Source organism: Oryza glaberrima, chromosome 3 (assembly GCF_000147395.1).
Source record: "Oryza glaberrima chromosome 3, OglaRS2, whole genome shotgun sequence".
Lineage (NCBI taxonomy): Eukaryota > Viridiplantae > Streptophyta > Magnoliopsida > Poales > Poaceae > Oryza > Oryza glaberrima.
The window spans coordinates 14,613,418-14,735,313 of NC_068328.1; the positions used below are offsets into that span (position 1 = coordinate 14,613,418).

Genomic DNA, 121,896 nt, shown 5'->3' on the forward strand with positions numbered 1-121,896 from the left:
CTACGACGCCGCCGCGGGTTACGCCGCCGCGCAGGAGATCGACCTGTTCGGGGAGATCGCCGGCGTCGCGTTCAGCCCCGCCGGGAATAATGGCGGTGGCGGCGACGACGACGGCGGGGAGGCGCTGTTCGTCAGCATCGCCGACCGCACGTACGGCAGCTTGCTCGAGTTCCACCGGCGCCGCCGCCATGGCTACCTGGACTGCTGCGTCTGATCGCCGCCGCCTCCGCCATGTCCGCCGGGGCAGTGCATCGCGTGCAAAGCTGTAAGCTTTGAAAAGGTGCAACGCAACACGGCGTTTTCGCGCGCTTTTTTTCTTGCGCTGCCGCGAGCCGAGACATCAGTTGTTTTTTTTTTTCTTTAAAACTTTTGGCACGTTGCTGTTTTACGTTGTATTATTTTTTTTGTATTGTACGGTGCAGTGTAGTGCTACATAGTACAGTATACTATACAGGAAGTTGTTCGAAATGTGTATATTTGGAGGAAATTTGTATATATTGGCTTGTCGCTTTGTGTTGTACAAAAGTTCATTAATTTGGTAATGTACGTAAAGAACACTTTTGATGCTTTACAGTTAGTGTTGACTGCGTGCTAATGGAGACTGGATTATTCATGCCACGCTTCTGATAATTGATTTCTCCAGATATTGGATCAGCATAACCTTCTATATACTGTTTAATTTATCCGTATGAGTGACTCTTAAGTCTATAATCCCCACTACTATAACCACAAAACATCAAATAGATGTCGGTACTATAGGTGCCGAAGTAGGTAAAACCGGTATCTATAGCGTCTTTTACACCCACACGTCCACACACGGTAGCTTCAAAATCCAAATAACTGACATTTATCCTCAAATAGGTGCCGTTTTTAAAAAGAATCGACATCTATTACTAGTGTCAAAGATACAGGTTTTTAAAATAAAACCGACACTTATAATATATTGTAGATGCCGTTTTAAAAAATCAAGCCGAGCCGACCGCGTCTTATCCACTCGCTCCCGTCCTTATCCCCTCGCGAGGACCGCAAGATTGCAACCCCCTCTCGTTGTCTCGCAACTCTCATTGTGCATTTCCTCTCGCAACTCTCTCTTTCCCTCTCACTTGCGACTCTCTCTCTCCCTCTCCTCCCCACCCACGAACACCGATGGCGTGGCAGGACTGGCCGGATCCGGCACCACTCTTCCTCACAGTGGCGTCACTCTTCCTCACAGTGGCGTGTCCAGCAGCGCCTCCCTTCCCACCGGTGGCGGGATCAGCCGGATCAGGCGCCACTCCTCAAAGTGGCGTGGCCAGCGGCCTCCCATGGTGAGGGAGCTTTGGGTGGCCTCCCCATAGTGTGGGCTCAGTGGGAGGCCTCTCTCGGGGCGTGATGGTCGGCCTCACCCGGTGATGCGACGGGCGGCCTCACCATGGAGGGGCGCTGCAGGTGTCGGTGGTGGGTAGGTGGCCTCTCCTCCCCGGCGGGCGGCCTTGACGGTGGTGGGTGGGCGGCCTTGACGGTAGTGGGTGGGTGTGCTCGATGGCGGTCGGCGCACTGGCAAGAGGATTCACCATGGTGCACTCTCTTCCTGGTTGATTTTTAATTTTGTAATTTCGGTCTCTCTGTGCTGTTGGATGCATGGCGATGAGACAGAGAAATTTGTTCTTGATTCTCGGTACATGCATGGATGATGATAAATGTATTCTTGGATTTGGGATGGATGGTGATGAGACTGTGAGAAATTTATTCTTGATTCTTGATTGTGAGAAATGTGTTCTTGGATTTGGGTGATAGGGAGCTGCTTGATGCATGCATCGAACCAGATTTTTTTTTGGCTCGTGAAACCTCTTAGGTGTCGGTTGGGGGTTCTCATCCGACACCTATATATATAATAGATGTTGGTTGACGAAAAAAATAAGAGGCACTGACGACTTCGGTTCTACAACCGCGTGACCTCTTGTTCTTTTCATCAAATGGATAGAAGGTCCCTCTAACCTAGAGCAAGTAAATTAAGGTGATACTAAATGTTTACATATACTTCATCCGTTTCATATTATAAAACTTTCTAGCATTACACACACACACATATATATATATATATATATATATATATATATATATATATATATATATATATATATATATATATATATATATATATATATATATATATATATATATATATATATATATATATATATATATATATATATATATATGTTAATGAATCTAGATATATATGTACCTAGATTTATTAACATCTATAAGAATATGTTAATGAATCTAGATATATATGTACCTAAATTTATTAACATCTATAAAAATGTGGGTAATGCTAGAAAGTTTTATAACCTAAAACGAAAACGATGGTAGTAACTCCTTTCATGAGACAGGTTTTTGCGATTTTTTAGTAATTATTCTTCACATGGACCATAGCCCACTCAATAATTCCAATACTTCCAAGCTCTGGAACTGATTCGTCTAGGCTCCCATTTCAGTTGTATTGGGCCTCTATTTTTACTAGCCCATGAGGACCTTTGCTTTGTTCAGGGCCTAGTGGGCCTAAACTCTTATGGGCTGCCTTGTGCCGATGCGACATTATTGCTTCGGTACCACCGTTTCCTCTTCGTCTTGTCCTCCATATGGGGTTTCTTTCGTCGTGACATTTCACTGCAGCTTCTAATGTGTTCACATAAATTTCAAAGGAATGAATATAAATTATATTTATAAGATGTTTCTTTTTCTTTCTATCCGTTACTCAATCTCATCTTGCATCATTACCGCCAAAAAACGAGGGAAATTAATTAAGGGGAAAACATAGCTGTAACTTGGAACAAGAGGACTCGCAATTGCTAGATCACCTGTCAGATGGAGCAGTTGGAACTTGGAAAAAGCCAGCAACCAACATGCATGCATGCAATCCCAGTAGACAAGACAAGGGCAGGGCATGCGATAGTCAAAGCATCTTTCCGCCGACGACAAAAAAAAAAAAGCGAATAAATATTTTCAAATTTCATTTCAGTCTCTGGTCAAGGCCGTACTACGTGCGTGCATTATACAAAGAGGCAATTAGGAGTAATCAAGAAGATGCAACCACAACCGCCTCCATCCATGCATGCATTGGATTCATATCTGCGTAGAAAAGGCGATCGATCGATCGCTTCAATCTCGATCAGATTGGCAGAATATATACTCTCTCTCTATAACTAGCTTGAAGTCGTACGTTCAATTCGATCAGTCACAATCTTAATTCCAGTTAGCTTTTTCTTCCTACTATAATTCTCTGTTTGTTTCTTGCGTGCTGCTACGTACTAAGTAGCTCTTTTTTCTCTGCAGGGAAAGCATATATATACGATCTTCAGCTTGATCTAACCTAACAAGAGAGGCTAGCTATAGCTTGCTTTACAGCGCATACAGCATGTGGGAAATGCATTGGGGGGCAGTAGCTTGGCTTGGCTAGCTACTGTCTGAAGAAAGGCGCCGGGAAAAGCAAACACCCAAAATTCAGATCGCATTTGTGCAGGTATCTGTCTTGCTTGCAATGCTAAGAGACTACTTGGTACCACTTGCATTGCTGCTGCTGCTAGTAGAAGTAGTAGAAGCAGTACAGGTTTGGTCATGGATGTCATGGAACACACACCTAAATTACTGACAAGAAGATGAGTCACTGATATCGATCGGGTTGCTGGTCAAAGGAAGCAAAGAGAGAGGCAATTAGAGTATCAATCTGATAATCTCCATGCATGCGATGCTGCGAGCGTGCAAACAACTTTCTTCAGCAGCGTGTGGCGGCCGATCTTTCTCTCGTTTTCTTTTATGTCGCTGTGTGTCTGCATCTGCATATGACCCGCATGTGCGGCGATCGGAGAGATCTCCCCCAAATTAGCCTAAGGGCTAAGCAACTGGGACTTTACAGCGTGCACGCTTGCATGCAATGCTGCTGCTACCTGCTACCGGAATGTTTCTGGAATAAAGCCCATTCATTGCCTGCCTGCCTGCCTGCCTGCCGGCCGGCCACAAATTATCTTTTCTTCACTTCTTCTTCTCCGTTCTTTCCCTGCCTGCAGCCTGCTAGCTCATTTGTTTGACGTGCCTGCATGCAGGAATCAAGGCCTAATTGACACAATTGTACATTTGATAGCTTGATTTCAAGATACTAATACTACGAATCTAAACATGTTCAGATTCGTAGTACTAAGATAGTACTGCATTTTAGAACAGAGGAAGCGACAGGTATAACATCGATGCAGCCTAACGCGGTCAGAGTCAGAGATCCGATCCTGTTCAGGTTTTCGCACGAGCTAAAAAATTTCTAAAGAGAACCTCTCTCACTGTATTGTATATGCTTCTCTGCGAATCTTGACACCACCTTTCCAAGGTTCTGGTACCAAAGAATATGTTGCCGTATTCTCATGTACAGTTTGCTTTAATTGGAACACGACATTAACCATTTCAACTTATAACATACTTAATTTTCTCTTTTCTGGCAGACGACTGCATGCTGGCCAAAGATTCAGTATGGCCTTACAGCAATATATATTAGACAAAGCCATACTACATTGTGCAGCATTTCGGTGACAGAGTATGTACGCTACTAGCTATACAAGTATGCATAAACAACTAGTCATCAGGATAGGCAGAGACTATTTCTAATGTGCTGATTTCCAGTATGATCCATGGTCAAAAGGTTTAGGTCAGGATCACGTTAGTGCTGCAACGCTTCTATGTTTATTAACTAAACTTGGGACCAATGTTGACTGAACTGCATTCTCCTGTACTTCCCTGAAGGCATAGGTAGTTCATAGGTAGCTTCTTCACTGTATACAGTTACCAATAATTGACCAATGTTTACTTCACTGCACGTACATGACTATGACGATTACGGTTACCAATAATTGAGCCTTTTTGTCTACCGCTTGCAAGAGAAATTTTCTTTTTGAGATCGCGAAAGTTCTTGCGTACGGTGGGGAAAAAAGAAATAATCTGTATGTATCAGCACCATCTCTCCTGTCGTGCACTTTCGGTTATAAGCAAGACAGTTAGTTTAGATGCCGCACGTGATTATATATGACAAAATGTGCTGATTATATATTTATTACCCATTTCCTGAAAAAAAAGGTGTGACGGCAAAGTACCTCTTGTCAACAGTTTAATCATTTAATTAGTTGGTATACTGATTATATACTTGCATGGCAATTCATTAGATTAATTTTCTCAAATATTCCGAGGAATAATAATAGACATCTCCAGGGGAACGTATGTGCCCTGGATTTATGTGCAGTAGATATCATTGGAGTTGGAGTTGGAGAGGATACGCGCGGGTAATAACACACCATCTCATACGAATAGGTTGGTCAATATATATATAGTATCAAAATCAAAATCTAACATTAACTATTTTATATATTACTCTTGCAATCTAAATCTACTATTGGAGAAATTCAAAAGTCCAAAACAACTTTTAGAACACAGAGATTACATATTCGATGCCAATTCAATCATTATCAATAATTAATTATTTGAAAGAATCTAGGTCACGACATTTCATGCCACCAATCCTTTTAGACATATATGCAGTATAAATGTTTAATCACCCTTATTCATCAATGCATAATACTTTTTCGAAGCTCCATATATTCTTCTAGCTATCCAAAGGGGATCTATGGAGTCCATGTGCATATCATGCGGTTTGGTAGTAGGCAATTCCCAAGTTAATTAAAGAAATTAATAGGGAATAATTCAAGTCTTGCTCAGGCCACTTCTCTTGTGTGCCTCATCTACATATCTTACCTAGTGAAAAGTGAATCGCAAGTGCAATATTAATCAGGATGAGCCACATCATTCGATGAAGCCATTGGATCAAGAAAAAGAGAGAAATACATTGATGTTAAACTTTTGGAGCCTTCCAGCAATTCGGAAATGATAGAGAGCAAAGAAAGAAAGGTGCATTGGCTGGCTGTGATGCAACTTTGCATTATGCACACAGTAAGAATTATTTTACAAATAAACCTCATCCTTTATTTACAAATGATATTTGAAAAATATTTATGAATGGACTTCTAGATTATAGGCTTATATTTTATCTATAGATAATCCTCACAACCTACTAATTTTAAATTACTATAAACTTTACTATCATAAAATTAGCCTAAGTACTAGAATTTGATATGGTATATGTAGGATACTACAGTTTGCTATCATGTTGGTGTACTAATGGAATTTGCTATGATTTTAATTTTTAAATTTGATTCTGTTGATATTTTATTTATAATAATAATTAAGGTATATTTGTACATGTCTTCTTAGTAATCAAGAAAAGAGGGCTTGACAGAAAAGCCACAATATTTACTATTTTGTATTAAAAGTTTAAAATTTAAGATCATCTACAATTAGCTCATACTTAACAACATGAAACTTTGTTTATTGATGCCCTTTTATATTACATGCTCATATACACATATAACACGATGGTTAAAGTCACGCGAATGTGTGACATGATAGGCTAGTATATACTAATTGGTTACTCTCCGAGGGGCTCTCACATTAACCAGAACAATCGAGTAGTTCATTTGATGAATTATATTGTCGTGTTAAGAGCCTGCGTTAAGTAAATCATGTAATTATAAATAGTGTGAACTCTAATGTAAAAATTCCAAATTTTAACTACTAATAAATATGATATCGTACCTATCTTGGACTCTTAATTTGGAATATTATTAATTTAATTCTAAAGTTCAAAATTCATAGTTAATAAGTTGTTACTAACATTTTAATATAAGCAACTATAATTTCAATTTCAAGGTAACCAACATGTTTAATTAACATAATGTTAAAATTTTAATATTTGTGGTTTCAGTAATAATAGCACGTAGAAAACTAGTATATCTAAACTTCAAAGCAGATAATGCACAAGATTTATATTGTCTAAACTTCAAAATTACAAGTTAAATAATTTTGACAAATATCTTAGACTATTTATTATCTTTTTAATTATCAAACAGTATAATACATTTTTGTGTTTAAATAACTGTAATGCGTAATTACTGGTGATAAACTACAATCAACCATGGAACTATAATCGATTTCCAGTTTCTCACAATGACCTACATATGAGTGGAGTTTGGTGTTGAATTAGTCTTTTGTACATGCATAGCTTTTTTTACCATTAATTTCTCATGCATGTGCTTGTACATGTTGAGTTGTCTAATTAGTTGAGCTATGGCTAATAAGCTGTAGAAAAATGAATGAAACAACCCAGAATAATTTGTGGGTAAAACTTTATATTTATATTATTTGTGGTTTAAAAGCCAATGCTGAAAAATAAACTACAATAAGGAAACCTTAAAATCAACTCTACAATTAAGTTTCAAAATTTAAAATATTAGTAGCGGCGGATAAGACAACAAACAAACAAATGATGAGAATGTTTATATTAAATCAGCCTTTTAATCAATATGCTCAAAAGAAATTCCTGGTAGTATGCAAAATTGTTACCAGCGCCACCAATAAGTAAGAACATCCTTTTCATTTTTTTAAAAAAAACTAAAGAAATTTTCATTTTTGAAGAATGTAATGCTAAATGCATGTAACTTTCTGATTTCTCATATAGCATACAAGTTGTGTATATTCTCTCTTCCACAAATATATGATATCTTGGGTCTGAGTACTCTACATAGTATTACTTTTACTGTTATTTATTTATTACAATGTATTGGAACAAATGTATTAAAAAATTTATGCATGGAAGAAATATGTACTATCTATGTTATCTTTTATTTTGGCAATCCAAATTGTTAGCATAGTCAAATTTTGTTGCGGTTTGCTTTCATTAGGTTGCAATTTGTAAGTAGTATTCAAGTACTTACAAATGCTACGATTTGTCCTTCAGAAAAAACATAGACGATGCTAGGAGTTCTTAAGAAAGTTCTTGTGTTTAGAAAGGAATTCATGTTACCTTATCATATACAATTATTAAAGTGAAGCAATGACAGAATCTAGTCGTGAATACATAGTTATAACATAATGCCAAATTGTTCCAAGCATCATAATGATGGTTTTAACTTTTTAAGATGCAATTGAAGGAAAAGTAGCATATATCTAGATCAAGGCATTTATTGTAGAGGGGAAAAAACTAAGTTGCAGGTATATGAGATTGATCTCATAAGGTCATGCGAGCAGGAAAGTTTTCCTTTACTTTTTTAAACATCATCTTCTTTAACTTTAGGATTTCAACTACTAATGCATTTCACCTCCTAAGACTAAGAGGGACGCCCTCAGCAGCATATGACATTTTTTTTTTGCAAATACGCAAAATGATTGCACGTCAATATATTAGAAAAAAAGCAACATATATATGACATATATATCCATGGGCCATCTAGTACTATCTACCAATGAGCCGATCGAGGTTACATCCACCATCCTAAGGGGTGTCTACAATATATATCCAGAATCACTACTCGGTACACGAGGGTACCATATGCCTTCCGTGGACTCATACACACACATATATGAAAAGGAAGGTTTATGTGCTCTAATACCACGTACAACACTCTAGCTGTCAATATTCACATCACCTTGGGTTTTTAAGGAGCAGGCTCATACACACATTGCACTTCACTTATCATTTCAATCATGCATCAGGTATATTTACAAAATGTTTCACTTTCCTGTTTAGATAAATTCTTCCTCAGAAATAAGGATCCTCTGTGTGTGTGTGTGTGTGTGTGTGTGAATAAGCAAGCTGCATCAATGATCATGATCATTTGGACTGTTAGTGGCATGAGGATTGACATGTCGTAGGAGGTACACAACATTGTTGTTACACTCTATAGGGGCTGAAAAACACTAACTGATCAGAACTTGGTCAGGAGGAGGGGCAAGTCGATGGCATCAACTAAGACCTTTTGCAGCATTCTTGTGAAAGCAAGGCTAGGGGCCTGCACACTGGAGGTGAGCTCATCAAGAGAAAGAGGAGGGTAAGAGGAAGAAGAAGAACGAGTACAAAGTGAAACACTTTGTAAAAAATTTCTAGTCCAAAGTGAAAAGAGTATTACAAGAATCCGTAATTTTCTTGGCGTTCAAAAACCGCCAAAGTTTATTATTCCGTCAGTCTATCGCCAAATAAAAACCGCCAAGTCTAGAATGCCAGGGATATTCAGATTACTTGGCAGCTAACCGTAAGAGAATGTTTTCTTGGTGGTCGGCCAAGCAAATTAAGAAGATTGTGAACTTCCGAAAGCTCCAAGAAATGTAACCTTGTCGGTCTGAACCGACAAGAATATATCTTTCCTTGGCTGCCGAGAAACCGCCAAGGAAATTACTTATCCTTGATAGTTGAAACTGCCAAGGAAATTACTTATTCTTGACAGTTTGTACCGCCAAGAAAGATTATCCTTGTCGTCCACCAAGAATAACTTGTTGATGTCCAAAACTAGTGGCTCGCTCCTAGTCCAAACTGCAATGGTGATTAAAAAATGTGGCCCAACATGAAATTCACTCATCTTTCTTAGAAGTGTAATGTATATTACAATTATATCTCAAGCTATCATTTTGTAGGCGACAAATTTGTTAGTTGTAGCAATGGCTAGGGGCCCTTGAGGTGTTTTTTTTTAAGAACACCCTTGAGGTGTCCAAGTGGTATTTTCTATTGGCTAGTGTGAAAACAATGGCTATGGTGCATGCATGGATGAATATAATGAGGAAATTAAGTTATAAATATGTCTTATAACAAGTTGCCAAATTGTTTCAAGAATCCTAATGATGGTTTTATGATGCCTATGGAAAGGAGCGAAGCCCATATATATATTTATATTCTTATTGTGGTAATCTATAAATATTTTTACCCTAAATTTGGTTAATATATACAATTAATTAATTTCAAAGATAAAAACAAATTTTCCTGTTGAATGAGCTAGGAAATTGAAAATAAAAATGTTCACATGACACAATTCATCCAACATTAAACTTAGAAAGTAAAAAATAAGAGAAAATTTATGGTCCTTGAGAGGTATCTAATAAATTTTGGTATAACTTCTAGTACCGGAGGTACCGAGAGATACTAAATTTTACACTAGAAAATATGGTACTTCTTCAAGGACCGAAAAATTACTAAAAAAAAAAAAAGAATTCCCAAATCGATCTAAAGCACGATTGTTATTTCAATATACACATGATCTTTGAGAATTGAATATTGTGGTTAATCACTTGGGCATAATCCAGCAAATGGACTAGTAATCATAAGATACGGTCATAACATATATGTCTAAAAGTATATCATTTATGTAAGGCATGACGTAAAGAATCAAAACTAATTTTGTTAACTAGGTGTCTACATAATAGTTCTCATCAGGATGCTCCAGAAAGGTTATATAGAAGATGGTATATATATTTAATTGGCTAGTTTTAACAAGATGCCTAGCATAATATAATTTTATTTGCAAGTGCATGCACATGTTCTACTTGTTCCAGATATTTGCTGACTAGGATGTGCTATCATGACATAAATTTTGTAGGTACAAATTTAATTAAAACAGGGATGATACCATATTACCATGAACCAGTGTCCAGTAATATGCTTATCTTATATTTGATCAAAGAAAAGCTACTTATTAGCATATAATTTTTCATAGCATACAAACACCAATATATATGGCCATATCTTCATTAATTTGATATTGGTAGTAGAGCTAGCAGAAGAATCTGATACAAATCTTTGTGGCAATAAGAATGCGCTAATTAAGCAACTAGAGGGACAGACAGAATAATATGGAGCAATTTGGTTTCAGGAGAAAACTTTGTTATGGTATTGGCCCGGAAGTGGCCAAGAGGGCTTGCACACCGAGGTGTATAGATCATTAAACAAGCTTATATGGTTAGAATTTTTAGGAGCCCACAACCTAGTGATGCATGAGATATATATTGATAGTGATAGCATTGCAACTTTAGTTCAAAGAGAACAAAAACAAAGGTATCCCATAAGCTCAACCTTTTGAAAAATAAGAGATGTGTTATATATTAAGCAAGGTTCAGTGTTGTGGTGGCTTGTTGATATTTCGTTGGCTGCTGCTCTAACTAAATTTAGCACAATCTCATCTTATTATACTTAGTGCCATCTCAGGTAGTCAGGTGACCCTTTTGTTTGTGTTAGAGATGCACTTCTGCACTTCCAAATGCTGGCCACTTCCCTATGTATGCATATATGCAAATCAATATACATGTTTATTATTTCAAAGACCTTATGATTATAAATTCTTTTGCACCACCTTGTAAGGCTATAAATAGCTCTATAACCCCATTTGTAAACTTAAGTGCAATGGAAAAAATATAATATAATCAAAGGTGATCCCTCGGAAACTCCCTTTTCTAGGAATCGGCAGGCTAGCTGGCCTGGCAGGAATATGATTTCTTTGGGACATCATATTAACCTGTGTATGTAGAAACCCTCTATATCATAGCCTGCGATGTAGCAAATGTCCACCTCATTGTGTTAGAATTAATAATCTATCAATCTCACATTTAAGAACTAGAACACCATCATAACTTAAGATGCGGAAGCGTACCAGAAACTGTAGCCATGGTTGTGGGTTGAATTGGCGGCGAGGGTTTTGATCTTCCAAAACAATAGGCAAACCTAATTTCTCCAACTATTGACGGGATATAGTGGATTGGTTCGTTCCCTGCTTTGGAGACCTGACCCTGTAGGAGAACTTGAGCTGTTGGATTCCTATTCTAACCCATCACAGAATAGGAAACAACATCCGGTCTCTACACGTATACAAATCTATGTTTCTGTAGTTAGATGTTTTGGCCCCAATACAACTCTAGCTGATCACTTTATTTTTGGGCCAACTGTCATAATAGCCATAATATGTGTATGTGCATCCACCTAATAGGAAATTATTCTAACACATTGCACTTTGTATAATATTTTCAACAATCACTTAGTTTTATTTTCAATTTTGACTAACTAATACTTGAAAGTTACTAGCTAATATAACAATAATACATTTGAGGAAAAAAACTGTATATGTGTTTTTTGAATATATATAGAAGAAGAGTTTTTTTTTTCCAGTCTCTATAATGTTGTTGACACATGTTTTTTTTAAAAGAAGAAGATTAATTAATGCTGACACATTTTCAATTAAAAGAATATATAGCAAAGCACCTTCGGGTGCATTATCGCTATATAAACAAAGACATTTTTAAAAGAGTAAATTTCACAAAACTACAGATACTTTGATTAAACTATCACAAAACTACAGATTAAAGAATGTATTTCACAAAACTACAGCTTTAGAGTTAAATTTATCATGGAACTACAGATTTAAGGTATTATATCACAAAACTATTGATTTAACAACTATTTTATTACAAAACTACACATTTAAAAACTATTTTATCACAAAACTACAAATTTTATAACTTTAAATAAATAATAGTGCTATGATCTAAACTCTAGAATATGTAGTTCTTTGATAACTTAATCACTAAATCTGTAGTTTTGTGATATGGTGCATTAAATCTGTAGTTCCGTGAAAAGTTTAACGCTAAATCTGTAGTTTTGTGATACACATTCTTAAATCTGTAGTTTTGTGATAATTTGACACAAGTATCTGTAGTTTTGTGAAATTTACTCTTTTTAAAATGCACATACTCTTTACAATATTTTTTTTACAAATGCTTCTTTTTGTCTATAACAACAGAATAAAAGCATTTTGTGGCAGAATTAAATATATAATCGTGCCAGTACCTGTTGATGAAAAACACGAGGCCTGGGAGATCTGCTTAACTCCAGTGCAGGTCCAAAGCTCGCCTTCGGGTGTGTTAGCGTGCCAGTTGATTTGATCTTGCAATCAACAAGAAATAGAGACAAAGAGACCGTGGTTAAATATATAAATGATAGCCGATCGGCTAGGTGCCGATGACATATCATTTATCTTTGAGCCGATGTCATATGTGAATCGATTGGCGGTCGTAAATAGACAATAAAGAACTAAATCTATTTGATCGGCTGTAGATGTTAACAATATATAGTTCTTATATCGATATATACTTAAATCAAGTGATTAGGATAGATCGGTCACCATGCCGAGACAGTATAAATCACTTAGATCGAAATATATATTAATAACAAGATTATATATGTTTATAGCATAGCCGATCAGATAGATCTAGCATGTATCGGCTAATACTCCGATACTACTCCATATCAAGATATCAAAACAAGTAAAATATATCAAATAAAAGCTTAGTATACTTAAGTGCAATAAGATCTTGACACAAAGGGCGGATTTAACATGTCAATGAAGTATATAGAGCGAATATAGTTAAATCAGATAAGATCGGCTGAAACTCCGATACTACCCTAATCGGCAACTAGAAGGCAGGTTAGAGATTGATATTCTAAGCACGACTTAATAGATCAAACTCAACTGATGCAGCATTAAGTATGAAAAGAAGAACAATATCTAGACAATCAAGTCGCTGGAAGTTTCATAGAGTGGTAGATATCTTACATGATCTAAATCAACGTCGGAATCTAACCTAATCGGCTGCCCTCCACCGACAGATGTTAGCCGATCGTAGGTTAGATAGCGATATTACCAGAGATTATGTAAGACATATGATAACTCGACGAATTACATAAACAAGATTAGAGTATCATAAAGATGGAAGCACTAATCCCGAGAACACAAGCCGTCATAACAAGTTTTACCTCTTGTTGAAGATCGAAACCGATGCAGCTCAACCCGAAAGCAAGAACTCGTCGAAATAAAACTAAAGCAAAAAAGGTGGCGATGCGCCGAAATTGTATTGAACGTGTGTTTTTTAATTACATAGGGCTCGGGGTCTATTTATACCCGAGAATTACAAGATATGTCCATACCGGACACGACTATTATCTCTAACAAACTCTAAGATACCATAAGTCTTTGCGGCAGACTTTTGCCCATATTTATCTCTAAGAAATTTACATAAAATATCCTAATTAATAGATACAATTGCCTTCCTAGGACTTTATCCATGTATGGCAATCATCTTGAAGTACGTCAACTTAAACCCGATATCGAATACAAGTCGTATTGTCGGAATCGGCTGCATCACTTAACCTAGTCTGACTCGGACTTAGCCGATTCTAATCGTAGCCGATCCGGACTCCAGTTGATTCTTGCTCTGCTCTTGAATCGATCTCCGCCTTCGGCTCCACTTCGATCTAATCCTCTTTTTCGATGCTGATATTACTAAATTTGGTCGTTAACACATGCCCCCCAAGTCAGGAATATTTGGTAATGTTTCTGATTTGCTTAACATCGACTCCGAGCAAGTTTCGCACTTTACCGTTCTCCGACCGTTATTCAAGCGCTTTAAATACTAACCGTTGCCCCCGAGAAATCTCACACCGTTACTCCCGTTTTCACCGCTCAAACGAAACTCTGCCTTCTCTCTCTCCGGCGATTCTTCCAACGCATAAGGCGATTTCCAGGCGACTTCATCCTTGGCGAGATCTCCACCCGCAACGATGTCATCCTCCGCCAGCCCGTCTGCCGCGCCATCAGCTGAGTATGCCGAGGTAAGTCCCCATCGGCTAGATCCCCTTTCTCAACAGCAGATCGGTTTTCCTCGCCTCACATTGCTCTTCTTCTTTCCGATTGCTTTGGATTTGCAGCACCTTTCCAACCTAGTTGTGATTCCCAGCCTGTCGCATGAAAACCACTATTTTCTAGGTCCAATCGGCAATCTTGACCCCACTGATTTTATCATTGGTGAAACCAACAGGATCCCCTTTAGGCTAGCCAACCCTAACCTGAGCCACTTGAAAAACACTTTCAAGTCTTGGCCATCTCTTGAGAAAACCACCCCTGAGAAAAGTTTGATCACATGGTACCAGCGCGTATCGGCTAGTAAGAAAGTTCACTGGGATGAAATTGGAATCGGCCAATGTCACACCCAGAAATTCCCGAATAGAATTCCAAGCAGAATGTGCATTAAAATCCTCGTCCAGGACCGGCCGGGGTATACAAACGACAATGTTGACATGCAGATCCACATCTTACAAACATCATAAAAGTCTTACATAAATGCAACGGAAAAACGAAAGATAACAGGAGCTAAGCCTTGACTGGAACTGCAGCGGGAACACCACTCCACAGGCATCCTCGACGGCACGGACGAAGCCTACTCCTTGGAGAAACCACCATCTGACACATACTCATACTCTGGGGTTGGGGAAAATAGAGCAAGACTGAGTACTACCCACTGTACTCAGCAAGTCATACCGGAATAGGGGTATGATGCAGGGAATTATCAAAGGAGAGCTAGAGTGGTTAATTTGCATAAAGCGAGCATTTATAAACAGAAGTTGAAAGAATTAAACAGTTGTAATAATTAATCAATATTATTCATCCACTGTCCAACGCTATACCACGTTTCGACAGGCCCAACCATCCACCTATACTATCCAATTTCATTAGACTAAACTAGGGTGAGACTAATCACGGTGAATCTGGTTGACCGCCCATAACCGCGGGCACGGCTATTCGAATAGTTTTACTCTGATCAGAGGTGTACAACTGTACCCACAAGACACAGCCCCACGACACGTTTCCGTGCGCCGACATGCCACCACGACATACCGGAAAGAGGCCGTGACAGGACCCTTCGCATAACCCCCTCTAACCAAGCACACCACACCTCAGGTTTCACCCCCACTCCTTGCAAGGCAGCGGGCAGTCCCCTCTCGTGCCTAGGTGAATCCGGAAGCGACAGAGGCCGTCGTAGGCCCGCCCCGCTCTATCACGCCCACCCTTGCCTGGATGCGTCAGCTAGAGAAAAGCTATACTACAAGCCCAGCCGTTGCCCACGCTGGCTTGTGGTAAGTACGATAAGTTCTTCCAGGGCATCCCGCGAACCGGTCCTTAATTGCCATGGGTGCGACCAACAAAACCATGCACCCACAGCCCACCATGTGATTTATTTTAATTAACCAATACCAAAGCGGTGGCACTAATCCAACAATACCATTAGAACCAACAGTCTAAACATTAATAGGATTTTCCCCATTGTGTACTAGTTGAACTAAGCATGGCTAAGCAATTCCTAGTCCAAAGTCTATTCATGTTATAACCCAAGCTAACAAAGGAACATGGTACAACAATAGCATGGCTATGACAATAGGTAAACATCCCATAGTAACATTATAAAACAATGCAATATTTGAAGAAAAACAATAGAGCATTTGCAATATAGGATCAACATGTTCAAGTGACAAGCATGACTTACCTTGCTCTGCTGCTGGAGGAACCTCGGCGACTATTTCGAAGTACACTGGAGCGTCGGAAGAACTGGAATCTAAGCGACATACAAGGCAAACAATGCAAACAGGCTATAAGACTACTGAAACAGAGAACAAAACCATTTTTAATGGATTCTATACATTTTTCTTGATTTACTGAGACTTGAATGGGCTTAAACGGAGCTCGGATGAATTAGTTATGAATTTTAGAAGATTCACGGTGTTTATTACTATAACAAAAAGTCCTTAAATAATTTATTGCGCAATTAATTCCCAAGGCTGACGTCATCAAGGGGGCGGCGGCGTCGACGGGCGGGGCCCGCATGTCAGCGGCTCAAGGGGAGAGAGGGGCGCTGGCAAGTGGGGCCCCCGGGTCAGCAGCCCAAGGCTGCCGGTCCACCGTGGACCGGGACCACGCGGGTGGTCCACCACCGGTCCACGGGACCGACGGGCCCAGATCGCCCCGGGGCTGATCGGATGGTCGGCGGCGACCCGGCTCAGCTCGGCTCAAGGCCGGCCGACCGGCCACGGCGATGGCGATGGCGTGCGCGCGCGCACGCGTTGCTGGCGACGGCAACCGGCGGCGGAGGCGGCGGCGCTAAGCGGCGGCTAGGAAGGAGAGGGAGGGGAATAGAGGGGAGAGGACGCCTCACCAAGGGTGGCCGGCGCGGAGGAAGACGACGGCGAACGGCGACGGTGACCACGGGCAAACGGCGGCGACGGGCGGACGAGGTCTGGAATGCCCTAAGGGAGGAAAAGAGAGAGGTTAGAGGGAGAGAGATGAACCATGGCGATCGGAAACCATGGCCGAAGGCGGCGGACATGGCGGCTCTCACCGTCGCACGGTGGGAACGGCGCTCCGGCGGCGAACCTCGACGGAGGAGGGGTGGACGGGGTGGCCCTTGACCTTGCGAACCCAACAGCGGCGGTGGCGCGGTGCGGCGGCGAGCCTAGCGGCGGCTAGAGGCAGCCGGAGTAGCGGGAGCGGCGGTGGCGGGTGGTTGCACGGCGCGGGAGCGATGGGGAGCACGAGGGAGTTCGGCGAAATGGGGAAAAAGAGAGAGGGGGCGACGGCGAAGCTTAAATAGGGGAGGGGAATCCTGGACGTGGCCGGTAGGGGCGGGATTCCGCCGGCCAACGCGGGGAGGTGGAGAGGAGAGAGAGAGGCGGGATTCGAAAATCGAATCCCGGCCATCTCGGGCGCGGGCGTGGGCGGGAGAGAGAGGGGAGTGGGTGCGGGAGGTGCGGCGCATGCGCGGGCATGGCCGACGTGGCCCAGAGGAGGCGGAGGCGTGGGCGCGGCGGCGGTTGCGGGCGCGGCGTGAGGTGGGAGACGGGTCCGACAGGTGGGCCCCACCTGTCGGCGACCCGGGTGAGAGGAGGCGGGCGGCCGGCCCGCGCGGCCTAGCTAGGCCTTGGGCTTCGGCCGGCCCAGCGGGAGGGGGGGGGAGAAAAAGGAGGAATGGGCCGGCGGCCCATTCAAAGGAAAAAGAGAAAAGAAAAGAAAGAAAAAGGAAAAAGAAGGAAAAAGGATTTTTCCTGGGATTTAAATATTGCTTATGCTCAATTTTAATTGGTTAAAATTATTTCTAGGGCTCTGAAAATTCCACTAAAAATCTTGTTAGCGTATTTCGACATGTAGAACTCAAGAAAAATTCCACATGCCAATTCCGATTATTATTTGCATTAATTTATTAAGGTTTTCTCTTGATTTGCACCGGCATTTTCTTAGGGTGATTTATAAATTCAATTTTAGGCTTAGGAGGAGAATTTCAGGGTGTGACAGCCAAGCACTTGACCTAACCATAGCCAACTCAGCTAAGGAAGAGCCCTTAATGGCAGCTGCCTCTTATTTTTGGTCCAACACCATTAACGCTTTCTTGTTCAACCAAGGGCCGATGACTCCAATTTTGATCGACATTACCATGATCACTGGTTTAGATGTAACTTCATCGGCTAATCCCATGAGCATGAACACCAAAAATCAGTTTGATTTCAGAACCAAAAGCATAGGTGGCTGGTCTGGCTATGTGGCGGCATATATGGGCCAAGGATCTGTTACCCCTCGAGAGCATGTAGCTATCTTGCTCATGTGGCTGGAAAAGTTCCTCTTCTGTGGATCCAGTTGTGGCCCTACAACCAACTGGCAATTTGTAGCCGAAGCCTTAGAATCAAAGAAAGAATTTCCATTAGGCAAGATCCTCCTCGGCTACTTATACCAAACATTGAACAACGCATCGGCCAAAATAGCCGTTGACTCAGTAGTTGGTGCAGGTGGACCATGGTGGCTGCTGCAAACCTGGTTGAACCTGATGGTTAAGAAAGTTGTCAATCGACCGCCTATGACAGAAGCTGAGTTCCCATTGCCAGAGCCGATTGTAGGAGACGATGGAGAAGAACGCACTCATCGCAGATGCACATCATACGGAGAATATGCATCCACACCAACCGATGCTGGAGTGAAGCTATCGGTTGAGCTGCTCAAGGACTGGTTCTGCAGCTTCTACGAAGGTTTTAAGAAAGATGCACGGATCTGGTTTCCTTATGAAGACTCAGCAGATCTTGAACTTCCATCAGACTTTAGATTTGAAGACATTAATCATGAAAAATTCCAAAAATCCAGAGAAGTTCTTATAGCTGCAATCAGCCCATGCATCCTTCCTGTCGGCATTCACCAAGGGAGAAACATCCAAGTCTCCTACGAGTTTTATCACCCAATGAGCTCGGCCAGACAACTTGGATTGGGCCAACTCCCAATCGGCTTATTCTTTGCCGACAAGATTTAGTGCCGAGGAGAAATCACATCCACTCTAATGATGGATCGGCTACTTAACCTACCAGGACCCTCTCCGGGCAGTATTGATAATATTGAGTTGGCAGGATTTAGAAGCAAAAACTTTGACAGATGGTGGGGTGAATGGAAGCTGCATCTATTTCATCAATCAGCCTCAATGTACATGACAGATCTATTCCCTGATGTCATACCCCAGGTAAACTTTGTCATTACTAAATTGCATAACGGTTAGCCGATTCATTACTTGACTAATCTTTTGTTCCTGTTTTGCAGACAACAGAGTCCTCCCCTCCGCATCAAAGTAACAGTGGCATGAACATTGAATATACTCCAGGTCTAATTCCGAATGGAGGCGGACTATCTCCCCCCGTTATCGGCTACCATGCCCCCAAGACTTCAACTCTCATTCACGGCCTAACCAGGGAACCAGCCGATGTAGGCAAGAAAAGGAAAACCAGATCATCGGCCGTGAGTACCTTGGCCTTAGCTCCAAAGGAAAAGGTAAGTTCAAGAAAACTAAACCGACTGATAAGCCGACTAATGATCTGCCCGCCTTGGATCCATCTATTGAACAAGCTCTAGATGAAGAGGAAATTGGTGAAGATGTTGGCCAGGCTGTAGCCGAAATGAGTGACACAGAAAGAACACCATCGGCTTCACCCAAGCAAACGCCTCCAACTCCTTCTGCCCGCGTTCATTTTACAAGAGTAAGCATCTCTCTTTGACTAATTCTGAAATTACCTCCCTCTTCGGCTAATTACTCATAGACTTTGTGGTTGCAGAAGAAGAAAACTGTTGTGAAGAAAAAACCAGCAGCAACAATTGTCAAGTCGGCCCCACCAGTAAGATGTCTTTAATTCTTTTACTTAATCAATCTCAACCGGCTCTATATAACACTTGTCTATTCTACAGCCTCCTCCTCCTTCTCCTCCTGTACAGCAATCATCAAGTGACCAGACTCCATCGGCTGTGGGGAGTCATCACATCGAGGAGGAAGAACAACCAGCTGCTCCTGCTATCCCAGTAAGTTTTCCTTTGTCTCAATAATTAGATCGGCTACATTTTACCCAACTCCTACTCTTTTCGAAATTGTCTCTGCAGGTTTTAGCCGATCTTTTCTCTTTTGACATTAGAGATTATCTTGATGAGGCAGAAGAAGATACTTCAAGAAAAGCTTTAGCTCCTCTATCTGACGATGTAAAGAGAACACTTCAAGATATCTCTCAATGGCTAGAAGCCTCTTCTTTAGATAGCTTGGTAGTTGACTGTGGATCAATTAGGACACGGCTGCATGAAGTTCAAGCTCTGATTCCCGAAGAATTGGCCGATGTCCTAACTCCAGCCGCTTATCTTGAACAACATCAGTTCAAGTTGGAAAAAGCCAAGCTAAGACTAGCCGAATGCCGTGAGCGCAAGGAGATTGAAGCCACAATCCAGCTCCATCGGCAGCTTGTGCATGAAGAAAAAGTCAAACTCGATCAGCTATCTGTGGGTCCGATTAAATCCAATATTGATCGGCTCGAAGCTCGCAAGATCGATCTCTTGGCACAGCTTGAAGAATGCAATGCTGAACTGGATATGGAGCACAAAAGCTAGCCGATCTCCCAAAATCTATCGAAGAACAAAAGGCAAGGCTCAAATCGGCTATCAAGAATGTTGCTGACCTAACCAAGTCCCTGAAGGTCATCTCTAGAACTGATGCTCAAGATGCCCAAGCCATTGAAGAAGTTGAACAAATTAGGCAAAGAGCTATTTCGGCTATCCAGCAGTACTTATCTCAATAACTCTTGTGTAATAGGACTTAGAAATTTTTGTAATCGGCTAAGATACCGTAATACCCCGCTGTTTTAACAATACCTTTGTGCCAATTAATACAACTTCTAAATTTGCTCAAAAATTTTCATTTTCATGATGCGATTTTTGAATATATGTGCCCCCCTAAGTTTATAATGTCAATAGCATTAATAAAATTATAAAAGCAACTTAGGGCGATATAGTAATACCGGCCATTGCACATCGGTAAACCATAACTGATTACAATTTGAAAAAAACGACTAAGGGCGATATAACAATATCGGCCATTGTACATCGGTAAACCACAACCGATTACAATTGGAAAAAACGACTAAGGGCGATACAACAATATCGGCCATCTCTAGGCGATGAAAATTCATCGGCTATGATGTATCGGTAACATCAGCCGATCATGCATTAACCCAAATACTTGGGTAATATTTCTTCAAATACTTGCCATTTAGTGCTCTACCATAAACTTCTCCATCGAGTCCTTGCAACATATAAGCTCCTTTAGACACAACTCTATAAATTTGAAACGGTCCTTCCCAATTCGGTGACCACTTACCGAATTTGCTATTTCGAGTTCCAATCGGCAAAATCAACTTCCATACAAGTTCACCTTCCAAAAAATCCTTGGGTACCACTTTCTTATTGTAATGCTGAGCAACACGCTCCTTATCCTTGGTAACTTTTGCAATGGCTCACAACTGTGACTGAACCAGATCTTCCCTCTCATCGGCCATAAGGTTATAATACTCATCGGCTGTTAAATCATCTTGCAACTCAATTCTCCTCGAGCCGATTCTAACTTCCCATGGCAGAACAGCCTCATGTCCATAAACAAGTTTGTAAGGAGGGACTTGGATCGATCCATGACAAGTCATCCGTTAAGACCACAACGCTTCGGCCAACCGAGTATGCCATTGCCGAGGATAATCAGAAATCTTCCGTTTAATCAATTTGATCAAGCTCTTGTTAGATGCCTCGGCCTGCCCATTAGCTTGCGCATAATATGGCGAAGAATTCAACAACTTGATACCCATGCTATCGGCAAATTGAACAAACTCGTCGGACACGAAGATTGAACCTTGATCAGTTGTAATAGTTTGAGGAATACCAAACCGATAGATTATATGTTCTTGAAAAAATTGAATTGCATCCCCAGAATCAACTTTCTTCAAAGGAATCGCCTCTACCCATTTGGTGAAATAATCAGTCGCCACCAATATAAACTTATGTCCCTTACTCGATGGTGGACTTATCATACCTATCATATCAATTCTCCAACCTCTGAATGGCCATGGCTTAATAATAGGATTCATAGCCGACGTCGGCGCTCGCTGAATTGCTCCAAACTTCTGACAATCTTGACACCCTTTATAATATCTGAAACAATCTTCCAGCATTGTTGGCCAAAAATACCCTGCACACCGAAGTAACCACTTCATCTTATGAGCCGATTGATGAGTACCACAAATTCCTTCATGAACTTCGCCGATTGCATCTTTAGCCTGATCGGCACTCAAACACTTAAGTAACACTCCATCAATTGTCCGATAGTAAAGCTCGTCATACAATAGAGTATACTTCAACGCCTTATATCTCAATTTCCTAGAAGCCGATTGAGATGGATTATGTAAATATTGATGCACATCATATCTCCAATCATCGGCTATTATTGCTGCAACCTCAACCTTAACATCTTTGATCATCGGCTTATACTCCGATGCCCCCTGGGCTAAATCATTAGCTTCAATATTTTGTTCTCGAGACACATGCTTTAAAGTAACCAACCGAAACCCCTTCATCAATTCTTGGCACTTCTCATTATAAACTATTAACGTATCATTCTTGCATTCATATTCTCCTGCCAATTGACTGATTACCAGCAAAGTATCCCCCATGATTTCAATAGCATCGGCTTCAACTTCCTTGAGTAATTGCAACCCTTTGAGCACTGCCTCATACTCGGCCTGACTATTAGTCGCATAAGGTTTAATAGTATAAGCAAACTCAAAACATGCCCCCCTAGGAGAAACTATAACTAGGCCGATACCACAACCATGAGTACACACCGATCCATCAAAGAATAAAGTCCATGGCACAATTTCAACCGAGCCGATTGAATCATCACCATGTTCCACAATAAAATCGGCTATAGCTTGTCCCTTAATCGCCTTCAGCGACTCATACCGAAGATCAAACTCAGTTAAGGAAAATATCCACTTTCCAACCCTTCCTTTCAATATTGGAGCCGATAACATGTATTTGACAACATTGGCCTTACATATAACAGTACACTCGTTGGATAGTAGATAATGCCTCAACCTTGTACACGAAAAATACAGACACAAGCACAACTTCTCCACAGGGGAATATCTAGTTTCAGTATCCAAGAGCCGACGATTGAGATAAAATACAACGCGCTCTTTTCCATCCAACTCCTGAATCAAGACTGAGCCGATTGACTTCTCACCAGCCGATAAATATAATCTAAAAGGTATCCCTTTCTGTGGAGGAATCAAAACAGGAGGAGAGCTAAGATATTCTTTAATATTATCCAGCCTTTTGCTGCTCTGCCCCCCAAGTAAACTGCTAATCGGCTTTCAATCTCAACAGTGGTGTAAAAGGTTCTAACCTTCCGGACAAATTAGAAATAAACCTTCTAACAAAATTTATCTTGCCGATCATCTCTTGTAATTCTGTCTTGTTCTCTGGAGGCTGAATCTTCTTGATCGCATTAATACTCATTTGAGTCACCTCAATCCCCCTCTCATGAACAAGAAATCCCAAAAACTGGCTAGCCGATACACCAAAAGCACATTTTGTCGGATTCATCTTCAAGCCATATTTTCTGGTTCTCTTGAAAACCTTCCTCAAATCGGCTATGTGGTCTTCTATTTCTTTAGACTTAACAACCACATCATCAATGTAAACTTCAACCAACCAGCCGATTAGATCATGATATATGTAATTCATGGCTCTTTGATATGTAGCTCCAGCACTCTTCAAGCCGAAAGTCATCACAACCCATTCAAATAAGCCGATTGCACCAGGACACCTAAAAGCTGTCTTATGAATATCTTCTTCAGCCATAAAGATTTGATTATATCCTGCGTTTCCATCCATAAAACTCAAAATTTTATTCCCTAACGCAGCATCAACCAGCTGATTGGCTACTGGCATTGGGTATTCATCCTTCGGGGTAGCTTTATTCAGATCTCGGAAATCAATGCGCACCCTGACCTTGCCATTCTTCTTAATAACAGGAACTATACTAGAAACCCATTCAGCATATCGGCAAGGACGAATAAAACCAGCATCATATAATCGTTTAATTTCGGCTTTGACAAGTTCAAGCATATCGGCTTTGCATCTTCTTGGAGGTTGCTGGTGTGGCCAAACCCCTGGTTTGATAGGTAGCCGATGTTCTACAATCGATCGGCTGAGTCCAGGCATCTCATAATACTCCCAAGCGAAGCAATCTCTGAATTCTTTCAACAGCTCTATCAACTTGGCTCTAAATTCCGCAGATAAATTCTTACTAATAAATGTCGGCCTTGGTCGATCACCTGGATCTATATCAATTTCTTCCAAATCATCGGCCGACATAAAACCCTGCCCTTGTTTGTCATCGAGATCATCTATCGTGTCCTTGTTGTAGACATCTGAACCCTCCACAATGCCCTCAAAATAACAGCTTGGGTTCTCCATTTTAAATTGGTTGTATATCAGAATCGGACACTTTTAGAAAATCTCCATCCCAAACTTTTCCAGATAAACAATCGAGACCATCCATCTCCCAAAGAGCTAAATCGGCACTTGCAACATTGACTGACCTGTCGGCTGGCACAATTTGAATCTTGTCGCCTTGCCACTGAATCAAGCATTGATGCATAGTTGAAGGAATGCAACAATTAGCATGAATCCAATCCCTTCCAAGCAACAAGCTATAAGAACCCTTCCCATCGATGACAAAGAATGTTGTAGGGATAGTCTTGTTGCCAACTGTCAGTTCCACATTCAAAACTCCTTTGGTTTCTGATGGATTGCCGCTAAAGTCTTTGAGCACCATGTTTGTCTTGATGAGATCTTCAGCGTTCTTGCCCAACTTTCTGAACGTAGCGTACGGCATCAGGTTCACTGCAGCCCCACCATCGACCATCATCTTGGACATCGGCTTCCCATTGACATAACCATTTATATACAATGGCTTAAGGTGCCGATTCTCTGTCCCCTCTGGCTTCTCAAAAACCGCCTGCTCTGGCGACAAAATCAATTTAGCCGATTCTTCTTCAACTTCTTCGATATCAGCTTGCTTGGTTCCAAACTCAATAGGCAACGTGAAAACCATGTTGACCGAAGCAGTTACGACGCTTTTTCCCTTAGCTAACCTTTTTGCCTCATCAGCTGTGGCTTCATCAGTTACAGGAACGTGATTCTTAACACGCCACTCCTGCCTCGGCTGCCTCGGCTTTGTTACAGCTGATGGTTAATTTCCTGTTCGACCTCCTGAAAGCGCTCCCTGTTCCTCAATCTCTGAACCCTTCTCTTCTGATTCTTCGTGAAAATACCAGAAGGACACCATTGATTTTTCCTAATTTCATTGTCCTCTTGGCCATGATCTTGATTCACTGGACCCAATCTTTGATGAACAGGAACTCTTGTCTGCCTTAGCCGATTGCTCCTACTATATGATCGGCTTGAACTCTCGGCAATATCACTGCACCCAGGACAATCTTCAATAGATGGCAGCCTCATACCTTCATTCCAACAGAATCTAAAGAACTCACAACCCCAATGAGGATCAAAACCATCGTCGTTTTCTTCATGATGCTTCGCCTGCTGCTTGTCATACTTCCTCTGATATTTGTTGATAATCTTAGCCGAATTCACTTGAAAACCCCTTGCACGGCCCCTATCGGCTGTTTGGCCAGCTGTATGCACCATATTAATAGGAAAAGGATTGCCATCAACCTTCATCGGCCTCTTAGAGTCATCAAACTTGATTTTGCCTCCTTCAATAGCCGCTTGGATCTGCTGCCTGAAGACCTTGCAATCATTAGTCATATGAGACCCAGAATTATGCCATTTGCAATACCTTTTCTTGCCCAATTCTTCAGCCGATGGAATTGTGTGTCCAGCAGGAAGTTGAATCTGCTTCTCTCGGAGTAGCATGTCAAAAATTTTATCAGCCTTGGTTATATCAAAGTCATACCTCTCCTCTTTACCTGAGCTTTTTACCCATTGGCATGGTATAACCTTCTTACTCCTTACCCACTCGGCTGCAGCTATCTCAGAATCATCATCCGATCCATACATATAAGGGCAAACATGATTCACCTTCCTAGAATTTTTCTTAGCCTCTGCATACCTTTATTCATGCAAGGCTACCTTCTGTGTAATGTGTGACAAGCTTTCAAAGTCTTCAGATGAGAACTTTTCCCTGATTGGGGCAATCATACCCTGAAAAGCCAAATCGGCTAACTGGGCATCAGTCAAACTCAAGCTGTAACACTTATTTCTCATCTCCCTGAATCTCTGAATATACTCATGTACTGGCTCATCATGCTTTTGCTTGATCGACGTCAGATCAGACAATTTCATCTCATGAATCCCACTCTAGAAATAGCTATGAAATTGCTTTTCTAAATCAGCCCAGCTGTTAATTGATCCATATGGCAAAGAAGAAAACCAAGTAAAGGCTGACCCAGCTAAAGACAACCGGAATAATCTAACTCTCAAGGCATCCACAGCCGATGCTTCACCGCATTGAGCTAAAAATCGGCTAATGTGCTCATAAGTTGATGTATTATCTTGCCCTGAGAACTTTGAAAAATCTGGAACTTTGAACCGGTTAGGTAAAGGAACTCTCTCAAATCATTCAGAATATGGCTGTCGATATAGATTTCCAGCATCTTTCGGCTTGAGCGCGAACTGCTCCTTCATGACATATGCAATCAAATCGGCCCATGGCCGTTGTTGAGGTGTCCCTTGAGGTTGTTGCGGCATAGGCTCAAATTGATTGTACTGAGGAACAAACTGGGGCTGAGCCGATCCCGCCTGCTGGTACTGAACATGAGGTGATGGTGGCTGATATTGATAATTCAAATTGCCCCCCTGGTAATTTTGAAGGTCTGGCTGAATATTACGCACCAAATGTTCAGGAATAACTTGAGGAACAACTGTGCCATCTGGTTGTACATGATGAACTAAGTGTTCTGGGACAACTTGATTTGCAACATGCTGCACGGGCTAACCACCAGGTATCGCAGACCCAGCCGATGCATTCATCGGACAATGCTACTGAATCGGCTGAACGACCAGTTGCCTTAGTGGCGTCTACTGAATCGGCTGCAAAATCTGTTGTCTTGATGGCATCTGTTGAACTGGTTGCACAACCTGCTACCTTGGTGGTGTTTGCTGAATCGGTTGCTGCTGGGTTGGATCAACAGTGTTTTGAGGAGTCAAAAACATAGATGCAACCTGGTCTTGTGTTAACCGATCCACATTCTGTCCAGCGCGTTGTGGTTGTTCTCTTATCAGCAATCGGGGATTAACCAATTGGCCTGGAGCCGAAGGTGGTATAGTAGGTGCGGGAGCTGATGCTGGTGCCACCGGCTGAGCCGATGGAGCAATAGAAGGAGCTGCTTGAACGGGTGGATGAGTATTGGTGATTAAAGGCCGATAATTTGGAAATACTCCTCCTTGCAAATAAACTGGGCCTGCAGCATGGTATTCAGCTATTGTACCATGCCGAGACAGTATAAATCACTTAGATCGAAATATATATTAATAACAAGATTATATATGTTTATAGCATAGCCGATCAGATAGATCTAGCATGTATCGGCTAATACTCCGATACTACTCCATATCAAGATATCAAAACAAGTATAATATATCAAATAAAAGCCTAACATACTTAAGTGCAATAAGATCTTGACACAAAGAGCGGATTTAACATGTCAATGAAGTATATAGAGCGAATATAGTTAAATCAGATAAGATCGGCTGAAACTCCGATACTACCCTAATCGGCAACTAGAAGGCAAGTTAGAGATTGATATTCTAAGCACGACTTAATAGATCAAACTCAACTGATGCAGCATTAAGTATGAAAAGAAGAACAATATCTAGACAATCAAGTCGCTGGAAGTTTCATAGAGTGGTAGATATCTTACATAATCTAAATCAACATCGGAATCTAACCTAATCGGCTGCCCTCCACCGACACATGTTAGCCGATCGTAGGTTAGATAACGATATTACCAGAGATTATGTAAGACATATGATAACTCGACGAATTACATAAACAAGATTAGAGTATCATAAAGATGGAAGCACTAATCCCGAGAACACAAGCTGTCATAACAAGTTTTACCTCTTGTTGAAGATCGAAACTGATGCAGCTCAACCCGAAAGCAAGAACTTGTCGAAATAAAACTAAAGCAAAAAAGGTGGCGATGCGCCGAAATTGTATTGAACGTGTGTTTTTTAATTACATAGGGCTCGGGGTCTATTTATACCCGAGAATTACAAGATATGTCCATACCGGACACGACTATTATCTCTAACAAACTCTAAGATACCATAAGTCTTTGCGGCAGACTTTTGCCCATATTTATCTCTAAGAAATTTACATAAAATATCCTAATTAATAGATACAATTGTCTTCCCAGGACTTTATCCATGTATGGCAATCATCTTGAAGTACGTCAACTTAAACCCGATATCGAATACAAGTCGTATTGTCGGAATCGGCTGCATCACTTAACCTAGTGTAACTCGGACTTAGCCGATTCTAATCGTAGCCGATCCGGACTCCAGCCGATTCTTGCTCTGTTCTCGAATCGATCTCCGCCTTCGGCTCCACTTCAATCTAATCCTCTTTTCCGATGCTGATATTACCAAATTTGGTCGTTAACAGTACCATGGCAACTGTTGTTTTTTTTAAAAAAAAATGTGTACCCTTGCTAGGTCATATATATTTGTGTGCTAACCACATCCAATCCTCACGTGATTGCCTTTTTATATGTCACTACTTAAAAAAGACAATTATTATCGGCTTCGCTTGAACCATATTTTTGGTTAATGTGATAAACCAAACCAACGGTAGTGTTTAACTACCAATTAATGGCATGGGCTTGCAAGGGATTCGATGGTCCAAACAATCTTGAATCCATTGAATCCCCTACCGGTGATTAGTGCTACATCCGCCTAGCCACATAAGCATACCACTTATGCTCGAGGTGAAGGCAAGGGAACACGATTTTTGACACAGTACCACTGGAAGCCATTTGAGTCAATAATATTCGATGTTTTACTACTGTTTCGTGCTTAAAGGTTAGTGACACCCGTTATGTTTGATTTACAGCAAAATTTACTTACTAATTAATTTGCCATAGGTTATTGTTTTGGTTCTTTTTAGTGTTGATCAAGTAGAGGTCAAACTCTTGTAACTAGCTGGTGGGGCCGCGCAATTGCGCGGCTAGCACACATACAAAATTATATATAATTTTTAATTTGATTTTACTTAAAATTTATTAAATAATTATTTCGTTGTCTTAAGACTTTGAAAGACCAAACCATATCACCCTCGTGTTTTTAATTTTATAAGTTTTTAAAAGTCACACCAGTTGCTACCCCTTATTTCTGTCATATCATTCTTTATTTGCTTGCTCGATCTATCATTGTTTCTATTCATTCTCTTTGGAACCTTTAAAAATTAGATCGTATAGTTTTTAGAGTTTATTGTCTCAATAGGTTTCGTTTTTATAATTTCTAAAAATCCCGTAAAGCGCTGCCATTATACTCTTCTACAGCCGTCCACTGCCTCCTCTTTATTGTCATTCGTATTTTAAAAATCGAACGTAATTATTGTTTAGGTTCACTTTTTTACTTTCTAGAAGTTCCGCCAAAATGTCAGTGACTTTGTCACTGTACTCCTCTACGGCTCGCCCGCTGTCTCCCTTTTTTATTGTCATTGAGATTTTAAAATTAAACATAATTATCATTAGGATTGTTTTTTTTTACTTTTAGAAGCATGAACGTTTAAAAATTAGACCTTAATAGTTTTTAGAGTTTATTGTCTTGTTGGGTTGCATTTTTTTTTTAATTTTTAGAAATACCGTCAAACACTGCCACTATACTCCTCTACAACCTGTCCGCCGTCTACTCTTTATTGTCATTGGGATTCTAAAAATCGAACATAACTATCATTGGAATTCATTTTTTACTTGATAGAAGTCCCACCAAATATCGGCGGCTCTGCCATTGTACTCCTGTACAACCTGCCCGCTACCTCTCTTTTTTTTTTGTCATTGAGATTTTAAAAATCAAATATGATTATCATTGGGTTTTTTTTACTTTATAGAAGTCCCGCCAACCACCTTGACGATTACTTTACGACCTGCTGTGGACCCCCGTTTTTATAACATGAATCAATCGTGTAAACAATACCATTTCCCTAGATCAAGTAGTCTGGTACACACGAGTTCATAGCTGACATACCAAATGCACATACACGAGAGTCTGGTGCTAATTATTACATCATAAGCCCACAGGCATAGTCTTAGATCATCGGACCGAGCAGTCCGGAATACATTCCAAAAGCAGAAGTAGATAAGGCAGCGGAGTTAAGGCAGCGGCACGCCATTGCCACAGGCAACGACCGTAACTAAGACCTACTGAGCGCCATCGTCTTCATCACCCTCCTGGTAGTAAGCGTAGGGATCCTCCAAAGCTTCATCTCTAACCTCTGATTAAGTTTGTATATTGCAAGGGTGAGTACCAACCGTACTCAACAAGCCACCACAGCAACAATGCACATGACAGGGGTATTCAAAGGGTGGCTATGGTTCTTTTGCGCAAAGCAAGTTTTGTAATTCTTTTCACAAACATAAGACCTAGCACAGACTGATCAAATTTTAGTACCAGTATTCATATTAAACAATGACGGTTCTGTCCACCATCCATTGTGATCCCAAGGATAGCTTCCCGACATTGAGTCATCATGGTTTTCTGAGGACGTCCACATTCCCGCCTCTCAGGAAGTGGCTCCATCAGTATAGAAATCATCATGCAATATCCCATCCCACACACAAGTTAAGAATTTAGAGTCTAGCCAAGTGTAATACACGTCCCGGTGCTCAATAACCGCGAGCACGGCTATTCGAATAGATTTGGTTTATTCACACTGCAGTGGATGTACACTTTACCCGCACTCCGCGACTGCCCAACACATGAGCCTCGTCCCAACACATGAGACGTGCCACGGCAAAGCTTTTCGATAACCTCGCATTGTGTAGCGCCCGTTCCGTCGTGGCGCCTAGCGGGAAAACTATCTCTTAAAAATCCTAATTTCGAAATCCGTTTCTTTGCTTGTTGTCTAGTGTCCGTGCCATCTCAGATCTCAAATCCCCGATCTGTCGTCGAGTTCAATCCCGAATCCAAATCCTTCCCAAATCAAATCCCTCCGCAAAAGTCTAATTCGCCTCCCTAGGGTTCGATGGGCCGAATCCCTCTCGGCCCATCTCCCCCTCCCTCCCCATCTCTCTCTCTCTCTCTCTCTCTCTCTCTCTCTCCCTCCCTCTCCCTCGCTCTGCCCGAGCGCTGCATGCGCGTGCGCGCGAGCCGCACCGAGCCGAACGCCCCGCCCTCGCTACCGCCTCCCGCCGACGCCGCCCAAAATCGCCGCGCTGCCCGTTGCTTCCCGCGCGCGCGCGCGCCGTGGTGGCTGACCGGCCAGTCGCCACCGCCGTCAGCCTCTGCCGCGCCTGCCCGCGCTTGCCGCCCGTGTCGCCGCCCCGCTCCAAGCCGGTCCGCCGTCATCGCCGTCGTCACAACCCGGCCCCGCCACTCCGCGCGCTAGCTTCCAAGGGACGGAGGCAGAGCCCTCCGCCCTCTCTGCCGCGTCGCCCTCTCTCCCTCCTCCTTTTCCCGAAATGGCAAGGAGGCAAGCCCCCTTTTCCCTCTTCTTTTCTTCTTTTTCCTCTCGTCGCCGGCGTCACCTCCTGTCGCCGTTTTGGCCGCGAGCGCTGAGCGCCAGCTTGCTCCCTTGACCGCCCAAGGTCGGTTTCCAAACCGACATCGCCACCCTATAAACCCAAGTCTCCCCCCCTTCCTTTCCTCTCCCATTCGCCCTCGCCCCACCGCGCCATTGCCGTCCCTCTGTCACTCTCTCGCCGACCGCCGCCATCGCGTGTGCCGGAGGAGCAGGTGCGCGCTAGGACGCGGAAGGAGACTCCAGGCGCCGTCTTCTTCCTCTTCCCCGGCCCGAGGCCGGAGAGATCACTCCCGTGCCGTCGGCCTCTCGTCACAGCGCCCCACCTCGTCGCGGTAGTGTCGCCCTCCGTTCTCCCTCCTCGTTCCATCTCCCCCCCTTAGTTTTCGGTAGTAGCATGCGTAGCCTCCCCGTAGCTAGCTGGCGCCGCCCCGACTGCTGCCGTCGCTCGACGTGTGCTCGCCGCCGTCGCCGCCCGAGCTCGGAAGCGCCTCTCGTCGCTGGCCCCCCTCGATGCGATTCCTCCTAATCCGACGCTAGCAACGGATTCCCGTAGCCGCGTAGATGCTCTCACCGCCGGGAATCGACCCCTCGTGACCTCGTCGCCGTTTGCCCCTTCCCTCGCCGCCGGTTGCCGCCGCCACAATCCGCCGCCGTCGAGCATCCCCCGGCGAATCCGAGCCGTTGGCTCGTCTCCCCTCGTCCCGTGCAACCTCCCGGTGTGCTCGCTTTCACCTGTATCGCCGTGGTTCGCTCCGCCGATCGCCACCGCCGTCCGCCGTCCATTCCGGCCGCCATCGTCGTCTACCTCCCGCCGGTCCGCGTGGCAGCCACGTAGGCGCCATGTCGGCGCCGCCTCGGCCACGACCGGACCGACCGACCAGGCCAGCCGCCCCCTCCGTTTCCCTCCCCATGCGCGCGGTCCACCGCGAGCCGTGAGGCTGCGCGTGGGCCCGCCGCACCGCGCCCTCCACGAACCGCGCGTATGCGCCGCGCCTCCCTCCCAAAACCCTAGCACGCCCCGCGTGCACCTCGCTCACGGTGAGCCGAGTCGCTGACAAGCGGGTCCCACCTAGGACCACGCGGGATGGACCCAGCCCACCGGCTCTCTCCCTCCCCTCCCCGCCCGCGCGCGCCTTAGGCCGCCCTCTTGGGCCGGCCGGCCCATTAAGCTCTGCCGAGCCGCCCCTTTCTCTCGGGCCACGCCCTAGCCGCCCGAGGGAAGTCTAATTTCCCTCCCTCCTTCTTTTCTTTTCTTTTCTTTTTCAAAAAGGATTTAAATAAATCCTTTTCCTTTAGACCAAAAATCCAATAATCTTAGAAATTCAATATCTTCCCAACCGTAAGTCCGTTTGACTCCGTTTAACTTCCAAAATTCCTCAAATCTCGAAATCTATCTAATGGCACGCTTAGATGTCAATAATAGGACTTTATTTTCACCGTTTGTTGAGTTGTCCCGTTTCGCGTGTAGTTTCGGAGCCCGAAGACCCGCAGTGCGAGGATTTCGAGGATCAAGCTCAAGATTTCGAGCAAGGCAAGCCACCCTTGAACATCTTGAGCCTATATTTCAACTTAATTATGTTGCTTGAAAAATATTATGCATAGGTAGGATTGCACTTAATCTGTTTACACCGTCTGCAAGGCAGACCGGTGTGCCTACCTAACTTGTTGCATCTGATCCTTCCATTGTAATTGTTATACCATGTTCCCTTGTAACCACCTAGTTGCGCCTCGGTAATCGTGCACTCTGCACGGGTATCGACGGTCGCCTTCAAACTTAAAATCTGGGAAACATCTTGGGTAAAACTTGGGTTTTACCAAAGACTTGGAAAACCCGACACCTGGGTCGGTGCTTGCGAACTAAATGAATTTCCAAAATCGCGGACCGGGGAACGTACCGGGAGTACGGTTTCCCGCTCTTGCACTTAAGGACCGTTTCCTTGGAATTTCATCCGAACATAAGACAAGTACGAGCACATGGGTGGAATGGGACACCCCGGGCTGAGTAATTAGCTAATCGGGGGAGCCTTGATGCCAAGAGACATGTGGATTCGCCAGGGTGGTGTCGGGGAGGACCCCTGGGCTTCCTGGCACAGTATGGTCTGGGACCTAATCTGGTGTTGGTCTGGGACCCCTCTCGTTGGCATATGGTGAACCTGTGTCGGCTTTCGAAATGCCTTGTCATGAAAGCCTTAAGGTCTCTAGTCGTGGCCGTTCTGCACGGGCTGGATGATCCGGGTTAGTAATGTCATGTGGGTAAAGTGTATCCCCTCTGCAGAGGTTATTAAACTGTTCGAACAGCCGTGCCCACGGTCATGGACGGATGTGAGGTGATTCCTAGCGTAGTTTTGTTTGACTACTGCCTTGTGAAATTTGCTGTCGTGAAATGGGTTTGATGTTTGGAAAATCTGCGGCTGATGGGATCAGCCAGGCCCGGGTGGCCGTTTGAAAGCTGTTGGCCGGGTGCCAATCTTGATCAATTCAAAAGACTGATACATTGCACAAACTCCGACCGGACGAGACGCACTGTCTCATCCGTGTCGTTTGAGAAGCACTCACTTAGTTGTTTCAGGAAAGAGTTCAAATAAAATTAATTGCAAAAACTACAGCCTTTCCTTGAAGCCTGCATTAAACACTTATTTCCCATGGCTTGCTGAGTACTCCCGTACTCACCCTTGCTCTATATAAATAACCCCCCCCCCCAGTTGCTGAAGAAGATGAAGCGGATCCCGCTGACGAGGAGTTCTTCTAGGAGCAAGCCGGCTACGATGAGTTTTAGGGTTTTGGCCTAGTTCCCAAGTCGCGCCTGTGATGTTTGGTCCAAGTCTTGGCTTCCGCTTCCCTTTTGTAATGCAGTTGTGAGCTCGGGATCTGTCCGCAGCCCAACATGACTGTACTCCTACTCTATAATAAAGAGACCTCTGTTGCTGTGATATTCTATCTTCCTGTGATACCAACACTGATTCCTGGGACTGGTATCGATTAACAGGTTAATTTGGAGCGTCACGGGCTAGTTCCGCTCGGGACCAGTTCGGGGCGTGACACATTGGCAATACCCGCTCCATGAACTTTACATCCTCATGCACTCTAGGCGTACACGGTTTCTAGCAGTGAGAGGAGTTCTGGCGCACCCGGGAAGGAAAGACTCACACATGCATTAAGTTATAATTATGTTTAAATTCTCACATGGCAGTCCTACCGATGGTGACACCACTGTAGACACCCGCCTCGCGGTTCTACCAATGGCTGCCCCACCGTAGAGCCCCTGCCTCACACATCAAGAGACCACTATGCATGGATACTGCCTCCGCTCAGCTATCTACTCCGCTAGGTCTATACCCATACGAGAAGTGCGGTTGTACGGGGGTCGTTTCATGCTTAACTTCATGGCTCGGTCCTTAATTAACCGAGGATGGTACTAGCCTTTTCAGGATACCACCCAAATCCTCCGTCCGCCCCAGTCGAAAACAGTTGTTTAATTTTATTTCTCCTTTCACAAATCATGTCATCAACATCATGGCAATGTGGCGCTCATGTCTCCACATGCCGCATCTCAATTACCTTCCCAAAGGTAATTGCCCAAGCATATAGCATTTGATAAATATGAGTATGCATGATTCTAGAGTAGCATTTCTAAGCATTTGTCACAGTTGACTAGGGACTCATACGTAATCATGGTTACAAGGGAATAAGGATAAACAATAATCAAGGCATGGCACATTCACAAATAGGATGTTCATCATTGCATGCAATCTTATTTGTAAATAAAAATAATTTCGCAATTGGGATCAACATGTTCAAGGAATAGTGACGACTTGCCTTGCTCGTAGTTCTGCGGGTCTTGATCCTCGCTCGGATCCGCAACTCCCTCGGGCTCTAAAATTACGTGCGAAGAAACGATTTGAATTCGGTTAGAATTCAAATAAAGATCCAAGTAAATCCAAGAAGATATCGAGCGCAGAAGTCGGTTTCTTACATTATCTATTTTTGTTCGTGAAATAGAGCTAATCCGATCTTAATTTATCCATCCTAAACTATTTCGCGGTATAAATATTTTATTAGCACAAGTTTTTAATTTAATTAACCCGAGTATCATATCCTGGTAATAGATTAGAAATCTCTATCGCAAGCTAAATAGCGGACGAGATCCAAAAATTATCTTATAATAATGTACGATTTAATTTGGTCTATGACTAAACGAAATTCATGATTTAAATATAATACATGGCTAAAATTTCTAGCAATTAAATCGGAATATCTACCGTGAATGGATTACTTATAGGGACTACCAAAATAATCTATAATTATATAATATTTTGTAATTTTACGACTACAAATAATTCTATAACTAAATTCTAATTATTTTGAATTTTCTAATCCTCCTTAATTTGCCTCTAATTTTCTATTTATTTTTCCCTTCCTCTTTCTATCTTCTTTCTTTTTCTTTCTTTTCTTCCTTTCCCCTTTTTTTTTCTTCTCCTTTCTTTTTCTCTCTTCTCTTTCTTTCTTTTCTTTCTCTCCCTCCCGGTTTCTCTCCTCCCTCTCGGCTCTCTGCCTACCCGGCGGCAATGGCGACCAACAGGGGGGGCAGCGGCTCACCGACGGCGGCGGCGGCGACGACGGCGCACGGCATGGCACACTGAGGCGGCGGCGCGACGGCACGACAGCACGAGGGCGGCGGCGCCGCGGCTCGAAGGCGGCGGCGCGGCGGCACGACGACGGCGGCGCGTGGAGAAGGGGGAGAGGGAGAGGAGGAGGGAATGGAGTGGGGTGGAGAAGGGGGAAGGGGCTAGGGTTTTTATAAGGGAGAGGGGGAAAGAAAAAGGGGGCGGTGAAGGGGGGTGACGCGACGGCGGCGCGGCGGCGCGGGGCGCGAGGCGGCGATGGGACGCGCGCGCAGCGACGGAACGGCGACAGCGACGGCGTGGCAGTGGCGGCACGGGGCGCGAGGCGGCGACGGAACGCGCGCGGCGAGCGGCAGACGGCAGCGGCAACGCGATGGCGTGGCAGCGGCGCGGGGCGCAGGGTGGTGATGGCGACGGCGCGCGGGGCACGAGGCGGCGACGGCGACGCGGCGCGCGAGGGCGAGGACGACGGGCGAGCGGCGATGCGACGGGCGGCGACGTGACGGCGGCGCACGGGGCGCGAGGTGGCGAGGCGGCGGCGGCGGCGCGGGGCTCAGAGCAGCCAGGCGTGCGCGGCAGAGAGGGAGGTTAGCTACGGGACGCACTCGAGCACCTAGCGGGCAATGAATAGTGACTTTTCCTATTTATCCCGATTTTAGCCTATTTTCTATTTAAATATAACCCTATAAATTCAAATTTTTGCATAAATGAAGTTTACTCAATATTTGTGTTATTCTAACTAAAAATTCACCCTAGATTAATATTACCCATATTTTATTTTTATATAATTTATTTGAATTTTTAATTAGGGTTAATTCTTGCCCCATCGCACTTAAATTTAATTAGTACCATTATGGTCACGATAATATTTTATTTATTTCTATCCACACCTAATCTTTATTTTAAATTATATTTATTTTACCAATTTATTTTTAGGGTTTATTCCTAATTAATTGTTCTTTATTCGCGATCTTCAAACTCCGAAATCAAAATTCAACGGAATGGGCGAATAAAATCGGCATGATGCAATTTATTTAAAAAGTTTTCGAAGGTTCGTATTTTTAGAGTTTTGTTTTTTTTTATTGGTCGAATTTTCAGGGTGTTACACCTGCCCATCGTCATTCCTTTAAATTGTCATTAGGATTCTTTTTGGTGTTTTATTAATAGTTCGTAGATGTCCCAACAATCGCCACCACTCAACTCCATTATAGGACTGTTACTTAATTAAGCTCACCATGTGTTTTAGATGGTCTTTTCTTTCAATAGTCTTTATTTTTTATCACCAATTTTAGTTATTTATAAATTGTATTCTTAATTCAAATCTTTTTTCTTTTTCTAATTTCAGAATTTATTTTATTTTTTTTCGACTTTTAATATTTTTATTTTTTATTTTCAATATCAGTTGTTTTGAAATTGTATTCCTGCTTGAACTCTCGTTTTAATTTGACTAATTTCGAATTTTATTTTCTATTCCGAATTTTCATTAACCTCGTATCGGGTTCTCATATGTACTCTTATTTCAATATTGCTTATATTTAATTTGAATTTCAGTTAATTTTAAATTGTATCCTACTTGAACTCTTCTTTTCTTTTTTTACTAATTTCTATTTTTTATTTTTTATTCCGAATTTTAATAATCTCATACTTTGTTTTTATATGTACTCTTCGCAATAGTGCTTATTTTTAATTCCGAATTTCAGTTATTTTTAAATTATATTTCTACTTGAACTCTTCTTTTATTTTTCTTTTTTTCTAATTTCAGTTTTTTTTTATTTTTTATTCTAAATATTAATTAATCTCGTATTGAGTTGTTATATGAACTCTTCTTTCAATAGTGCTTATTTTTAATTCCGAATTTCAGTAATTTTTAATTTGTATTTCTAGTTGGATTCTCTTTTTCTTTTTCTCCATTAATGTGGGAATTTCTATTCTCCACAGCGAACGTGGTGCCTCATTTCAAAGCTTTCTTCATAATATAACTAGCTGAGTGGCCCGCGCAATTGCGCGGCTAGCACCCAAACAAAATCATATATTTTTTAGTATGATTTTACTTAAAATTTATTAAATAGCTATCTTGTTGTCTTAAGACTTTGAAAGACCAAACCTTACCATCCCGTGTTTCTAACTATATAGTTTTTTAAAAGTCACACCAATTGCTACCCCTTATGTCATCTCCATCCTTTAAAAATTGGATTTATAGTTTTTAGAGTTTATTGTCACGTTGGGTTTTGTTTTTATAATCTCTAGACGTCTCGTCAAACGTTGCCACTATATTTCTCTATGGCCCATCCACTGTCTCTTCTCTTTGTTGTCATTGAGATTTTAAAAATCGAACATAATTATCATTTGGGTTCATTTTTACTTTCTAGAAGTCTCGCCAAACCGTCAGCGGCTTTGCCATTATACTTCTCTACGGCTCGCCCGTTGTCTCCCTTCTTTATTGTCATTGAGATTTTAAAATCGAATATGATTATCATTGTATTTTTTACTTTTTAGAAGTTCCGAACCTTTAAAAATTAGACCATTTAGTTTTTAGAGTTTATTGTCTTGTTGGGTTTCATTTTTTATAGTTTTAGAAGTCTCATCAAACGATGCCACTATGCTCCTCTACTGCCCGTCCGCCGTCTACTATTTATTGTCATTGTGATTCTAAAAATCGAACATAACTATCGTTGAATTTCATTTTTTATTTTCTAGAAGTCCCTTCAACCGTCGGCGGCTCTGCAACTATACTTTTATACACCCCGCCCACTACTTCTCCTTTTTATTATCATTGAGATTTTAAAAATCGAATATGGTTATCAATGGGGTTTATTTTTTTTTTACTTTCTAGAAGTCCCGGCAACCGCCTTACTCGTTTGCTTCACGACCCGCTTGTCATCCCTCCTTTTAATCGTCATTAGGATTCTATTTGATGTTTTATTAATAGTTTTTATATGTCGTATCAACCGCCACCACTCTACTCCTTTATAGGTCGGTTACTTAATTTATCTTGTCATGTGTTTTAGATGGTCTTTTCTTTCAGTAGTCTTTATTTTTATCACAAATTTTAGTTATTTATAAATTTTATTCCTAATTGAATCTTATTTTTCCTTTTCTAATTTCGGAATTTATTTTTTAAAATTTTTTAATTAATATTGTATTGTGTTCTTTTAATATTTTTATTTTTTATTTTCAATTTCAGTTGTTTCAAAATTGGATTCCTACTTGAAGTCTCTTTTAGTTTTTCTATTTTTGGATATTATTTTATTTTTTATTCTGAATTTTAATTAATCTCGTATTGGGTTCTTATATGGATTCTTCTTTTAATATTGCTTATTTTTTATTCCGAATTTCAGATAATTTTATTCCTTCTTGAAATCTTATTTTATTTTACTTTTGCTAATTTTGGATTTTATTTTTATTTTTATTCCTAATTTTAATTAATCTTGTATTGGATCCTTATATGAACTCTTCTTTTAATATTTCTTATTTTTAATTCTGAATTTCAGGTATTTTAAAATTGTATTCCTACTTGGACTATCCTTTTCTTTTCTAATTCTTCATTTTATTTTATTTTTATTATGAATTTTGACTAATCTCGTATCTAGTTCTTATGTGGTAACTTCTTTCAATATTGCTTATTTTTAATTCCGAATTTCAGCTATTTTTAAATTGTATTTCTACTTGGACTCTCCTTTTTTTCTAATTTTAGATTTTATTTTATTTCTATTTTGAATTTTGATTAATCTCGTATTGGGTTCTTATATAGAAACTTCTTTCAATATTGCTTATTTTTAATTCCAAATTTCAGCTATTTTTAGATTTTATTTCTACTTGGACTCTCCTTTTCTTTTTTTTTCTTTTTCACCGATTAATGTGGGAATTTCTATCCCCCACAGTGAACGTGGTGCTTCTTTTAAAGCTATTTTAATAATATAATAGATAATAGATAGATGTTTTAGTGTAGACATAATACTTCCTCCTATCATAAATATTAGATATTTACTACAGGAATTTGTCAAACTTTTTATAATTTCACTATCAATATTTTCTTAAATTCTTAATTTACAAACTTAAATTTTGACCACAAATTTGGCTGTAAAAAACTGATTATAATGCTCGACAAATTACTGTACATGCATCTTATAGCATACTCTATATTGGAAAAAAAACAATACTATGTATCATACAAATTACGGCCTTGGTTCTAGAATGGTCTAGAAGGTCTGGTCCATTCTTTTTTTTTTTTGGCGGGAGGTGAGTATCACTATTGGCTCTTGCATAGTTTGTATTGTCTAGGTCATTGGGTGGATGGCGTGGGCATTTCTAAGTCTTTGGATCGGAAATGATGAGCACCATTGTTTGTGCTACACACGAGAATTGATAGTTGCCGATTTTAGAACCGGTAGCAATGACCTATATCGATTCAGAACTTGCATCATATCGATTCAGAACGAGTCAAACATGAACTAGTAGAGAACTAGGGATCTTGTTTTTTTATACCAGTGTGTATATCTTTTACACAAGTTAGCTGTAAAAAAAAACACAAAATTCTGACAGATATTTATCCTTAAAACTGTTAGATTTTCACTTTTTTATGACTAAAATATAATGAATTTAAATATAAGACTTTGCATATATATGTGCAATACTATTGGGAGTAAATGTTTAATTTTTTATAGAATTTTTCGTGACATTTGCTAGTTGTTGTGCACGGAAAGCTTGTGTGTATAAAATATGTTCCTCACTTATATACTTCGAAATTATCATGAAACAGAAATGGTACATTTCACACTGAATTGGCCACCTGCATTTATATATATTATGCTCGAACTATGGCAATAAATGTGTTATATGTTCTGGTCCATTAATTTCATATTATCATTATATAAACACATGGTCTCCCAACTTACCACCTCAACATATATGAGAGGGACATATACCAATTACGACTATTCATTTGCAAATAAGCAATGACCACACTACATTTGTGCTAGGATGCTGCTTAACAAACGTGTACAAATATAGCAAGCAAGCCTAGGCACACAAAAGCTGGCCGGGAGAAGCCAAAAACAAAAAAGAAAAAAAGAGAGAGACATATGAAAAGGACCATGGACTTTTGCCAACAAATCACCCTGCCTTTCCATATCACCCAATCATAAATTCCAGTCACCTTCCCATTACAACCTGCATAGCTGCTCACCTTTTCTACCATCCTTTCTATCCTCTTCCTTCTTTTCTCTCATTCTCCTATCAACTTAGCAACATCACATGCTGCATCAATATCAGCTACCGATCCATGCCGCAAAACCACCCGCGCCGCAACACGCGTAGTGTACGCTTCCTCTCTCTGTCTCCTTACGCCGTGTTTAGTTCCAACGTTATTCTTCAAAACTTCTAACTTTTCCATCACATCAAAACTTTCCTACACACATAAAATTTTAACTTTTTCATCATATTGTTCTAATTTCAACCAAACTTCTAATTTTTATGTGAACTAAACACAGCCTTAGCCCGACATTCGCAGTGTCAGATCAAGCTACACATCAGATCCATCGCATTGGCACTTCGATCGTCACGTAGTTGGTGCAGAGGTCGAAAGTTTTTTTATCGAACTTTTTTCTTTTAGAAAAAAAAAGAGAGAAATGCTAGGTCGACAGTGTGGATGGATGGATCGTTAGTTCGGTACAGGCGACATTGGATTTGGTGCTAGCTAGCTAGTGGGTGTGTTGCTTTTTCGGATGGTGCAAGGTGGCTGGCCGCGTGTTGTGATTTGCGATGGTTATAGGAAAGGTGATGGACTGGTCTGGCAGACCTAACACCTTGTGCTCGCTTTTGACCTGGGACGATCGACACTTGCGCCCATGGAACTGGCGTACTGCATGCAACGGCTGTGATTAGATCTAAGGTGTAAAGTTTACAGAGCGTAAAGTTTCGATGTGTCACATCAGGTATACGGACATATATTTGAAGTATTAAACATAGACTAAAAATAAAATAAATCATAGAATCCGCCTGTACACTGCGAAATAAATTTATTAAGCCTAATTAATCCGTTATTAGCAAATGTTTACTGTAGCACCACATTATTAGATCATGGAGCAATTAGACTTAAAAGATTCATCTCGCAATTTACACGCAATCTGTGTAATTAGTTTTTTTTTATATTTAATACTCCATGCATGTGTCCAAACATTCGATGTGACATGGTGAAAAATTTTACCGGGGATCTAAACATGGCCTACATTTCGTCTCTGTATTGAGCAAGCAAAAGGCAACATAAAAGTTTGTAAACGACATTTGTGAGAGAAAATGCATGGCACGATACTGTGGAAAGATCGAAGTGATATTATGTTGCTCTGTAGTGGATATATACTAGCCGTACGGCCCTCTTGTTTTCGACTTACCAATCGTATAATTTAAACAGATTATTTTATTCTATCGTATTATTTAAATCACTTGTTTCAATGTATTTAGTATATTTCTCAAATATTTAAATTATTTATATAATAATATAGATATTCCGCAGCAACAATCCACCGAATAATCTAAATCAAACATGACTCACATTGTTTTGCTACTAAAAAAACTCAGATAGGTGCCGGATTTTCCAACCGACATCTTACATGCGTCACCGATGTGAAGAATCAAGGCTACCGGTTTGGGAACCGATAGCTTTAAGGTTCTACGAATGAAAAAAAAAAAGCGGCTCGATGCATCGGCTTGATATGAGTTGATGCTCGAGCCAAGAACACGCACATAAACCGAATAAAAAAATCTCACAAATCCAACAACAATGAATCATAATCATCCTATAAAGTTACACGCATAACATTCATAAAAAAACTAAATCAAATCAACACAAATCGATACATGGAAGCCTCTGTCGTTACTAGATCGATGTTTGTGCACTCGAACTCGAGCACCTTGATTGCAACGATCTTGTCAAGGGGCTTGCAGAGTGAGCAGTACATGATGGCGCGCTAACGCATGCCTGATCTCCTTGTATAGTTCGTAGACCTCGACGCGGATTGGGTACTTCCGCCTCTCCCCTAACCCTCCCAATCCCGCCACCGCCACTACCTTTTCCCGTATCTCCTCGACTATGGTCGATCGCCTACCAACCCACCCGCATCTACCTTTCTGGCACCTCCCCTCCCGAAACCGACTACACAGCTGGCCTCCCGGCGGCGATAGACGAGAGAGGAGAGGAGGATGGGAAAGGGAAGGGGGGAGAGAGAGAGAGAGGAGGCGAGGAGAGAAGGATGGAGAATGGAAGGACAGGAGATCCCGATCCGACAGGCTATCCCGACGGTGATCTCACGGTGGGTGTGGGCAAAGGAGGGGAGGGAAGGATGGGAGAGAGGGGGAAGGGGAGGATGAGGAGGACAAGATAATGCCGAGTAGTACTTCTCGTGGGTGTGGTGCTAAAAATATCTCACTCTCATCCGCTGGTTTTGCTCAGCTTGATTTTTATGGGTACGAGTCAACGTTTCAGGTCACGATTACTATATTTGCATGCTATGGTGATCGTTGGTATCATGGTATATGCGAGATTGAGGTAAAAGAGATGGAGACAAGGATTTATATAGGTTCGGGCCACTTATATGATAGGTAATAGCCCTACTCCTATTGGCCGAAGCCGGTGTCGCTCTTTATTCGTCTAAATCACACAAGTACATTAATTGGGATAACCTATCTAGCTGTCGTCAACTTGGCGGCATGGATAACCAACACGTAGTCGACGACAGGGTAGTCTTCCTCCTCGAGTACGAGATCAGAGATGACGCTAGATCCCTCTTGTCGGCCTCCACAGGCTCCATACGCGGTCTGTCTAGGCTTATCCCTGACATTGATGTCTGGCAGCGTGTGTTGGCTTGTGTATTGTGCGTCGATCTGTTGCTGTGTCCTCTCTCCTCATAGGGGGTCTTGTATTTATACCCATATATGTCCCCTTATCCAAGTAGAACTAGCGAAACCAATATGGATACAATCCGAGTAGTTCTTGTCGTTTTCATATATAACTCTACTTGCCCTTTCTTATTCGGAACTCTTTATATATAAGAGGTATGATTTCGTATAAGACTTAGTATATGGTGGGCCCCGTCAAGCTTAGTCGATTACTATTGGGTATGTGGTATCCATAACCCTGATAGCACGCTATTTTTTAAAAAAAACACCTATAATATATTATAGGTATTGATTTCTTAATTAACCGACACCTATAATATATTAAATGTGTCGGGTTTTTTTTAAAACCGGCACCTGCAGTATTGATGTTGATTTTTCTCTAAAACCAGCATATATAGTTGCTCAAAGGTGTCGGTTCTATTTTTTTATATTCTGTGAAGATGGGAAAAAGTCTATAGGTATCGGTTTTAGTATTTCTGGTACCTATAGTGCCGTGTCTTTTGTGATGATCTCTAATAGTGTTTTTGGTTCACTATATTGTTATAGCTGAAAATTTTAGACCGCTCTTCCAAGAAATATTAAGGATTATGGGAAATGGCACTAGGTCGAGAGAGAATATTAAGGAGGACAGAAATAGGTAGAAGGGAGTGAAAGAGATCTCAATCATCTATTAGGGATTTGTATTTATGACGCTATATTTTTCACTAAAAGATAAGTAAATCATTTTTACAACGTAAATTGTCTTATAGATACCGTGTACATATTTAAGTTTCAATATTTATATTGTAATTTTACTAATACATAATGTATGGAAGAATTAGATTTAAAAGCAATTTATTATCTACCTAAATAAGAAGATAGGAGAGATAAAAACATACCTACATATCATATCCAGAGAGAGAAATTGCGCCGAGCAAAAAACTGACTAAAATTAAGCAAATAAAATATGACGTCGTAATTCTAGCAATTCCGGATTTAATTAGTCCTCGAGACAACGGATTAGCCAAGAAAGTCACATAGATATATATGCACAAACATGATCAACATTTCCGATGGATAGATAATTGCTCAAAACACGGCGTACGCACGGTGATGGATCGATGAAGCGACCGAGAGTCGACAGACTATCGATCGTACGTATCATCCGGGTCCCATGGGGCGTGTACGTCTGTCTGTCCAACTGAGAGAGGCCGACGCCGGCCTCAATCGAGACAGATCTCGCACATATCACTGACGACGACGACGATGATGAGTACCAGCTAACCACCGACCATTACACCCCAAAAATTAACACACGGCAACGCCACTAGCCCTACTAGCTCGATCGCGTCTCGTCCGCGCGCGACGCGTTCGCCTCCGTACGCGCCTTCTTCTCCCTCCCTTTTTCTCCTCGATCGAGCAAGTGCCATGATCTCTAGCGATCGATGCGTTTTAAGTGTTGCGCATTAATACTCCTATTATTAAGGGAGCGTATCCTATACACACATGCCTTCGCGTGTACACACCGTGTACACCAACTAAAAATTATCACAAAAAATTCTAGGAAAATTCATAATGTACTTTCAATAGTATTACATCTACGTGCAAAGTCGCATCTTCAAATTCATTCTACATAGAGAATAACAAAAAAGATAAAATTCTGACAAAATTGCAACCTTAAAACTGTCAGATTTTTTGTTTTTTTTGTTACGGCTAAAATATAATGAATTTGACATTAAGATTTTAACCCTAGGTGTAATAAAATTGAAAGTATGTGTACGATTTTTTTTAGATTTTTTTTGACATTTTTTAGTTGGTGTGCACGTGTGTACACGTGAGGGCCTTTGTGCATAAGATATGTTGCCTATTATTAAAATTAATACTGTAGTATTACTCCTTCCGTTCTAAATTATTCGTAGTAAGTTGTAACCTTAAGGGGCAAAGCTAGGTAGAAGAAGGGGTGCCGAGGAACTTGATAAGAAAGTACTCCCTCCGTTCCCTCCGTCCCAGAATATAAGAAACTTTAGAGTTGAACACGATTATTAAAAAAGGAGGTAAAGTGAGTGGTGGAGGGTTGTGATTGGATGAGTAGTGGAGGTAGGTGGGAAAAGTGAATGGTGAAGGGTTGTGATTGATGGGTAAGAGAATGTTGGTGGAGAAGTTGTTATATTTTAAGACAAATCCTAAGGACTAAAAGTTGTTATATTTTGGGACGGAATGAATATTTTTTAAGCTATAATTAATCTAATTTCACTATATTTGCATCCCGCTCAATCCAAACTCAGATAACATACAGTATAAACTTAATTTAAAGTAGAGTAAAGCAAGTGAGTAGCACCTCTTTTCATTTCTTTCTAGCTCCGCCCATGTAACCTTGTCCTAAATCAAACAGGTATATTTTGACCATTTTTTTATAAACTAATAGTTTAACGTCATAAGATTTACATTTTTTATTCACAGTAAAAAATAATTTTATTATATATACAATTTATATGTTTTAACTACATAACATTTTAAAAAATTGATAGTCAAAAATATAAAAGGTTCACTTGGGTTAAAACTAGAGTGGCAACTAATTTAAAACAGGGGAACATATATAATCCATAATAGGAAAGAAGATGCATGCATTTGCGATCAGAAAAATTAAAAACATATCTCCAACCTCACCAATTAATTAATTAATTAACAACACCTATTAACTGCTCGACAGCGAGCTAAAGCGACCACCCAAAGTAGCCAAGCAACCGTCCATGGCTTCAAGTCAGCATGCCCAGCAAATTAATCAAGATTGCAAACACATATACTTATATATATAGTTACATGTTGCATTTCATTGTGGGCACAGGTGTACGAATCCTTGACTTGCAAGTGGTTGGTGACTTGGTGTGTGTGGTGGCCACAAATATATAATTGCTGTTTGCAAACATAATTAAGCGTCGACGCTTCCCCTATAGAGAGTATAGACCCGGTGCAAATGTCAACTAAATTGACACGATCAACATCACAATTAATTCATTTAGGTGTTCCTTGCAAAAACAAGGGGGTCAATTTGCGGCTAATTAAATACCCACGACGACTTTTCGGTTAACATACATCAGCTGAAGCTACTAGCAAGTTAACTAGGAGCCTAGGATCGATGAACAAGGAGCAACTAGCTAGGTAGTTACTCACTCATGTTCATTTTAATTGACGTTTCGAACAATGACATGGTCTACAAAATACATCTTTGACCTTATTTTTCTATTATAATATAATATAATAAATAAATAAATACATGTTTACTTTTATTATAGTACTTTAAAAAGACAAATCTATATACGATTGTTTTTTCCTTTAAACTAATTTTTAAGTTATTGATAGTCTAAGTTATAAAAGTTTGACCTCAACTTTATGTAAAACGTCAACTAATATGGAACTGGAGGGAGTAGTAGAAAAGGTTCACTACACATACAAAAGCTAGGGTCCATTCTTAATTAATATGGATATCGACACTAGTCGCTTATAAAGGCGCGTGATTAATTAAATCAATCCCACATTGTTTTTCCGAGTTACTAATTAGTTGCAGAATCACATCAGGATGGGAAATGCAGGTGAGAATTTATGTCCTAATGCTTTTAGCTAGGATATAGTACTACCTTTGTCCTAAAAATATAAAAACTTATAGCATTTAATATTGTGCCAAACTTCTTCACCACTCTCTCATTTTGAGCAATCACAACCATGCCGTACTTAATTTTTCCCGCGACTTTCTTATCTCGACCCATCACAACTATCCCATATTTAATTTCATATATTTCATTAACCCCTATGAAAAACTTCAGAAGTGTTAATACTTCGGAGCGGATGGAATAAAAATGTATAGTTGGCTTCAACTTTATCATGACTTTATACTGATATCTGTGGAAAACTATATGACATTTGACTTTTTCTGCATTCGAAGTGTTGGAGTTTTATTATAAACTTTTATTAGAATAAGTTTATGAAAATCAAATAAGTCTATGAAATTATGAAAGCTAAGTACTTTCAAGACAAATCCACGCACGTATTATTTCTATGTTCTCAAACTAAACATTTTTAAAATTTATGTATAAGTCAAAGTTTCAATAGTTTCAAAAAAGAAAATCAAATATCGAGTTTTTTTTTTTACTTGAGGGAGTATTTATACTTTTCTACTAGAACTAATTATCTAATGATCCGTTCGATTCCAAATATAATTGGTTTTTTTTTTGCCTTATCAACAAGTTTTAAATTAAGTTGCTTCGGAATTCTAGACACTTTTGCAAACTGTTCTTCCTAGTTTCTCCTCGCTAAATAAATGTTAACTCTCTCTCTCTCTCTCTCTCTCTCTCTCTCTCTCTCACAAATAAATGATTTATCTAGTTGATTGTTTTCATGATAATTTAAATCTACAATTTACTCGAATGTATATAGGCTTTACTTGTCCATTGAACCATATTCCTTAATCGAATGCGTTAAATCCGAGCAGGTGGGTGGGAGCAAACACCATCGTGCCCTCTATTGGGCCACAAAACTTGTTCTTTCTAATATTAAATATAATAAAACAATTACGTCCATTTGACATATGATTTATCTTCATGCCACATGCTCCCTCCGTTCTAAAAAAACACTGATATTTTAGCTTGTAAATAAAGATATGTTAAGTATAAACTAAAAATTTTTATAAAAACATATTGTTATCTTTTATAGTAATATGAATAGAAAACAATGGTAAGGTGGCACTACTGATTAATTGGGGATTCAAATCCTCTGACTTAAGTCACATCGGTCACATGCCTTTAAGTCAGTGGCGGAGCCACATTCAGTTTAATTAAGTGATGCACAGGAACCCCTGAAAGCCAAGATTTCTCTCTTTAAAACAATAGAATGCACAATATTGGATTGAAAGTTTGTAGGTTTTTAATGGTAATGCACCACCTTAGTTTTGATGCTAGCTTCATCCCTGCTTTATGTCACTGTCATGTGAGCCTTCTTTGCTCTAGACTCATACACCAGTGATTTTTAAAGACATCTGATTTAAATCAGAGGATCTCAATTTACCGATCCGATGGTTGAAATGATAAGATAATGAAGAAGTAGTTTTAAAAAGATACAGTAATTAAACCACACTCTAACTTAAAACAACTTTTTTTTATTACGTAAAATTTTAGGCTAAAAGAATAGTAGTTTTTAAGGGAATGAGGAGTATTTGTTTCCACCGTGTCGCTTGACAAACTCAACTATACATCCATGCATGACAAGTTTCAGATGGCGTGTACGATGTTACTTTCAGAAGGGCAAAAGCAAAGGCTTGCCTTGAATGAGAAAATTATCCTAGCAGTTAAGTCAATCCACTAGCTCAGTGACTCGTTAAAAGTTGCAGCCAGATCAAGCCACTGTTCGATGAGATTTTTTTTTTTCGGAAAAAAACAAAAGGCCACTAAGTAGAAATACCGTCCGTAATCAGAAACTGCACGTTTCCTGCACCACGACTTGGACATGCAGTAACTAATAATGACAGATATATATATATATGACGATCGATTTCCGTTGTCGTTTTGGTTTACTTATTTTTTTTCATACTATAACTCGTTTGTTTTTATCAAACTTTTTTTATTAAATTTGTAGGAAAAATTAGTAAATGTGTCGTTTGTTTTTATCAAACTTTTTTTATTAAACTTATAGGAAAAATTAGTAACATTTATGACATGAAATTAATTTTATTAGATTTAAATTTGAATATATTCCAATAATATATTTGTTTTATATTAAAATATTAGTATATTTTTTATAAATTTGATCAAACTTAAAAAATTTCACTAAGAAAAAAGTTAAACTAACTTATGATATGAAACGAACTTATGATATGAAACGAAGGGAGTACATAAGTGAGCTGATCTAGCTATACTAAACAATAAATAAATTAGTTAAATCAGTTGGGTTAACTTGTAGGTATCATCTTACAATTGTAACCACAGATAATTAACAATGCGGTTAACAAGTGTACTAAAGCTAACAGCTTAGTGGTTTCACACTAGTACGTTGTACATGCATGCCCTGCTAGCTAGCTACTCCCTATGTATTTAAATCCCAATTCATTCTTAGGATTTGACATTTTTTTTTTTACATATAAGACAGTGTGACAAACTGACGACACTGCCTTAATAAATGAAGCATATATAAATAATAAAAGAATATAATTATAATTATGATTGTAATTAAGATTTTCCCTCTAAAAATTATAATTAAGATTGGTAGTATACTGCTTAATCTAATCCAGGTCCATTAGTTTCACGCATGACGCGTTTGCGAATCTGACCGGACAGAAAACGACCTCCGCGTTTGGTCGGCGTTCACTTCTCTTCTCGCTCCCGTGATCGTGCATATAGCTAGCAATCTAGATCGATACTATTTACTACTAATATAAATATCTAGATGATGACCAAACTTTTGGGGACAGAGCTAATCACGCTTACGACTTTATTAGCAAGTACTCCAGTAATTTGCTAATAAACAAACGTGCAGTTTCTAAAAACATCACATCGAATCTGGAACGCATGTATGGAGCATTAAATATATATTAAGAAAAATTAATTATACAGTTAGATGGGAAATCGTGAGACGAATCTTTTTAGCCTAATTAGTTCATGATTAGCTATTATTGCTACAGTAACCCAAATATGTTAATGACGAACTAATTAGGCTCAGAAGAATTCGTGTCGTGCGGTTTCCAGACGAGTTATGAAATTCGTTTTTTCATTCGTGTCCAAAATTTCTTTCGATACCGACCAAACATTTCATGTGGTATCTAAAAATTTTATTTTCGTGAACTAATCAGGCCGTAAGTATAGCCGCTGGAATTGTTCAATCTGTGTGCCTAGTTTACGTGCGTAGAGAGATGTAGACACGCATGCAGCAGAGAAAATACTCCCTCCGTTTTAAAATGTTTGACACCGTTGGCTTTTTAGCATATGTTTAACCGTACGTCTTATTCAAAAATTTTTATGAAATATATAAAATTATATGCCTACATGAAAATATATTTAACAGTGAATCAAATGATAGGAAAAGAATTAATAATTACTTATTTTTTTTTAAATAAGACGAACGGTCAAACATGTGCTAAAAAGTCAACGGCGTCAAATATTTCGAAACGGAGGGAGTATGAGCCAAGGCGTTGTCACCTACTCCCTCCGTTCCAAAATAAGTGTAGTTTTGCACTATTCACGTTCAACGTTTGACCGTTCGTCTTATTTGAAATTTTTTTATGATTAGTATTTTTATTGCTATTAGATGATAAAACATGAATAATACTTTATGTGTGACTAAATATTTTTAAATTTTTCATAAATTTTTCAAATAAGACGGACGGTCAAACGTTGGGCACGGATATCCACGACTACACTTATTTTAGGACGGAAGTAGTAGTAAATGGCGGCATGTTAAGAGATAGACTTTGACTTTGACCGCATGCAGTAACAAATTAATAAGTACTCCACGTGTCTCTAATTAATCCCCTCTGCAGAATTCTTCGCGTACTTAATTATAATTTGTTTTTGTCTCTCTCTCTCTTTTTTTTTTTTACCTTTTCACGCTCGACAAAAGATCGGCATCGTTGCTTATGCTGTTTGGAATCTCGACGGCAAAGAGAGTAGGACTGTCCGCTTCACGTGTAGTCTATCTTGGCTACCATGGTTTCTTTGTCGTGAAATTTATTTTTCCTGTTCCATTTTTCCGCTTTTTAAAATTTTAATTATTTATTACTGCATGCCTTGTGAACTGATATGAAATCCAGTGACACCATCTGCTTCAAATGTAATTTTTTTTAGTCATGAATGGACAAAAAAAATAAGCTAGTATTACTTCTTCCTTCGAGATAAAACAGCCATATATGTATGGAGAATGTCTTGAGATTAATTGGAGGTTTCTTGTGCATTGCGTAGGAACTACTGCTTACAATATTGTTTCCTTCTAGATGCTTGTGCAAGTACATACATTGTTTTTTTTTTTCGTTCTAGATGCTTGTTGTTTTGAAAATAGCCTAATCGACCATATTTAGCTGATAGTTCAGTGTACAGTAATAATATAATTTATTTTCATCGTCTAAAAAATAATGAAATGTCTTTCTCTTTTCAAATGTGCTCTTTTAGAATACAGAAAAACTAGCATAAATGTAACTGATACTCTATCTAGTCACAAACATTTAACTTTCAGTACAACACTTGGTCAAGCTTTTAAAAAATTGACACTCAATGATTTCTCAAATAATGGGTTTAAAATAAAGAAAAGATATGAGTATATTTGTCTTGAAAATTAAGTACCGTTGTAAACTCATTAAATTTTATAAAATTAATCTAATATAAAGTTGATAGACAATAAGTCTCAAAACTTCGACTGAATCGTGTCTTAAATATCAGAATATTATGACCAGGAGGATAATTTCATCGATGGGTGCATAATTATGAAAGTAGTACTGATGAAGCACATTACAAATAAATTATTTTTCAACTTGCGGCGCGTCGATATACAATTTCATAGCGAATTCACATCACACCCTAAGAAAAAAAAGGCAGATTTCTCGGCCACGCACTAGTGGTGTGTTTGAGATGTGAGAGCTTGCAATGTAGGAACTGAAACCATCTACAATCTCCTTTTAAGAAAATCAGATACCACCATAAAAACATGTGAATTACAAAATACCATTGCGTGTGAAAAATGACAAGTGGACTCTAGCCATCTAGGCCCACAATATACCCATGACATGATTAAATACAAAGATTTTTTTAACTCCGTGATTTTTGGAATAATATCAAGCAAATTGGCCCAAACAAGCACAAATAATTGCCATGACATAGAATCTCAGAGACTCAGCAGAATCAAGGAAGAAGCTAGGAAGCTTCTAATCCCGGAGTATATATTTGTTGTGACCTGTGACCCTGTGATCTCCAGTCAGACCTGCAGAATAAGCAGTTAACAGCAACTTTTCCTGGGGTCAAAGTCATGCGGACAGTGGACTTGGACTCAAAATCCTCCATCCCCAAGTTGCAGAGAAAAGAAAACGGCCAGAGAATCCTACAGTAAATTATACTATTACTCACATGCAATTGAACATATAGGGGGGGTTTAGATCCAGGAGTGTAAAATTTTGGCGTGTCACATCAGGTATTGTATAGGGTGTCGCGTGAGGTGTTCGGATGCTAATAAAAAACTAATTACAGAATCCATCCCTAAACCGCGAAACGAATTTATTAAGCCTAATTAATCTGTCATTAGCAAATGCTTACTATAGCACTACATTGTCAAATCATGGAGCAATTAGACTTAAAATATTCGTCTCGCAAATTAGTCTCACCCTGTGCAATTAGTTATTTCTTTTACCTATATTTAATACTTTATGTAGGTATTCAAACATTCAATGTGATAGGGTGGAAAATTTTGAGATGAAATCTTGACAGGCCATATATATATATATATATATATACAGAGAGAGAGAGAAAGAAACACAGGTCCAAGCCATTGACACCACGTACCTACCTATACCCCTTCACATGTCTGCCAATTTTTCCAATGCAGTGTACAGTTCTTTTCTGGCCAGAAAAATGCATTGGTATACAGTTAAAAAAATACAGCTGAGATTGGCCTAGAAACGGAGACTTTGACGCGGCAGCTGAGCAGAGAAAGAATAGAGGAGATGATGAGAGAATCTTCCAAATTGCTTGCAACCAATCACTTGAATATTTCTTGTATATTTCGCCAATTTCGTGCCAACGACGAGTGATTCTTCTGAAACTTCTACGTCCTCCATGGACCTTAAATTCTAGTACCGTCCAATGAGGCATCTGAACTGAATGGACCAGGTCTTCCACGTCACCGTAGGCTTGGATGTGCATACTAAGGGTGAGTTTGAGGAATAGGGGATTGGAAAGATACGCAAAACGAGGTGAGTCATTAGCATGTGATTAATTGAGTATTAACTATTTTAAATTGTAAAAATGGATTAATATGATTTTTTAAAGCAATTTTTCTATAGAAAATTTTTGCAAAAAAAGCACCGTTTAATAGCTTGGAAAGCGTGCGCGCCGAAAACGATGTGCTATCTCACTCATTGTCTAAGGACGCAAGTGGACAATCCCGCTATCATTAGTTTAATTTTTCACTCACTAGTATAAAATTTAAAGAAAAAATAATAATTGTGATAAAGCGGGAAAAAGATCACTTGCCCGTCGTCCCACTTGCATCCCCAATTTAAGCTTGCACATACAGTGTCCGTTTTATTTGCTGCAGGGATCAAATCAAATATATATACTTATCTAGCTAAAATTCCTAGAGGAGATGCTACTAAAATTCCAGTACTTGAATGTATATATTAATGTTTGAGAGGGGTGCAATGCATGTTGATGGAAGTGCAAAGCAAGCAGCCCATAGATTCAGAGTTTTCCAATGTGCGGTAGTTAGGCTGTGGCTGGGGTTGTCATGATCTCTGAAAAACCATTTATGCGAAGACCAGAAAAAAAGGGTTATTTTCAAGTACTTTTCGCTCAAAATTATGATTGGGCCAACTCAAACGCAAACCTTGAGAAGGACAACTGGTTTTGAAATGGCAGTGCTCCTGCCAAGCTTTCCGAATAAGAATAACAATGGTGACTGAAACAGAGTAGCTCCAGCGTTACACAAACACGTTTTCCTGCCAAATAAAAGTCCAAATTTGATCACATCAACTCCTGGAGCTAAGAGCAAGGGGACGCCCACTTGTTTCGTACTAAGTTCGAGTATAAGATACTTTCTGTTTTCTATTTCATAATTAAAATGTTAGCTTGCATTATTTTTCCCTCTGGTCTGAAAGCGGAGTGTTTTTTTTTTTAATTCACTAAACAAGCTAACAGATTTTCACAGGTAATTTTGTGATGAGCTAGATTTTTAAAATATAATTAAATTTCATATACAACTTTTAGTTTTAACTTATGTTTTCATATACCAATCTACACGGTTATAATTAAACTAATAATTAATCTAGACCCACTGTTATCTAATAATGTAGATCTTTTTCATTTTCTACAATACAAATATGGATATCTTTTAAGTCGTAAAGAACAAACCGGTGGTCCATTTTCAGTCCCCCCCTAACGATATAGATAATCTTTTTTTAAAAAAAACAAAATTCTATATAATGTAAAAGGCATGCATGGCAGCCGACATGTAAATCTAGTAGAGTGATGGTAGAGTCAATAAACCTACAGTTGAAGTCTTGGTTTGATCTATCAGGGACTAAATTATGTTCACGTGGGTTTAGTCATATAATTGTGTATTTTTCATGAATAAAAAGTTAAATAATTCTACAGGTCAAATAAAAAATATAGCTCGAATTATTCCACAGGAAAACCTGGCAACTCCTTGGTCAGATAATAACTTTTTTTTGAGGGCGTCAGATAATAAATTTTTCAATACATAGAAAATAGAAAAACTCATCTTTACCAATTTTGACACACACTACTACCATCCACACAGAAAAGATTCTTTTCTCCTCCAAAACAAAATCCCAACGCGAAAAACCAAACCGCAAAATCCACACGACAGTGAACCGATCGAGAGGAGATGAACAGCAAAGCAAACACGGTGGGCCCCACCCGGCTCCAGGGATGCCCTGCCGCGTCGACACGTGTCCAGGGGGGACTGGGCCCACAAGGCCATGGGCGCAGCGTACCCTGCTGGTCCGAGGTGGCACCGACGCGGTGCACACGTGGCGGGCGCGGAGGGCGACGGCTAGGTAGGCTGTGGGCGTGGGCGCGTGTCCGACGTGTACGGCCCGGTCCAACCCACGAATGTGGGGCCCAATGAGATGAGAGAAGCCCGCCATCTCGAACGCTGTTTGTTTAGTTCTCTGCTTTTTTTTAATTCGTGGTTGTTTTCTGTTACTAGTGGTTAATCACTTTATTATAATTGATTGAGTTGTATAACGTTGACTAGAGCCAACTGGTCTAGGTCTCCACTGGTCCTTGAACTTGATACGTAAGGTACAGCATGTCGACATGCTTGGTGATTTTGATTGATATCTTGGACACCGTTTTTGTAATCTCTTTCGAACAACTTTTCCAATAATATGTACTGTATGTCACTAGGAATTGATTAAGAAATTTTAATCCTTCTTTCTTGCTCGCTCATTGTACGAAGACTTGGTGGAGAACGGTTGATATTAAGCGGTAAACAAGGAGGACCTCGCAAATCTAAATGATATATCAAGAATGCTGCAAACAAAATGGTAAGTACAGCTTGTGCACACAAACCAAAAGGCAAAAACCATATTATCTGATCTGAACCAAACAAAAAAAAAGAAAGAGGTGATCCATATCCAAATCTCAACAAGGGGACTCCTAAACATTTCCCCAAGCTCACACCACTCAAGTAAATAAAAGAGTAAAGTCCATCACCGGTCACTAAACTTATATCGCTGTGTCATCCCGGTCCCTAAACTCATAAATTGACCGTTCAGATTCTCAAACTTGTTCGACTGTATCATCTCAGTCCCTAAACTTGCAAATCACTCGTTTAGGTCCTCCAACTTGTTTAGTTGTGTCACCTCGGTCCCTAAACAGGACGGTCTAAAAACTTTATATCAAAAAATAATTCATAACTTTTTCATGTGAACTCTAATGAAGACAAACTTTATATCAAAATTGTAGCCCTCGATACGACCTACAACTTTTCAGTTGAAAAGTTTTTGAATTAAAACTGTTTAGGGTCCCAAAATATTGTTGCATGTTTATAGATTTTGAAATTTTAATTTTAAAATTACATTTTGGGACAAAACATGTCTTAAAATAAAAAAAATTCAACTAAAAAGTTGTAGATTGCATCGAGGACTACAAGTTTGATATAAAGTTTGTCTTCATTAGAGTTCACATGAAAAAGTTATGAATTATTTTTAAATATAAAGTCTTTAGACCGTCCTATTTGACCCAGATAATATTCAAATCCAAGTTTAGAAACCGGGGTGACATAACTGAACAAGTTGGAGGATCTAAACGGGTGATCTACAAGTTTAGGGACCGCGATGACACAATCTAACAAGTTTGAGAACCTGAACGGTCGATTTGCGAGTTTAGGAACTGGGATGACACAGCGGTACAAGTTTAGAGACCGGTGATGGACTTTACTCTAAATAAAACCTTGCTCCAAGTGTTGGTCTTTCTTCCATTTCCAAAATCCCAACCACCAAGCAAGAAAACGTCCCAGCTTAAAGTGGTTTTTTATTTGGAAAAAAAAGAGAAAAGTATATATATGAGAGGAAAAAAAAAATGTAGCAAGAGCTAGCCAAGAAAGGTCACCATCTTCCACCCCACCACCCACACCCTAACACTTATAAATACCCCTCCATCCACCTCCCAAATCTCCCCACAACCAAATCAACAACCACGCCATTGCCGTTCTCTCCTCCTTTCCTTCCACAACCCATCTCTTCCTCATCCTCCTCCTCCTCTTCCTGCTGCTCTCTCGCTCTCGTTGGATTCGGTTTGGTTTGGTTTGGGCCATGACGAAGCACGGCGCGGTGGTTGTCCCGGAGGATGCCGTGGTGGCGGCGGCGGCCGTCGGGCGGCATTTCTCGTTCCCGCCGCCGAGGACGGGGGGCGTCGGCGGCGACTCGTGCAAGAAGCTGGCGGCGCAGCAGATCGACCTCGGCGCCGCGGTGGTCGGGTCGTGGCTCGACTCCATGAAGGCGTCCTCGCCGCGGCACAGGCTCGTGGCGCCCGCGGTCGCCGCCGCCGCCGCCGACGCGGAGCACGACGAGTGGATGGTGACTCACGCGCCGCGAATTTCCCTCCCTGTACATGTCGGCGATGTCGGTCTAAGCCGGCCGGCGGCGCACGCGCGCGGTGGCGCTGGAACTGAGACACGTGTTTGTGTGTTTTGTTGGTGGCAGGAGAAGCACCCGTCGGCATTGGGGAAGTTCGAGGCGCTGGCGGCGGCGGCGAAGGGGAAGCGGATCGTCGTCTTCCTCGACTACGACGGCACGCTGTCGCCGATCGTCGAGGACCCCGACCGCGCCGTCATGACGGACGAGGTCAGCCACCCACCTCCCTAATTCAAACTCTCCTCCTCTCTTTCTTGAATCACCCGACGACGAGGAGGAGGAAGAAGAAGAAGCAGCAAAGCAGAGCACTCTCTGCTTTGCTCTGCTTCTCCTCCTCCTCCTCCGGCGACCTCGTCGACCCACTCGTGCTGAGTTGCTGACCGGCCGGCGGCCATGGCTACGCGTGCAGATGAGGGACGCCGTGCGCGGCGTGGCGGCGCGATTCCCGACGGCGATCGTCAGCGGCCGCTGCAGAGACAAGGTAAAAAAAGAAAAAAAAAACACATAATCTTCTTTCTAGAACTCCACCGTTTGCTCTGCAATTTCTGCGACTTTTTGTTGGAAAGTACTCTCACGATCACGGCCACACATGACATACCCATCACTAATTAAGAGAAAAAAAGGAAAGAAAAATAAGTATATACTCACGAGGACAAGCGACCTAGAAGCTCCTCTACTTGGCATGAGCCTCAAAAAAGAAATTTAAAATTCTTTTGTCCTCGCAAGAAAAAGAAAAATACAAAATAAAAATGGATTTAATTGTTGGCTTGCGGTTGCTGAAAATGACGCGTTGGTTTGGGTTCCAGGTGTTGAGCTTCGTGGGGCTGGAGGAGCTCTACTACGCGGGTAGCCACGGGATGGACATCCAAGGGCCCACCAACGCCGCCGCCTCCAAGGTAATCCGACGTGGCACGGAATAGTCAACGGCCACCCTCGCACGTGTCACTTGTCTGGTCAAACCCCCTCCTGAGCTTTGAGCTTGAGCTTGAGCGGCAATGGCGGATGCTTGTGTGTGTGTGTGTGCAGGGAGGAGAGGAGGAGGAGGAGTCGGTGCTGTGCCAGCCGGCGAGGGAGTTCCTGCCGATGATCGGGGAGGCGTACGCGGCGCTGGTGGAGAAGGTGGAGGGGGTGATCCCGGGGGCGAAGGTGGAGAACAACAAGTTCTGCCTCTCCGTCCACTTCCGCCGCGTCGACGAGCGCCGGTGGGGCGCCGTCGCCGACCAGGTCAGGGCGGTGCTCCGGGGCTACCCGCGCCTCCGCCTCACGCAGGGCCGCAAGGTGCTCGAGGTCAGGCCCGCCATCAAGTGGGACAAGGGCGAGGCCCTCCGCTTCCTCCTCTCCGCCCTCGGCTTCTCCGCCGCCGGAGACGGAGAAGACGACGGCGACGACGACGACGCGTTCCCCATCTACATCGGCGACGACCGCACCGACGAGGACGCGTTCCGGGTGCTCCGAGCGAGGGGGCACGGCGCCGGCATCCTGGTGTCGAGGTTCCCCAAGGACACCTGCGCCTCCTTCTCCCTCCGCGACCCCGGCGAGGTCAAGGACTTCCTCCGCAAGCTCGTCACCTGCGCCGCCGCATGACGTCACCTTCACCTGACCACAGTGACACTAATTGGCTTCCTCCTCCTCCACGGGAAAGAGAAAGAGAGAGAGAGAAATAATTAAGGATCTTGATTAGTCAATTAGCGGTTACTAATCCCTGTATTAATTTTAGCCGGTCACTTCATTTCTTCTTCTTCTTTTTTTATGTGTTTCTGTTCTTGCTCTGCGGCTGCCATCTTGATTGATCGATCGATCTCACAGGCCACAGTGTGACAGCTCGATCTGAAGGTTTCTCTATTATCCTTAACCTTCCTCCAGCTGATCCAAGGCCTTGTAATTAGTCGTCAATTTTTAGCAGTTTGTTGTCTGTCTGTCTGTCACTGAAACGGGACGAATTAATCCGAATTAATACGATCCATTTCCACCTAATTTCAGTTTGTACTGTACCGTTTAATTTCCATCTAAATTCAGCTTTGCACTGTACCCTCTCTTGCCCATCATTTCGACGACGACAAGTGTTAATTGCAAGCTTTCACAGCTTGCCTTTTCCGAGTAATTATCGCGACGACTCTCTGGGTGTGTTGATTTGTCGGTCGAAAGCGGCAGCAGGAAAATTAACCGAAAACGAGAGGTTCAGAGAGAATGGCACAATTTGCAGATGAATATATATATATGCACAGTGCTATGGAGTCCATGGGTTGTCTGTGACTGTAGATTTGCCTCGCTAATCGCTGTTAGTACACTGTGTCAAGATAGATGCAGTTCGAAAGTTGCTTGGAATTGGAAAAGAAATGATTAATGCATCGGCAGAAAGTCCCATCTATGTGCAATGTTTCTTCTTCTTTTATGGCAAGAAAGATGTACTACTGTGTACGACAACAACAATCACTTGCCATGTTGTATCCTTAGGGTGAATGCAATATCTACTCGAGATATGTGGCAAGAAAGATGTTTCTCCGTTGGGATTCAAGCTCGAGATATGTGGCAATGCTATCTTTTTTTTTCTTAAGCTCCTCATCGTTTGCCCATATTTCTTACTAAGCTAAAATACTTGTTAAAAATAAAAGTTAATTTGTGGTGCACACACACACATACATATACATATATATATATATATATATATATATATATATATATATATATATATGTATGTATGTATATATATATATATATATATATGTATGTATATATATATATGTATGTATGTATGTATATGTATGTATGTATGTTCGTAGCGACCTAAAAGCTAATGCTAAAAATACTATGTTAAAAATATCTTAAAATTAACTTCTACATTTAAAAATTTAAATTTTGACTTTTGCTTTGACTGGTTAGTGCAACCGATGGGGCTCTAAGTTGTATGCATCATTTAGTTCAAACGAAATTTTAATCATAAAAAAAGGACGCACAATTTATTTGTACTTAATCAGCACAAAGAGAGCACATTAATCATCGCAAGGTTGGTAAATTGATTAAAAAAAAGGTGAAGAGGTTTCCTCCACATTCAGAGTAATATCCATTGTCAGTATACATTTTAATAGGACATATTTTTAAAAGTAACTCACATAAATAGTTTTTTTTGTAAAGAAATTTTACAATACTTATCTGTATGTAAAATATTTTATACTAAAAATTTTGATACCTTAAAAGATACCTAGCCATAGAAATACGAAGTTTTTATACTAGAAATGTTCTTGGTACTTTATTGGATATAGTAAAATTACTCTTGTTCTTCGTGTGTGATATTTACTAATGGATATTAACTATGGTGACTTTGAAATGGCTTGGATTTTGGAATGTGAACTCTCAAATTAGAGGATCAGGTTTAAAACTTGCTTTCATTTTTATTTTTGGTTAAAAAAACTTGCTTCAGTACATTGATCGTTTCTAGGTAGGAAAGGAGTGTCGTAAGTTTTTTTTAACTATAGTATATAATTGAAGTGTAATTATATTGTATGATATAAGTTATATAAAACTTGCATTTAATTATGGTTTGGTTGGCTAGCACCAGGATCTTACGGTGACATGTGTGAAAATTTCTTTTTTCTCTTTCATGCATAAATCTCGAGCGATCCGATGGTTACAAATATGAAAGTTTTAGTGGAAAAAAAAACTTACACAAGTTTTCTAGCAATTCCGTTGTGAAAATTAATCTCCAATGCATGTTGGAAAGAAACCAGTCGTAACAAATTGAAAGGCCTATGCGCGATCGATGGATCGATCATGATTAGAAAAACAAAACAAAAAGAAAAAACAAAAAGGACAGACCTCCTAATTCTGTGGCTTCCGAAGAACGCCCACTTAATTGCATTGGAGTAGTACTATGCAGGGATGGGTGAGTGCACACATGAGAGCAAGCAAGAAAATTCAACGACATGGATGGAGCACGGCCGCGCCGTACGTCGATCGCCATCTCGCCCCCTTACTTTACCATGCGATCTCGATCTCGAGAGCACGCCGCGCGCGATCGCCGGCCGGCCGGTGGCGACACCGACCATACCCAAACCTCGCGCGAGAGCATAGCTTAGCTAGCAGACACATGCCTGCCCAGCAATCGCGCATCAGCTAGCTTAGCTATAGCTTGTGCCGTGACGTCGACGGCGACGGCGACGGACAGGGACAGCAGTATAGCTTAGCAATAGCGTCGTCGTGGCCGGAGATGGACCTGGCGATCGAGAGCTAATGAACTCATCAATGTGCAAATATACGCGAGACACCAACAGCTAGCACGCCCATGCTCCGTCGCGATCGGTGTCGGGAGAGGAGGAGTACTATACGCGCGCGCGGTGGCCGCGGCCGGCCGGTGTCCGAATCGCAGCACGCGCGCGGGCCGGCGGGGGTCGCTTGCTTTGCATGGATGCGGCGGTTCGCTTTCTGCTTTTCAGTTTTCACCCTGGAAATTAAGGTGCTCGTATTCAATTAATCAACGGCCGAGTTGCGATAATTGTGCACACGCGAGTGTGATTTTAACAAGGACCTGTTTGGTGGAGCTCTAACTCTTAAATTTAGCTTTAAAAGTTAGATCTGGAGTGGAGTTGTGGAGCTGCCTAAACACAGTTCCACCTCTCTGGCTCATTTTATGAGAGAGCTCCACCTAGCTTCACTAAAACTATTTGGCTGTTCTGGTCGTGGGGAACGCTAGGGGGAGGGCGGAGGCTCTGGCTTACTGTAGGAGTTTGCGACAGATTGATGGCGTTTCGAGGGTGGCCAAGGGCCCGTCTTTGCCGTTGGTTACGGTCAAGGTATGACTGCTTGTGAGACGACATGGACTTTTTTGTGGCCATCGATGTAGGGGTGTATGTGTGGGTGATGTGAAAATGCTGGCGAAAGCCTTGCCGTGCCTTGGGCCGGTTCGACAACAACGGTGCCCGTGGGCGCCGTTTCCCTTCTTGGAGGCGTTGTCATGGTGTTCTTTCATAACCCCCACAAATCTCCAGGTGAAAACCTTGTTCCGATTTTCGGACGAACGGCGGCGGCGTTACGTGTCGTGTCCTCCTTGGGGGCGTCGCTTCAGAGAAGTTCCAATGCATCGATGACTATCGATGGTCCTTTTCGGTTCAATAGCTTGCATACCTTGCGTTTGGCGAGGCCTTCGCCTTCTTGGGTCCACTTCTTTCTTGTGGTGGGCGACATGCTCTTCGGTTGTTTCTACTGATGAAGTTGAAGCTGCTCGCTGATGGGGTGTGGCGACGCTCTCCAACGATGACATGTTGCAGTCTCTTCCAAGGAGTTTTGGTGCTAGCTGTGTGAAGGAAGTGGCTCCTCGGTGGCTTGGCTGATGTCCGTTGTTGGATGTCGGAGCTGCTTTTCGCTTTGGTGACTTGCGTGGCTTTAGTGTCGCTGCGGTTGTGAAGTCGGCGCTACTGGGTCGCTTGGGCGGCTAGCTCGGCAACGATAACACCTCTTCTGTGATGTGGGAGCTGTTGTGTCGCTTTTGTGTTTAGCTTGGCGGCGACGTCCTGCGATTGGGCTCCGCTGTCGTTGTTAGTTGTGCAGCGGTGGGTTTTATCCGGTTTTCCTGTAATTAACCGTGCAGTTGTATGGTTTTCGGGCCCGGTTTTCCTTATAAACTGGGTCAATTCTCTTCTTCTAAATATAACAGTGGAACAAAGTTCCGCCTTCAGTTTCAAAAAAAAAAAAAAACTGTTTGGCTGAGAGAGGTGGAGCTGGAGCTATATCAAACAGGCTCTTAGTGTGGACTAATTAGTGAGTTGACATGTTTAGGTTGTATAGTAAAGGGTTACATTAAGGCTTTGTTTGAGAGAGCTTCAGCTCAAGTCCAACCAAATAGTTTCAGCTCTAGCTTTAAAAAAAAGTTAACAAGATTAAAGTATTCTTACAAATTTAACTAGAGGGATATAACGGGTTCAAGCTGTTCCACAACTTTACCCTGAGTCTTGAAAGCTTTGTCAAACAGTAGTACCTAAATGGGTAGTAGTATACTTACCGGTGGATATATAAAAGCTCGGTAAGAGAGAAGAAAGGGATTGAGTTGGATTTTTGACAGGATTAATTAATTCAGGGGGAGCAGTACGCCGACATTGTGCAAATCAGAATCGCCATCAACAACACAGAGTGCGCATGCGCGTGTCGGGCTAGCTGAACGAGAGGCCATTTCGCACACCACGTCGTCTCCCCCATCTTCCATCTCCTCGCAACGTACTCCCTCCGTCAAAAAAGAAAAAAAAACAAACAAACCCTATTTTTCGTATCCAATGTTTAACCGTCCGTCTTATTTAAAAAAATTATGAAAAAAATTAAAAAAATAAGTCACGCATAAAGTATTAATCATGTTTTATCATCTAATAACAATGAAAATATTAATTATAAAAAAATTTTATATAAGACGGACAGTCAAACGTTGACACGGAAACCTACGGTTTGTCTTTTTTTAGACGGAGGGAGTATGTCGACGACGCTAGCTAGCTCATCTCCGGTAGCCTCTCAATCGATCGATCGATCGGCATGACGTCACGGACGAATGCGTAAAAGCCTGCAAGCAAGCTAGAGCTAGAGTGCATCAAGCTAGAATCCCAATGCACGCAAAAGGAAGGGGGCTCTGAGCTACGACGGACGACGACCATAATGTCGCCGAACGAACTCGTTTGCTTCGCCGGTGCAAAAAGAAAAAAGAAAAAAAAACACAGCAATAATTGGAGCTAGCTCATCGAAGCATCGAGATCGAGAGTACACGTTATGTTCATCAGAGCTAGGAGGAAGCTAATTAAGGTACTAGCTTAATTAGCTGCTGGACCATGCATCAATGGTCAAGCTAGCTTGGCTTAGCTTTAGCTTAGCTAGCTATAGATATATACTTCGTGATGGTGATCGATGCTGGAGATCGAGTACAACACACACAGAGTATCATATCGCTGCATCATCGTAAGTACGCATGCAAATGCTAGCTGCACAAAAAGGAACACGTAATCCCCTCCGTCTCATAAAAAACTAATTTAATATGAAACGTGACTCATCCTAATACTATGAATCCGAATATATGCTTATTCAGACTTATATATAGTACGTATTATAATTGATCATATCCAATACTAATTTGGTTTTTTATGTGACGAAGGGATTACGTAGCAGCAGCACAATGCAACGTCGTCGATGTCAATGCATGTACGTGAGCGCAGCGTGCGTAAAGGCAGCTACTAGGCTAAGCCTACGAGTAGCTTAATTAGTTGCTAGCTAAGCTATGGCGCCGTACGTACGGACAGAAGCCACAGTGCAGTGCATCGATCACACAGTAGTATGTGTGGCAGCAGCAGCAGCTAGCGTAGGCCGGCCGGCCGGCAACGTGCCTGTGTTCGATACACTGGTCGATATATATCCACTCCCCTCTCCATGCATCCAGCAATGAGATGAGCTGCCAAAATAACTTCATTGTCCCTAGCTAGAAAATAAGATCGAACTTATAGCTATATGGAGTATATCTTTGTGGAATGAAAATGTCACAGGAAATTTTATGAGATTATACTGCCTCCGTTTCAAAATATTTAGCACCGTTGACTTTTTAAGTACGTATTTAACCATTCGTCTTATTTAAAAAATTTAAGTAATTATTTATATTTTTCATATCATTTGATTCATTGTTAAATATACTTTCATGTACACATATAGTTTTACATATTTCACAATTTTTTTAATAAGACGAATGGTCAAACATGTGCTAAAAAGTCAACGGTGTCAAATATTTTGAAGTGGAGGGATACATTTCTACGACGACACGTGAAAAAACAAGAGGACATTCCTCTTATATATAGTCGTAGGATAAAAAAACAATCTCTATTTGCACTACTTCTAGATGGAAGAGGCCAGAAAAGGGAGGATGAAGATTAAACACAGGATGAAAATACTGACATGTTTTCCTTTAATTTGGCGGGCCAGCCTTCGAGGCTCGATCGGTGGTTCAGTGCTCGAATGAAGATACACAGCCATCATAACATGAAGGCTTCTAGAGCATGATCATCCTGGTCGCCTGGATAATCTGAAAGGAACGCAATAACCACGTGTACTTTCAACCATGAGAGCAAGTGTAGCTAGTTCACACTATCATTGAAGAGGCACTGGGGGTATTTTGGGGCATCAATGTTCTTTTTTCTTTTGAATTTGTATAGAGTCGGATTTTTTTTTTTGAATTTTTAAGAAATGAATAATGCCAACAGGACGAATCGGTCTCTTCTGTTAATTTGGACCTTTTTAGTTGCAAAATTTTTCTTCAAACTTCCAACTTTGCCATCATATCAAAACTTTCCTACACATGCAAACTTCCAACTTTTCCGTCGTATTGTCCCAATTTCAACCAAACTTCCAATTTTGACGTGAATTAAACACACCCTTCGGGCCTAGCGAGGCATATAGCTCCTGCATCATATCATGCGTTTGTATATGCTACGTACGTGAGTGCTTGCTCGATCGTGTAGGGGACCTCTAATTTCATGCTTCTTTACACGCACACTCTACATTGCAAATATGCAAAAGCCCCATACAAAATGCACGCTTTAATCACTCCATCGAATCCATACATAGTCTCTCTCTGCAGCCTAAAGAGATCGATCGAGGCTATAATTGATTTGAATCCATACATAAATATATATAAACTATATGGCACACTTGCATGGGTTGATCAAATAATTGGAGGCATAATATAAATATAAATGCAAATGCATTGCATGCAGATGCAGGCCAACCACTGAACCTCGAATTTAACCTGCGGATCGAGCGAGAGAAAGCGATGCTACTTTTGCAGGTGTAGCTAGCTAGGCCGGGTCATGGGCAATCAGGATCAAATCTCACTAAAACACAGGCTTAGTACAGCAAAAACAATGATTAGTTAGTGCGTGATCTTTGCAAGGGCTCACTGAATCTCCCTTTCCCCTCTTGTTTAATCACTAGTAGTATTTAGCTAGTGTAGCTAGCTAGATGATGCATCGATCAGAGACGATGTGTGTGTCACTCATCAGGGCTACACAGCTACTTCCTCCGTGTCATTTTAAGTGCAATTATAAGTTTCCGCACTCAACTTTAATCGTTCGTCTTATTTAAAATTATTTTATAATTAATATTTTTATTGTTATAAGATGATAAAATATGAATAGTACTTTACTCGTGACTTACGTTTTTAAATTTTTTTTTCAAATAAGATGAACGGTTAAAGTTGGGCAAAAAAACCATGGCTGCACTTAAAATGGAACGGAGGGAGTATACAAGAAGAGATGGTCATCACATGCTGGTCATTCCGGAGGCTGGAGTTTTTAAGCATTCGCAGTTGGCTAAGCTTCAGGCCAATTGATTGATTAATGGCCTGCATGCAAAGCTGATCTCTGCACTGCACATGACTGATGAAAGGCTCCTTATTATTAGCAGCAGCAGCGGTGGTCCTTCGTCGGCATATATATGGCGTGGCCCGGCGATCGACGGCCGGCCGGCGTAGTGGCCACGGCGGAAAATTAAAGCAGGACACAAAGAAAGGAACGGCCGGGTGACCAGAAAGGAGAAGGAAAAAAGGACTCAATTTTGGTGGTGAAAGAGAGAGAGAGAGAGAGAGAGAGGAGTGTTGCCTTTTTGTGGCGTTCTTGTGAGCTTCCTTAATTAATCTTTAATTTCCTGTTGTGTGATTTGGACTGGATAGCATCATGCCAAGCATGGATCAGTGCAGATAATTAAAGGGACTTGGAACTTGAGGGTACCTGTGCTTGCTGTGTGACAGCATTTCCAGTAGCTGATAGTAACATGTGAAGAGAGAAGAGCCTCTTTTTTAAAAAATTTTCTGGGGGTTGCATGCAATTACTTGTTGCCTTGAGGTTAAGTACACTTGTCGCCTACCCGCCTGCAAGAATTAACTGCAAAATCAGAAGAAGAAGAAGAAGAAGAAGAAGAAGAAGAAGAAGAAGAAGAAGAAGAAAGTTCATGCATGCTTTAATCTGCCAATATGACTCTATTAATTTATGGTGGTGGTTGTTCAGAACTTCAGATTCTGCATGCATGGAGCACTATATGCTTTGTAGAACTGAAGAAGTATAGGTTGGAGAACAGTTTACAGTCAGATACTATAGGGCTAAAATGGTGTTGCACCTGGTACCTTTTTAAAGAAAAGAGTCTCTAACTCTCTATATATACCTGATAAGTGTGCCATATATACTTGTAACATATTGATTAAATATGCAAATTATTGATAATAATTTATAAGTTCTAAAAGGTGTATTATACGATAGAATTTGAATCTAACCATTAACTTTTATGGGTATTGTAGACAAACTATCCGGGCTTTAACTAAGGTACTCACCCCAATCATGGGTATTTTTATGAGTAATTTTTACACTCATACTCATCAATGATTATCTGCTGATTAAAACTTTTTTAGATAATGGGCAATATATAATGCCCAGCCTCTGCATCCGGAAGCGGGTGCGCACGGCCAAGTCTGCTGATTAAAATGACATGAGAATTCACCCCAACCGCAATGCATTTCAATTCCACTAAGCATTTGTAAAAAAGCACAAGCTTCCGTTGATATCCAACTATACACTAACATTGCCACTATATATGCATCGCTAGTCCTTTCAAACAAAAAGATATGTATTTAATTAATTTGCTTCACTTAAGCAACTAACACTTGAAGGCTCTCAACCAATCCACCAGCAGGTTAAGCTCCAAAGATCTTGCAAACAAGTTGCTTTTATTTTCTCTCTTACGTTTGCGCGAGGAATCTTGCAACATGTTTAAATAATGACAAATGTTTTGACAGCCAATAGTTACACATGTTCTTTACCTGTGTTATCATTAATCGATCTAAAATTCTAAACTAGCTAGGTAGAAAGTACTGATGAGTGGTTCAAATGCTTTCAGCTTCTCCTTTGGCCAGCTTTATGCAAAGTGCAAAGGTAAGGATGAAACTGATTATACTGGATCAAACCAATAACTTGCAGCTCTTTTCATTCCTTTTCCTTGAATTTCCTCCTTTTCTAGATGAACTTTAATTTCCTCTTTTTTTTTTCTAGATGGACTTTAATTTTCCTGATACACATGTTAATTGGAGTGAAGCTTTCGGTATAAGAAAAGATAAAAGAGTACCAGAGGACATTAAAATCAAACATCAGAATGCTAATGGAGGATTTCAATATAAAGGAAATGACTTATTTGACCATTCGTATATACCACTATACCAGCATGATTTATGCATGAATGTACCAACTTAGACCACTATTATGTCATAAAGAAAAACCGGTTGGTACCAAAGAAAACGTAAGGAGAACATACAAAATTGCAAAGCCCATCAGGCCATGAACAAATTGTACGTTTTCTTCTCAATTATACAAGGGAAGCACAAGAATTGGAAACAGCCGGCCTGCTTACAGCACAAAGGCTCAATCTAAGTGCTAACAAGCCGGCCCAAAGACAGGCCAGAAGAAAACCTGACATTCTGCCCCCATTTTGATTTTGAGCAAGACAGGCCTAAATCTGTTTAATGCCGGCAATAAAATTGTTTTGTTAATGGTACCAACCACCTTAGGTTTGCTTTCATTATGCTCATGGAAATACTATTGCCCCCAGACCTTATTGCTACAAAAAAAAAATCACATTTTCAACATTTAGCCATGTGTTCCTAGCACTCTTCACAAAGTTTGTAATGCCATAAGAAAAATCTCGATAGATAATTTACGAGACTGATGCCTAAATCAACCTTACTAAATTTTAGTGGTGTCAAATTTTAATGTTGCTAATATTTAGTAAGGTTGAGATGTGTGGGTTGTATTCGATCTGCTACCTTTGTCATGTTTTTGTGAGAGAGAGATTCGAGAATTGGCAATGTTTGAATCATTAACTTTGCAGGGTTAATTTTGACAATAAAGTGAACAGCCCGCTGCTAATCATGGCATTTGCAATATCATTGTTCAGTCCAAGCTCAAATGCCGGCCGTGGAGCACAGTTTGGCCTTACTGGAAGCATCAGACAAGAATGTTGCCAAAAAAAAAATCAATTTACAAAGCATATACACCTCCCTTCCTATGTCCTATACTTGATTGAGGTCTTCTTCAAGATGTGTGGAGCCAGAACAGTGTTCAAGAAAAGGAGAAGAGAACAAGATACCTGATGTTGCTTGATTAATTTGAGATCTTTTACCAATTCAAAGATTCCAAGGCAATTTAGGCGTGGGTCAACTGATTTTGATACATTTAAAGTTTCAGCCTTTTGTTCCAACTGGCACTGGTCCTTCAACAGAAAATTGACGATGCACCAAATTTCAGATTGCTTTCTCAAAATCCTACAAGAGACAAAGATCATGAGATGACAAAGTTGCTTCGAGTATACAAGATATCTTCCAGTTTTGTTAAATAAAAACAAAATAGCATCCACAAATTCAGGCATGGATTTCATGTGGAGCCATCTTTGCATTGACTGAACCGTTTCACGTTAAGCACCAATATAGCAGCAGTTCAGAATTTTCAGGTGTGGGATTTTTTTTTCTTTTCAGAATTTGAAGGCATGAAACTTGGTTTGTATCTTTACAATACAAAATCATAATCTGCTTTAAGCACAATTCAAGCAGAACTCTCCTTTCTTTTCATAAAAGACAGATGCACCTTTAGTTACAGCCTACTATTAGAGCATTATATGGGCTTTTCGAGAGCAAGGATCCCAATTTGTTCCTAGATAAAAGAGCAGCATCTGAACATTTAAGGCATTGCATATTTCTTGCTGTACAATCCAATAAGTTTATTACTGCCAGATTACTGTACACACTCATGCTCCTTTTGGCATGCTTACTTTTTATATTTTCATCACAATAGTCTTAAAAAAATATCCTACAGTCCAACAGAATTTGGCTAGGATTTAGTTCAGGATTAAACTAAAACCCCAACCAAACCCTGAACTAAATCCCAACAAAATCTTCCCTAACCAAACACAACATCTCCATGCATTCATATAGTAATCCTTTCAACTCTCTAGAAGCGCTGGATCATACGCATACCTATCCCAATCAGACAACACTTCCTGAGAAGTTCTTGTCACACTAGGTGTTCCTCCTCTATCCTTCCACATGAGCAAAGAAGCGTTCACACTCCGGCTGTTCTTCCTGTTGCTTGTACATGGCGCCTTCGCTGATCAGGCTGCTCGAGTCCTGGAGTTCTCCAGGTCCAGAATGGAGATGCGGGACGACCAATATACGACGGAGCACACGAGTCAACGTGCCAATCATCAGCTGTACATGAGCTCTCAAGATGGACTCAAGGAGGCAGACAAGGTCAGTGAGCTCCCTGGGCAGCCAGGCAGAGCTGGCTTTGATCAGTATGCAGGATATGTCACGGTTAATGCCACATCCGGGAAGGCCCTCTTTTACTACTTTGCAGAGGCTACTGACGATCCTTCCACTAAGCCTTTGGTCTTGTGGCTGAATGGAGGTACCCCTACATGACTGATTGATATGCATTTTAGTGTACCTTTCTGTGATTCTGTCAGATGAAATGGGTGGCTTTCTATTATCTGATTGTGTTATCCGTTGCTTTCTGCTGTCTGAATTTTGTATGGTGTTGCAGTATGCCTGAAAGGTGTTGTTTCCTAACCATCCATCAAAAGCATACTTTGCATCCATCCAATCATGCTTCCAAAGTTCAAAATTTAAGTTCGCAGTTTACAAGCCTGTTGACTATTTCTCAAACTATTCTAATCATCTCATAGTATAGAATCTACTGTAGAAGATATATGCTCCTGAATAGGATTAACATGTGAATTCTATCGTATGACAAAGTTGTACCTTGAGATTTCAGGGCCTGGATGTTCTTCTCTGGGAGATGGAGCTATGCTTGAAATTGGACCATTCTTCGTCAACAGCGATAACAGGACACTGTCCATAAACAGATATGCATGGAACAATGGTAAGCAAACCACCACAAATGTATAGGATCAAATTATACTCACCACGAAAAATCATAATACCTTCGCACAGTTGCACTAATGATCGTTCTTGGATGGCAGTGGCAAACATGCTCTTCCTTGAGAGCCCAGCTGGTGTTGGCTTCTCATACTCCAATACAACATCAGACTACGATAACACTGGTGACACGAGCACGGCAGCAGATGCATACACTTTCCTCACCAACTGGCTCGAGAGGTTCCCAGAGTACAAGGGCCGCGACTTCTTCATAACAGGTGAAAGTTACGGCGGCCACTACATACCACAGCTTGCGAATGCTATATTGTCGAACAACAATATCACAAATGTCACCATCATCAATCTGAAAGGAGTTGCAGTAAGTTTCAGACAATGACAATTAGCAATCCTTATAATAATATCAGGCCATATATACTGAATTCTACCTTCGTCTTGTTGGGAACAGATTGGGAATGCATACTTGGATGATAGCACAAACACAAGAGCAACAATTGATTACTACTGGACACATGCTTTGATCTCCAAAGAAACTCACCTTGCAGTTCAGCGAAATTGCAGCTTCAATGGAACATACATGGCACAATGCCGAAATGCTTTAGCAGAAGCTGATACTGAAAAGGGAGTCATTGATCCATACAACATCTATGCACCCTTATGCTGGAACGCTTCCAATCCCCGACAGCTGCACGGCTCGGTAATTAAAATTGTTGTCACAGATTTTATCATCTTTCCCGAGCTGCTTTTCCCATCTCATCAGATGGTTTTGCAGGCAATCAATGTTGACCCCTGTAGCAGATACTACGTCGAATCATATCTGAATCGCCCCGAGGTTCAGAGAACACTTCATGCTAACACCACAGGATTAAAACAGCCATGGTCAGGTTGCAGGTGCAAGAATAGAACCAAAAGTCTTTTTGAGTATTTCATACTAAACTTTAGGGTTCTAACCAAGTTTCATATGCTTTCTGACCAGTAATATCATCACTCCTGAAAATTGGAAAGATGCACCTGTGTCTATGTTACCATCTATCCAAGGATTGATTTCAAGTGGAGTAAGCACATGGCTGTACAGGTGAGTCATCGAACATTTTCCTAAAACTTTACTTGAACTCAGTCTGTTTTGAATTTATCACCCTGCTAAGAAATGTTCATTTTTACCTTTTCCAGTGGTGATATCGATGCGGTGTGCCCGGTAACTTCAACATTGTACTCATTAGACATTCTAGAACTACCAATAAACTCATCTTGGCGACCATGGTACTCCGATGACAATGAGGTATAAAGTTTTGAATTAGGAATAGAAGCACTAAAGGATGAAGTCTAAACATTAATTTGCATGTAGGGTTCTGAAACTGGTTTTGTTTCTTGGGGAGATTGTAGGTTGCTGGCTATGTTGTTGGATACAAAGGTCTGGTATTCGCAACAGTCAGAGAATCTGGACATATGGTTCCTACCTACCAACCTCAAAGAGCACTCACCTTGTTCTCCTCGTTCCTGCAAGGGATATTACCCCCTGAATGACCATAACTTTGCAAGCTCTGTTTCTTTTTTAATTTTTGGTTTGTTTCTTACAGTGAAAGATAGAACAGTTTGTCTGGGAAAAATAACTGGAACACAGTAACTAGTTGTTCCCATAGGAGATTGCTTTTATCAGTAGAAATACAAGCATTCATATTACAAGAGTATCGAGTTATGGAGGTAGTTAAATCATTTTAGATGAGCACCCATGCCTTGTTACTAAAACCCAACATATAGCATCTGTGTTGAAGCGTACTTATTTCCACATATTGCGATTTTTTGTAATAATTTGCAGCTCTTTGGAGATATTTTGTGTTCATAATATCAAATAAGGTGTACATTTTGGCAGTTGCATGTGTAATTTCAATACATGTCAGTAGTTCAGTTAGATCAATATTAAGCTTCCTTTTAGAAAAGAAGGGAGAAACTTATAACTTTCTTCTCAGTAAAAAATAAAAACGAAAGAAAGAAAGAAACTAAAACTAAAACATTATCTAGATTATCTCCATAACCACCATGCTGGATGTGAATTTGAACAGATTTCTACACGTAAAGTGTGAGAACTATGAAAGCCTCTCATGTCGTTGTATTTTTAAATGGACCACAAGATATTCTCAAAGTCTCTCCACACAGCATCTCAACTCTTTGCCCATCCATCCATCCATCCATCAAACAATCCAACAGTATAAGAAGCCTTTGGGAAAGTTCCTAACCAATTTGCACACTATAGAAGTCAAACAAACAAACAAAAAAGGGTGATAGATGAAACGCCACATTTAGCATTAGCAACCCTCTTTGTATACACAAGTCATGTATTATGATAGTTTCATGAACGAACTAAAGCATGATCATGATAGTTTCTCTTTATTTTAATGCTAAACATATGAATTTGCATGGAACCAGAGTACCAGCACAAAGAAATATACCTTGCTGCCTTTGTAATCCTTGTGGTATGCACATCTTCTTCCCTCTTGCTTTCTTCTCTTTTGCCAGTATGAGTTGTCTTGGAAGGTATTCAGCATATGTGCACTACTAAAAGTTGGATTCTCTTTAAAAGTGGATACCCCCTGTCCCAACAACTCTTATTTCAACTCTAACTAAAAAAATGGGCATCCAGTTAGTGCATAACCACCAACTGAAAGAAGACAAAAAACAAACAAAAAGAGATGAAATACATCAACACAATGGTTGCACAGCAGCACGATACCCCCTATAGAAGTTCAGCTTAACCCAATGACCTGTTCAAATTTCAAAGTCAACCTAGGAACCTTATGAATGTTTCGAATCAGATACAAACGAACGACGAACATTTTCTACAAAGAGAATAACTAGAAGGATCTTTTTTTCCTTCTATAATCGTAATATTTTCTCCAAGTTTCCTTTTTCTCAGGGCACAGGGTCCAGTCCAGGGCTATTGTACCAGTGAATTGTGAATGGTAGCAATAACTCTAGGTGAAAGTATTGTTCTATGCTCAAAGGTTAAGTTTAGCATCTACTTTTCCACAGAAAAGCTTAAGATAGAAAAGACAGCTTGCTTGGAAGCCACATCTCAAGAACAAAAATGGAATATGCATATAATCGGTCGGCGGATCTAACTGACAGCAGCCCAGCACAGACCTAAGCAATAGTTCAAAACTTCAAACGAAGATGCATGAGAAGGAAGAAACATGAAACGAAAATTCATTAGGTCCCGACACACATGTACTCGGAGTCAGTAGATGCCGTCAACCCTATCATATTTTGAGCAGTGGGTATCAAGTGGTTTTCTTGACTTCAGAGTGGAAGTCAACGATGAAAACATAGTGATATAATTCAATAGTGTTACAGTTTCCTTGTATACATACCATTTACAGTAGAAGTGAAGGTTAGGCTAAATTCCATACTTTTTTCTGGTCAATAAAGGTAGAGCCAGAAAAAAAAAGATAACAGAAAATTGAGCAACAAGGAAACTAAATAAGTAGAATATAATGTCTCTACGATATTATTAGTTGCACTAGCCATAAGCCCAGAACTGGATGGAGTACATGAGACACTAAAGATAGTTATGTACTTCCAGCTTTCTGGAAAAGTTGAAGAACCAATCGGCCTTCTCTTTAAATTGTGTTGCAGCTTACAAACCACAGTACTCTTACTGAAAGGTGATCAGGAAAAGCAACATCGCAATGCAGAAATGCAACCCCTTGGGGTAAAGAAGTATAGGTCACAGCAGAAAAGCACATCAAAGATAAAGGTCCCTGGGAATCTTGGCAGAATACAATTGAGTGTACAGGATGCCTACGAGGGTGTACAATACCTAAGAAATGATAAGGTCAAATGCCACCAGGATATTGACACTGCACTTAATCAACATCGTGATAAATGGAACACCTCCAGTCTGATTTACATAATTTTTTCTTTCCTTCTAATTCCCAGATTAAGACCAAATTGAGCTAGAGATAACTTTTATGGGAACCATGCTGGTTTTGTTATATCACAATCCACAAAAAGGTACTAACAATTTTAATCGACCAATGAAAACACCATTGACATTATAAATGTAGATGCCATGAGAAAGAGAGTATTGACAACTTTTTAAGTCCAACATGGAGGAGAAAAAGTCAAAGAATCAAACGTATTATGGATTCCTTGGAGAACTCCCTCCACTATACTGTAGACAGAATGTGTCCCCTATAAATAAAGATTGACCAATGGCAAGCTAGCACAAGACACCAAGCACCCATGCACACGCTTCCTATCAAGATGAAAAGAGGCCTACTGATACTTTGGTCCTTGTTCTGCCTCAGTGTGGCAAACACAGCTGCAAGAAACAAGGCCAACAAACCTCTTGAGTTTGATCAGCTGAAAATACCAAGTAAATATGGTTCAGAAAAACAAGATGATCTGCGAGAGAAGGATAGAGTAAGAGCAATGCCAGGGCAGATGGAGGAAGCCGAGTTCAACCAATATGCAGGATATGTCACAGTGGATGCAAAGGCTGGAAGGGCTCTGTTCTACTATTTTGTTGAGGCTCCTCATGATCCTTTGAAGAAACCACTGGTCCTATGGCTGAATGGAGGTATGTTAAATTTTATCCATAAAACATAAAGTGCATTGTACTGCATGAGAACCAGTAAAGTGCACTGTACTGCATGTAAACCAGTAAAACTATGTAAATGGCACAAACAAAAAGGTGCAAACTTAAGATTGAGCATATTAGGTCTATTTTAAACATATTATTTCATCATTGGCTGCTTGGTGAGATCTAAATAATTCTTGGTTGCTTGGTAGTTTGAGGTATTCGTAGGTGTCAGTGTGGTGTTTTTGTTTTTTGTTGGCTTCTCCAGTGAAACGAGGTGAAGCTACTGGACTTGTTTTCCAAAAGAAAAATCTAACTCAAAGAAACATGAGCAGGTCAAGTTCATAATATATGTTGTTTAAAATGTTTGAAATGATGTAGCAAGAAGCTCCACACCTAATAAGTTTTAAGTCCAGGTTTCTCTTCTTTAAGAGAAAGAGACCTAGTTTGCTCAGAGTAGCATACCCATTGGATTTGCAGGCCCTGGTTGTTCGTCTTTTGGAGCTGGAGCCATGCTAGAACTTGGACCTTTCTCTGTCCGTAGTGACAACAAGACATTGTACAAGAAACAGCATGCATGGAACACAGGTAGCTCACTTGCTCAAACCCTGCCCATTATATAGTTAATCAACACATATAACCAGATTGATCTGACACTACTCATTTGCAAGTGCAGTGGCCAATATGCTGTTCGTTGACGTCCCAGCCGGCGTTGGGTACTCATACTCCAACACTACATCAGATTATTACAACATTGGTGACAAAAAGACTACAGATGATGCATACATATTCCTCATCAATTGGATGAAGAAGTTTCCTGAGTATCAGGACCATGATTTCTTTATAACTGGTGAGAGCTATGCGGGTCACTATATACCAGAGCTAGCTAATCTGATTGTATCTAACAACAGAGCCATCAATTCAACAAACATCAAGCTCAAAGGTGTTGCAGTAAGTGTTCAATAATAACTGTTTTGGAGCTTCTATTTTTTGGTAATATTCTAAACGTAGACAGTGCTGTGAAACTTGATCAGATAGGCAACGCAGATTTGCATGACAACGTGACCCTAAGAGCATCATTTGACTACTATTGGAGGCATGCTATGATTTCTGACAGAGTCTACAGAGCCATCCAGACTAGCTGTGGTTTCAATGAGACATACACTAACGACTGCCAGAATGCCATGAACTTAGCTAACAAGGAAAAGGGAAATGTTGATGACTACAACATCTATGCACCACAATGCCATGATGCTTCCAATCCCTCTCCTTCTGGTTCCAGTGACTCGGTACCCACACCCAAACAAGTCAATTGACATATGCTATTAATTATATTGTTATATACCCTACTTGGCATACTTATTTCATAGCTTACCATGTAAGGTGGCATTTGGTGATCCTTGCGCAAACCACTATGTCTCTTCTTATCTAAATAATCCTGAGGTCCAGAGAGCACTCCATGCAAACACCACAGGGCTGAACTACCCATGGATGGATTGCAGGTATATGGATTCAAATATTTGAACAAGTTACCTATATTTGCCTCCATTTAAAGTGTAATTTTCTTCCATGCATGATCAGTATCAAGAGTCCCTCTCTTTCCTTATTAATTATTATCTGAATGTAAGCTATATTTAAGGTATCAACTATAATCTATTTTGTGTATAATTGATCCTGGGACCTATAACTTGCACACAATTTTTGATCATTAGCGGTTTGCTTAGATGCCAAAATGGTGCCTAGAACCTTTAGGACCCAAACAAAGTTTCAGGTAATGTGAACAACAGACCACAGAAAAACTTCTTATAACAAGGTTGGTTTTTTAATATATACAAAAGGTTAGAGGTATCAGTAAGTCAACATCGAGAGAAGGCATATAGAATGTGATTCTGTGGCCTAAGCATAGGTCTGCTTGTCCAGCAACCATCAATCTGAATTCTGAAACCATAAAGAGAAGATCTATTCTTGACTCCCAAGCTGCCTCTTACTAGATGTGTATCAAGTAAAAGTCAACATTTGAAGCTTCTAACAAATTTAAATGTTCCCCTCAAGCAGTGGACTTATATTTGATAACTGGAAAGACTCACCGGAGACAATGCTGCCATCAATCAAGACACTAATTTCAAGTGGCACAAGGATATGGCTGTACAGGTATATATCTATGTTTCTAAGCTATTGACTTAAAACACATATTAGTTATTACCCCTTAATTTCAATTCTACCCTTGCATGCCAGTGGTGATATGGATGCAGTTTGTTCGGTCACGTCAACACAATATGCACTAGATATTCTTGGGCTACCTGTAGAAACATCCTGGCGTCCATGGCGCATCGACAATGAGGTACGGAACACATTCCTGATTAGAGGACCAAATTTTCACATTAGAATCCACGTCTGTGTTGAGAGCATGCTTTAATTTGTTTCTATGCAACCTAAATAGAATAGTTTCAAGGTAGTTGTGTAAAGGAAGTATATGCATGCCAAAAAAAATAAAATAAATCAGAAATGCATCGTTTCTTGGAGCTACTAAAGAGGATAGTTTCTTGATCTGCTACTGAATTGGCAGGTTGCTGGCTATGTGGTTGGGTACAGAGGCCTGGTCTTTGCAACAGTCAGAGGAGCAGGGCACATGGTCCCTTACTACCAGCCTCGCAGGGCGCTAGCGCTGCTCTCCTCATTCCTTGAAGGAAAGCTTCCCCCAGAATGATCTAGCAAGCCAAACACCTTGCAATCGTCATGCTCAGCATCCTACCCCACAATCCAATGGAGTCATGGTATTTCATAAGGAAGGCCCTAATATATATGTAGTACACCCTCAGCAGCACTTCATGGATTAAGTAGTTCTGCTCAAAATCGAGCATTCATGTAGATAAAATAAATTCAGGTACTAGTACTAAATCCTGAGAATTTTCATACTTGGCCATCTCCTGAATGAGGCCTGATTAAACAAGAGCAAATTGGCCTGGTTGCTCCACAGCAGTTGGGTGACAAAAATTCACCCAACCAAACAGCTGCAGTCTTTGTTGTAAGCAGGGTGACAGATTTTTAGGACTATATCATCTTTCTTTAAAGCAATGTCATCTTCGTGGGAAAATGAACTAAGGAACATTTACGTGTGCATCTACAGCAGCTTTCAAAAATGGATGCCTTCACCTGTCAGGATTCCCATCAAAGCTGCTATCTAAAGATTGTCAAAGATCGCAAAAGAAATGCACAACTTCTTAGTAAAATGCTTTATTGCAACCTAAATTCACATACGTACGCTAGATCAATCCATTGCCCCCCAATTCCACCGATTTCCTCCTATAAAATGCCCTTTACAACCCAAAATTCACATATATCATGTACGATAAATCGATCCACTGCGCAATTCACTGATTCCCAATATGTAGGGGTGCTAACCTTCTGCTTAAATAAGAGGCTCGATCGATCTCCGCTCCCATCGGCCTCAGCCCTTCCTCTTGGTAGCCTTGCCGGCATCGGCGCCCTCCGCCGGCCCTCTCCCGTCGAAGCAGCGCGCTGCGGCTAGCTGCATTTGCGCCGCGCCACCGGGCCACGGCCGACATGGAGGTGGTGGGGAGGGCGGCAGCCGACGGCGTAGGCTTCGCCGGCTCGAGCGCCAGGGCGGGCGCGTGGTGGAGCGTGGGAAGGGCGGGGAGGAGAGAGAGGGGAAGGTGGGAGACGGCGGCGCGGAGATCGAGTAGGGATGAGCAGATCGAGAGGGCTCCGCCGTCGCCGGGAGGAGAGGAGCGTCAGTTCGCCGCGGCACCGCCGAGTAACTACGGCCTGTTCAGATTATCTTATTTCAAACCATACCATTTAAATTTAGGACATTTAACTTTATACCACTTTTAATATGTGTGAATTAATTATTTGTCACTCACTGTGTATGACATAGGGATCCTCATGTATGTGTGTGTGTCATATATCATATATATATATATATATATATATATATATATATATATATATATATATATATATATATATATATATATATATATATATATATATATATATATATATATATATATATATGATATATGGGTCCAGTGGTAAATCATTTATCACCATCTGTAAAAGTGGCAAATAATTAATTATTTCTTTAAAATTCTTTTAAAGTTGTCAAAAACATGTATACATTTAGTTTTTTAAAAAAATTTGGTAAATATATAAGAAATCATACCAAAATTTTAATAGTATTGTCAACTTACCAAAATTTTAGCTACAATCTAAACGGTCCCTTCATTTTCACTCATTCCACAAAGTGCCGATATGAAAAAAAAAAACAAAAGGCTACTATATAAAACATTCATTTTATCGAATCGCAATATAATTATTACGCTCTCTATTTACTTGTAATATATAATTCTCTATTTTCACAAACTTCGATACAATGATTACATTTATTGTAAGATAAATGGGAGATGAAGTATAAATGAAAGGAAAAGAAAAATGAGGTTAAGAAAGAAGGAAAAAAACCAAGACTTCCATAGCATTCTTGAATTCCTTCACCCCAATTCCCAAACACCCTAATAGGGACATTGTTTTGAATTACTTTGGTTTTAAAAATCCTTCATACTAAGGGCATATTATCTATTCAACCCTTTGACAAATCATCATCGGTATATTTGATTTGTGTAAATAGATACTAACAACTTGTAAATTGCTATAGTAGCTACTTTGTATGAACTCGCGCTAGAACTACCCATGCAAACAAAATTGATCTAATGTGACGGCCATAAATTGCAATAAACTTTAGACTAACAATATGTGCAATTATTACTTGCATGATATTTTTTAAGACATACTCCCTCCATCCAAAAAACCCAAAGAGTTTGAATTTTGTATTAAAAAAAAGTCAAACTTCTATCATACTACCTATCCTTGGCATACTATTCACCTTTAATATTCTTTACCTACCGTTACTATTTTTTAAAAATAATGAGAGATATTTTCGTCATTTATATTCTTACTAGTTTCACTCATGGATGCTAGTAATGGCTTTTTATTTAAACAGAGGGATTAGACTCACAAAGAAAAGCAAAACAACTAGATGCCTAACCATAACTTATAAAAAACAAACTTCCGATAAAAATGAAGTTTTTAGCATAAACATTAAAATAAAACTTTCTTCAGTTACTTAATAAGCGCGTGATAGAAATTATTTTGGTCCTTTACATTAATAAGTGAACATCATATGAATTACGAGGATCAAAATTTCTACATGAAATTAATTGTTTATGTTCTGAACATGAAAAATGGACTTTGGCACGACTAATTTCTCTTGTTCTTTGATTCCGAATGAAATCTACAGAACATGGCCATACGTGTAAGATGAGATGCTACTACCATGTGCACATTAAGGCTGTGTTCTTTTGGAGGGGTCGAGAACCCCTCCCCTCTACACGTAAAACGGAGCGATAGATTAATGCATGATTAATTAAGTATTAGCTAAAATTAACTTATAAAATGGATTAATATGATTTTTTAAAGCAACTTTCATATAGAAACCTTTCGCATAACACGCATCGTTTAATAGTTTGAAAAGCGTGCGCGCAGAAAACGATGGAGAGGGGTTGAAAACCAGGGGTGCCGAACATAGCGTAAATCAATTTTGCTTTTGTGGATCGTTTTGCCCTGAGTTTACATAACTTATAAGTTACCTGAATAAGCAATTTGTAAGTTGCCTATTTACACCTATCACATAAATTCATCTACTGTGAGCACAATATACTTTTTTTTCCCTATTTGCAAAGAATTTCTTGTCTTTTCCGTCAAAGAATTGGTCTTTTCTTTCTCACAATTACGACACCAATATCGGTACACGAAGATCTTGTAGCCGCATCAAGCAACAAGCATGGTTTAAGTAACATAGAGCATTGAGGCATCTTCATCGCTGCCAAGCGAGTGTGATAGTTCATGAGGTGCAACACTGCTCTTCTCAAGCTGGCGGTGCTACGTATATCTAGGGGGTGCCCAGGAAGCTAGTTAAAAATTCTTTTTAGCTATAGTTTATTAATTTTTACCACACACACACACACACACACACACATATATATATATATATATATATATATATATATATATATATATATATATATATATATATATATATATATATATATATATATATATATAAACACACACCCGTCAGTCCATACTTAGGCATCCGTATCAAGAAGCAATTAGCGAGTAGCTTGCATGTGAAAATACAAGAGGTCTAACTTTCTTAGCTTTCGGCTTTTAGATTCTATCGATCCTCATAATCCTTTTGATTATTTGGACTATTTGGCAAGCTAAAAATTCTAGAAGAAGTTACAGGGAAGATGAAAATTTTAGAAGAAGTTGCAAGCGCAAGGAGCTTCCTAAAATAGAGCTATCATCTGGATTGGTTTTTTTGATCTAGTTGTCTCATGCAAAATGTCTTGATTAGTTATTTGGATTGTTGGATACATGGATGGTTTGATCAAATAGATTAGCCTTCGTGCATTTACATACTAGCTGTTTCTGCTAAATCCCGTTCATTGTTTCCAGTAAGAACAAATGGGAACATTGGTCTTGTTGAAATTGCTATTGTATTGTTCGTGACGTTGTGTAAGCAATGAGAAATCAACAAAGAATGCACGAGATATCGATAGATATCTCAATATTATATGGGTGCTTAATTGAACGGAATCGCGGATCATAACTACCGGATTCAACTGGTTTTCCATTAATAAATCGCTTATTTTCTAGTTTTTTTGGGTGGGGAGATGATGGTATGCGGGTTTCATGTGTGTAGAGAAGAGCGGAAGGAAGAATATACTTTTAAAATAATAGAGAAATATGAGAAAATGATAGCATTGTAAAATTACAGTATTGAAAAAGGATACCATTATTATTCATGGAACTTGATGTGTGTCATTGAAATTTTAGAAAATTTGATCATGCCATTACCGTCAAGTTTTCTGATATTCTCATCCAATCCCATTCCATCCAGATTTCAGGCTAGGACAAATTGACCGCAACCTTGGTGCAGTCAACATAGCTCGTAAGCTAGAGTCATAGCTTTAGACATTGGAGTGGAACACAAGCAATGGCTTTTTTTGCAGCATGACCACTGATCCACCTTGCGGTTCAAGATTTATATCACATGATGCATCGCCAGCTACTTATCGCAGCTCAGGTTCGTGCAGCTTAGCCCAACGAGCAGCAACCGAACATCTTATCGAAGTCGAACTCACCGGTGAGGAGCATATCGGTGACCTTGATGAGCTGATCCTTGCCGTGCAAGTGACACAACCAGTCCACTAGGTTGACATTCTCACCCTGACTTCGTCCTTGTTGATCGGGCGACGGTCGCATCACAACATGATGTCGTAGTTGAACACGTTGGCCTGCTCGATGGCTTTGCCAGATTGGAGGTACTCTAACACAAGGTACCCCTTGTGGTGTCAACGGTGAGCATGTAGACATGGCTCTTGTTGTGGTTCATGAATTAGGCGAGGCTGAAGTCGTCGAGCTTACCAACGGCGGTAGAGGAGTGGTCAGAGATGGATGAGTTATAAGAGCATCACCAACAGTATCATTAAATTTCATCCCCAAAATATTGTTTATGGGAATCCTAAATAGAAATTGAGATGTCAAAATAATAATATCTCCAAGAGATTAGCTAAATTTGACTTCCTAAAAATAAAAGGTGGGTCCCATACAAAACTACCAACCGAAATCCATTTCATTCTCGCCCCTCGTGAGATCGCGGCGTTATGCTCGCTTCCACGACCTGCGATCACAGTATCACACTCACCACTCAGTGATGTTGCTCCTCTCCGATCGACAGGTCTTGCAGCTCCAAACATGGGATTTAGCAAACAACAATCAACTCCAGTCAGTAGTAAAAAAATGTTTATGAGAATCCTAAACAGAAATTGAGATGTGAAAATAATAATCTCTCCAAGAGATTAGGTAAATTTGACTTCCTAAAAATAAAAGGTGGGGCCCATACAAAACTACCAACCGAAATCCGTTTCATTCTCGCCTCTCGCAAGATCGCGGCGTCACACTCGCTTGCACGACCTGCGATCACAGTATCACGCTCACCACTCGGCGCTGTTGCTCCTCTCCGATCGACAGGTCTTGCAGCTCCAGACATGTGATTTAGCAACCTTATCAACTCTAGTTAGTAGCAATCAACACCAACCAGCAAGCAGCAATACATTAGTAGCTCCAGAAATTTGTTAGCAACTCCACAGTCAGCAGCATAAGCACCAATAGCAGATCCGGTACAACATATGGGCACCTATCAATACTTAAGCAACAATACAATGTCAAAAAATAAAACATACAATTTGCATGTCAAGCACTATCTATTTATTCCTAGCATTCTTGTTAGACAAAAATGGTGCGATTTTAGCAGCAACTTTAGCAGCAGCAAGGCCATTCAACAATTTTAGCATCAGCAGCAACACATCTAGCACATAGCAGAGGACATCAGTTTTCAGTCTGCATCAGTTTTTAGCAAGCGTCAGTTTTTAGTTTGCAAATGCGTTAGCAAGCATAAGAGAATCGTCACGTCGCGCGTGTGCACCGTGACAGCGTGCTCCGCCGTTGACGTTGGCATTTTTTACTCAGAACAGAACTAGAAACAGTAGCAACAGCAAGATGAAGTACTATTTTCCCTCAACACATAGCAACAGCAAAAACAACAACATATTGGTCATGCGTTGTTGCATCGACGCAGGCCGACGGGAGTGGATGTGTGAATCAGGCGCCGGTCAGATGTGTGAATGGGGGAGCCACAAAAGACTCTGCCGACTATGGGAGAGATGTGTCCGGTGGCAGGGTAGCTAGAGGCGATGATGACGGACAACCCCGCGATGAAGTTGCAGGCTGGAAAATTTCAACGAGGGCGCGGGAACTGCCACAAGCGCTCGCGAGAGGTGGATTGGGAGTGAGAGCGCTTCTTTATTCGTGGAGAACGAGAAACCCGGAGATGGGAATCCTGATTTTGGATTTTCTGCTTAGGGTCACTGTTGGATTGATTTTTTTCAACAAAACCTCAAAAATTATTGGATAGGGATTTGTTTTGGGTGCTCTTCGCATGCTCTAAGAGAGGAGAGAGAGAAATGAGCTAACATGAAAAGAGATGACACTTTTGTCATTTTCTCACATAAGACGTTGGTGTTAAAAAAATCTTGATGATAATAACATCATGGTTTGAATTTTAGAGTAATTCAATAGCCAAATATCAGGTTTCATGAATATTTTTCAATAGGACCGATCCAATTTACCTAAAATAATCATCTAACAATGCACATTTACGAAAATCTCTCTTTCTCCATCCTGCGTCGCCTCCTATCTTCTATTGAGAGGAGAAGTAGTAGCAGAAACCGCCTATCCGACGCCAAAAACACGAGCACAGATCCAACGGGCCAAGGCTTTTTTGCGCTTGCGAAAGCTAAAAACGAAGCGGAAGGCCTCCACTCTGCTCCTCTCCCTCCGCACCCCCAAACAAACAAAAAAGAAAAAAAAAAATGAAGGGTTCCGGCTAAACCCTCCCTTTCAAATCTCCCCCACGACTCCCATCTCCACCCCCCTCGCCGCCGCCGCCATCGCCGCCGCCGCGGCTTCCTCCACCACCACTCCAACTCCCACTCCCCGCGGCCCCCAAACCAAAACCCTAAAACCCCCCCGGGGGGGCGGCGCCAGCCATGCCGAAGGTCTACGGCACCGGCGTCTTCGAGTTCCGCCACCCGCGCGCCGCCGAGTACCCGCTCCCGGCCGACGTCCCGGCCTCCGCCGCGTCGGCGCCCGACAAGGCCATCCCCACCGCCGCGGCCTCCACCATCACGCTCCTCGACATCCAGCGCGACCGCCTCACCCGCGTCGCCGCCGAGCACTGGGGCGCGCCCACCGCGGGGGCCGCCTTCGACGCCGCCCTCGTCAGGGAGATCTACGCGACCGAGCTCCGGGTCGAGGGCCGCGGCCGCAAGACCGTCCCGCTCCACCGCGTCATGATCCTCGAGGTCAGCCAGTACCTCGAGAACTACCTCTGGCCAAACTTCGACCCGGCCGGCGCCTCCTTCGAGCACGTCATGTCCATGATCCTCATGGTCAACGAGAAGGTGCTGACCCGCCCCCCTCTTCGACCCCCCTACTCGAATTGGAGCAATCGCTGTTGGCTGTTCCCTTGCTCGGGCGATTTCTAGGGTTTCTGATGTAGTTTGGGTTTTTTTTTTTTGTGTGCAGTTCCGGGAGAATGTGGCGGCGTGGACCTGCTTCCATGACCGGAAGGATGCTTTCAAGGGATTTTTATGGCGGGTTCTCAAGCTAAAGGAAGAGGTTTGTTTTGATGTCACCATAATTAACTCTTTGCTTTTCCAATGCTTAACTTGCAATTCTAAAGCTGTATAGAATATAGATGGCTCTCTGTAGGATGGAGAAGCCTAATTGGGGACACTATGGAATTTAGTGTTGGTTAATTGTGCATTTACTTTGAATTATTATTATTATTATTATTATTACTTGGTGGGGGTTGTTCAGTATGGTCAGGCACTATTTGTTTAGTACGAGCTCAATGCTTGCTAGCAGTCAGCATCATTCAGAGCTCACTATGCTTGCGACTAGTTTGCTGCAGTTCCTGGAACTGGAAATATATTTTCACTATATTTTTCTCAACTAAACAAAATTTAAGCGGTAATGGCATGTAGTTGCTACTCAACACAGTTAATGGTGGTTTTTGTGTTTATTATGTGCATAAGCATGAGAAGTTTTTCATGTTGAAATTGATTCTGTTGGGCTGATGGTGATCCCTTATATTGTCATTTGGACCACCAGTTAAGTAGTTGCATGAAGCAGTTCTTTCTCAGATGCCCCTGTATGGTTTATTGAAAAGATTGGAATACTCTAGGTGACTCAGATGGACTTTGTGCGTACTTTTGGAGTTTTGAATTGAGGGAAATCAGGCTTAATGGGTTTTTGCCATTGTGTTTTGCTTGCTTTGTTAGTTTACATTTTTGAGCCATTCAGTTTTGCAGATCCATTCTGGAACTTCTTTGTTCTTTCAGTTGTTGCCTTTGGGGTGATCTCATTATGACTTACAGAAGATATCACTCAGACGTCTTGTCATGTTTTTCATAATATGTCTCATTCTTATTTCTTATTGCAGGATAGGGAGCTTAATATGGCCGAGAAAACAAACTACCTGTTGTTCATGATAAATGCGTTTCAGGTACTAACTTTTATGCTTGCAATAGGATATTTGAATCACATGCTGATGCTCACCTTTTTCTTCCTAGATGTGTTTTTTGCCTTACTATTTTTGTTGAACCATCAACCACCAGAGAATACTTCCTTCGTGAAATTGAGCCTTCTAATCTGGATCCTTATGATGTTTCGCTTGAATGTCCATACAAGTTTATGATCAAATCAATCTATTTTCTCATCAGTTTCCTTTTTTGTTCTTCTGGATTAGGTGTAATTGACCACATTAATTTTTAAAAACTAGTATGCAAAGGTCTACAGTGATTGTCACTCCATATGTGGTAAAAATTTAATCCTTTCAGTGCTCTTACAAATCATCTTTGCTGCAGAGTTTGGAGGATGAACTAGTTCGAGAAACCATACTTCAGTTAGTAAGCCTAAAGTTGTGGCATACTCTTTCTTTTGGACGGCTTCAGGTAACTGTGCTGTTCTTTTCTTCTCACACTAGTTTATCCTGTGTTTCTCTTTGGTACTTATATAGTTTTCAAATATCTACAGATGGAGCTTTGCCTTAACCCTGAATTGATTAAGAAGTGGACCAAAATCAAAAGAAAAGAAGCTAAAGAAGCAAAAAAGGCAGGTCAAACCTGTGATGCTTCAGAAATGCTCGAGAATAGATTCCTTAGGAACTTAATAGAAGAATTCCTGGAGGTGTGCCTTTGAAACTCTTCTCATAACTATGTTGTGTGAATCGTGCTTAACTCCTGCAAAATTTCTCTATAGATTCTTGATTCGAAGGTAATATTGTCCAGTCAAGATGGTGGGGATGAATCTGTGTTGAATGTATCACTCAGTGGGCAGGTTGATGATTCTTGTGTCTTGTACTGTGAGAGATTCATGGAGTTTTTGATTGATATGTTGAGCCAGCTTCCTACTAGACGGTATGAATACAATTTTGTTAATTGTCTACTACTAGTAGCAGCGTATTTCATTAATATGAGTATATTTCTCTAGGTGATTCAACTTTATCGTTTCTCCTCTTAGATCTAAGAATGAGAACATGACATCCAGATGCCTGTCGCGACAGCCATCTAGGATTTCTAGTGGAAATTAATGAATATACTCATATTTCATTAATAGGAATATATTTTGCAATTCTTTCACTTGGTCTGATTGGGGCAAATTGAAGCTCCATTCGGGGATACAACATACAAGCCTAAATTGGGTCATTTCTTAAGTTCATTGACCTAAGTGAGAACTCCATTCAGGTTTAAGGATAGCATACAATTTACTTTCAGAATATCAGTTGGTCAGTCACTCATGATGTGCATAGTTTGAAGTTCGTGTGCAACTGTGCATCAAATGGTTTTTATAAAAAAAAACACGTATTGCCTGGTTCTTCCCCCTGAGCACTTTGACCACCTGTGTATTTCATTCAACTTTACCCATAAACACGCTTATAGCCCAGTGATGAAGTCCCCAATCTGGGTTTCACTCATAAAAAATCTGGCTGTCTTAACCCACTGGTCGAGCTCTTTTTCCATATTTTCACTTGCTATTGTATGAACTTTCTTAACCACATCTTGTGACAACCAGATGTCTATTCATTGATTTGATGTGAATACTTTATGCATGAATTTTTTACCAGCATTTCTTTATGCAATATCAGTTCATTTACTAGGGATGGATATATCTTTGTTAGGTTAAAATTTAAACCTTCTGCTCTAGCGGTGATATTATGTTATTACCAAGAGCTAGCTTCTCATCATAAAATGCATATTATGTTTGCTCTCAACTTATGCTGATTAACAATGTGCAGATTTTTAAGGCCCCTTGTTGCCGATGTAGCTGTTGTTGCTAAGTGTCACTTAAGTGCACTGTATACCCATGAAAAGGGGCGTCTTTTTGCGCAGTTGGTTGATTTGCTGCAGTTTTATGAAGGCTTTGAGATTAATGATCATTCTGGAACACAGCTCAGTGATGATGATGTCTTGCAAGCTCATTATTCCCGTTTCCAAGCCTTTCAGCTGCTGGCCTTCAAACAAGTGCCTAAGGTGTGCACCTTATATTCTGTTGTGCCGTTCTTTATTATTTCCAATATAATAAAAATATTAATTCATTGTTCTTTTACTAACCGTTGCAGTTGAGAGATTTTTCCTTGTGTAATATTGGTTCAATCCATAAGCGTGCGGACTTAGCAAAGAAGCTGCTTGTCTTGACAGATGTAGAACTGCAAGATCTGGTTTGTAATAAGGTGAGCAATTCGCATGATTACATGAACTCCCTTTGCTATTTGTTTTCAGTTTTTTTATCAGCTGTTATTGTTATTTGTAAGTAGTATTCCCTTGACATACACCAAGCTGAATATACCTTCTTCTCTAATAAATCTTTCAATTTTTTTTGTAAGAATGCTGCTCAACTTGAAAGCTAAGAGCAGGAAATAAAATTCTTCCATACCTGCAGGACTGTTGTTAGGATAAAAGGAAATTATCATATAGATGTTCCTCACAAGTTAGTTATTAATTTTTGTCAGATGAGTCTTTCATCACTGAGTTCACTCTTAAGATATTTTGCATGTGAAACTGAAATAAATGTGTTTCATGTGCTTAACTTCTTCCTATATATACAGCTCAAGTTAATTTCAGAGGAGGACCCATGCAGTGGAAGACGTGATTTTCTTATTGAGGTCCTGGTTGCCTTTTTTGAGAAGCGTCAGTCACAGAAAGATGCAGTAAATGCACTTCCTCTTTATCCAAATGAACAGATCATGTGGGATGAAAGCCTTGTTCCTAGCATTAATTATTCTGGAGAGGGCTGCCTTGCTCTACCAAAACTCAATCTCCAGTTTTTAACACTTCATGATTATTTATTGAGGAATTTCAATCTTTTCCGCCTTGAATCAACATATGAAATTCGTGAAGACATCCAGGAAGCTGTTCCTCATCTGCATGCCTATATTAACAATGAGGGAGACACTGCCTTTCGTGGTTGGTCCAGGATGGCTGTTCCAATCAAGGAATTTAGGATTACTGAAGTGAAGCAGCCAAACATTGGAGAAGTTAAGCCATCTGCTGTAACTGCTGATGTCACTTTCAGCATCTCAAGCTACAAGCCACAGATCAAATCTGAATGGGATGCTTTGAAGGAACATGATGTTTTATTTTTGTTGTCGATCCGTCCATCTTTTGAACCCCTTAGCCCTGAGGAGGCTGCAAAATCAACTGTGCCAGAAAGGCTTGGATTACAATGTGTACGTGGATGTGAGGTTATTGAAATTCGTGATGAGGAAGGATCTCTTATGAATGATTTTACAGGGAGGATAAAGAGAGAGGAATGGAAACCTCCCAAGGGTGAGATTCGTACTGTTAAAATTGCTTTGGATACAGCTCAGTATCATATTGATGTTACTGAGGTAGCAGAGAAGGGTGCAGAGAATGTGTATGGGACATTTAACATTCTAATGAGAAGGAAACCCAAGGAGAATAATTTCAAAGCGATATTGGAATCTATACGTGATCTAATGAATGAAACATGTGTAGTTCCTGAATGGTTGCATAACATATTCTTGGGTTATGGGAACCCTTCTGCCGCACAGTGGATAAATATGCCTGATCTTCTGGAAAATATAGATTTTAAGGACACTTTTCTTGATGCGGACCATGTTGTACAAAGCTTTCCAGATTACCAGGTAAATATCTTTTAAAACTTGATTGTACTGTTTTTTTTTTCAAAGTGGAAGTACTTTTTTAATCTTTAACCCTAAAGATTCTAACACTTTTAGCTCATTTGTAGGTCACATTTATCAATTCAGATGGAACAGAAAACCTGAATCCGAGCCCTCCTTTTAAGATTAAGTTGTCCAAGAAAATGAGGGAAAGTAGTCATGCTCTACCTGGCAATGTAAACTCTGTTTTGTCGGCTAAGAACAATATGGTTGATGATGATGGGCCCCAGAAAGAAAAAATAATGGTTGAGACTTATATTCCTGCTGATCCAGGGCCGTATCCTCAAGATAAACCTAAACAGAACTCAGTGAGGTTTACACCTACTCAGGTACTTTCAGGCTACCAGCTAACCATCACTCAATTGGTGCATATCTTTTCAACAAAACCTGCCAGAAAACTTTAAAGTATTTCCTATGAGCCTATTATTGTAACATAGAGAAAATATGTCTTTGTTTGAATATTACACAGATGAATAGATTTTCTAGACTATGATAATGCTTATGTGTCAATTCATTTGTGTTAGGTGCTGAGATTTTTGTACTTGCTTTATTATTCTACTTGCTTATTTGAATTTGCTTGAGATACACAACCATATGACTTGTCCTTTAACTTTAGCTCTGTTGGTAACAATCTCTTTTACTTGTAGATTGGTGCTATAATATCTGGTATTCAACCTGGGTTGACAATGGTTGTTGGTCCTCCTGGTACGGGAAAAACAGATACAGCTGTGCAGATATTGAATGTTTTATATCACAACTGTCCTTCCCAAAGAACTCTAATTATAACTCATTCCAATCAAGCTTTGAATGATTTGTTTGAGAAGATAATGCAGGTACTGTAACTGCACCAATTACTCCTGTTTTACCCCTTATTAATCTATTCTTTATGAGAGAGAAATATTGCATATTTGATCCCATGCTATGCCAGCTATCCTAATGTCACTTATTCATGAAAACCACCTGAACATTTTTGCTCCTGTTCCTTTCAGTCGCAAGATACCAATTTTACTGCTTATCATTTCTAGTGTTCTTTAAGTTGAATGAAAATGGGTATCTATTGGGTTTTGAGGACTTCCAGCAGAAATGATTCTTTATGCCATATTTTCATGCAAAGTTGTGCTACATATGTCCCAATGGAGTTACATATTTTCATGCAATGCCATGCACATCTCATATTGAAATATATCCTAATCACCTAGATGCTCTCTACATAGTTGGCTTGCTACATGTTCTTTTTAAACTTGCTGATTTTACTTGTTTCTTCCAGAGAGATGTGCCTGCTAGGTACCTTCTTCGTCTTGGTCAGGGTGAACAAGAGTTGGCAACTGATCTCGATTTTAGCCGTCAAGGTCGTGTCAATGCTATGCTGGTTCGGCGATTAGAGCTGCTAGGTGAAGTTGCAAAATTGGCAAGTTCCCTTCATCTTCCTGAAGATGTGAGCTACACATGTGAAACGGCTGCGTACTTTTGGTTATTACATGTTTATGCTCGGTGGGAACAATTTTTAGCTGCCTGTGCGCAAAACCAAGACAAGCCCTCATTTGTTAAAGACCGCTTCCCTTTCTCAGAGTTCTTCTCAGATACTCCACAACCTACCTTCACTGGTGAGTCCTTTGAGAAAGATATGCATGCAGCCAAAGGTTGTTTCAAACATCTTTTGACAATATTTCAAGAGCTGGAAGAATGTAGGGCTTTTGAGCTACTTAAGTCAACAGCAGAGAGGGCAAATTATCTAATGACCAAACAAGCCAAGATTGTTGCCATGACTTGTACTCATGCGGCATTGAAGAGGAGAGACTTTCTTCAGTTAGGGTTCAAATACGATAATTTGCTGATGGAAGAAAGTGCACAGATATTAGAGATAGAGACTTTCATACCGATGCTGCTGCAACGGCAGGAAGATGGCTATGCTCGTCTGAAACGTTGCATTTTAATTGGTGATCACCATCAGTTACCCCCTGTCGTGAAGAACATGGCTTTTCAGAAGTACAGCCACATGGACCAAAGTCTCTTTACAAGATTTGTTCGTCTTGGTGTCCCTTACATTGAGCTCAATGCTCAGGGGCGTGCCAGACCTAGCATCGCCGAACTATATAACTGGAGATACAGAGAACTTGGAGATCTACCTTACGTCCGTGAGGAGTCTATCTTCCACAAAGCTAATTCTGGCTTCTCTTATGACTATCAGTTGGTTGATGTTCCTGATTTCCGTGGCAGAGGTGAGTCTGCCCCTTCTCCTTGGTTCTACCAGAATGAAGGGGAGGCTGAGTTTATAGTTAGTGTCTACATCTACATGCGCCTGATTGGATACCCTGCCAATAAGATTTCGATATTGACCACTTACAATGGTCAGAAGCTTCTTATTCGCGATGTTATTAACAGAAGATGCAAGCCATGGAATATCGAACCACCTAGCAAGGTATTTATTGCTTGAGCTATGTTTTTTAAGCTAGTATTTTATCATTCTTTCTGCTTTGTGCTGACATGTACCCTTTTCTATGCATCATGTAGGTTACCACAGTGGACAAGTTCCAGGGTCAACAAAATGATTTCATTTTATTATCTCTTGTCCGCACCCGTTTTGTGGGGCATCTTCGTGATGTCAGAAGACTTATTGTGGCAATGTCCCGTGCTCGTCTGGGCCTGTATGTGTTCTGCCGTCGTTCACTTTTTGAACAGTGCTACGAATTGCAGCCAACATTCCAGCTTCTCCTCCAGAGGCCTGATAAGCTTGGCTTGAATCTTGAAGAGTGCACACCATTTACAGAGCGACCTTTAGAGGAAACTGGAAATATTCATTATGTTGCTGGTATTGAAGATATTGGTCATCTAGTGAATTTCAGATTAGAACATCTTCGTCAGGTACATACAGCACTGTTCCAGTACCAAGTCTCTTGCAAAACTTAATTATGTTAATTATGTTTGATGTCTTTGAATCTGACAACCCCAACCACTTCATTTGCAACAGATGCAATACATGCAATATTATGCACCTCATGCAAATGTACCACCTTCAGCAGTACCAGAAAACAATGCTGATGCAACTGAAAATGGCAATGCTGGCAATGGTATGCATAAGGCAAACGATGGCATGGCTGAAGAAAATGGTGATGCAGTGATGAGAAATAAGATGGAGGAAGACACTATTGATACAATGCAGGAAGAAAACAAGATGGATGGTAAAAATCCTGAGGCAAACGACATGGCTATGGAGGAGAAGACCGTCGACGGAGATGATGATCCAAAGAATAAGATGGAGGAAGGAAATACTGAGGCAAAGAATAAGATGGAGGAAGGAAATACTGAGGCAAAGGACAAGATGGAGGAAGAAAATGATGAGGCAAAGAACAATATGGAAGAGTGAGCTAACATGGCTGTTATCTGATTGGACTAGAGGCTAACAAAGGCTTCATGTTCGCTAGCTTGATCCACCACAATTCTTGATCTGGAATACCAAATATTGAAGCACGCAACATCACATGGAGGGGTTCATAACATGGCTCCTGGGATGGTGTGCGTGGAATGGAGCATGATATGCGAAGGTTAAAGATATTTTTGGAGCTTCTTGGCCAAACTATGCTCCTTTTATTTCCGGCCAATTGTGTGGTATACCGTATACACATGTACTGTTATATGGTTTCACACATTTGGCCGAAACACACGACGGCTATTCAGGGGGCATTAGCATGTACAAAAGAGATGAGTTTCTTCTTGTGGTTTCTTCCCTTAACTGTTTAACATAGCTATGCGAGTGCAAGAGGGCAGATGAAACATTGATGTTGTGATATTTTTGTATACTCGATTGTTTTGTAATATGGTTACGAGGAGCGTTAGAGTTTTTTTTTTAACACTGCAGCATGAGGAGGTAGACTACTGTAACTGCTGTCTGATAACACTGCAGAAACTGGTGGTAGCTGTAAGAATGGTGTTCCAAGTTTGAACTAAATCAGGTTCCAAAAATGTTTGAGCTCCGAACCAAGCATGCAGCTCTTGATTATTTATACTGCACGGTTTGATTCGAGGTCGTGGCTTTGATCGTTGTGTTGTGCTTTCCCCACTTCATCTAGACGAGATCCTCCTGGGATTAGAAAGTGACCACTCTAGGGTACATGAAATCGTAAACAATTCATCATTTTAGAGTAAGTATGAGATTTCATCATCTTTTGTAATGTCATCTCGAATTACCTATAGGGGATTTATTCTCAAAGATACACTAATGTGTCAGTGCCCCTTACCAAAACATTGTCACCACCAAAACGGAGGTAGTAGCATTTTGAATCCGTGACAAGCTACGAAACTCGACGGCGACTGCGATTAGGAAAAGGAAGAGAGGATATGCGAATTTTTTTTATTTTTAATTTTTTTTATTAAAAGTTTTACAAAAATAATTTTCCATTTTGAAAATTGACGGAAGTAGTCGCCTACCGTCCTCTGGGAGGGCGATTTTTAAAAATCGCCATCCTAGAGGGCGGCGAAAGTGACGTGGCAGACGGCCGTTCGCTCTCGGGCGACGGCCGTCAACGAAATTTGCAGGCGGCCCCCTTGCCGCCCTCCGCTAGGGCGATTTTGTACTGTGCGGGGGGCCGCCTGCAAATGGGCGGCGAGGGGGGCATGGAATTTTGCAGGCGGCCCCCTTGCCGCCCTGGGGGAGGGCGATTTTTGCCTCCCCCCTATAAAGCCCAGTCCCCCCTTTCTGAAATTTCATTATATTCACTAAAAATCCAAAAAAAAAAACGAAAGAGAGAGAGGGGAGGGCAGCAGAAGGAGAGCGGCGAAGCCCTGCTGGTTCGCTCACTTCATCACAGGTTTGCTCCCATACATCTTTTGCATTTGTACTAATATGTTATGTTTGAGTATATATGTTGCGTTTTAGTTTTAGTTCCATATATTTTAGCAGATCTGTAGCACACAGCACATATGTGTAGATCCAGAGCATAGAATATAATAGTATGAATTGAGACATAGACAGTAGTGTTAATTATAAGATGTAGTTTAGTTTGATCTGGAGAATGTAACCTACTTTTAGAATTTTGGAGAACAATATTGTAGAGAATGTAACTTAGGGTGTAGTACAGAAATGCGAGGTTAACGTAGTTATTGTTTTCATCAGGCACAATGTCAAATAAGGTCACATTTCAGATAGTTCACGGTGAAGGAAATATTAGATTTGGTCTAAATGGTGTTTGATCTGTCAGATTTTGTAATGACATCTAAGGGCATCGATAGGCCTGCGGAGAGAACATTTCAGTCAATTTATAGTTGGTTGTTGAGAGGATTTAGAATAGACCAAGAAGTCTACACAATGTTAGTATCAGTTGTAGTGAGTCGTGCAACAGAAGGTTATTTTTGGGAACTAATGCCGATGGACAGCACTGCTGCTTGGAGACGGTATGTGGAAATGGCTTTTGAACGGTCATGGCCCCTCGTTATATTTGTGTCGGTACAAGAGAAAGATATAAATGTTCCAATGCAAACCGAAGATGTAGAGGGTCCTAGCAATGCAGGGGATGTTGGACCATCGATGCAAAATGAGGAAAATCAACCAAGGGAGGAGCAGACCATGGGCATGGCAGATGAGGGGGAGAGAGTCGGTATAATTGTTGATGACATGGAGAGGGAAGATTCGGATAATGAGCAAGCGGACGACGACGCATCATCCGATGAGGAAGGTGATGTAATGGCCACTGATTGGGCAAATGAGGACTTCTCTGGACTTGTTATATCAGAGGGTGATCATGTAACCTGGGAGTATAAGGAGAACGAGGTAATTGAGGGTGCAAGGTATGCTCATAAGGATGAGATGAAGGAGACGGTGAAGCATTGGGCAGTTTCCTTGCAGAGAGAGTTTAGGGTGGTCAAGTCAACAAATTATGTGTATGAAGTGATGTGCATGAAGGAAGATTGTGCGTGGCGTGTCCATGCTTATAAGGGTAAATGGAATGATTATTGGAAAGTTAGCATTGTGACCGAGCACAAGTGCTACTTACAAGGGGTGGAGAAGTATCACCGAAACATCACTTCAGCTTTTGTTGCAAGTGAGATGTACAGCAGTGTTGTTGGTAACATTGGCTTTGAACCAAAATCAATTATTAGGCACATCGAGAACAAATTCAAGTACACCATAAGCTATGCAAAGGCCTGGAGAGCCAAACAAAAGATTATTGAGATGAGGTATGGCACATTTGAAGCTTCTTATGATAATTTGCCTCGTTTGTTAGCCACCATTGCCCAGAGGAATAATAATACTTACTATGACCTACATACATTTACATCGGTTGATGATCGAACAAAGAGTGTGCTGCAAAGAGCCTTTTTCTCATTGGGTGCTTGCATCAATGCTTTTGTGCATTGTCGACCTGTTCTATGCATAGATGGAACTTTTTTGACAGGTAAATACCGAGGTCAGATATTGACAGCAATTGGGTGTGATGGGAACAACCAGGTTCTACCTATGGCTTTTGCATTTGTAGAGAGTGAGAACACTGAAAGCTGGTACTGGTTCCTAGAGAGAGTGCACATTGCAGTGGTGCGTATGAGGCCCAACGTTTGCCTTATACATGATCGTCATGCGGGCATGTTGCAGGCTATTGACTACTTGCAGAACGGTTGGGATGAGAAGGGACTTCCAGCTAAGTGGCCTGATGTTCGGAGTCGGTGGTGCGTGCGTCACATGGGTGCAAATTTCTACAAGCAATTCAAGAACAAGCATCTTATGGAGCTCCAGAGGCGCACACTCAGGAGCAGCCAGAGGTCACACCTGTACAGGCAGGACGAGTTGGCCGTGCCATACCCCCGGACCGACTCACGTACTCCCAGGGGCACGTTAGGGTGCAGGGTAGGAGGGACAGGGGTAAGAGGCCTCGTCAGTAGTGTTCTACCTCTTCAGTCCTTATGTGACCGTTTCTTTTGGCTTACAAACTTGTAAAGCAGTACTAGTTTTGCTATTACTACTGCAGTACTACTTGTGTTTGTCTCGTCTACATAGTTCTTTTCATTCATATGGTGCTAGAACAACTTATGCTCACGACAACACACTTTCGGCGCTTCACGGTAGTGTCAGATCCAGTAGCGCGCACAGTCCGCAACAGCACACATGAAAAGCGGCAGCTCGAGTAGTCACTATCAACTTTCGGCACTGCCTGCTGACATAAAGTGAATCATGCCCGCGCGTGCTCGTCTTGTCACATCTAATGAATAATGTATCTCATTGAGTTCACATATATTGCACTAAAAACGACGTTATATAATTGACAATCTGAAGGCAACCTCTTCATATCTTCTTTCCGACTAGCACACAACTAACGAAAATGGAAGCGTCATTCCTTGAGCGTCTCAATTGGCGAAGCGATCCTTTTGCTGGTTGGTTTCCACCATGGTGTGACCGTCCTTTGTGCGATTGTGGGGATGGATGCATACTCAAGTCTTCCCTCATGATACAAACTCGGGGCAGGAGATTCTTCCAATGCGCGAACTTTGATTAGGTATGCTTCATCTATTCGAAGTTCAAATGGATAAAAAAACTAACTTCTTCGTACACAATTGTAACATCTTACGCAGACATATCGTCCAATGTGCAACTTCATCGAGTGGGTAGACATGGAGAACCCACAAAACAACGGAACACGTGCATACCCACGTAGTGAAACAAGATCGGACTACCTAAGGCGGAAGGATGAGCATGAACGTCGAATTGCTGCTGAGGCTTTAGAATGGCAGGTAAATCCCCTAGGACTCCCCACGTGGCGTGAGCGTCCGGAGTGTCGTTGTGGTGACCGTTGTCAGGTCATAAGGTCCGTAAGGCACCGAACTCGAGGACAAAGGTGTTTCGTGTGTCTAAACATTGTCGACGATGATTTCGTGGTAATTACAACTATTCTTTTCATCACTCCTCAGTACTATCATTAACTTAACTATCCCAAAATGGATGTACATAGGAGGATGTAAGGAAATGTCAATTCGTACAATAGATTGACACAGTCAGAGTTACTTCAAGTGGCGGGCCGATAACGCAACTTGAACCGACCACACAGTTCATTCATGCTTGGATGGAGTACGAACGTCGGGTGGAAATTGCAAGCTTAGACTGGAGGAACAATCCATTAGGGTTACCTAAATGGTCCGAGCGTCCAAAGTGTGGGTGCAGAGATCGATGCCAGGTGGCTACATCCTTTGCTGAACAAACATTTGGAAGGAGATATTTTGTCTGCCCTAATGTAGACAACGATTTCGTTGTATGTCGAACCGTTTACAAAATCCGCTATGATTTGCACAAAATTACTACCCAAACTGAATAACATTACTATTTTTACAGGGCAATCCAAGGATGTGTGGATTTACTCGATGGATCGACAATGTCACTCCATCAAATCATGGCCAAAAGATAACAGAGTCAGAAACACAAGTAGAGTATCAACGATTGAAGGACCACGAGAATGCAATGCATTCTGACCGACCTAGAAGGGGCCGATAGGTTACCGCATGCTTGATTCGTCGGGATCGACAAATTTGTACCGTGTATCGATGGCACTTCTTATCTATCTTATCATTACAATGTTTAATTATGGTGGTGAATTTTTGTATGCGTAAGACTAAGGGCCTATTTGGATTGCTACCAAAAACATGCCCTACCAATATTTTGGTAATTTGAATAGTACTTGTGTTTGATTTCGATTGAAGCCTATTCATTGGTAATACCTAATCTAGATTTGAGATTATGTAGAACATTCTTCACTACAATTTTACATTTTGGCAGCAAACCAAATATGATCAAATGCAATTTTACCTTACCAAAGATTTGGTAGTGCCAAAACTTGCTTATATTTTGGCACTAACAAAATATTTGTACGGTGACATTCCAAATAGGCCCTAAAAAATAATAAAATTGTATTTTACCAGTCTTAGAGATTTTAATCTTGTATAGTTTTCAATATAAAAAGATTTGATAACTATTGATATTTATAAAAAAATATATTTCTCAAATAAAGCATAGTATAAAATCGCCCTCCCCCAGGGCGGCAAAGGGGTGCCTGCAAAATTCCAGGCCCCCCGCCGCCCATTTGCAGGCGGCCCCCCGCACAGTACAAAATCGCCCTATTGGAGGGCGGCAAGGGGGCCGCCTGCAAATTTCCGTGCCCCCTCACCGCCCATTTACAGGCGGCCCCCGCACAGTACAAAATCGCCCTAGCGGAGGGCGGCAAGGGGCCGCGTGCAAATTTCGTTGACGGCCGTCACCCGAGAGCGAACAGCTGTCTGCCACGTCACTTTCGCCGCCCTCTGGGATGGCGATTTTTAAAAATCGCCCTTCCAGAGGGCGGTAGGCGACTACTTCTGTCAATTTTCAAAATGGAAAATTATTTTTGTAAAACTTTTAATAAAAAAATTAAAAATAAAAAAAATTCAAAAAGGACTGGGAGTAGGAGTCACATCGGACGGCGCGCGATCCTCCCGGAACGAATCGGACGGCCCACGTGAGTCGCGTAGCCATGGCCCCACATGGCAGACCGACTCCCCCTCTTCCCTATTTCTCCTCTATAATCCCCTCACAAGCAACAACGAACGACACGCGAGTCGGCGGCGACGACAAATCGAAAATCGAACGGGAGAAATTCTCTCTGATTCTCTCTCGCGGGCGGCGGAAGCAGTCGTAGTTAGCAGAGGCCGGCGAGCGAGCCGCCGCCGGCGATGGGCGACAGCCAGTACTCCTTCTCCCTCACCACCTTCAGGTGCGCTACCCTCTCTCTCTCTTTTCCGGCGGAGATCGGGAGCATATTGGTCTCTGACGCGCTCGTGTGGCTTCCGTTCCGCTGCTGCAGCCCGTCGGGGAAGCTGGTGCAGATCGAGCACGCGCTGACGGCGGTCGGGTCCGGCCAGACCTCCCTCGGGATCAAAGGTGCGTGCCACTCCCTCCCCTTTAATCTCCGATTAGGGATGATGCGGATGAGTTTTTTTTTTTTTGTTGGTACAGTGGTACGATTGCGGTCGTGGGATTTAGGGTTTAGGTCTTGGCCTCGTGTGGATTGTGGGAGCGTGTGCGCTGGTTCGTCGCAGAGGGTGGGTAGGTTAGGCTGGGGGTTTTGGAGCCCCTGGATGCTTGTCGACTCTGCTATTGGCAGCTAGCTGTGGTGAACTGGTGATATACATTTTTTTTCGGTGCCTATGCCGTATTGGGCAATGTGGGCACTTGTGGAAAATTTGAACCAATGAAGTTGAAACGTTTGGCGAAGTTGGTTGTTTATTATTTCTGTGAAGTAAATGGAGATTGTCAGAGTTTGTAGATTGCAAAAGTAGAAATTCTATCTATAATATGATTATCTAAAGTACTAAAGAAGTTGATACTTGGTCTGAAGATTGTGTCCTTTACTTGCTTAGATGACCTGCTAAACAAATCCACCTAAAACAGGAGGAACACATTTCTGGAACTATGCATGACCGATTTGTTGTTTGTTTCTGGCTATGATGCTACCTGAGCTTGATTTTTTTTTTTTACATAGTTTTTCAAAGACAACATGTGCAAATATGAATACTATAGGTTGGGCTTGAGCTGTCTAGGATGATTAACACCTTGCAAATATATCTGCACAGGCATGAATGAAATCTGGAAAATGATAAGTTGAGTTCCTATCAATGAGTTGTTCAGTGTTTTATAAGTAGCACTGTAGCCACATGCACGCACCTACACACAAGTGCCTCTTTGTATGCACAAATTGCATGGTTTCCAGTGTTCATTTGTTTTTCAAAATAATCTAACTGTACCTGGTCTGGAAAACAACTACTATGCTTGGTTCTGCTCAGCACCAATTTAACAACTGAAGGTGAACTATTGTCTGAGTTGAATGAAACTATAGTTTGGCAAATATTTCCTAGACACTAACTTCTAATACTTTTAGTTGTCCGAATAATTTGCAATGTGTGTTGTAGGTGCATATTTATTAGATTCCTCCATTACACAGGCTAGGTCCATAAAATTGCTTGGTTCCTCCAATGCAAGCTTAATAATTTTGCAAAATATTTGGTGTTGTAACAGCTGCTAATGGAGTAGTTATTGCCACCGAGAAGAAGTTGCCTTCTATTTTAGTGGATGAAACATCTGTAAGTGTGACATTACTCACAATTTAAGCTCCCTTATCTGTTCATATTCTGGAGGCACTAATGAATACTCATATTCATACATAAAGGTGCAAAAGATTCAGTCGTTGACTCCAAATATTGGTGTCGTCTACAGGTACTTATTTTAACTGTGTTTCATTGTTCATATACTGCTGTCTTGCTATGTACAACCTTATTCATTATCTTACACTTTATATTACGCTACATAATATTGTACTGCTATCTTAATCCCTCTAAAAAAATTATTTTCATAATTTCTTGATCTTATATGTATTCACTGCCCCTTTGCACTAACAAGATGGTATAGAAACAACTAGAAAGGCATGAGCACATGAGACATTTCATGTCTTTTGAGAAAATTATCGTGTACATACTATATATACTAGGGAAAAAAACATGCCTACATCATACCTTCTGCCTCATCTTATAAAGCATTGATTCTTTTAACTAATTTTGCTAGTGTTAATAGTTTGCAAGTTTGATTTGGTAATTTAGTTGACTGTTAATATTTTCGAATTACAACCTGTGAATGCTTCATTTTCATCCAATAAGAACAAAAAACAGGAATTACATTGGTTCTTATTCTAGTGATTTGAACGTTAGAACTCGGGCTTATTCTTCTCTTGAAATGCTTATTACAAGTGCCAACTTCTTGTTGCTGAGGCTCAATCATGTTAGACACTGGCCTTTGGTTAGATTAATGACTAGGATGGTCGACTCTCACTACTTTGTTGCATATATTCATGTGCTTACCTTGTTTTTTTTTCTTCCAGTGGCATGGGGCCAGACTTCCGTGTTTTAGTGAGGAAAAGTCGAAAGCAAGCACAACAGTATTATCATCTGTACAAGGTATTTGATGGTCTATTTTGCAGTTTTACAGTGCTATCCTAAAAAAATATGTCGTAGACGTAGGAATAGTCTTTCAGAAGGGATTTACATTGTCAGTAAAATAAAGTGATTCCGAATCAGTGTTTCTGCTTTCTAACTGTATTGTCTATATATAAATGCAGGAAACTATACCTGTTACACAGCTAGTCCGAGAAACTGCTGCTGTCATGCAGGAGTTTACACAATCTGGGTATGTAAAATTTGTACAAGCAGATTGATAAACCATGAACATTCTCTGCCTTATCTATTCAGAAGAATTAAGCTGTCATTTTTTATACACAAACAGCATGTTCTAGAATGTTAACACAATGCTTGTTTCTTATCAATGTAATGCATATTCTTTCACAAACTAGTAAGAATATAAGACCCCAGTGGTCCACGTGGTCAAATGAAAACCATGGTCGGTGAAGTACAAAAGCCAGAATATCTATTTTATTACTTGTAGATTTGTATATAATAAATTTCATTATGGCTTTTTTGCAGTGGTGTAAGACCATTTGGTGTATCTTTGTTGATTGCTGGGTATGATGACAATGGTCCCCAATTGTACCAGGTATTGACAAATAATTATATACAACAGAGAAGGTTTTGTGTAAATACAAAGTGTCAAATGCGAACAATCTTTCTTTCTTTTTTTCTTGCTTCAGACCATTGCATTTACGACTTTGTAGTTATTAATATTGCAGACAGTTGACATTGTCATTGTTTTATTAGGTTGATCCATCAGGGTCATACTTCTCCTGGAAAGCATCAGCTATGGGGAAAAATGTGTCAAATGCAAAGACATTTCTTGAGAAAAGGTAAGAAGATTGACAAAACTTACAATTGATAGTAGATACTGTTACATGTGGTATCATTTTTCTTCCATTTGATCATAAACATGGTGCTTAATTCTATGCTACATATCTCCTTTTCTTAATTTAAGTGTCAAGTTTATACAGGTTCATGCCCCCCCCCCCCCCCCCCCCCAAAAAAAAAAAGGCATGAATGCATTAATTTCATATTCATTTATTGTTTCATTGCAGATACACAGAAGACATGGAGCTTGACGATGCCATTCATACTGCTATTTTAACTCTGAAAGAAGGGTACCTCACTATTATTGTGTGTTGATTCTGTTTACCACTTTCCTTTTTAAAAACAACTTGATGGATTACAAACTTGCAGATATGAAGGACAAATCTCCGCCAACAACATTGAAATTGGGATAATCCGATCTGACCGTGAATTCAAGTATGATACAGACTTAATCAACTTGTTGCTACCATTTATCAGATTTCATATTCTGTTATCTCTGCCAAAGATCTAAATCTTTTAGCTTTTCTAAATTGTGGATTTCTAGAAAATAGCCATCTGTTTTGCATCATAGGCGTCTTTATCTTAAAAAACTGCACATTTACCCCCATCTGAGTAGAGGCTCATAATAGGTTAAATCTTTTCTGGAGAATAATCCTAGATTTCTTTCGTCCTTTCCATTTGATGTTTTTTTTTTTAACTAAGGTGTAGTATTTTGTTATCACGCTAGTCTCTGGTATAGCTGTCTATTCTGCCCAAACTATTTGAGATGATAGAACATGTTGCATCGTTGCCCTCAGATGGTTTGCTGACTGTTAATATTTTCCTGAAAAATACAGGGTTCTGAGCCCTGCAGAGATCAAGGATTTCTTGGAAGAGGTGGAATAATTTGTCTCAACAATCTCATGTTTCAAACCAGTGGACACCTGAGCAGCTGCCTCGAAGTTATATCCCCTTTCATTCATGAACTGATTGGCACCAGTGACACGAGACAAATGTTTATTCAGATTCTCATGAATGAAAATGTGTTTTTAGGAACGTATTTGATTTGGCACGGTGTCTTCTGTATCCTCTTGTGCCCATCCTAGTCTCCTCGGCCAGTGCTACAACTATTTGGCGTCTCCTTACTTTTGTAGTCTGTTTTACTTCTTGCCAAATGAAGCACATGCCATCTTTTGCTCTTGCAAGTGTAGTTTGCTCCCTGGATTGTTAGGACTTGGAAGCCCACCCAGTTGTTGCAGCTGTTACACTGGTGGTGGTAAATCGCTGTCTGGTGTACCATCTGAGCCGTAATTCTGGACTGCCATTTCCCAATCTAACTCATGTCCTCTTTAAAGCAAGGAACTGACTAAAAGCTGATTCATCGTACATTCTTTTCTACCCTTCTGATTCATAGTATCATGTTAGCTTAAGAGTTGATTGCAACCCCCCCTAACCGATCTTATAACAGGAACATCACAAATGCTCTGAATTAAGTTGGATAACTTGGGTTTATTGACCTGGAGCCTCTTTGTGATGTCTACTTTGAATGCTTTAACCTTATTTTTCTCAGCCAATGATGGAACATGCCATGTTCAATTTTTGAGAGGGAAAACAAATCCGGAAAATGCTTGTCAGAGTCATTTTTTTAAGATGGGATATAAATTCGAGAAGACCGTTCGTTCTCGGAGTCATAGTGAAGTGTCAACACTAGACAACTGTTCCAGATGAGAAACACAGTATTACGGTTATCTTGCGTCGTTAGCATGGATAGTAAAAACAAGAATAAATCGTTGATAGCTGCGTTTCCTCTGATAAAAAAAATAATTCTACATATGTCTCCAACATTAATGGGAGTTACTAGTTTGTAGTTGCAATCAAATACTAGAAAAGAAAAACACAGAGACAAATCAAATGAAACAACGGCATCGAGCATGCAGGGTCAAGTCTGAAATTGAGGCCATCCTGCTCGCACAAGAGAACAAAACAAAACAGGGATCAAATCGAACCATCCGGAGCCAATGGAACAAAAAAAAAAAAAACTATTCAGCTACCACTGCTACTCTCTAGTCTCAACCATGCAGAACAGCATTTCCAAATGTTGAATCCTCTCTAATAGCTACATGTTTCACTTATTTTTTAAATTTTAGTTTTGAAGTTAACTTTTAATCGTCGTTTATTTTACAATATTTACTTTTGAATCGTTAAGAATATGTATATAAAAGTTTTATCTATAAAGTATTTTTTATTACTATAAATCATATAAAGAAGCATAATAATAAGCGAAATGATGGAATTATGAATCGTCAAAGGTTAGTCTTAACCCGAGTAGAAGACGTGCACGTGCAATTTAAACCAATGCTATCTGCTGTAGACTGACTAATAGTTTGTCCGGTTCCTATCGTTTGGCCAAATACGAATAATACGCCATTCGACGTATTAGCATAATAATAATAATTTATAACTAAAACTTTTATATATACGTTCTCAGAGACTTAAGTACAAATGTTGAAAAATAAATTTCGATGGAAAAACTTAAAAACTGAGTTTGAAAATCTAAATTTTGACAGCGAGTGATGCCATATGGAGGAAACGATGGGGGCGTAATGACCAACTTCCTTTGCAACCTGACACACTTTAAGACTGATGGAGCCAAGCAAGCGCAACGCAAGTTCTTACATGTACCATTTTGATCAGGAAAGATGGCCTGGACAATGCAACAAACTAGTCTCCCATAGACAGATTATCAATCGCAATCAGTTCGTCTCTGCATCATTCCGTTAACCGCAAATCAATTCCTTCGGTGTTCCAGGGGTAGTACTAGCTACTAGCTAGACTACTTTGAATATTTCTCTTGGAAGTTTACTTTGTATAGTTCCAAAGTTTTTTTTCCAAACTTTCAACTTTTCATCGCATCAAACCTTTCATAAACATACACAACTTTTCAGTCACATCGTCTCCAATTTCAACCAAATTCTAAACTTTAGACCAATCTAAACACAGTCTAATGGCTGAAGAAGATGGCTTTTGTACTGTGACCACATATATTTCAGCAGTGTCATTATTAGTTTGCGTTGCAAAGCTACAACACTGACAAGAAAAACAGATTTTCGGTCAAACTTTTTTTGCTGTCCTACTGAGATCTTGCGCTTGCCGGTCAGAGGTTGAAGATGCTGCGTTATGATTCTACGTCGTTGAAACATGTGGAGAGCTATATCTATGATATCACACGAAGAAATGAACGAACAATTTGGTAAGCTATATGCGCAGGTGCACTGCTTAGAACCTCAGATTATACGGTTAATTAATTATATATTAGTCAAAGGAAGGTGGTGGCAGTATCACGTTGTCCTGCAGACTGCATCAGTCCAATACATGCTGTAACCATGTCTTTGTCTGAATTTGTCACACATTGCGCTGCTACTACCTCCGTGCCTTTGAAATCGACAGTTTTCAGTACATCTATATTTAATCATTAATTTTTTAAATTAAGTATTATTATAATAATGCCAAAAAGCCACAACTTATTAAGTACTCCCTGAATTATAAATGAAACTATATTTTAAGACAGAAAGTAGCTCCATTCAACTGTCTGCCACTCTCGCTCCCTTCCGCCCTTCTCCTGATATAAGGAAAAACTCACACATCTTCTTCATTTCCTTCTTTCCTGATACAAATTACTCTTACCCCTCTAGACATATCGGGGGTAAAAAAATTATCTTGATAATTTATTTACACCAATATTGGTTCTTTCGATAGGCTCTCAGCTCCCTTCTGATCTTAATTATCAATAGTGCAAAATCATTACTCCTATCTAGGTAACTGTAGCTGTGTAATGATCTTGAGAATATTTTCTCAGATAATGAAAGAATTTCATTAATAGAATAAATCTTGGAGATATGCATGGCTCACCTTTCTGTAAATAAATTTATTAGGGGATTCTTCTGTAGTTTCTCATGGATTTTTTTTTCTTTTGCATAGTTAGGTTGTACAGACTCCTAGCATGTTCCATCTATTCCAACACCAACAAAGCAACAGTACAAGCTATAGCTACAATATTATCATGGGCTTCTGGCCGCTGAAAATTTCCAAGCTGTTGTCTTAATCAATGGATTTATGGATGGATATGTGTACAATGGATTGGTCCACCAATGCACGGTGACAGGAAGATGCATATGAGCGAGTCTCTTTAATTTGGAACAGATAGATAGCAGAGACTGACTAACTGAATTTTTAAGTCGCGTGTGGTTAATTAATATCGCATCAATTTCAGCACCAGCTGGAGAATAGAGTACTGCACATATAGCTCAGATTTTGTTGTTCATCAAAAACCATTTTTGCTGAACCTGCCTTAATTTCTTTTTCTACAGCATGTGTGAAAGAGTTAGGGCATCCACAATGTGCATATAAAGTGGGCAGTAAGAAATAAAATACTACTACTACTAGGTTATATACATTGTGGAAGTAGTAATTAACAAATACTAGGTAATATGCTTACTACCTAGCCATAAGCAATAAACAAATGATTTCTCTCATTCCTCTCTCATGGCTAATGGTTGTGGGGTTCAGCTTACTACCCACTTTTATTATTTCACCATTGTGGTTACAACAACAACTAATACCCACTGACGCAGGGCCCACCCTTATTGATCTCAAAGTAGGTAGTAAACATTCGTGATGCTCTTAGGGAGTTAGAATTTCACAGATTCCATCTGCAACGCCCTCTTTTCTGAAGGAAAAAAAAATCCTTCCCAAGTCTGCCTCTTTTCACGGCTTCCATGCTTGTGGAACAAATCCCTTTATAGAAGATTCTACCTGCATTGAGAAAGACTCATGTCGGCTTGAAAGGTCCACTTTTATTTTTCAGCATAATAGCCGCTTGGCTTACATGAGCATATACTCGGTTAGCGTATAATTAATTAAGTGTCACTAGCTATTATAAATTTAAAATAAATTTACTTAATTTTTAAAAGAGACTTATATATTGATATTTTTTAAAAACACACCATTTAGTGTCTTGGGAGCCTACGATAATTTAGGACTTCTTTGGAAGGAAACATAAGTTTCGCGTGCACACTCTGTACACACGAATTAACAAATATCGTCGAAAAATTTAGAAAAATTTGTGCATATATTTTTAATAGTATTATACCTACGATAAAAATCTTAACCTCAAATTCACTATATTTTAGGTATAAAAATATAACAGGTTTAAGATTATAAATCTATCAGAATTTTATCTTTTTTTCTCTTTATGTATAATGAATTCGAAAATGAAACTTTACATGTATATGTAATATTGTTGATAGTATATGTATGGATTAGGAAAGAACTCATATATAGATTTGAGATGATTCAGGTGTAGTTTTATTTCTTAATGAAATCTTCCCATTATCTTTAAAAAAAAAACTCGAGAGGACCGGCCATTAATGATCTTGAGAGTTCCAGATATCGATCGAGAGCCATGCTTGAATATGATCGACATGGCCTACTGGCAACAGCCAGTAAATAATAAAATCGCTCAAGAGCATCATCCCTCGTTTTTATTATATTTTAGCCCTTTTAAAAGCTTATTTTATAAACTGGCCGTTAGCAAATACTTATGCAACAAAGCAGTCTCTCGAGTCGGCGTTGGCACCCTGGGCTGCCACGTCTCCGTTGCTGACATGCTATACCTCAAACATCAACGGCTATGACGCCGATCTCAATTATTTATTTGAGGGTTTCTCTCTGTATTTTAAATAGCCAACTATTTTAGTGGTAGACCCTTGCAAACCGTTAATAAAAAAACTAAATGAGACTATAGTAGCTAATAGCGGCTAAATCGTAGTGAAAACAAATAGCTATAGTGTTATAACCGGAGATTTAAAACCTTGATTTCTCTATAACATACTACCCCATCCTAAAATGTAATAACTTTTACCTATGAATCTGAATACACAGTTGTCCAGATTCATAGCTAAAAATACTTATATTTTGGGATGGAGAAAGTAAGTTTTTATCAGGTGTCTATTTACGAAATAGGTTCTCAGAGAGGGTTAAATGTAAAAGAATTTCAGAGCATCAGGCCCTGCAGGTTGCCGGGACAATCGATCGATTAATCGAATTGGCCGGGCGCTTGTGCGTAAAGCTAGCAATCATTCCTGCAGGACCAATGTTAGTATCCACTGCGAGCGAGTACACTCGTCGATTATTGCAACCCCTACTTTGGCGCAATGGATTAATTATTATTGTTTGTTGCATCTTTTGCAATCCACAGTGCAGCTAGTAGTAGTACCATCTTTTGCAGATCTAGCAGTAAAGTAAAATCCCTAATCTTCCTCGAATTAATATCTAGATAAAGATTGCATTCTTTTTATGGTCTTTTGATGCGTGCCGCTCCATCTATACAAAACTTTTAGTAATTTTTCATAATTTTACAAAACTTTTATGTATGATTTTCACGAGTTTTTAGTGCTTAGCTCGTTTTCACCGGATATGTACTCTATATACCTACCTATATAAGTACCCCTCCGTCCCATTTAAAAAAACGAAAATTTTGAAAATACAATTAAAAAACGTATGTCACGCATAAATCGTCCGTTTAAAGTTGGAATTCCATCTTTAATCTTCTGTTTTATTTTAAAAATGATTTTTTTAAAAAAATATGTCATGCATAAGTCACTATTTATATTTTATCATCCAATAACAATAAAAACACTAATCATAAAAAAAATTCTAAATAAGACGATGATCAAAGTTAGATAGAAAAAAAATTGATGGTTCCGTTTAAAATGGGGAGTAAGTAATTAGAGTTAGAGTAAGAAATTTGTCCTTCCTTCAAAAAAAAGAAAGAGAGAGAGAGATAGAGAGAAAGAGAGCATAAATTTGTCCTGACAATTTGCAGCATGGGCAGTACCAGCTATCACCCATTAATTTCAAAAACATATTTTGATTTTTTTTTTGGGGTGGGGGGGAGGCGGGTGGGGTTGAAGGTTGAGGAAGGAAAGAGAAGAAAATTCTGATTTAGATTAGGTAAGCCTGTCAAGTACAGATAATGCAGCGCTATCAGCTCGCTTTTCCTTAATTGGAGGTGTTCAGTATGATTCACCTTTTGAGCCATCTTAAAATTATATTTACTTCTAGAGTTTTTCCGGGATTAAAAAGCAGGGTGAAATTAAATGAGAGATCGATAATTGTGACTATTTAAGATGAGAGAGCAGCAAAGAAGTTGCTATATTCAGGTACAAATTTTAATCACTAGATGTTTCCTATAATTTGTGACGAATGGAGTAATACTCTGCTCTAGATGTGTGTTATTGAAAACTCAGATGAGCTGATGAAGTTATTATTTATATATTCGATTAGGGGGTTATGTGTAACACGTACGGTAACCTATCGAAATGAAATTATTAGAATTTATGTCTGGTATAATATGATCTACTATCTTTATTTGGTATACATGGTTGCTGGGATATTATCTTAACTAATTACAACCACTCCATTTAATTCCACCTTTTTTTAATCATCATACAAAGCTAGCTACAACAATTTTTATAATATTATATCAATAATCAAAGTTGTATCAATACAGATATCTATTAGGGAAAACTAAGAAACAATTATCCTGAAATTATAATGTTATCTCAATCTGGGAATTTTTCCCCCAACATATATAGACATTTAACTGCATATATATGGGCATTTTGCCAAGATATACATCCTTAGCCAAGAATTTTTTTAGGGCATAGTGTAGCACGGAGACGATCGACCAAAGGCTCTAGCTCTAGCAAATAAAAACGTTGTTTTGCATGCTATTCTTTAAATTCATGTATTTTCTTGTCCTTCAGTCTGGAGCCCATATATTTCATTTCCTATATCCCTGTATTTTTCTCTCTGTTGTAGATATTGCAAACAAAGGCTCTGTTCGTTCTGGCGAGATAGGGGAGATTGAGTCTTGTTTTTCACGCGCACGCTTTTCAAACTACTAAACGATGTATTTTTTGCAAAAAATTTCTATAGGAAAGTTGCTTTAAAAAATCATATTAATCCATTTTTGAAATTTAAAATAGTTAATACTCAATTAATCATGAGCTAATGGCTCACCTCGTTTTGCGTATCTTCCCAATCTCTCCAATCTCTTACTCCTCAAACACACCCAAAAACTAAGTGTACAATCAGCATACGTGTGACTAGTGCATATTCAGGCACAACTAGCACTTGTCACACCCACATGGTAAGAAGCCTTTGTTCGGAAGTTCCCAACTCTCTTACTTCGTTTTTCGCGCGCATGCTTTTCAAATTGTTAAATGGTATGTTTTTTTTTCAAAAGTTAGCTATTTTTTTAAAAAATAGCTAATACTTAATTAATCACGCGCTAATGGATTGCTCCCTTTTTCGCGAGCACTATTCCGGATGGGAACAGCCAGCAGCGAACAGACCCTAAGTACGGTGATCGGTGGATGTGGCAGAGTTGGATGTGAGTTGTGTGATCGATCCAGAAATCGTCTCCAGGTCCGTCACGATCTATAACTAGCTATATAGCTAGCCAGCTTGTTGACCGTTGGTTATTTCCTTCACTAAAATAATGAAAAGGCATATTTTCATGGTGGATGAGCTTGAAGAGAGTGTGTATGGTCTCACCACCTCATCTTCCTTTGGGACATCTCGAATATGTATGGATCGATGGTGTCTTGTTCAGAGAGATTGAAAGGTGTAAGGTTGCTGGTCGTTGAACCACGCACGTAGTATATATATACAAGAGCTAGCGTTGGTTGCACCTACGACTAGCAATGCATGCTAGCTAGCTTGCACGGAAACTATATTTACACGCAACCACTCCTACATACTACCTCCGTCTCAAAATATAATAACTTTTAGTTATAAATCTGGACACATATTTTGCTAAAAATATTTTATATTTTAGGACGGATAGAGTATTTGGTAGTTAGGGCACTACTCTCACATATTTATAGCCATTTCCATGCATATATATTCACATTATATACCAAGAAACATTAGTAGAAATAATAGCTCTCAATTAAATTGCACGAAAACAAACTCCCTCTAGCAAAAACATTTGGCATTTATGATAAGATTTGATCAAACTTAATTTAAAAAATATATAACAATCAACTTTATATTAAAATAAAATGATTAGTATTTTAGAAATTATTGATGGTATTTGAAAAGTTTGACCGAATATTGTTCTGAACGTCAAACATTTTTTACCGGAGGGAGTAATGTGTTATAGAGTGGATATACTATATTATGTGGCGCTCACACATTCAAAACAAAATTTCCATAACAACTGCCATATTTTTTGTACACATAAGAATGCATGGATAAAGAGGTTCTTCTAGTCCAGTAATATTAGGCAATTTGATATCATCCATGAGTTTTGTGTTAAAATTACTTATACATTGTTTAATTTACCTTTATTCTCTATCTAATTTAAGGGAATAATGTCGCTGTTAATTAGTGACACATTGACGAAACATGTTTCGATTGACTTATTCGGATACGCCGGTTTTATTCTGACTTTACCTACCATGTTTTTACACTACCTTTTCTTTATCAAGCTAACCACAATTTTAAGGGAAAATTTTATATTATTAACAGGTTTATACACACCCACACACATCAAGTGTATTTCTATCTTACAATGATATAAGTATATAATATGCGATGTTAATTCAATGTGATCAACAAGATTTAAGAGCTTGTTCATTTCTAATTAATATTTTGCAAAATAACTAAGTTATTTGAAAATTTGGATCTATCCTTTAATTTGTTTTTGGGAATAAATTAACCTAACTATATAGCTACTAGCTAGCTAACTAGTCCTTCGTTGAATTAAATTATTAGCACAGTACATTATAAATATAATAGATATATCATACGTGCACATCAAATGCCTTTATTCCATCAGAAAACCAAAAAAAAATATTTTTTTTAAAATAATAGAACAATAAATTATATCTTTGCATCATTCATGCATGCATGGCTGGCTAAATAATAAAGTCTCTTAATTTGTATATCGTGTAGTACACACACCACATTTTATTCAGACTTTATATATACACGCATTGTTAATTAGTAGAGTAGTGTCATGCCAGCTCACAAAACACACTATTATTCTTTACGAACCATGACACATATATCACCGGTGTATTGGATGTACGTACGGAGTCTGATTAATTATATAGACCGTATTCTTCGTACTTGGTAGCAGCTGTTGCTGGACGTACTGCGCATACATATACGCTCATACTTGTTGACTAATTTGTTTGGACCGTACGTATAAAAACTTTAATGTGATGTTATCAAATAGGAGCTGATTTAGTTCAATTAATTAATTCCTTCCACATCTAATTTAAATGAGCCAATGGCACAACGATTCCTAAACGAATAGAAATCAAAACAGTCAAAATACTCCCTTTTTATATATAGGGTTAATTTCATCCATGCCATTGCAACTTTACCAATTTAGAAAAATATTATTGTTATTCGCAATATCAGCTGGGTGTCATTGAAATTTTTTAAATTAGAACTGTGGTATATCGCCGTCACGTTTCCCATCTTCTTCCATGTTCTTCCTTCTCTTTTTCTACTCTCCTTGCTTCTCTTCTTTTCTTCTCCCGGTCGACCGTGTCTGTTGCTCCTCGATGAACCGCTGCCACGCCTGCTACTCCTCCCCTAACCTCCCCAGCATGCTCCCTGGTCGCTGCCGCCTCCATCTTCACCTCATCCTCCTCACACGAGCTTCGGAAAAGGCGGATCCAGGCGCACGTGTGCTCCCCGGCTGACGCTACCACCATCTTCACAACCCTCTCCTTGTGCAAGCTCTGGGAAAGCCGGATCCAGGCGTCGCCGCCATCTTCACCTCCTACTCCTCCTTGTGCAAGCTCCGAGGAGGCTGGATCCAAAGCGCTACCACCATCTTCACCTCCTCCTCGCGCGAGCTCTAGGGAGATTGGATCCAAGGCGCCGCCGCCATCTTCACCTCCTCCACCGCCCTCATCGCTTGTTGCTCCGCATCCACGCAACAACGCTCAAGGTGGAGGGGGAAGCGGATGGAGAGGTGATGGTGGTCGCCACCAGCGTCGCTTGCTGCTCCACCTTCGTGTCCTTCAAGGGCGTCGGTTGCCACGAATGCCACCCTCATCGGTTGCTGCTCCGCTGTCCCAAAAAGCGCCCTCATCGCGCTGTCCCTCTCTGTCGTCGACCTCTCCCACTCCCTAGGCTTTGGTGTTGCCAGCCTTGCCCGCTTCACCGGCCCCTCGATGGGGAGAAGAAGGAAGAATATGGAAGGAATAGAAAATGTGACGGGGTGGGCATGGTTCCAATCTTGCAAAATTTCAATTCTATCTATTCCCTCCGTTTCATAATGTAAGTCATTCTAGAATTTCCGCCACATTCATATTGATGTTAATAAATCTAGACATATATATATCTATTTAGATTTATTAACATCAATATGAATGTGGAAAATGCTAGAATGACTTGCATTGTGAAACAGAGAAAGTAGTTGATATCATGAATAGTAATGGTATTTTTCTAAGTCGGCCAAGTTGCAATTGCGTTGATCAAATTAACCCTTTTTTACAGGACGCAGTTGACTTTAATGGGATATAACGACCTTTGATTAAAAAAATATGTAGATATTATTTATTTTGTTGTAACCTTTTTATCATCAAAGGAAGTAAGGCATATATTTTTATATATCTATACTTTTTTTTAATTGATGAAAAATTAAATATTATGTTCAAAATTCAAGCACCATATATATATATTTAAAAATAGAGGAGTATATTATAGAGGAAAACTGAAATTTTCTTTGGAAAAGTAAAAATTGCACCGAACCATCGATCGGTTCATTTTTAATAATATCGATCGATATATAGAGAGGCGGCTAGACCTAATAAGCTAGCTGGAAGAAAACTTACGATGCTGTACATGCAGCAAAGCAGCTACTGTGGGAGAGACAGATCGACGCATGTGCAAGCTAATTTAGCTATAGGTACTATATACCCTCCGTCACAATCGTGCTTCCACTGTCAGCTTTCATTTTTTGTTACGATCGGTTGCCATGTATGACATTTTGTTTTTGCACATGCCTAATTAAACACATAATACACGTTTTATTTATCAGTTATATATGTAGGCAAAATATACTAACGCAAGTCAACAAAAACAAGCATACAGATCATATATCTCATAAATAAGACCATCATGTCCTTTTTCAGCATAGTAAGCTAACTATTGTCATGGTGTCAACATAGCGTGGATGAATGTCAATATAGATGGACCATATATTGAGCACATTATATATAAGCAGTTGCGCGAGATGTATGTCTAAATCATAAGAGTCAATTAATCTCGCAACTTTTTATTTGTAAAAACTGATATGCTGACTATATTTATAAATATATTAATTGTTGTGAAACTATACCAGTTTAATTGTAATGATTGTGTATCGACTGTATGTATCCACGTAAACCCCATGCATTCTTGACGCTGAATTTAAAAGAATAAATTTTATAAAACCTTATGTTCTATGGTAAAAGACATAGAAAATATATTATGAATTATGATATATAACCACACAGGTTTCATAGTTCAAGTATTATTTCATATTTAAAGCTCTACCTTTTCCCAAATCTCGATTAATTTAGTATACCTGAAACGATATTAATTATTTTAAGTATCAAAGAGTTAAATTAATCAACAACCTAAATAAGGAAAAAAATAAAAATTTCATATACACTTTATATTTTAAACTTTAAGTAATGCATGCTTAACATCTATGGTAATAGGGTTTTATGAAATTTTAGTACCATAAAATATGAGATTTACTGAATTTTACTCTTTTTTAAAAAAGGGTAGTTTATTCCCTTGATAAAGGAAATTAATTAAAGAATATATAATTATTGTTACTACCCTTATTTGATCCCATCTCCCTAGCCAGATTCACCACAACAACTCTGGAAGCCAAAGAAAAGTAGTAGATGCAAAAGGAAAAGGAGAAGTTGGCAGCTTGATAGATAGCCTAAGCTTCTCTCCCCCCCCCCCCCCCCCCCCCTCACCACCACTCCCACATTTCTTCCATCCCTACTCATCAACCTCACCCCTCTCTCCCTTTCTAGCTTGTTCATCAAACTCCCATATCACCAACATCAAAGATCTCATCCATATAGATCAACCTCTACCCTAGCTACATCACCCTTTCTTCTTCCACACCAAATTAATTAACCCTATCTCTCGATCTCTCCCTCTCTTCTTTCTTCCATTGCACCTAGCTTTCATCTTCTTCTCTTCTTCTTCTTCCTCTCCGGCCATGGCGTCCACCAGCGACAGCCTCCCTTCGTCGCCGTCACTGCCCACCACCGCCGGCCTCGACGCCGCCGGTGGCGGCGACCAAGAATTCTCCTCCTACCAGCACCACCAGAGTCTCTTCCTGCCATCCTCCTCCTCCTCCTACCTCGACTCACCCTTCCATGGCCTCCTCCACACCTCCTCCTCATCCTCCGCCGCCATGTCCCCCTCGCAGGCGCCGCCGCCGCACCCTCCCCCTCCGGCGCCGACGTCCAACAACAAGCCGCCCAAGAAGCGGCCCAGAGCGTCCCGCCGCCCGCCCACCACCGTGCTCACCACCGACACCTCCAACTTCCGCGCCATGGTGCAGGAGTTCACCGGCTTCCCCGCCCCGCCCTTCGCCGCCGCGCCGCCACCCGCCGTCCGCCCTCGCCTCCTGGGCGGCGTCGGCGGCGGCCACCAGCTCCCTCCCTTCTTGCTTCGCCCCTCCCCGCTCAAGTACACGCACAGCCACCCCACGCCGCCGCCGCCGCCGCCGCCGCTACACCACCAGGCTTGCACCACCACCTCCTTCCTCGGCAACGCCGCCGCCGCCACCACCAGCACGAGCTCTCTCGTCGACGCGCTCGCGCTGTTCGCCAAGAGCAACGTGATGGTGGCGCCGCCGCCGCCGCCGCCAACCTCCGCCGCCGCCTCGTCCAGCGCCGATCAGTACCACCACCACCACGGCATGACGATGGGTGGTCTATTCAACCCGTTCGACGACTACGAGGCCGCGGCGGCGGCCGCCGCCGCGGAAGGCGACAAGGTTGTGCACGGCGGCGCCGGCCATGGCGGCTTCTTCTCCCCCTTGGGCGCCGGCGCCGGCGACGACAAGTACGACCGGCACTAGCGCGCGCCGCCGCGTGTACGTATCTCTCTCTCTCTCTCGATCTCTCGATCTCTAAAACCTCTGTGTGTTTTTGCGTGTGGATCGAGAGATCAATCAATCGATCGATCGATGGAGAAATTAAGAGAAGCATTTGGATTATGGATAGCTAAGCTAAGTTAATGAAGCTGAGCTAGCTTCTACTACTTGGCCACTGCAACTGTGTTGGCATTTGTTGTGAGGAGTTGATTAATTTCTTGTTAGTAATTTGGTTTTGAGATGATACGATGCATGTAAATAAATTTCATTTTGGGTTTTTTTTTTTACTCGCTCGATCCAACTTTTTCTTGTTTTTTTTGGTATTATTTAATTTCTTCCCGTGTGTGAATTTTTGGTGCAAATTTATTGAATTAAACGGAATTAAGCTATAGGGAAGATATATGCGTGCATTTCCCCTGAAAGATTCATAGATTGTTCGTAGAAAAATTAAATATGCAGACTTGTAAAAGGTCATTGTGTTCGGTTTCCATCGCTAGCGAGAGAGAGCTAGCCACCAAGAGTGTACGTCCTTATCGAGATGAGAGATGAAATCATCCAACTGAGATCCTTCAGTTTAATTTCCCTTCAATTTCTATCGGTTTTTGGATGGATGTATATGCATGCCGTACATTCTGTGAAAGCTATATGGTTATTTCTAGCTAGCTAGTAGATTTCTTGGTGCGTCGTCTTGTCTATTAATTTGGATCTTGGAGTTGGCTTATATGAATTTTTGCAAGTTGAAACTCAAAGTGTAAACTGTTGCGCGAGTGAGAAATTCATCTAAGTCGTTTGAGTTCTAATTAAATATTCTCATCTCTGGTCAATGATACTGCTTAATTATGGACCAATATGAATCCATGCTTCTCTTGAGATTTCAGCTTGTGCGCTGTTTGGTGTTTTAATTTGATTGAAATGTGAACCGCTGTTAATTTTGATACATGCATGTATGCACATGGAGGCTTGATCACAATAATATATATGTAAGTTAAACATGTCTTTGCAAAAAAAAAAGTATGTAAAACATGCATGAATATGCATATGGTTTTTTTATCAAAATGCAAAACTCATAACCAATTAAGTGCATTAGAATTTGGGCCGTAAAATTGCCTAAAGAATTGCTTGATGAATATGATTCACTAGTTTCTGCAGATTCAGTGTCTGTGATCTGTGTTAATTACTAGCTATGTTACGACTACTGATAGGTGCAAACTTATTAATTCTTGAATGCACACGCTGTGTTTAATTTCATTAATAATAATATTGGTGCTTAATTATATATGCTGGCTACTAATTGTGTTTCGTCTATTAGGACTAATATATTGTGTGAGTCTCATTTGGAACAAGGTCTTCTTTGGTTTTGGCTTTGTTTGGAAGACATAAATTAATTAGACACAAAACATATATTAATTTTAGTTCCTAAAAGAATGAAGATAAAATCCAATGAAGTATAATGCCGCAGGCTAATTTTTTTTCATTAATTTAATTAATATACTGGGGTTGTTTTCTCACTTCAATACCTCTTAAATCAACTTTTTCACCAATCTCTCTGATCTTGCTAGCTAGTTAGCTAGGTGTTGTGCTCCTAGCTTTATCTATCCACTGTTTTGATCTGATCTTCTTTATTCGCACGTACTGTGTCTTGAACCGTGTCTTAACATTGATGAAACTAATAATTGTTCAATCTCTTGATTTGAGAGCTATCCAGACAAAATTAAGAAATTTAATTCAAAAGGAAATCAGTGGACGACAACACTTGAAAATTCTCTTTGAAATTACCACTGGTACTAGAGCACATTTAATCTATAAATTATTGTGATCATATAGTATAAATTAACGCAGCCATATTTATCATCATTTAATCATATGTACTTGTAAGAATTTCAATACTAACATACTATTTGCCTATTGAAATGTTTACTAGCTACAATTAATGTACGTGTGCCATCACGTGTGCATACGCAAAACTATTTAAGAGATGATGTACGCATACACAGTACCACAGTAGCTAGCCTTATCTTTCTCCTTTTTTTTAACACATATTCACATAACGTAATGTCATATATATAGTACTATAAATTAAAAGGTTTGTGTGAAAAATGCTTCAAAAACTGTATCCTCTTGTTAGAAAAAAATATTTAGTATTGAAATGATTCTCAAAATTGCTTCTTTTTGTGTAGCTATACAAACTTAGATATTTTTTTAGGTGAAAAACTATCAAATATAGTTATAGATAATCAAAATATAATCACATTTAACTTATATACTCCCTCCGTCTCATAAAAAAACGAATCTACTACTGGATGCGACATATTCTAGTACAATGAATCTAGACATATGTATGTCTAGATTCGTAGTAGTAGGATGTGTCACATCCGGTATTATGTTGGTTTTGTATGGGACGGAGGGAGTATGTAACAGGCATACAGTTAGTTAGTACAGTAACTGTTAGTATACTATGGCCCTGTTCGTTTCTGCTTGTAGCAAAGGATAAAATTTTAGATTATCGTGGCACGCTTTTCAAATTGCTAAACAGTGCGTTTTGTGCGAAAACTTTCTATATGAAAGTTGCTCTAAAATATCAGATTAATCAATTTTTAAGTTTGTAATAATTAAAACTCAATTAATCACACGTTATTATCACCTTGTTTTACATGAAACAATTAATCTTCATCTTCATCTTTAGGAAATTCAAACACCACCTGTGTAGTGTGTGCTTCCAAACGCTAGGACACGGGTTCAACTCCCTTCCTCCACGCACTCTCGTCAATTTTTTTTCTCGCCCCACATGGATCTCGAGACGATCCAATGGCTGTAAATTCGAAAGGTTTGAAAAGAAAATTCTATCGAATGATTTTTACGCATTCCCTTTTCTTATATTTTCAGTGCTAAAATTAATGTACTAGCTAGTTGTGTTGCAACGCGCGAGCCAATGGATGAAATGATTGTACGCACAACGTACTCTGAAATGATATGAAACTGTTGTTTTCTTCACAAGAGTTGGAGAATACACGCAAGGATCAAGTGGATGAACGACCGCCTCATCAATTATTTTTACATATAATAATACTGAGTACATATATATATGTCTTAGCCATATATTCGTCTGCGCACAATTTGAAAACTTTGTGCGCAGATATATATATGCTCACAAGATTTTAAAAAAAAACTCAAGGGATTAATATGTACCCCTCCGTCCAAAAAAAGACCAATTCTACCTATGAATAGACATATATGTGTCCAGATTCATAGCTAGGAATTCATTTTTTTTTTACGGAGTAGTACTTAATTAC

At 40.3% G+C, this 121,896-nt stretch overlaps 7 protein-coding genes across 8 annotated transcripts in view; all 7 read left to right on the top strand.

Annotated features, from left to right (window-relative positions):
• LOC127769074 (uncharacterized WD repeat-containing protein C2A9.03-like) overlaps positions 1–665 on the top strand; it is a 5,398-nt gene extending 4,733 nt beyond the window's left edge. For both annotated transcript variants that reach the window (XM_052294779.1, XM_052294780.1), the window contains one exon: positions 1–665. This exon is cut by the window's left edge and continues 233 nt beyond it. In XM_052294779.1, coding sequence (XP_052150739.1) covers positions 1–214 — 214 coding nt within the window. In that variant the 3' untranslated portion in view covers positions 215–665.
• Positions 666–57,769: 57,104 nt separating this feature from the next.
• LOC127765225 (probable trehalose-phosphate phosphatase 9) lies at positions 57,770–60,186 on the top strand. Its single transcript, XM_052290084.1, has 5 exons — positions 57,770–58,155; positions 58,282–58,422; positions 58,622–58,693; positions 59,019–59,108; positions 59,239–60,186. Exons 1-5 carry the CDS (start codon positions 57,892–57,894, stop codon positions 59,794–59,796), a joined length of 1,125 nt encoding a protein of 374 aa, XP_052146044.1. The 5' UTR covers positions 57,770–57,891; the 3' UTR covers positions 59,797–60,186.
• Positions 60,187–71,302: 11,116 nt separating this feature from the next.
• LOC127766263 (serine carboxypeptidase 1-like) lies at positions 71,303–73,896 on the top strand. The gene is made up of 8 exons (XM_052291357.1): positions 71,303–71,663; positions 72,030–72,137; positions 72,238–72,512; positions 72,600–72,848; positions 72,924–73,042; positions 73,128–73,226; positions 73,322–73,430; positions 73,535–73,896. Exons 1-8 carry the CDS (start codon positions 71,303–71,305, stop codon positions 73,673–73,675), a joined length of 1,461 nt encoding a protein of 486 aa, XP_052147317.1. The 3' UTR covers positions 73,676–73,896.
• Positions 73,897–76,196: 2,300 nt separating this feature from the next.
• Positions 76,197–79,923, top strand: LOC127766716 (serine carboxypeptidase 1-like). Its single transcript, XM_052291839.1, has 8 exons — positions 76,197–76,727; positions 77,208–77,315; positions 77,404–77,678; positions 77,762–78,016; positions 78,111–78,229; positions 78,783–78,878; positions 78,963–79,068; positions 79,294–79,923. Exons 1-8 carry the CDS (start codon positions 76,391–76,393, stop codon positions 79,432–79,434), a joined length of 1,437 nt encoding a protein of 478 aa, XP_052147799.1. The 5' UTR covers positions 76,197–76,390; the 3' UTR covers positions 79,435–79,923.
• Positions 79,924–86,182: 6,259 nt separating this feature from the next.
• Positions 86,183–95,636, top strand: LOC127766137 (uncharacterized). Its single transcript, XM_052291201.1, has 14 exons — positions 86,183–86,833; positions 86,958–87,050; positions 87,877–87,939; positions 88,301–88,387; positions 88,470–88,622; positions 88,695–88,852; positions 89,731–89,965; positions 90,055–90,165; positions 90,541–91,599; positions 91,704–91,964; positions 92,283–92,468; positions 92,903–94,054; positions 94,147–94,497; positions 94,604–95,636. The coding sequence occupies exons 1-14, from the start codon at positions 86,420–86,422 to the stop codon at positions 94,997–94,999; spliced, it is 4,719 nt and encodes a 1,572-aa protein (XP_052147161.1). The 5' UTR covers positions 86,183–86,419; the 3' UTR covers positions 95,000–95,636.
• Positions 95,637–101,176: 5,540 nt separating this feature from the next.
• Positions 101,177–105,611, top strand: LOC127765004 (proteasome subunit alpha type-2-like). The gene is made up of 11 exons (XM_052289792.1): positions 101,177–101,357; positions 101,448–101,524; positions 102,659–102,723; positions 102,810–102,856; positions 103,515–103,590; positions 103,752–103,819; positions 104,113–104,182; positions 104,344–104,429; positions 104,655–104,717; positions 104,797–104,862; positions 105,264–105,611. Exons 1-11 carry the CDS (start codon positions 101,317–101,319, stop codon positions 105,310–105,312), a joined length of 708 nt encoding a protein of 235 aa, XP_052145752.1. The 5' UTR covers positions 101,177–101,316; the 3' UTR covers positions 105,313–105,611.
• Positions 105,612–117,474: 11,863 nt separating this feature from the next.
• LOC127765737 (formin-like protein 20) lies at positions 117,475–121,467 on the top strand. The gene has a single exon (XM_052290682.1). It carries the CDS (start codon positions 117,722–117,724, stop codon positions 118,589–118,591), a length of 870 nt encoding a protein of 289 aa, XP_052146642.1. The 5' UTR covers positions 117,475–117,721; the 3' UTR covers positions 118,592–121,467.
• Positions 121,468–121,896: the final 429 nt, after the last annotated feature.

What these genes read in the sequence shown, in the direction of transcription:
- LOC127766263 (XM_052291357.1), top strand. Translation starts at nt 71,303, where the DNA reads ATGAGCAAAGAAGCGTTCACACTCCGGCTGTTCTTCCTGTTGCTTGTA. An exon ending in GGTCTTGTGGCTGAATGGAG is followed by an intron (nt 71,664 to 72,029) that starts GTACCCCTACAT and finishes TTGAGATTTCAG; the next exon opens with GGCCTGGATGTTCTTCTCTG. An exon ending in CAGCCATGGTCAGGTTGCAG is followed by an intron (nt 73,043 to 73,127) that starts GTGCAAGAATAG and finishes CTTTCTGACCAG; the next exon opens with TAATATCATCACTCCTGAAA.
- LOC127765004 (XM_052289792.1), top strand. Translation starts at nt 101,317, where the DNA reads ATGGGCGACAGCCAGTACTCCTTCTCCCTCACCACCTTCAG. An exon ending in AGTATTATCATCTGTACAAG is followed by an intron (nt 103,591 to 103,751) that starts GTATTTGATGGT and finishes ATATAAATGCAG; the next exon opens with GAAACTATACCTGTTACACA. An exon ending in AAGACATTTCTTGAGAAAAG is followed by an intron (nt 104,430 to 104,654) that starts GTAAGAAGATTG and finishes GTTTCATTGCAG; the next exon opens with ATACACAGAAGACATGGAGC.
- LOC127766716 (XM_052291839.1), top strand. Translation starts at nt 76,391, where the DNA reads ATGCACACGCTTCCTATCAAGATGAAAAGAGGCCTACTGATACTTTGG. An exon ending in ACAAGGATATGGCTGTACAG is followed by an intron (nt 78,879 to 78,962) that starts GTATATATCTAT and finishes CTTGCATGCCAG; the next exon opens with TGGTGATATGGATGCAGTTT. An exon ending in CATGGCGCATCGACAATGAG is followed by an intron (nt 79,069 to 79,293) that starts GTACGGAACACA and finishes CTGAATTGGCAG; the next exon opens with GTTGCTGGCTATGTGGTTGG.
- LOC127765225 (XM_052290084.1), top strand. Translation starts at nt 57,892, where the DNA reads ATGACGAAGCACGGCGCGGTGGTTGTCCCGGAGGATGCCGTGGTGGCG. An exon ending in CGGAGCACGACGAGTGGATG is followed by an intron (nt 58,156 to 58,281) that starts GTGACTCACGCG and finishes TGTTGGTGGCAG; the next exon opens with GAGAAGCACCCGTCGGCATT. An exon ending in GCGGCCGCTGCAGAGACAAG is followed by an intron (nt 58,694 to 59,018) that starts GTAAAAAAAGAA and finishes TTTGGGTTCCAG; the next exon opens with GTGTTGAGCTTCGTGGGGCT.
- LOC127766137 (XM_052291201.1), top strand. Translation starts at nt 86,420, where the DNA reads ATGCCGAAGGTCTACGGCACCGGCGTCTTCGAGTTCCGCCACCCGCGC. An exon ending in TAATAGAAGAATTCCTGGAG is followed by an intron (nt 88,623 to 88,694) that starts GTGTGCCTTTGA and finishes ATTTCTCTATAG; the next exon opens with ATTCTTGATTCGAAGGTAAT. An exon ending in AAGATCTGGTTTGTAATAAG is followed by an intron (nt 90,166 to 90,540) that starts GTGAGCAATTCG and finishes CTATATATACAG; the next exon opens with CTCAAGTTAATTTCAGAGGA.
- LOC127765737 (XM_052290682.1), top strand. Translation starts at nt 117,722, where the DNA reads ATGGCGTCCACCAGCGACAGCCTCCCTTCGTCGCCGTCACTGCCCACC.